We start from the raw sequence: 144,179 nt of genomic DNA, 5'->3' as shown, positions 1-144,179 counted from the left end.
GCTTAATTAGCTCAAGTTAAGTGTTCCCAATAAATTTACTAACCTATGATAAGCTCTTCTTTAATAGGAAACGTGCAGTTCTTAATTAAACAGAATAATTGACAACGCCATGTCCGTTATAAGTAATGGTCTCTGTGTTTCTGTGTTATCTCAGTAGGCGATGCTGAGGATTTATTGTTGCAGGCCCTAGGGACCATCGGTTGGATGCGCCCTCACACCAACCCGCCATGAGCTGGGTGACCCACTGGGCGCCAAACCACACTCCACAGTGATGTCTGGGCAGGAATCTGTGCACTGCCCCTGGAGCACCAGGAACTTACTGTCCCTAACCTCAAAAGATGGAGAGAGACCTGACCTCTGACAGAGCCCCTGGGGAGCAGCTGCAATCCCTAAACAAAAACAGAAAAGACAAATAAGTGTCCTTTCCAATGCCTCTTTTATTTCCCTAGGAGGAAAAATTTGTATTTATAAGTGTATATATTTGTATGTTGTATATAAGTAGTGTGCGTGTTTATGTGTTTGTAATTTGTTTTTCAGATAGGGTCTCATGCTTTTGCCCCGCCTGATCAGACCTTGACTGCTACCCCCAGTGGAGCTGGTACATTTAATCACAGCAGATTGACTTCAACGCTTCAGCCATCTGTTAAATGGGTCAGTGATTAGTATCCCTGCCAAAGAGTGAAACCTTGTCAGTCCTGCAACAATGACATGATTTGTTCAAAAGCACACGTCCTAGATGTGATAATAAAAAAATTTTTAGGGGCTGGGAAGGTGGCTCAGTGGTAGAGCGCTTGCCTTGCATGCCTGAGACCCTGGGTTTGATTCCTCAGCACCACATAAGCAAAAAAAAGAAAAAAAGCTGGAAGTGGCACTGTGGCTCAGCCTTGAGCTGAAGAGCTGAGGGACAGCGCCCAGGCCCAGAGTTCAGGCCCCACGACCAGACCCCCCAAAAAAAATTTTTTTTAAAGCTTTCATGTCATCTTGTGAAACCTTTACACAGATGCTGGGACAAAGATAATATAGATATTTTGGGCTGGGTGCTGTTAGCTCACACCTAGCTACTCAGGAGGCTGAGATCTGAGGATCATGGTTCAAAGCCAGCCAAGGCAGGAAAGTCCCTGAGATTCTTATCTCCAATGAACCATCAAAAAAGTCAGAAGTGGAGTTGTGGCCCAAGTGGTAAGGCCTAATTCCCAGTACCAAGAGGGAGAGGAAGAAAGGGGAGGGAAGAAGGGAATAGGAGAGGAGGGGAGGGGAGGGGAGGAGAGGAAAGGGGAGGGGACAGCTGAGGAGGCATTTGCCATTGGCCACTGTCTTCAGTATTGATCGTGATAATGTTCTGGGACTGGAACTGGGTTCACTTCAGTATCTTTCTTCACACTTAGAACTGTACAGCTCTGCATGGGTTGAGTTTTGTTATTTCCAGGCAGGAAAGTGAGTCTGTTTGGAGACGCTGCCTGAGACCGGCCCACACTGAGGCAGCACGGGGTAGCTACAAACAAGTACAATGGGTAAGACATTGACCCCTGTCACTACAAACCTGGCTGCTGGGATTCAGACCTGGCCAGGTCTCGATTTTAGATAAGAAGCTACAATGCTGTGGAGTAAACCTTTAAGATGCTGGTCCAGCTTTTACCTATGGAAAGGGGTGAAATGAAAAGAAATCGAGGAGGGAGAAGAAAGCCATAATGTATCTTTCTACTGCATGGTGATTCATAATAAGAAATACATATAGTCTGGTCTTTACTCTCAGTTCTTAGCAGCAAACTACTGAAACCCTTATCATTTCCTGAGCTCGCAGCATGCCAGGAAAATATTTCACTCAAATACCTCATCTGAGCATCTCACTCCAGCCCCAGAGCTTGCAATCCCTCCAAACTTCCTCAGGTGACCGAAGCATCTTTCCCTGGAGAGTGGTGACTGTTGGGCCTGAGTTCAAGCCTCAGGACCAGCACACACACACACACACACACACACACACACACACACACACACACACACACACACACACACACACACACACACACACACACACACACACACACACACACACACACACACCCTAATCCAGCCTGGAGTTCTGACCCACTCCTAGAGGCCATTCATGGGAATGGAGCTCGGGGAACAAATCACCCACACACACAAAGCTCCCCCTCTTAAAGGTCCCGCTCCCTCCACACTTCCACACTGGGCCCACGCTCCTCACCCCATCACCCTTTGGAGAAGCCATCATCCCAGAGGCTCTTGTACGACTGATCCTCCATCCTGGGGACAAAGCCCAGCAGAAGTGACATGAGAACGCCTACAGGAAGCAAGACTTTGCTAGTGGGGAGATGGGAAAAGTGGAGAGTCTACAGTTCTACAAGCTTATGTGTTCAGATCCTGGGTGCCAAGCTCCATGGCATGCTTCCTGCCTTCCTAGGTACCCAGGCGTGAATGATGCCAGTGGCCGTCCCTCTGAGATCCAAGAGAAAACCTCCCAGGACAACGAGCATCCCTCAAATCTAGGACAGATGCCTCCTTTGGGCAATAATGGCCTCGTTTCCTCCTCAGCAGGTGACTCAACTCTTTTTTCCTTCATCTCCAAGCAAGGCTGAATAAAACCAGATATAGGCTTCTTGCTGGTATGAAGCAAACTTGGCTGGAAAACCCATTGTGGAGCTTTGTTTCCACAGCCACCTGCTAACTTGACAGTATCACAAGGAGAGGAGTTCCCCACAGAGACTGAAAGTGTTGCTGAAAATCATCAGCAGAGACCTGGGGCTGTGGCAGACCTGTGGAGACACCTCAGCATCTGTGCCCGGTACCTCCTCCTCTGCTCCTAATCACCCTCCTCATGGTGTTTCTAAATACCCTGGCACCCAAGCGGTTCACCTAAGTTCTGTATTCTGGAGCAAAGCAAACAGAATGGAGGGGCACTGTGCAAGAAGATCATTTTATGGTCAGTATCCCTTAGCACTTCCTGGCCTGTTCATCTAGGGCCACTAACCAAGTAAGCATAGTGTATCACTGGTTTGTGTCACTTCATCTTTAGGACAAATTCAAAAAGCAGACGTCCCAAGGGATGTCTTAGCATCATTGCACCAGACATCCAAGCATTGACTAGACTATTTCCAACGTATCGTGACACATTTAATGATAATAAATGTAATTTGAGTGCCCTCCTGGCCTTGTAGATATGAGGTTGGCCAGTGTCTTTCTCCCCCATAGAAGTGGACAACTTGTCATCTTTCATCCTAAAGCCAGCGATAGTCTAAGCTCATGTTTTAGAAGCAATGGTACCAGCAGAGCACAAACTGCTCTAGGCTATCAGACAAAGGAACTGGTTAGAAGGGTTTGGAGGTGGGTAGGAAAGAAGAAGGAATGATAACAGAGTTTCTGATGACCCTTGGCTGGAGCCCACATGGCCCTGACTAGTAAATACCATACTGTTGGAAATGCAGTTGCAGTCCAGACTAGATTTCACTCCACCAAGCCATCATCGCACAAAGGAATTTGGACTCACCTCAACTTTGCTCCCCACAACAGCTACAGAACTTCCCTCCTTTCCCACTGTCTGATCTCCAAATGGTCCTCCCAACCTGCCCCCCCCCACCGAGCCCCCAGTAAAAGGAAGCCAGCTGGCAGAGCAATAGAAAAAACACATATACTTTACCCAAACTCCCAGCCTGGCAGTACATACAGATTGTAAAAGAGATGTCAGCAACAAAGCTGCCATAGGTTGACTGTTGACAGCGCCACCTTGTGGCCAGCACTGGGGACAACATGACCTACCATCTTTTATCCTCATAACCACTATTTAAATAGTTGAGTTTGGTTCTCGTCATTTACCAACTTCCTAACGTTGAATGAGGTGTTCAATTACTCTGAACCTCAGTTTTATCAGAAAAGTAAAGCTGATGCTGGTCTTACTCTCTCCAAGGATGGTTATGAAAATCACAGGATATCCTCCTTTGCTCTCATTGTGTAAATGTTTAGAGTCCTGCTTAATTCATCATGTCCAAGTGTAATTTTTTGTTGGTTTTCCTTAAACTATACATTGGGTTTACTTGCAGATTTATAGGCACAGTCTAATTATTACAGATGAGGGAAACCATGCAACCTATGTTTCTTTGGGTCTGGCTTACTTCGCTTAGGAGAGGATCACAAGGGCTCAATAGCTTTGTGCATATGATCATATAAAATTATGCTTGTCATTTATTGCAGCATTATTTACCATAGCTAAGATATTCAACCAACCCAGATGCCCCTCAGTAGATGAATGGATCAAGAGAATGTGTTATATATACACAATGGAAGTCTATGCCTCCATCAGAAAGAATAACATTGCCTCATTTGTTAGGAAATGGAAAGACTTGGACAAAATTATATTAATTGAAGTAAGCCAGACCCAAAAAATATAGGTCCCATGGTTTCCCTTATTTGCAATAACTAGTATATGTCTGAGACAAACAGAAACTGTCAGACAAGTTGATGTTAGGTGAAATGAATCCCAAGATAAGGATTCAAATGGTTTTTTCTTTCTTGCAATTGTTTCCAACATATTTATAAGATGATTTCTCTGTATGTCCCTCCCCCATGGTAAAACCCCTGCTTTCATTGTATTTCATGTTGGTATAATTTGTGGAGGGGAAGGGAAAAAAACAAACTGTTTAAATAGGGATACAGGTGAACCCATTACAACAATGAGATGTACAAGATGTTATGTCAAAAAACAAACTTTACAACTTTGGTGAGGGGGTAGGGGGTGGGAGTGGAGAGGGGAAGGGATGGAATGGGAAAACAAAGAAGGAGGCAACAATGCTTGATAAGAAATGTACTCGTTATCTTGCCCATGTAATTGTAACCCCTCTGTATGGTATTTTCACAATTAAAAAAATGATGCTTGTCGAGATGAATTCCAAGAAATGGAAACAAGAGTTGTTTTTTTTTTTAATTTTACTTTGTGTGGGTTGTTTTTTCTGTTTCTCCCATTTTGTTGCTTTTTTTTATTTCCGTACCTTTTGTCTTGTATGTAAATTTATCTGGTTTGAGGTGGGGATGGGAAGCACAGAAATAATGGGACAATGCGTGAACCATGCAGCCAGTGATTCTCACTAGACACTATGCTGGAAATGAACGATACAACGGGGGGTTGGATGCCAAGAGGGGAAAAAAATGGGAGAAAACGAGGGTAGAGGTGACACTGTTCAAAAAGAAATAGACTCAATGCCTGACTTATGTAACTATAACCCTCTGTATATCACCTTTACAATAAGTTTTTTAAAAAATGATAAAAAGAAAAAGAAAAGATCACAGAAGGTAATTCACAGGAAGTATTTAGCAAACCTCCAACGGCCGTGGTGGAACTCCTCTTATTACCTGCCATGACTCTATCCCCTACAGAACGCTGAGACTCCTGAGCTGGGGACCCCAATAATCACTTGATGTTGCCAACACCTGGCAGTGCCTGGCACCCAGCAGATGGCAGAATTGCATGTGTATCTAATTTCCTCTTTTTGTTTTACCACTCATACTGTAGGTCCCTAAGCTGAGCGCTCATCCATCCATCCACTCCATTCCCCCTCCACCCTCTCTGCTTCTTGCCTTCCCACCCCTACCATGAAACACAGGCCCACCAGATAACAGGCTCTTGGGATGCTATCCTCTGGAGTGTGGGCTGAGCCCATGCAGCCTAGGTGAGGGACGTGGCTGGTTTCTGCTGCCCGAGGGCTCCGAGCCTGACTCCTGGCGCCCATCTGCAGACTTTACCCCGCCAATCAAGAGTCCTCCCCAGCCTCCTTTTTCCTGCTTGCCTATGGTCTCTGCTTTAAAGTAATAATTAATCTAACATGGGGTGTCTTTTTCCCTCTGGAAGAAAAATTCTTTACCAGCAGGAAATGGAGCAGAGTGTGGGTGGATTTAACAAGGACGTAGAAAGCTTATGTAAGTGGCATTATTATATGTGATTATATCACCAGGGCAAGAGAAACTTGATTTCTGTTTGGGTGTTATACCGATCATTAAGTTTCAAGCTTACAGGAAATAAAATAAAGAAGGAAAGCCAGAGGGGCTTTTGCTGGCCCAGACTCCTTCTCTCCCTCACCTACAATAATGCCCACACTTCTCCAGCCCTCCTATAGTTCAGGTGTTGTTTCGTAGAGCCAAGAGATATAGTGAGCCCCCCCACCCCCAAAAAAATGGTAACACTCTCCATTCACTAATAGGGAAATTGAGTCATGGAGTTTTTGGGGTTTTTTTGGCATTCCTTGACAAGATCCCATGGATGGCAATTGGGAGCCAAGAATCCAACCCAACTCCTGCCACCCCAATTACACCCTCTAACACAAGTGAGCACTGCAGCTACCCACAGAACCGAGAACCTGCCTGCCAGAGTCATTGTTGGACCAAATCTACCACAAATGAGTTGGGGGAGGAGGAAAGTTCGCCCCATTGTTTTTGTCTTGCTTTTAATTAAGTTGACTTTCTGACTTGCCGGCAGCCTGAAGGTCAGTAATTGCGACACTCAGAACTTTGTATGAGAAATTCATATACATTAAAACTTTGAAGCCAGGCGCCAATAGCTTACGCCTATAATCCTAACTACTCAGGAGGCTGAGGTCTGAGGATCGAGGTTCAAAGCCAGCCCAGGCAGGAAAGTCTGTGAGGCTCTTATCTCCAATGAACCACCAGAAAACCAGAAGTGGCGCTGTGGCTCAAGTGGTAGAGCGCTCGCCTTGAACTGAAGCGCTCAGGGACAGCGCCATGACCAGGAAAACAATAACAACAACTTCGTACATATGACACTGGGAACTCAAATGGGGTGGGAGGCGGGGAGAGACTAACCCTGCATGCAGATGTGCATGTGAGCTGCCGGCCCCTGCCTTTAGGCTGGGTGATCTACATCTCCCCATCCACAGCCCCTCGGGACACTTCTAGACGTGCTACATCTGCTTTTCTCCTGGCTATTGTTTATCCTCCAGACCTATTAGGAAGCAACTCACTTGTAAAAAACAAAAATTAAATGCATTTATTGATATCAGAAGCTTTACAACACTTTTATAAATGGAAAACCAATACTGTGTTATAAACTACAAGCAACCATTGAACAAAATATAATAAAGACCTCCTTAAAAATTAAATCTCAGCTAGCGTTCCCTTCTGGACATGCCAGGGCTCCGGGTCTGCTCTTTCTCTGATCAAAGCAGGCTAGGGGAGAAGCCTGTCAGAGGTGGGTCCAGATTCTCCGGGTGGAACTGCAGTCATCAGGCAGCAAAATGGAACCAGCAGGGTCAGCTCAAAATACCTCCCAAACAAGACCGTCGGCTGTTGCATCACAATGCCAGAGATGGAACCCAGGACCTCAAATGTACCCGGCAGTCACTCTACCACAGAGCCCTGCTCTAAGCCCAAGGAGGGCAGGAAGAAAGGGAGGGAAGAAGGGAAGAAGAAAGGAGATGAAGGAGGAAGAAAGAGAGGGAGAGGGGGAGGGAGGGAAGGAGGGAAAAGGAAGAAGGGAGGGAGGAAGGAAGGAAAGGAGGGAAGTAGGAAGGGAAGAAAGAAGGTGGGGAAAGAGGAAGGAGGGAAGAGGAAGGGAAGGAAGGAGAGAGGAAGGGAAAGAGGAGAATGACATGAAGGAGGAAGAAAGGGAAGGAGGGAAAAGAGGAAGGAGGGAGGAAAGGAAGGAAGGGAGGGAGAGAGGAAGGAAGGAGGGAGGGAGAAAGGAAGGAAGGAGATGAAGGAGGAAAAAAGAGTGGGACAGAGGGAGGGAGGAAAAAGGAAGAAGGGAGAGAGGGAGGAATGAGATGAAGGAGGAAGAAAGGGAAGGAGGGAAAAGAGGAAGGGGGAAGGGAAGAAAAGGAGGGAGGGAAGGAAGGACGGAAGGAAGGAATGGAGGGAGAGAGACGAAGGAGGGAGGGAAGAAGGGAGGGAGAGAGGGAGCAAAGGAGGGAGGAATGAGATGAAGAAGGAACAAAGGGAAGGAGGGAAGAGGAAGGAGGAAGGGAGGAAGGAAGGAAGGAAGGAAGGAAGGAAGGAAAGGAAGTCAGGAGACTGAGATCTAACGATCAAGGTTCAAAGCCAGCCCAGGAAGGAAAAGTCTGAAAGACTCACCTCCAATTTACCACCAAAAAATTTTAAAAAGCCAGAAATGGAGCTGTGGCTCAAGTGGTAGAGTACCAGCCTAGAGCATGAAAGCTCAAGGACAGTGCCCAGGCCCTGAGTTCAGGCCCCAGTTCCGGCACCAATCAGAGCTTTCTTTCAAGAGTGGGCAGCCTGGGGTAGCATGGGGTGTGATGTGGGGGGCGGCGGGGGGCTGAGGACACTCAGCAAGGAGGAGGCTGGTTGGAAACGAGAGTCTGGGTTGTTTACTGGAGACTGGAGCCTTTCAGCTGCACCATACTGCCTCCTAAGGACTCCATGGCTACTTGGGGACGGTGGGTGCCGTAACTGAAGGCTGCATCCCCAGCCTCCGTCACGCAGAGCACTCTGCCAAGGGGGTGGCCAGCTGAGTTAGCTACACAGGATACTAGGCCAGGCAGTGTGTATCCTCTTAGTCCAGTGTGTACCCCAGAACAGTGGGACACAGCCGTGCATGTCTGCTTTGAAAATCCCCCAGTCATTTTTTTGTGGTTGTTAATGCTGTTAAAAAAATAATATTAAGCTGGGTGCAGGTGGCTCACGCCTGTAATTCTAGCGACTCGGGAGGCTGAGATCTGAGGATTGCAATTCAAAGCCAGCCAGGGCACAGCTGTCTGTGAGACTCTTATCTCTAATTAGCCACCAAAAAGTTAGCTGTGGTGCTGTGGCTCAAGTGCTAGCCTTGAGCAAAAGAAGCTCAGGGAAAGCATCCATGCCCTGAGTTTGAGCCCCAGGACTAAGAAAAAATTAATATTAATAATTTAGGTCTGGGGACCTGGCTCAAGTGACGGAATGCCTACCTAGGAAGTTCAAAACCCAGTACTTCCAAAAAGATTAAAAATAAATGATCAAGGGGGGACAAATATGTTCCAAGTACTTCACAGGCCCATATGAAAACTGGAATAATTAAACCCCACTAAAAAATTTTTAACAGGGAGGAGGAAAACAAGAGAGTAATAAATGGGTAATGCTGATCAAATCAGATTTGCTTTGGAAGTATCACAGCGAAAGCCCTTTGCACAATTAATATATAAGCTAACCAAAAAAATGAAAAAAATTGAAATCAGTTTACATCGTCACTGCAAAAAAAAAAAAGTTTAATGTTAAAAATCACAGAATATGATACACTGCAGGTCACAAGCATGGCCCGGGGTAACAGGACCCCAGAAGTAGAGGATGCAGGAGAAGAAGTGAGAAATCCAAGAGCAACTTAGTTCTCTCTCAGGAGCAGGGTGGAAAGGGCTGAGGAGCAGCTTGGAATATTCGTTGAGATCTCAAAGCCTAGATGACTCTCAGGTTCATGTGAGGAAGTGAAGAAGCAGAGAGCAGTCAGACCGGAAGCCAGATCTTAGCAAGACGCTCCACGCACACAGGCCTGGCAGTCTCTACCATTGGTCAGAGGGAGAAGAGCAAACTTGACACTCAGTAGAAGGCAATATCAAAGCTGGGAGTAGTAGTGCATGCTGTAATCCCAGCACCTCAGAGCCTGAAGGAGGATCATGAGTTTGAAGTTAGACTGAGCTATATACACAAACTCCCAATAATAAAAAAAAAAAAATACCAGTTATTATGCATACATGATCTTTGGGATCTATATCAGTGTTGCCAATGTGGGTGCGCTTGTATATGCGCGTGTATATCGGCATGGGTACAGCGGTGCTCAAGAATGTGTTGGGGGCGGGGAGGAGTTGAGGAGGCAGGGAGGGAAGCGATGGTAGGGGAAAAACAAAGGAGGAGGTAACAATGCCTGATAGGAAATGTACTCCTTACCTTACTCATGTAAGTGTAACCCCTCTGTTCAGTATTTTTACAATTAAAAAAAAAACATTTTTAAAAGAAAATTTGTTTGGATGGATGAGAAAATGGATGGATGGTGGTAGATGAAAGGATGCATGAATGGATGAATGGATAGTCTGACAGGTGGATGGATGATGAACAGATGATAGATGGATGGATAGATGGGTAGGTAGGTGGGTGAATGGTGATAAATGAGTGGATAGATGGGTCAATGATGAAGGGATGGATGGATGAGTGGATAGATGGATGGACAAGTGGATGCACGATGGATGAATGAATGGATGGATGAATGGCTGTCTGGGCTGACATGTGGGTAATGGGCAGGTAGATATAGATGGACTGAATATACAACTATTCCTGTCCTCTAGACCTTGAGGCCAATGGCATGCTTGCCTCTCCACACACATGCATTCCCCGCCAGTACCTGCTTCGTGCTCATGGCTAGTCAATGCTCTAGACCCGCATCTCCCAAGCCCTTTGGTCCAACCTTGAGCTCTGGACAGGCAATAGTCTAGAATATTTGCTGTCCTGTGCTGCCATCTAGAGGATATATTCTGGTACTGCAACAAGGGGCTCTCATGTCTACAACAGGTTCACCTAAGGCATTGGGAGTGGTCTGAACCCTTTCAAAGGAAGAAATCACCAGGCCAATTAAGGTGCACAGCCAGGCGCTATTAAGGAAGCACAGCGTGGTCACTGGGAAGAGCCAGGAAGAGTGGGAGTCCTCAAGAAGCAGGAGTTTCCATACAGGAGTTTGGTCCCCTTCTCCTCGCCCAACCTGATCCTTATTGGAGCCTCATCTGTCGCTCCATTCTCCTTCAAGCTTGTCAGTATTCAGTGGTGACACTGCACAACAGGCCAGTTGAGACAGAAAGGTGTTTGAGAAGTCAGCTAAACAAGACAAGGGACTTGTCACAAGGCTGAGTGTGCTGAGTATAGTGGTGCATAACCGTAACCCCAGCTACACGGGAGCAGAGAGACAGGAGGATCGCAGTCCCGGGCCAGCCTGGTTCAAAGCTCAAAGCCCTATCTGAAATTGGGGCTCAAGTGTTTCAGGCCTGCCTAACAAGCAAGGCAGATGTAAGACCAGCCCTGATGCCAAGCAGCCGATTTAGGAAGGTTGTATTAAGCAGTTGAGGGGTGTCCTTTTCATAGCTGGTGGGGTCCTTCTTATTGCTGGGCACTGTCTGGTGCCCATCTCCCCCTCAGACCTATGGGTGTCAAAATCTGTTTGTTTCCTCTGGCTGTTCTTGCCAGGGACGGGTAACACCTTCCACCCGTGCTGCAGCCCAGGAATGGATGAAAACACCCTCCAGCTGGGCTTCCTCACACGCAGTGAGGCCTGAACCACCCCAGGGTGCTCTAGTTCTGATGGCCGCCACAGTGCCCACCTGAGGAAGGTGACTGAGCACCCTACCGGCTCCACCTCACCTCTGGCTTCCGCTGAGACACAGCTCCTGTCACTCAGGCTCCTGCTGACTCATGGGCTCCTGACACATTCCTCCAGCTTACGTTTCTGCTGAGTCACAGCTCCATCACTCACGTTTCTGCTGAGTCATGGCTCCATCACTCAGGCTTCTGCTGAGTCACAGCTCCATCACTCACGTTTCTGCTGAGTCACGGCTCCATCACTCAGGCTTCTGCTGAGTCACGGCTCCATCACTCAGGCTTCTGCTGAGTCACGGCTCCATCACTCAGGCTTCTGCTGAGTCACGGCTCCATCACTCAGGCTTCTGCTGAGTCACGGCTCCTGCCACTCAAGTTCTCCCAACTTGGTCCCTATCTTCCCCGGTGCCCTTCACCAAAGCCTCTGCCAACTCAGCCTTCTCTCTGGGTATCTCTGCTCCAGCTTCCGTGTCTTTGGTCCAACAAAGTGGGGTGATGGTGTGGCAGGGACGGGGGAGCCAGCAGGCCCCTCTACACACAAGCTAGCCTGTGGCTGGACCAGGCTGAGTCAGAGCTTTCCGGCTCCAAGTCCCGCGTACGTATCCAACGCTTTTCTGTCCCAAAGATGAGTAACAGGCAGCTCACAGCACCGAACACGCGCGGAGTGAAAGAAACCATGGAGCCACAGAACCACGGAGCCATGGAACCACGGAGCCACGGAACCAATGGGTATAAGATGACCTCGGTTAACCCTCACCCGCCCCAGGCCCATGCCAGGTGTGTCTGTCTGTGCCTGGGCCATTTCATCTCCAGGTTCTCCCATGTTGTGTGTGCGCGTGTGTGTGCACGCGCATGCACACGCGTCGTGTGTCAGTCGTAGGGCTTAAACTCAGGGCCTGAAGACTTTTGTGTTCAAGGCCATCACTCACCTTGGGCCACGCCTATATCTTTCTTTAATTGGACCTCTGAGCAGCTCACACACTTCCCTGCCTGGGCTGGCTTCAAACCACAATCCTCAGATCTCAGCCTTCTTAGTTAGGATTCCAGGGTGAGCCACCAGCACCCAACTAGACTTTCCTTGTTTTGAGTGCATCGTGTCAGCACATCGCTTAGTTCTTTTTGTCCATTCAGCGACTGATGGACCTTTAGGTCCACTGCATTCATCAGCCCTTCTGAGTTGTGCTGCAGGCAACACAAGGCTCTCAACACGTTGCCTTTGGTGCTGCTGGGTTGTAGAGGATCTAATTTTTTGAGGAGCTCCCTGGCTTCCATAAGGGCTGTAGTTTACATCCTGCCTGGGATGTGCAGAGTTGCAGATAACCCCACCCTCTCCACACCTGCTGTCTCTTAGGGAAGAGCCATTCGTACTGGAGGGGTTATGGTTTGGGTTTGCAGGTCACTGGTCACTGGCAACGTGACTGGATGAAGGTGGACTTCAGGGTGTTTGAAGGAGACTCCCCTTAGATATGGAGGGGCACTATCCAAAGGCTGGAGCCCCAATGGAAAAAAAGATCACGCTCCCGTCTCCTCTCTTCCTCTCCCTCCCCTTCCTGGCCACCATGATGGAATTGCTGTTTCGCCACACCTTCCCCACAGCAAGGGACTGAAGCCTTCAAAACAGAAGCCAAAAAAGATCAATGCTTCCTCCAGGACAGGTGGACTGACACCTCGCTCAGAGGATGTTTCAGTCCTGTCTTAGAGACTGCCCAAAACAGTCCACTCACAATTAACAGTGATCAGGGCATGACTCGGTAGTTCAGCACCTTGCTTAGCACCTGTGAGGTCCCAAGTTCGACTCTAACATTAAACACAACATTAAAACTACTGTGCTGCTCACTTAAAATTTCAGGAAGAGGGTAGGTCTTTACTGTTATCACAATAATGAAAAATGGTATTAAACCAACTGTACCTTTTTTAAAAAAACAGGCAAAAGGCCCAAAGAAACAGAGGTCCCATGGTTTCCCTTACTTGCAATTACTAGTGTATGTCTGAGACAAGCAGAAATGGTCACGTTAGGCAAAATGAACCCCAAGATAATGACTCATGTTTTTCTTTTGTGCTATTGTTTCTAACATATTTATAATGATTTCTTTGTTGCTTTGTATGTCCCCCATGGTATAACCCATTTTTACTGTATTTGATGTTGGTATAATTTGTGGAGTGGAAGGAAAAAAAAAAACAAATTGTTTAAATAGGGATACAGGTGGACCCATTGCAACAATGAGATGTACAAGACATTATGTTGAAAAACGAATGTTACAACTTTGGTGTGGGGGGGGGAGAGATGGGAAGATGGGAAGGGGAAACAAAGGAGGCAACGATGCTTGATAAGAAATGTACTCATTACCTTGCTCATGTATTGTAACCCCTCTGTACAGTATTTTCATACACACACAAAAAAGGCAAAGTTACGTGCCATGCAAATGTCCTTTTGAAACTGTACAACTCATCCACCTCAACTGAACCAAATTACACAGCTACAACTGACTTACAGCATCCTCACCACCAAAAGAAATTCCAGACAGGCTTCAGTGATCACACTTGTATCTCAGCTACTCAGGAAGTATCCATGAGAAGGGTACTGGTGCAAAGCCAGTCAGGTAAACCATTCTCAGAGACTCATCAGCTAGACTCCATGGGTTCCTGCCTGTAATCCTAGCCACTTAGGAAATGTAAATGATTGTAGCCCAGGTCAGCCTGACCAAAAAGTCTATCAAAATACAGCAAAAAGTGCTGGAGGTGTGGTTTGAGCAGTAGGAGCAGCTGCCTAGCAGGCTTGAGATTCAGTCCGAACTCCAGTATCGCTAAATAACCATCTCCATACTGCTAGCAGTCGCTCCTAACCCCACCTCTCAATCCACAGGCAGCAAGAACACTTCATGTTCTACACAGATATGAACCATGAATGGGATCATACTGCATGTGACCTCTGGGAAATGTTCCCAAGCTCATCTGTTAGCTTCTATCACTTTCATTGTTCTTGCTTTTGAGACTCACCTATGTAGCCTCACTGGCCTTAAACTACACTCCGGAATTACAGGAATGCACTACCACTCCTGGTTTCATCTTTTTTCATCACTGTGGAAGGTCATGAGGAATGGGCCAATCCAATAGCATAGGCCATGGGAAGCAACCTGTGGGTCAGAGACCCTTGTCCACTCAGCACCAGGGATGTTTCTCAGAATTGCCAAACCTGGGCATTCCAAATTGGACACTCCGCATAACTGGAGATTAACGTTGGCCTGACCTGGCTGGGTGCATCATAAAATACATGGAAATAGAAGGGAATCCTGAGCTGGGCACCGGTGGATCACGCCTATAATCCTACTCAGGAGGCCAAGATCAGGAGGATCAAGGTTCAAAGCCAGCCTGGGCAGGAAAGTCCATGAGACTTTTATCTCCAATAAACCACACAGAAAATCAGAAGTAGCACTGTGGCTTTCAAGTGGTAGAGCGCTAGCCTTAAGCTGAGGGACAGCACCCAGGCCGAGTTCAAGCCCCATCACCACCAAAAAAAAAAAGGGGGGGAGGGGTAATCCTGGCATCAGTGAGCCCCCAACCTGAATTCAACCCTGCACTACTGCTGGCTACCAGTTCTTTGCCAGAACTGCTCAGCCCACTGCAGTGTACCCATCTTCTCCCAGGCTTCCCAGGGATGCGGGCACTGTCCTAAGGTATTTGGAGACATGGGTGTTGGGCACGTGCTGAGTGCTTAATTTTGTATAGGTGATTGTCACATGCATGCAAGGGGGAAAGGGGAAAAGAAAAATGACTAGTCATGTGGCTCAAGTGGTAAATCATCTGTCTAGGAAACACAAGACCTTGAGTTCAAATAGCAGTAATGCCTAAAAGCAACTGAATTCACCAGTGACTTAGACCAGTCTTCCAAACTGCCACTTCAAGGACAGGAAGCATGAGCTCAAGAGAACCCAGACAACCTCCACCAGGAAAATCCCACTCGGGATGATAAAAGGATTGTTTGGCTATGGAATGTGCTCAATAATCCAGTGTGAAACTTACTTTCATCTTCAAGGAGAAAGCCAGGTATTAAGTAATGAAAATTCCATTTAGCCAGGAGCCAAATAAGTAGAAAATGCAAATCAGTACATTCTCCCTGCAGGAGACTCATTTTCTCACCAGCAATCTGGCAGAATGGATGGAACCGCCAAGTGTTACGTGCAGTCCACTGAGAATGAACCACCAGATCCCTGGAGCACTCACTGGCTGCAGTGAAGGTGAAAGCAGCGGAGCACCAAGAGGCAAAGGGCTTATCTATGCAAGGAGGGAGCCTGGGCCAACTTCCCCCTTCCAGCAGCTCACCAATGTGCACTGAAACTGCAGCTCTTCTGTGACTGACAGCATTTAATGGCCTTATTGTCACAGATGAGATCACTTGTACAGTCCAGGGGCTTGAACTCAGTCTGGGTGCTGTTTCTCAAGGAAGGGTACTACTCTTCCACTTAAGTCAGAGCCACTTCTGGTTTTTCACTCACTTTCCTACCCCAGTTGGCTTTGAACCGCAATCCTCAGATCTCAGCCTCCTGGGTTGCTAGGGTTACACCACTGAACCACTGGCGGCTGGGTGAGATCACATTTGTGTTCTCTTAAATTCAGTGCTGGGATTACAGGAGGCTGAAAACTACACAATCTAGGATAATAAAAGCCTACTTGTTTACCTACATAAACTACACAATCTAGGATAATAAAAGCCTACTTGTTTACCTACATTGTTAAGTTGCAAGCAGCAGGTTTTGGTGGAAAGCAGGGGTGACTTGAAACTCAAGCTATTTTTTTGAGGGTGGCCTCCTGCTTCAGCATGCGGAGATTACAGAGGTGTGCCACCAGGTCAGGTCGTGAGAGCTGGTCTTCCTGGGACTCAGCAGTTTCCCAAGCCTGTCACCAAGACCGACAGCTTAGCAAATCCCCACAGCACTTTCCCATTACGATTGTTTAGTGAGCCTTGCAATTTCCATTTGGAATTACAGGACTGGTTCCCACCACTGCTGAGACTCAGGGAAGAGGGCTGTGTGAGGCCTGAGATCTCATTACCACAGTTCTGTCCATTGGAGGATCAGGTGAGCCCGTGAAACCAGGCACTGAGCCAGCTAGAGCCCTGGTCTTTGGGAGGAAAGCTTGCAGTAAAAATAAAAGGCACCAGCAGCAGAAACCAGAAATTCTGCCTAAACAAATCCCTGAACCTCATTCACAACAGGTTCCTCAGAACTTGCAATCCGTTTATCCCCAGAAATTCTTCTGAACTCACAAACATCCATCCCGGGACAGGGGAGATAATGTGAACCCCTTCTCTCCAAGGATCCACACCCTCAAGTCTAGCCTGCAACATGTCAGGCTGCGCAGATATACAATTTCAAACACTAAAATCCCTCTATTACATGCAAAATCTCAGCATTTGTGGCAAAATAAAATGCCTTTTACCCAGAGATCCTCTAACTGCTCAAGGTGCAAAGAAATCATTCAGTGGCAGGAGGCTGAGGGTCAGCCCTGCCCAGAAGCCGGGCAGAAGGTGAGGAGCCACATCCCGCCTGCAACAGATGACAGGACCCCATCTACAGGAGAAGTGGTGGGTGGCGTAACCACCTGCGCTTCAAGATAGGGTGTGTACTGAAGACTATCTGCAGCACTACTCCATGTTAGGCTACACCAGTCCTCCCGAGGAAGAAGAGGAACTCAAACCTGAACCCCAACCCACACTCTATCATCCTGGGCCAGACACTTCCCCAGGCCTGCTCGAACTCTTCAGAGAACAGTGCAAACCACTGGCTGTACTCTTGCAAGAGCTCAAAACCACGAGCAGAAGCGGAGTCCACTGAGGTGTTTTATTTATATGCATGTGTTAATCCCTAGAAAAAGAATCCCAGGATTTTCCCTCCTGTGTGTTTCCGTCTTGCTTCTTCGTGGTCCATGATGCCAGCTGAGGTGGTCAGAACGATGAAGCTAGGGAGGAAGAGACATGCGGTGAGTTCAACACTGACCACCCTCAGGACTGCAGCTCACTAGAAAACAAAGGTAAAACTCAGAGAGCCTAAAATATGCTCCCATTACTCACTCCCGGGCAGGAGACATGGACTATTCAAGCACCAGGAGCTTCAAAGTGTGAAATGACTGTGCCACTTGCTGTAGACTTGACAAGTCTTGTGCACAGAACACAGAAGTGACACTGTACACTTAACACAGTGAGGAGAAAATGGATTCAACCATTCTCAAGGACACTAAGTTTTTAGCTACAATGAAGAAACTTTTGTTGTTTTACATCCTAAAAGCCTTCAGAGAGAATTAGGTGACGACATCTTAAACATGTACTGTGAAACCTAAACCTTTAGAGTAACTTAGTCCTCAAAACAAGTACTGGATGGCAGGCTGTCTTAATTATCACCTACCAACCCTTTTGTTTTTGTTCAGTTCTGGGGCCTCAGCACTCGAGCTTTATGCTCAAAGCTAATGCTCTCGCACTTAAGCCACAGCTCCATTTCTGGCTTTTTTGGTGGTTTATTGGAGTTAATTCACATGGGCTTTCCTGCCAAGACTGGCTTCAAAACCCCACCCTCAGCGTTCAACCTCCCGCGCAGCTAGGATCACAGGCACCTGCCTCCAGCGCCCGGCTCACCTGACCATTTTCAAGAGGAGGAAAGCCAGTCTATGACGTGCCATCATCTCACAACTTTGAAACCCGGAAACAAGAATTGGAACTCATGAGATTTCCAGCCCCTAATTTTCCCCAAAGCCTGGAATCAGACTTGAATCTCCCATCAGGGGGCACTCAGCAGGACATCTGCTGTACAAAAGACACCAAAACAGACAGTCCAACTACTCTAAACGGAACCAAATGAGAAGCCACACCCCATCTCAGCTCTCGGGCCTCTCAGAACCCGAAGCTTAATAAATATGGCAGTGAGCTGATTTTTAAGGCAACCTGATTGGTAAGGCAATTACTGCCAAAAATGAAACCACAAAGTGGTTCACACCTGTAAATCCTAGCTACTCAACAGGCTGAGCTAGATTACACTTCAAAATCAGCCATGACAGAAGTCCACAAAATTCTATCTCCAATTAATTAGCAAAAAAGCAGAACTGGAGTTGTGGTTCAAGTGGTAGAGCATCTGCCAAGTAAATGGGAGGCCCTGCCTGAATTCAAAGCCTACCAAAAAAAGGAAAAACAAAAGGATACAGAGTATTTCATCTAAAGTCAAATTATTATCCCAGTTATTCATCTGATTAACGCTTTCTTAACTGATAAAAATCAACTCACCCAAATTGACGGGATGGGAGCAGATTATTCTGCCATTTTTCAAGGTCTTTGAGCTGCAGATCAAACCGGGGGCTGATTACTCCACACTGTAAAAGGAAACAAAAATAAATATGTCTTTGATATAAACTGACTGCAACAGAGCTCAGTGTTTGTGCTTACTTGACAGGAAAGTGCAGGGTTCAAACACTACAACGGTACCCACATATGAGTAAAAATAAGGAGCTGAGAGTAAAGGAAAAGGTGGAAACCCAGTCATGTGTGTCCCTTGCTGGTGTTACTGTGAGCTGGAGAGCAGTCTCAGAACAAAGGACCATACTGTACAGGCTGGAGACTGAGCTAGACCAGACCAAACTTTCCCATTTCCAGTGAACGAAGACCACAGGTGTGCAAAGTGGGAGAGTGGTTGCCTGGAACCCACATACAAGGCCCTGGGTTCGACCTTCAGCATAGTAAACAAAGAGCACAGGCCCCACAGCACTGAACTTCTACTACTGTCACTTTATACTTCTGTGGCAGTGGCCTGCTGCCCAGGCCCATGCCTGCAAACTAACCTGACAGAAGGCAAGCAGCAAAAGCAGCTCCTTACTGTAAACAGAAAGCACTGTCCAAGAGCACCAGTCTAGTCACCCTGTGAGTCCTAAAATCTCTGCAGATCACCAGTGCATCTCACTGTGGAAAGGCTCCTACCATGACACACAAGAAATGAGTATGTGAGAACACTGACTGCAACCAACTCCGCTCCTCAAGCAGAGGGCTCAGATGGCAGTTAGACAGCTAGCTGTGAGCACTCCTCTACACCTGCATGCACACCCAAGATGCATGCACACAAATAAGGGAGCACTTCCTCCAGTCTCAGAGCAGCTGTAAGCCACAGTTCCCTGAAGCAGACTGGAACCCAGAGCCTGTCTAACTATGAACCCAACTGCCTCATTATGCTGCTGAGGTTCTGTGCTCTGCTGTCCATGATCACAGCTCCTCCAACCCACCAGTGGAAATACTAAGAGGAAATCAAAGCTCTTCCAAACAAGTCACCTACTTTGCATCCAGACCCTTTCCAGCAGTGAAAAATATCCACCCAGAGAACTCACTCAGCACATCTTCCCCAGGCCAAACAAAATCAAACACCCAAGCTCTGTGCAGCTATCCCTTGAGGGACATCAAGAAATTCTATTTATAACAGGATTTGAAAGTTGGGAGAACATGGAAACATTATTTGTTTTGTCCTAAAGCAACTCACCCAAGTTACTAACTGGCCAGGATACTGTAGGCATAAGAGCAAGCAGAAAGGCACCCCCTTCTATTTTAAAAACAGGAAAGAGCAGCCAAACCAAGCCCATTCTCCCATTAGAGGTGGCAATTGTAACAAAAGCATTTTCAACAAGCCTAGCAACTTCTCCAATAAATCTTTGGGACTTCATCCCAGTAGTTTTTACTTAACATGAAACAAGCTTGCTATACATACAGGGAAGCAACATGGGAACTGTTGCACTGAGCACTTTATCAACCAAGCCTGTCTTTAGCAATTTGTTGTGTTTTCCCATGTGGTGGACTAGCAATTTCAGCCTCTTAAAAATACCCTGTGCATACTGACATCCTGACTCTAGAACAAGGATCAGTTATACCGTAAGTGAAAAGGATTAGAATAATCAGGACAATTTGGTAACCTACAGGCAATAAATACAGCTCACCTATAATCCTCTCTGGAGACAAGAAAGGACAACTGCTAACTCACAGCCAGCCAGGGCTAAAAACCCTGTCTTCACCCCAATCGCAATCCAAACCTCAAGGACACAGGTAAAGCCCTATGCAATAAAACTGAACTGAGTACTAACTAATATTGGTATCCACTTACTCAAGACAGATTCAAAACACCCACGACCAGCCAAGTTCCAGCCAGGGATGGGCATACCACATCCAGGATTCAAGTACCAGACCACCAAGGCTAACTTCTCTCCCAACACCCATCACACAGCTCACAACTCACTCACACACAAGTCAGCCCAAGTATCCAGCAGAGAACTCTACAGAACAAATGAGATGCAGTAGGGCACTATATGCAATATTTGCCAGACAAGAACGTTAAACCATCCTCACCTTGTTTAATCTGCCTGTGAGGTTCACAACAATTTTCCCAGCTCTGTGATCATCAATGATTTCAAACTCGCCAATGTAGCCTAAGGAACAAACACAATGCCTCAGTTTGCGACCCGAATTTTCCACCACCCCAGTATTCCTTTCCGCCTGCTGGATTCATCTCTCTCATCTTTCCCTTTGGGCAGTCTGGGTAGAGTTGAGTTGCTCATTTCCATTCCCACAGTACTACATAACACTTTGAGAGCAACACCCCAAAGAATCCAGGCTACAATTTAAAACCCACAAATTCAATGTCAGATCCCAGGCATGAATGACATGCCATGTGCCCTGACAGCCACACAATGAAACGGAGCCAACAACACACTTACCATGCTTCATCATCACAGTGAGGAACCTGACGATGACTTTAGAGCACGGCCTGATGAGCACTTGGCGTTTGCCTCTCTTCTCAGCATTGTTGATGCTCTTGAGGGCGTCAGCCAGGACGTTCATGCGCACCATGATGGCTGCTCGGGGGAAGACACACGTATCCTCAGGGTCAACCAAGAGCCAAACCTATCATTGCCCTGCCAAAACTTACTAACCAAGTATCACTACATCTACACCAAGAGTCCCAGATCGCAGGAGGAGTCAGATCTATGTGTGCTGAATGAAGCACACGAATGACTGGAAGACTAAAATTCATTTTGCACTAAGACGACCTCAGGACTGGCGGGAACTGTCAAGATGCCCAAATGAATACACTCGGGTGTACTTGGGAGCTACTCAACACGGGTCGCTATGTGTTCCAGTCTCCTAACTGGGCAGCGTCCAGTAACTGGCACTGCCCTCACAAGTCAATTCATCTCCCGACTTCATCCTTACAGCGTCCCAGTCTACGTCATCCCACGGCATCCACCAGCCTGAGTCAGGCCACACGCACAGTCACTTTGCAGGGGACCGGACTCCCGTTTCCCCCATGTCCGCACGCTGCCACAGACTCTAAACTCTGTGCAAGTCCTAACGACGTGGGCCAAAAGCAACCCGTCACCCCGCACCGACGTCGGCGTTCCCCCCGCCCCGCCGCAGCCCCGGCTCGCCCCAAGTCCGGAAGTGCCCCCGCTCCGGCTGGCGAGAGGCCCTCCCGGGGGCGGCCCTCCCGGGCCACCGTCCCCGGGGCAGCCCCGGGCGCCGCAGGCCCCGCCGCCGCGGCCGCCTCTCCCCACGGCCCGCAGCTGCGTGCCCGCCGGGGCCCCGTGGCGGGGCGTGCGGGGACCGGGCATGGCGCTCCCCCCAGACGGCCCCAGCTCCCCAAAGTCCAGGACCCCCGGCTCAGGAAGCCCCCGACGGCCTCTTAGGACACGGGATCCGAATCTCAGGCCGTAGGATGGCGCCGATGGCCGGCGGATGGCACCGGAGCCCCTCGGAGAGTTACTCACCGGCACAGAAAGATGGCGGAAAGAGAGCGGGAGGGGCGAGCGCACGGAGTTATGGGAACTGGGAGGGCTATCGCGAGACTTTCCAGGTGACTCAACCATCCCTCGCAGAAGGGGCGGAGCCGCTTCAGGAGTTGGCAGTTGAAAGTCGATGGAATCGACCTCCCCAGGTGAGTCCCGGTGGAGCCGTCATCGGAGATCCGACTACCTTTTAGCATTTAGGATGTAAAAGGACAAAAAGGGTTGGGAAAGTGGCTCAGTGGTAGAGCGCTCGCCTTGCATGCATGAGGCCCTGGGTTCGGTTCCTCAGCACCACATAAGCAAAAAGAAAAAAGCTGGAAGTGGCGCTGTGGCTCAAGTGGTAAAGCGCTAGCCTGAGGGACAGAGTTCAGGCCCCACCACCAGATCTTGAAAAAAACCCAAAAAGCCACTTTGCTGTTTTTTTTTTTTTACAGCGATAACAGTTCACCATGTAGAACTGACTTTGATACTTGTGATTTACAGTGTTACTGGAAGGTTCCCAGGAAGCGGACCCTGGCTCTTGGGACGGGTGTTTAGGAGCTCAGGCGGAAAATTATCTTCTTCCATATACAATCCTGCTTGCTTTGTGGATTTACAGACCTTTTCACGGCAGTTAAAATGTGCTGTCTTTAATGGAGAGCTGCAGGCACGGCTTCAGTGGTACAGTACCTAACAAGCTCTTGCACCTACGTTCACACCCAGTACAGAAGAAAAATAACCTTTTTGACTCTCCCAAATCTTAGAGTTTATTGGGGCCCGGTGTTTTTTTGTGTGGGGGGAATAAGGGTGAGGCCATGTTTCAAACTGCACATCAGGTGACTGAGCTTGATGCATTGGCCTCCAGCGGGAGAACCAATCTGGTGTCCTTTTTGGACCCTCATACATGTTTTATTTTATTGCTATTTTTAAAAATAGCAGTCATAATATGTGCCTCAGGAAGGTTGTAGCTGGAGCCAGATGAGGTAATTTACTCCTGGTGCCAGTGTCTGGCGTGTACATTGTAGATGCTTGCTATATTATTTTGCTCTGGAATTTGCTATGGATTGCCCGTAATCCTATTCAGAAGGCTGAGATCTGAGGATGGTTTGCACCCAGCCCAGGCAGAGAAAAGTCCTGGAGTCGCTTTATCTCCAGTTAATTGCAAAAAGGTGGAAGTGGAGCTGTTAACTCCTGATGAAGCACTAGCTTTGAGTACAAAAGCTCAAGGGTAGCACCCAGGCTTAGTTTAAGCCCCAAGATGCCCCCCCCAAAAAAAAACAGTACTCATTACCTGATTTATGTCAGGTATAACATCTTAGTAATATTTTTTTTAAATAAAAAGGTGGAGTGACTGATGTAGCAGCATGAAGCCTAAAACATGCAAGGTCCTTGCATTCAAACCTAGAACCAGCCCTAAGCATCAGGTGGTGACCTTAGGATGAGGTTTCCTGGGCTGGCTGTCACTCCCACACCCAGGAGGCTGCAAAGAAAGATCTCAGTCCTTCACTAGAGCAGATCAGAATTTAATCTGCTATGCATTACTCCCTCTGCATCCAAAGATACAGCCATCTGGTGTGAACTCTATGTCACCCAACCACAATTTACCAAGAACCATTGTGTAGAACAGGCAGCCAGGTCTGAGGCCCATGTGTTGACAGGCCAAACCCCCATTTGTCCTCCCCCAGCCACCCCCTCACCCATCACACTGCTTCCCCTCCCACAGGACAGCTGCCAGCTATTGGCTGAATGAACACAGTTGAACTTGTTGCTACTTTGTGTTCTTACAGAGTGCCTTCACAGAGTGTCATGACTATGCAAGGCAGTTCACCACCTGGGTTTATAAATCTAATCCCATGAACTAAGCCGAGCAAGGCTTAGTAACCACGTAAGGGACACACTAGGACTCATTCCAGATGTTTTTATTTTCCCCCTTTTACACAAAACAAAATAGAAGAAATGCAGGATTAAAACCGCCGAAGTACATCATTTGGTAGAACATGTATCCACACATACACACACACAAATCCAGATAGGAAGACAGCTTATTTACAATGAGGAAACATGTAAAATTAAGGTAGTTGTCATGGACACATTAAAAAAAAAAAACCAGCACGGAAGCCAGGATGGGTGGCAAATTTACAGCGGGTAGGAGGGGAGGTGGCCCTTCAGCAGGGGCCGGTGAACAAGCATCAGTGCAATTTGTCCACAAAACTAGTCACCGCGAATCAGCAGGCTACCAAGTGTTCCCAACTATGTCACAGTTTGGCCCTCGGGTTCAAACCTACAAATTTCAACTAAAGTCCTAGGGGCTAAGAGGAAAGGGTGCTTCTGAGAAGCTTTCCAAGTCACAAAATCCATACATCTAGATCAAAGGCCAACCTGCCAAGTCTGCTCTCTGCAGCAGCCACGGCCGTTTCTGAGAAACAGTGGAGGAACACACCAGCTACCCCTATGCAAACCTGTGGCCGCCGAACACAATTTCTGATGCTTTTGAAGGCTTTTTGTGGTCTTAAGATTTGTAGATTGTTTTCTACTGCAGAGAATCTGAACTAAACATAGGAAGACTTGTGCCCCGACTGACTGGTCTTGGAGTAAAAGTCACAGATGTCTTAACCTACTGCAGACTTGAGGTCTCACTGCATTTGCCTTAACAGGCATGCTACAAACCCAACTCTAATCTTGAAGTAAGGAGTCCCGAGCCTTTGAGGACTGAGCAACTTGAGGCAGAAGCCAGGGGAAGAGCACTCTAGTCCTGTCAAAATCTTCACAGGGACATCACCAGTGTTTCCTAGATATGGCTACGCTGGACAGGCACAGGAGACACCCGTGCTGAGGAGGGTGCGGAAAGCACTTCATTTGTTCCCTGGGCATTCTCCCATGCTCGAGAGACAGAATGAGGAATGACTAAATGTTGATTGGTCTTTTCACAAGTAGTAAATGTGTTCTCTATATTCATGAAGCTAGGCAGTTTGGGAGCAGACTGTGGAAGCAGCTTCCTGTAGCCACGGGCCACTATGGTCCACGTAGCTAGTGCACATGTCAACCTGCATCCCAAGTCACTGCTAACTGCATCCTATTATTCTAAAGCAAAATGCTGATCCTGGGGGAGGAAAATCAAGGTCACACTCACTAGCAAGTTGTCCCTTTAAGGCCAACTAACAAGAACTCACCCAGCTACACTTGACTTAAAAGACACTATGCACAAGGCCTAACTGGGCAAGTGTGAATTCCTATGAACTAAGGGCAGAGAGAAGGAGAGCAAAGCGCTACTGTGTAACATTGTACAATCCAGATAGCGTGGAAGAAAGTGTTCAGGGCTGGCTGGACTCCACGAGCCACAACACTCTACTCATTTTTCTTTTCCTTTTGCTTGAGAAGCTTGTTTATCTCCCTCTTGGCCATTCCAGTGTACCTCGAGATGATTCCATGTTGATTTAGTCCAGGAAGCAGTAGCAAGGAAGTCACTTAAAAGCAACACACAAAGTTAGGAGGCAGCCATGAACATCTGACTCTCTAGAAGCAATGTGAAACCCACTGGCTCCCATGAGGACTGGCCCAGAAACTTCTTCTCCTGTGCTCCCCTACCCTCCTGCATCCCTCTCCTTTTGGCACATCATTTCCTATCTTGGTTAGGAAGCTGCCTTTCCCTCTTCCTGAAACCAAGGACCATCAGTCCTCAATCACCTTCCCATCTCCCCCAAGTACCCTGGCCAGTTTCTTAAACCTGGTAAATACTTGGGTATTTGTTTATTGGCCAACCTGCAGTTGGACCTCTCTGACCACCATGTGCCTGTAGTTGATCTGCACAGACTTACCAATCAAGTAGGTGAGGAGGAGGTTGTGGACCTGCTGTCCCACCCAAGCCACAGCAGAAAGAAGGATGATCATGCCCAGGAAGTACTAGCAAAGGAAATGAAAAGTTATCAATCCCAAGAACAGACCTGATCGGCTACTTAGCAAGTTAGTGTCACCATTTTCCCACGTGTACATACATCAAAACATCATGACATAGAAATGTCTCCATGAATACCCTTCTCTCATGTAGTTAATGTATGCTAATAACAAAAACCAGGAGCTAGGAATGTGGCTTAGTGGTAGTGTTTGCCTAGCATGTATGAAGCCTTGGACTCAATTCCTTATACCATGTAAACAGAAAAATCCAGAAGTAGCATTGTGACTCAAGTGGTAAAGTGCTACCTGTGAGCAAAAGAAACTCAGAGACACAGCCCAGGCCCGGAGTTCAAGCCCCTGCACTAGCCAAAAAAAAAAAAAAAGTCAAACATAACACAACTTTAACTGTTCAAAGGTTAGAAAAAGAGCTGGGCGCCAGTGGCTCACACCTGTAATCCTAGCTACTCAGGAGGCTGAGATCTGAGGATCGTGGTTCAAAGCCAGCCTGGGGAGGAAAATCCATGAGACTCATCTCCAACTAAACACCAGAAAACCAGAAGTGGCGCTACGGTTCAAGTGGTACAGCCCTTGCCTTGAGTTGAAGAGCTGAGGGACAGCGCCCAGCCCAGAGTTCAAGCCCTACAACTGACAAAAAATAAATAAATCTATGCCATCTACAAAACCTATAAAAAAAACTCAGATTTACTTTATAAGACTTGATTTGCATTTCCTCTTAGACTGTAAGTCTATGTATAGATTAAATGTTTCACAATGTAAATTATGCTATCTACCAATCAATAAGTTTATTGATTCATGTAAAGCTGAGAGTGTTGTGTTGTTAAGAGTGTACTTTCTTCAGCAAGAAAAAGAAACAGGCTAGGCATGTCCATAATCCCTACAGGAGGATTGTGGTTCAAAAGCCAGCCTGGGCAAAAAAGCTAGTTGAGACTATCTCACAAAGCCAACTTGAATGTGGTAGTGTATGCCTGTAGTTCCAGCTATACAGAAGGATCACAGTCTATGGCCAGCTCTCAGAAAAGTCTGAGACTCTACCTGAAAAGTAAAACAAAAAAGCTAGGGTTGGGCTCAAGTGTTTGGAGTGTTGCAAAGCAAGCCAACACCTGAATTAGAAAAAAAAAAAAAAAAAAACACCTCAAATACCATACACACAAAAAGGCAAAAAGAAACAAAACTGCCAACTATAATAAAAAAATTAGCCAGGTGCTGGTGGCTCACACCTGTAATCATAGCTACAGAGGCAGCTAATATCTGATGATTGTGATTTGAAGTCAGTCTGGGCAGAAAAGTCCATGAGTCTCTTATCTCCAATTCAACACCAGAAAACAGGAAGTAGAGCTGAGGCTCAAAGTAGTAGAGTGCTAGCCTTGAACAAAAGAGCTCAGGTATAGCACCCAAACCCTGAATTTAGGCCCTTCGACCACCACCAAAAAAAAAAAAAAGAGTAAAACATAATCTGTAACTTTCAATGATTCAGTCTAATAGAGAAAAATATTATTTTTGGAGACAGTTTTTCTCTAGGAGTCAGATAATGTCAAATTCAATTGTCCTGCCTGAGGCTTCCGAGTGCGAGGCTTGTAGGTGTGTGCTACAATACCTAGCTGAGTATTTATTAATGCATTTACAAGTTGTACCAGGTTAATAAGAACGTGTGCCGATTTTTTTTTTTTTTTGGAAGTACTGGGATTGAACTAGGGCTCTTTCATTAGTTGGGCAGGCAGAAGCTCTACCACTGAGCCATGCCCCCAACCTTTTACTTAACTATTAAAGCAAAAATGCTATCACTGGACTGCAGTCAAGTCCAAAATAAACTTACAATTTTGCTTTACACTTAAGTGAAAGAATAAGACTAAAAAGTACCACTTTAGGCTTCTCTTCCTTTATTGTAAAGAGGCGTTTCCACCAGCCCACAGCTCTGCGTCGGGTTTTTACTAGATTGCTGCAAATCTCATGGAATCTCTGCTGTTGTTCGGTAGTCCTAAAAAACAGTTTTCCTCTTTGTTATAAGCAGGTGTCTGCAGTACACAGAAACATACCATCCTCACAGACTTAAAGAAGTAATTCCAGCTCAATTCTGGGGACTGAAGTCTGGGCTATGCTAGGCAAGTACCCTATCACTGAACTACATGACCAGCCCTGACTATCTTCTAAAGAGACTCAATAGAAATATTGGTTCACCACTACCTCCATGTAGGTGAAAAGTTACTGCACCTTTAAGATACTTTATAAATCTGACGTTATTACCATACATTTTTCAGATTCTATTAAACCCTGCATTGTATCTGCGTCCTGCATCCAACTAAAGTTCAGTATTTGAAAACTCTGCAGCAGGATATCACTACTGGTATTCAAAGCATAACATCGACTAGGCTGCACACATTTGATGCCCGGGCAGTAAGAACTAGCTCAAACACAAGTTCTTTAGTGAGGGAAATTAAAGAGCCATAAAAACCTAGTGAGACCTTCCGAGAAAGCCTTATTTCTTCCAGGTGCTGATTTTAAAAGCAAACAAACAAGCCTGTATGGTCTTTGCTGCACACTTACAGGCTGATGGTAGGTAGGATGACCTTCCCTCCTCCAGGCCTCCAGGGAAATTGCAGCTGCAAACTGACAAGGATTCTACAAAGCCCAGGAACTTCTTGCAACTGATTAGCCCTTCTATGTTGCCCACGGTCAAGGCTAAATGGTGTCTCTGTGCTTCTTTCCCACAACATCATTCCACTGAGATGAAATAACACAAATTGCCCAGTAGGGCTGCGGTGGGGCTCAATGCTAGAGCGCTTAGACTTGTAGCCTGTGCAAGGCCCAGACTATGTCTCTTGCACTGAACTGATCACCAGGAACCTCGTCCCATTACCAACCCATCCAGTGAGGGAAACATGCTGAGCCCACAACTAACACAAACACTTCCAAAATGTGAATGTGTGCTTAAAGAGCCACAAAGTACACACTTAAAATTCTTTTGGGCTGGGAAGTTGGCTCAGTGGTAGAGTGCTTGCCTTGCATGCATGAAGCCCTGGGTTTGATTCCTCAGCACCACATAAGCAGAAGAAAAAAAAAGCTGGAAGTGCCGCTGTGGCTAAAGTGGTAGAGTGCTAGCCTTGAGCTGAAGAGCAGAGGGACAGCGCCCAGGCCCAGAGTTCAGGCCCCATGACCGGACCAAAAAAAAAAAACTTCTTTTTTCGCCCAAATGTTATTATTTGCTATCATCTGGGAATAAAAACAAAAAACTAAAGAGCCTAGATCTCAGGAGGCTGAGATCTGAGGATCACGGTTCATAGCCAGCCTGGGCAGGAAAGTCCTTGAGACTCTTATCTCCAATAAACCATTCAGAAAACTTGAAGCGGTGCTATGGCTCAAGAGGTAGAGCATTAGCTTTGAGCTGAAGAGCTGAGGGACAGCGTTCAGGCCCAGAGTTCAAGCCCCTTGGCAGACAAAAAACAAACAAAAAACTCTAAAGGCACAAGTAGAAATCTAATGTAAAATAAATAAACAAGAAAGAATCCATTCCAACATGTAGTATGGCTCACTTGGGGAAATGCTCACACACACCCTATAATGGGGACCAAAGTGTGTGTGAGGGAGTATATGTATGTGTTCACACATGCCCGAATGCTAAGCAACATTCTACACTGAGAAGTAAGACTGCTAGCAACTGGGTTATTTGGATGAAAGGTGAGAAATTCAACAATGTAGAGAGAAGTTAAAGTCATTTTCATATGATCCTGACTATATAACAATCATCTTAGGAACACAAAACAATCACACAGTGAATGGTATGAACCAGAGCAATCACCACTTGTATACAGCGTGCATCTTCTGAGCTATGCATTTGCTATGCATTTGGCTAACTACGTCAATGTACCAGCAACTTCGTCTTAAACCCACCAGCAATCTGAAAATGAAAAGGTCACAGTATGTCACAATATCTAGGACTCTGAAAGATCAGCTGTTTAATACAGATTTGCTAAATGAGGGCTGAGATGAAGCTACAGGGTACAGTGTGTCTGTAGCATGTATGAGGCTCTGGGCTCCACCCTCAGCACCACAAAACAGTAACATTAAATGAATGTGGATCAAAACTAACTAGCTTTCATATTCATTCATTTGTGAAGCTGGTATTATACCACTATCTTAAATATCAATGCAAATGTAAATTTGCAACGATTATGGAAAGCACACTGAGTTCCATCAGAAACATGACTTTGAAAAAAAACTCAAAAGAAAACATGAGCTCTATTAAGCCTATGGTTGATCATAAAGGATCTATGGAGATGTAAGCACTGGAAATCCATGATTTCTAGCTGAAATCAGCTAAGAAATTCCTCACATAAAAGTAATAAATGTGGGTCTAAGAATGTAGCTCAGCAGTAGAGTGCTTGCCAGGCATGCATGAGGCCCTGGGCTCAATGCCTCAGTATCACATAAAAATAATAAGTGTATCTGATGATACCTGATGGCTACAGAATTGTCTACACTTGACTATAGCATATAAGTCCAACCACCAAAATCAGTAACTTCTCCAAAATGACTGCCAAGTCACTTTGCCACTTACCATTTATTGGAGCCAAAAATCCTGGGCGCCAGAACAGGAACAAGGTAGTCAGCCAAGCATAAAAACATAACAAAACAGGAAACACCGGACAGCACTGATGGATCTAGATAATAGATAATCCTGTTGTTGTTGTTTTTTTTTAAAAAAAAAAAAAAAAAAGAAAGAAAGAAAGAAAGAAATCAGCTGAGGTTGGAAAAGCGCAGTCATTCTTCCTAACCGAAGACTTTATTCCCTCAGTCCAAGGTTCTGAGAGCCAGCATCTGCTGTCATTTGCACATTTTCACTGAGTGGTTTTTCCAGAGGCTTCATTACATCATGATGTCATGTTACAGTTACTGAAAAGATAAAAAATTAGAAGCTCTTTTGGGTCCTCAATGCTTGTTAAGAATAAGGCCAGGCATTGGTGGTTCATGGCTATAATCCTAGCTTCTCAGGAGGCTGAGATTTGAGGCTTGCAGGTTAGAGGCTAACCCAGGCAGGAAACTATGAGACTCTCCAATTAATCATCAAACAGCCATAAGTGGAGCTGTGGCTCAAGTGGCAGAGCATTAGCCTTGGGCACAAAAGCTCAGGGACAGCTCCCAGGTCCTGAGTTCAAGCCCAGGAAAGGCAAAAAAAAAAAAAAAGGGAAGTGGTGCTGTGGCTCAAGCAGTAGAGCACTCGCCTTGAGCTAAAGAGCGCAGGGACAGCGCCCAAGCCGAGCCCAAGCCCCACGACTAACCCCAAAAAAAAAGTCAGGGAAGGGGGGTTGAGGCAAGTTAAGAGTCATGATTTATTGAATTGGAATAGGTTGCATTTGCATAAGTCTAGGTAACGAGCCTATGAGAAGAGACTTCTTTAGGGTTTATGTATTACATAGCCGAGTAATCCAATAGCTGACTTACAGAAACACCAGAGAGACCACACCAATGATGGCAGGTGGGAAGCAGGCTCTCTCCCACCGCAGGACTTTATCAGCTACCAGCATCACTTCTCCCCATCCTTGCAGCTGCTCCTCCAGATTCGCAGTTTCTGCAGCCTACAGAGGACCCACATTTAATGTGATCATACCCTTTGTGGCTCCTACAGACTAAGATTCTTCCAAGGCACTGAATACAATAACACCTCTTAAGCGATTCACTGTCTTAAATCATCTAGATCTCTGCAGTGAGAAACGGGGAAGGAAAAAAACACCCTAAACTTTAATGGCTCAAACCCTAACTCTTAAAGAATTTGAAACAAAAAGAGCCCAACACAGTTAACTAATCTCCCAAAATTCATAAACAAAGAGTCACAGGGCATTGCTCAAGGTTAAAGTTTGTTTATTTCAGGTGGTTAGAATTGATCTGCTGTTTTGTCCTTTCATTGATTTAAACCCTTCTAAACCCATTAGGAAAGCTTTCCCTGAACAGCACATTCATTCTCTAAAATAGCTCTTTGTGCTAGAATCAAACATTGGCAGTCAGTGCAGAAGTAAGGAAATCCATCCACTTTCCCTAATTACATACGACACTTTGAACCCAATGGTATCTCCTCAACACTGTTTCTGAACACTTATCAAGGAATTCCACTAGACTTCCAACTGCCCAGCAAATCTGACAGCCAAGGCACACCTCCAGAATGAGCCAATGTCTCAAAAGCCCTTGAGCTGATCTATGGCAGGAAAAAAAAAGGGGTTCAGCAGGTATTTGGGTACATTCATCACTGGGAAATATGCAAATTGGATATAATTCACATTCATTTTAATAAAGATCTTGTCTGTGCTATACAATTGTCACCAGGGTAGCCTCAAAATTCCTGACTTCATGTCCCAGGAAAACTGTTTTATATGTTTACACTTCAACTAACTTTTCCCCAAACCCAAAAAGGTATTGCTACTATTTCTGTTTTACAGACGAAGAAACTGAGATGCCCTGTGGTTAGCAGACTGGAACGCCAGAACTCCCAAGGCCAGAGGCTCGCTTTTCTTAATGTCATAATGACTGCTTTGCAGGAAGGACTAGTTGGGCTGGGGGAATCATGATCTCTATGCCAGGATCTGCCATTTCAACACAACAAACCTGGGCAACTACTTTGTGTCTAAGCTAATCCTCTTAAATAAAGGAGCCATGAGGGGAAAAAAAAATTTTTTTAAAGGAAACCACGGGGGTGTGAGTGTAGAAGAGGCCATGAGCTTATAAAAACCAACGCACAGAGACAATCAGGCACAGCCAAAAGTTCAATGCACTCATCTATGAGGGATCTTAGAGGTGCACCAGCCCAAAGTGAAGTTTGGTTTCTCTTCCCCACTCCGGTACACCGCTGCCTCTTATGGACCGGGGGGGGGGGGGGGGGGGGGTCGGGGAGGGGAGGAGAAGCCTAATGTTGAAATGCAAAACTACCTTCCCATCCTTGCCTAGACGGTGCGATCAATTTTGTAGCGTACTACGTCTGTCCTCCCCGGACCCTGCCTCCCGCACTTCCCCGGCCTCCCCGATTGCTCTAAAGGTAGTCTCCAGTACCCTGTGACCCCCCACCACCCCCCCTCCGCGCCCGCCGCGGCCCGGGCGGCTGGACCCCACCCGCGGGTCTCCGCCGAGGCAGGTGGTGCCAGTTCTCCCCTCCTCCGCGGCAACCTTTGACCTTCCACGCCGGCGCAGGTTTTTAGGGAAGCACGAAGGCAAGTTCAGATCCCCGAGGGGGAGGAGGGAGGAGCCCGCGGCGGGCCCGGGGGTTCCGAAAGCCACCGACAAGGCCTCCGCGGCTCCGTCTGCACCCCAGGTTCACTTCCGGCCGCCAGCCCCCGACCCTACTCGTGTCATTCAACGCGAGCCCCCATAGGGGACGTTCGGGGTCTACCGGACCGGTGACAGCCCGCCCCCCGCCCCCGGGAGCCCCGGAGACACGCGTCAGGGCCGGATCCGGGAACCCCGCGAACGGCGGGCCCGGCCCCGCCGAGCCCACTCAAGCCTGGACGCCTCCTGACGGACGGGCACCCAGGACTCACCAGCAGGTTGGTACATCGGTTATCTCCCTCCGCCATCGTTCCTGAGCGAACAAGCGAGGAAGCGAGCGAGCGAACGAGCGGCAGCCACCGTCAGACTCAACAGCCCACCACACTCCGCACGGCGACCCCAACGCGGGGGAACGCCCCGCGGGCCGCTTATATAGGCCGGCCGTCGTTCCCGACAGCCTTTGCGAGGCTCGCTTCTCATTGGACCATTCGAGCTCAGCCTCCGGGGAAGTTAGACCAACCGCTGCACAGCGCATGGCTTGAAATCCAGGTCAAAGGAGAGAGAGGAGAGCCGAGGCAGCCTCCCCTCCCCCGCCCCCAGACGGAGGGACGCTGACCAATCAGCGTCCAGGGGGGCGTGCCCCGCCCACGGCGGCCGGAAGCCGTTCAACTGCCGCCGCCGGGGGGTGGGGTGGGGGGGGCGCGGTCTTGACCTTCCCCACCTTCCCCTTCCGCCCCGGGGGCTCTGGTTCCCACCTGGGTTGCGTCGGGGAACCGGCGGGGGGTGATGGAGCCGCGGTCGGAAAACCCGAGTGGAAGAAGTGTGCCACGCCGGGAGGAGGATGGACACGGGACAGCTGAGCGCCGGCGGCCGCCCGCCTGTTGGTGGGGGGAACCGTGCAGCCGGCACCCCCCGGCCCGGCCGTGGCGGAGGGGGCGGAGGGTCGAGGCTGCCGCCTCCCGCCCCGCCCCGGCTTCCACCGTGACCTCCTGACCCGGCGGTGTTCCCGGGAAGTCCTGTCCACCCAGGGCCTGCTGTATGTTTTCCGGCCGTTTGGGGGGTGGGCGCTGGAGGAAGTCGGCTGCGCTGACGCCGCCAACCAGCGTCTCGGCACACCGTACCGACGGGCTGTGTTTGTTGAATGCAAAATTCCGCCGAAAGGGTGGTCTCTCCGGGTGTGTCGGATCGAGTCGCTTTTACCCCCGAATGGTCGACTTGTGATGGGATTTGAATTTAAATGATTTCCAAGTGCCTGCCAGGTTTTGGAAAGTTGAGGCAAGTCGGGAAGAAATGTTCTAGAAATCAGCAAACAGGTCACAAACTGCCCCCTGAATGAAGGAGCAAAAGGCGGAAGGACTGAGTGTCCTGGAAAGGTGTTTGTTTGGCCACGGATCGTTTTTGAAGAGTGGGGTCTGAAAGGGGAACATCTGCACCAGTGCCAGCACTTCGGTGAAGCCTTCGCATGAGGAAATGTTGGGGTCGAAGACAGGTTGTCCAGTCAGCTGTTGGGACCCCCCTCCCCCTCACACCCTGGGGAAGATCTTCACGCCCTGAAATGTGTTGGAGGAGCAAGCCGTCTGCCACTTCTTCACAAGAAAACTTAAAAGGACGCAAGCCCTCACTGCGGGGTGAGTGACTTAATACCCACTTCCAAAGGAGAGCCTGCATTAAGCTTTAAAAGCAGAGCTACTTTGTGAGCTCAGCTGTTGCTACAGAATACTTGTTTTTTACTCAAGTTCCCGGTGTACAACCTAAGAAGAAAGGTGGGTAAAAGCAGCAGTTTTTCTGGAGCATGACATGTCTTGGTCCTCCTGGTACTGAGGCTTGAACTCAGGGCCTGAGCACTGCCCCTCAGCATTTTTGCCCTATCATATTTGTACCCTATCACTGAGCCACTGTCTTTCCCCCCACCCCTCCTTCCCAGTCTCAAACCTCAATCCTCAGATCACTGCCTCCTGAGTAGCTAGTATTGGAGTAAGCCACTGGCACGTGGCCAGCTTTCTTCTGTGTTTTTGTACCACAAAGGAAGTGAATTTTCAAAATATGCAGGATGATTAAGCTGTTAAATCCTTCTAGAGGAATCTAGCAGCAAGAAATGCAATCTTCAGAACATTTCCTGTTTTCCTTCAGAGTTCTGAAGGAATATGCATCTGTCAGTAAGAATCTGGAGTTTTTACTTCATTTCCAAAATTGTGCTTTTATTAAGTTGGCCCTTAATGGATTTTGCCATTGAAGTAAATTTTTTTTCAAGTGCTGCTCAAAAATACTACTGAAAGCATTTACTTCTTTGAGAAGATTACAGTACTTAGATTTTTGAAGGTAAACAGTGCTTAAAGGGGCATTGGGGAGGAGACATCATGATCCAAGTCTTTTAAGTTTTTCTGGAACCTACTTCAATAAATTCAGACCTTAAATGTTGTATCTTTTTAAGACTGAACCTTTATTTTCTGAAAAACAAGTATTTCATACAATCTTCGCCATGTTAATGCAAATATGCTCAGTAGGCATTTTTGTTTCCAAAAGATGCATTATCAACTTTTTCAGGAAGCTGGTGTGATTTATTCAACTTTTAATCTTAAATACAATCACAAAATTATGTCCATGAGGAGGTATTTCCACCTTTTATACAGAGATGCCACTATTTATACAGTGTTTTGTAGGACAAGAAGATTTAAGTTCAACTCAACTTGCTCTTATAATAATAAGGGAGAAAACAAGTGAGGTGTGAGATCGCTGCCACTGACATTACAGGTGGAAACATAGGAGAAACTTAAACCAGAAAAATAAGTGACACAAGAACTTGAAACAGAAGCTGAAACTTCAACTGTCCAGTAAAAGAAAAATATGTATGTATGTATATATGTATAATCAGCCTGTTTTGGAAGAAAAGCATTCTAAATGTCTACATTTCAGAACATGCAATTTTAAGAGGTTACCATTTCTTCAAAAATGCTAATTGACAGTTTTTACATTAGCACAAGTTTTTCCTAGTAAGCCCAGACGAATTCTCATGGAAGCAAAGGACCCTGCCTAAGGGATTGCTTTACAAGCTAACACTTGAACCCAAAAAGCTTCTCTCAGTGAGTTTACCCTTTTAATAATAAAGCTAGTGACACTGCTATCCAGGCCAAAAAGCAGGAAAATCACAGCAAACCTTCAGGGCTTCATAATATAGTGAATTTCTCCCTCTTCAACATTTGGAAATTTTCATAATGCTAGATTTTCCCCACAGGAGAAATCTCTCTACCACCCTAATACTGAAAGCAAAATTCACCTCTTTAAAGAGACCCTTGTTTTAAAAGGGAGAAGTTCTAGTCCTAAATCTACTGGCATTTAATAAGCTCAGCAAGATATAAAATGCACTGGTTTTAATACTAAACATACAATTTTAAAAAAATGCTTAAATGTGCTCATAGTAATTCATTCACTGGTATTTGCTGTATGTAAGTAGTAACAAGCTAACTGTAGGTGCTTTTACTACTATGAAAAGAATCCAGAGAAAAGAAGAACCAGCTCCTTTGATTTTTAGTACTGCCAAACAAGCCCCCAGAGTAATACAAAAAAGTGGAGGAAAAAAAGTAGGCCAGGAAGACTTTTTTGATTCAAAGTACTGCCTACAGTACCCCGAACTAAGGACCTAAGATTGCACATCAACTCTAATATTTGGCTGTACTTGCATTGCCCTGCTCAGCATTTTTCAAAAATGGCTCTTTCCTTAAATTTCACACATCAGAACAATCACAATTAAAAAATCAAAAACACCACAATGCTGGTAACACCAAACACTGGACAATACTAAGAAAACTACTTCCTAAGCTGTTAAGGGCAGAAGTGATGGATATTTTTCTTTGTAGTACAAGTCCTCCCCCAGAACCTGGGGACTGAGCTCTAAAAACAGCAACTCAGGAAAGAAAATCAAGAGTCTGACTACCAGTTTGCACACAGAAATCTCACCTAGCTTTAAAAAAAACAAACTCAAGTGTCAGACAAAAAAGAACCCTCATCACTCAAAAAACTGTTACGAACTCATGACCAGAAACAGAAACTAGACACACTGAGTAGAAAAACAGAAATAGCTCCACTACACTATTAAAAACCCACAATCAACTAAAAATTCAGACTAGTCTAGCCGATTAAAGACAACATTTAAGAGAAAACTCCAATTTCCAAGGGTACTTTGAAAAGAAAAGGTTGTAAATTACTCTGTACCCCCTGAATCTTGGAAGAGAGTGGAGGGGTGGAGAAAAGGGGGGAGTGAAAGGGGGATAGACACAAAAGACATATCCCTGGTTCTCCATGGTATTCTGCAGATAAGCGTATGACTTCAAAACTATAGCACTCTAATGTTACATTATTTCACAAAATAATCCCCCAAACACGGCCCTGACTTGTCTGACAAGGCCTTTTACCAAAGTTCACACGGGATGGCTCTGCGCAACAGTGCAGAAGCCACCAAACCCACCAAAGGAAGAGTCTTACCTAGAGTGCAGTGAAGAACACCCTTTGAAGTCCTCTGTGAACGGAGCCCTATAACTAACTACACACATATTGTACAAGCCACAGTGTTCTCTAAGGGACTATTTTAAAACACAAGTGATGGATAGTTTTCCAGAGGCACATGTTTCTTGAAATAAAGCTGTCTTCTTTATGCTTGGATAAGGTGCCAGGTACCTCTGATACCTGAAAACGGGCAGTAAAATTCACCTATTTCACTCATCTTTACCCACATAGGAAGATGCAATTTCTGAACGCTATCTCTATGGACAAACAAATGTGCATGGGTTTTCTCCTGGTGACAGAGAATTTGCTCAAAAGACCAATCTTTAGAGCAGAGGTAATCAGGTGGCTAGTACAATAACCCCAAAAAGCGAATAGGAAGTCAAGCAGCCTGCAAAATACAATATGGCGTCATTATTCCAGCAAGGTTGTTTTGACAGTGAAAATGAGAGTTCAAAATCAGGAAAATAAACTTTGGTCCCCTGGATTCTTTAAACTTGCCACTGGACAAAGGGGAATTAAAGAATATACCAACTTTCTTGCAAGACTTGGAAGTATTAAGTAGGTACTGAAAACTGAAATTCATTCTCTGGTGGGTAAAGATTACAGGTTAATGGCCCTGAGAACACAGGGAATGCCAAGCCCATGGAGTCTTTCCTTAGTACCCTCCAAGCTTGCCTCCTCTGAAGAGTAGATAGCAGGACATGACGTGACTACTGTCCAAAACTCCAGTGCAAGGGAGATGTGCCCAAACAATTTTGTGTTGCTGTGTGATTTTTGACAACCCAAAGGGTGGATTTATTATTTTGATGAAGGGTTTATGTCAACCAGTACTAAGATCTGATGCTAGGTGGAAAGAAACCTTGGTCATGAATTCTCTATTACTGAACAGCAAGCTAGGAAGATTATGCACACAGTAGGTAAAGCAATGTCAGACTAGTAATGGAACTTAAAAGATGGTAGTTCTCACTTCTGCTGGCATTTCGTGTACATGTCCTAAAATGCTAGGTAAACTAAAGCACTTTTAATTTACATGTCACAGTGCAAAACTTTACACTTTGTAAATTAAAAGTATCAAATGAGAAAACTGAATTAAAAAACATTTCACTTTATCTCCACCAGAACATCACTTTATTGTTAATCTGTCATCAACAATGTATAACTCTAATAGGTAGGTGTTCTATTCTGGTTTTGTTTAAAGGTAAAAGATTACATCAGATTAGCTACTATCTATAAAAGAAACTACAGCAATCACAGAAGAGGAAAAATTTTAATGACCTCCAAAAAATGCACACCGTAAGGAAAGGGGAGTGCACATTAAATCAAATTCGGGGAGATTCATCACTTTTGAATGCACAGTGACAATTCTGGAAACTGCACATGATAGAATCACAGAAATGACTTAAATAACCAGAATTACATTTTGTATGTGATCATCACGCCTTTAAACAATCCTTGAATTTTCCACGTTATCAGTGGTTTGGGAAAAATTCATTTATCTCTCCAAATGTAACTTAACAGCATTGAGACTGAAGTATATGAAATAGAAGGATTGAAATAAAAGTGATCTGGAAGATGTCTAATCTAGATTAGGTAAACAGGGAGGAGAGGGGCGGGAAGGAATAGGTATCGGTGGGGTGGATTTTTTTTTCCCTTCATTTCAGAAGTCAGTTCTTCCAATGTAGTGTATCTGTTACACAGCTCTCCATTTTCAGTCCATTTCTGAAATTCATGTCGCATAGCCTCTTTGTACTTACTGGTCAACCCAACCAGTACTGTTGCCAAGCAACAAGTATTTCTCCAGAATCTGGATGCATCAAATCTTCCTTGGCTGTGATTTCTTCGCGGCCCCAGTTTTCTCTGTTTCTGTGCGGGGTTTGTTTTCCTGGGTTGCACACACAGGGTCAGGTGGAGTGGAGTTCCAAATCACTCTGTGCTCTGCGGCATCCCCATTTCTCTCTCAGCTAACCTCCTGACACGTTTGCAGCTGCGGTGGTGGCAGAAAGACAATCTCCGTGTTCAGGCGGTGAGCTTGCTTTCTTCACCCTTGACCCTGGGGTTGCAGGCCACGGTGTTGGGCGTATCCCTGAGTGCAGCTGTCCTGCAGGACTCACTTCCTAGTGCACCGAGATTTCCTAGGTTTCCTCAGAGTAAGCCCCCAGTCGCATCACCACCGACTGTTGTGTGGCTTTGGATGCCTGAGGCTGAGTTGATTCTGGTGGATGTCTGACCTCGCTTAACCAGACTCATCTACTGTCTTGCCATTCACACCCAGGCTGTCCAACCTTCATACAGCTGAGCCAAGTTATCTAGATTAGTTGCTTCCTTAATGACATAGTCAACCTGTAAAAAGAGGTGGACAAGATTAAAAGCCATGGAGAACTTGATTTTTTTTTTTTTTGGGGGGGGGGGGAGGGGGTTAATTGTGGGGCTTGAACTCTGGACCTGGGTGCTATCCCTCAGCTCTTCAGCTCAAGGCTAGTGCTCCACCTCTTGAGCCACAGTGGCACTTCCAGTTTTCTGGGGTTTATTGGAGATAAGAGTCTCAAGGACTTTCCTGCCCAGGCTGGCCTTGAACCGCCATCCTCCTAAGTAGCTAGCATTACAGCTATGAGCCACTGGTACCTGGGCTCCATGGAGAACTTGAAATAACATGTTTGTGCACAAGTTCTAGGAGTTGCCTAAGAGTTTCTAATCACCCAAAGGACAGGTGGCTTCTATGGAGGGAAGAGAGGCTACATCGCAAGACACACATCTTGGGAAAGTGTCTTTAGATAAAGATGTAAGGGGGTTCTCCTCAGCCCATACCTGCTCTTTGAATGTTATCACACAGAATGATGAAGCAAATGTGGACAGAGGTTAAGAGCTACCAAGTCTAGGGCATACTTTTCTATAGGTTTTAAGATTTTTCACAATAAACTGCTAGAGGTTAACTCATTTTCAAACTTACATATAAAGTAATAAGTAATACTAAAGAGAAAATGTCAGTGTATTGGCTGGAAAAACCCCCACTAACCCTCCAGGAGGCTTTGAAGACATTCCTGGAGAAATGAAGGCGACATCCTCTCCAGGTTTCAAACTCTTAAAAATGCCAATGAGTCTCACAGAAGACTGGAGTGGATCCCCTTTTAATTTGGTTCAAAGAGAACTGAGGAAGAAGGAAAGTACTAACAGGAAAGTCAAAGTATAATGATGACAGCGCTGAGTTCCTTGTGAATCTAAAACACAAGAGTCTACATTCCTCATGTCTGTGTCTGTCATCACTCTCTCTGTCAGGTGCAACTATCAGGGCTTGACCTTGTCTGGCGTACTTGTTCAGTAAGAACTATCCCACTTGAGTCACACCTCCAGGTCTATTTTTTGCTGGTTGACTGGCTGGCCTCAATCTACATTTCCCAGGTCTCAGCTTCCTCAGCAGCTGTGATTACAGCATAGCCACCAGCACCTGCCACCTTCCTTGATGAACCACCAAGGAAATGTATAAGAAGGATCCTTAAATCTACACTTTTCCCACAGCATTAAAATATGTAGCTCAGGCTTAAAGAGTTAAGTCACCTGCTCAGCAACTGACATCCTCCTGTTCGGGTCGACATCTCGGCCTTCTAACTTGGCTTTCACTCTCTTCCACACACTCACTGCATAGGAGTTTCTCTCTTGTACAGCTGTGAAGCAATGAAAACATATGTAAGTCCCATCACAATCCTAAAGGAAATGTTAGGGCATCCTCATCCACACTAATTACCTTTCCCAGTTTTAGGGTCTCTGACTGCCTTCTTGGGACTGCAGGCAACACTCTTGCCAGTTCCTGGGATGGTGCTTGGTGGAGTATCTGCTGATGTAGCAAGATTTTTCTGAATCTGCTTTTTAGCATTCTGTGACATGACATCAGGCTGAGTCTTCTGGGCAGTGTTGCTCCGGACTGCTATAGAAAAAGTGTTGGTGGCTCAATTTACATGTGAACAGGAAATGGAGAACAAAGAAGAAAGCAATGTGGCTGCAGTAAATACCCAAAACTGAATCAAATTAAGTAACTTGATTTTACAACCTTAAAAGTCCTTATCTCTTGACACAGCAACTGGCTTCCTATAAACAGCCTAAACTGTGGTATGTTCAGATATGATCTACCAATGATTATTCACTAGGCTTGTGGCAGCATCAAAAAAAAAAATCAATATCTTAACTGCAATAATGAAAAAACTGAGGTGGCAGAGACATAGAATAGTAATAGTAAGTATGCTGTAAATCTTTAAAAAGTGACAAAAGCTATCCACTCAATATTAAATAGAACAGGCACTGCAATTGCATTTGTGAAATAATCCTGTGTACTTCCACACACATCCAATTAAAAGTAAGGAAACATGTGCAGTGGTTTTTACCCTAGCTAGAATAAGCTACACCTTTGTTTCTCTCTCTTTTCTTTAATGAACTTTGCAATCAAGGCCGTGTACTTAGACAAGCACTCTGACACGGGACCAACACTCCAGCCCCTAAGCTTTTCTATTAAGCATTTTTCCAAATTTTCAACAAGTATATATCTTAAAATTTTATCTAAAAAAGAGAGACAAGGTCTCCCTACACAGCACAGGCTGATCTGATCTCATGAGCTTACTGCCTCAGTCTCTAGGCTGGGGTTTACAGGCATGTACTAACACAGTAAGTTCATACATTTCTCTTTTTCAAAAAGCACTTAAATCACATAATTTTAAAGATAAGCCAAAAATTCTATTGAGCTTAATGTATATCAGGATTTAAGGAAACGCTTTAAAGATGTAATGACTTTATCTAAGTATATTAGACTCTCATATATAATTGAACATTTCACATCTACATTGTTATCAACAAATGGCAATCTTCTCCTACCTGCAGCAAAGGATGGCTGACAAGTGGCAGATGCTGTTGGACTCGAACATTCATTTGTTGCATCGGTGACTAAGGGTGATGCAAAACTCACTAAATTATTATAGATACTGAAATACAAAATTTATTAAATGTTTTAGTAATAACTACATACAAAAGTATGAGCAACACTAAACAAAACGAGACAAATTAGCATTCTAGATGTTTACTTAATTTTAGAAATAGTTCTGGCCAACAGGTATTCTTACCTCTGACTCTGTGTTTTCAGTTCTTTCAAGGTGGGAGTGATTTCCTGGAGCATTTCCACATGTTCCTGACTTCGAACCTGACCCATAGCCTGCACTAAGGTAAATAGAACCGTCTGAATGTTGTCTTGCCATGATTTATATTCACCCAGGAACTGCCTGACACTGTTCTCATAGGGAACATCTTCACCATCTGCCAGAGCAGCTTCTTCATCCTGTAAATGTCACAGTATTCATTAAGAAAAATGCTGTCTTACCAATTATTCTGAAGGCAGCCACCTATTGACTGAAAGGGGGAAAACATTTCAAATCCAGTGAGTTTAAACTACCTACTACAGGTCTATTTATTTTGTACAGAATGTTACATCTAGAACGAATAAAAATCCAAAGTAAAGCCAGATGCTGGTGGCTCATGCCTATAATTCTAGCTACTCATGAGGCTGAGGTCTGAGAATCATAGTTCAAAGCCAGCCCAGGCAGGAAAGTTGGTAAGCTTCTTATCTTAATCATCAAAAAGCTGGACACAAGGCAGAGGCTCAAGTGGTAGAGCACTATCCTTGAGCAAAAAGACTCAGGGACAGTGCCCAGGTCCAGAGTTCCCACACACACACATCCCAAGTAAAAACATCCCAAAATTACTGTTTTGTAATGATTTAGCCTTTTTTAGAAGCTCAATTTCCTTATTAACTAGGCTGTGTAGATGTTGGAGAAAGAGACAGTATTTCATTCATTTTGGAGTCAACTCTGTGCCTTGGGGGCAAAGGTATGGAGAGGAAGAAAGGATAAGAACACTGAGTCAATCTACTTAAACAGGGCTATTGGCAACAGAAATTAACTCAGCTGCAAACAAGTTGAAAGACATGATTTGAAAATCAAAATGCCACTATTTTCCCATGAGCAAATACAAGGTGTGATCCCAAGTAAGAGAGTGAACTGTGGCGCCATGGTGTTAGTCTTACCTTCGCCATTGCTTTGAGGAGATGTTTGACATCTCCCAGCTGTCGGTTATGACCAGTAAGCACAGTCTTGATATTATCCACCAGATTCTGGATTGTTTCACAGACTGTTTCTATGTGTTGCTCCTTCTCTGTCTGAACTGCCCTCTGGTTAGACATGTCCTGTGTCAACTGCTTGTGTGCTGACAGGAGCCATTCAGAGCTGCCAATGGGATGGTCTAGGCTTGTGTCCTACACAAAACAAGTGTGTGAGAGTATTCAGCTTACCTCACTTAACAGAGTTCTGTCACCACCATCACCAAAAGACAGGAATATAAGTTCCCTCACTTGTGAGGTAGTAAATGAATTACCTACAAAATAGTACCTAACAATTTCAACAGTCTTCATAGAAGACTCTCACTTTCTGCAAGATCATATAGGGTATAGTAGTTAAAAGGCTAAGATCTATTTGTAATGACAAATATACTTCATATCCAGGTCCCCAAACTCTTTAAGTCAGAGCATCCTAGTGCATAAACTAAAACCTTCCCACAAGTCTATAAGCTACAAACTGATCAACTTAATATTTCTGGGCAGAAATCTTCTTTCTGGCATGCATCTTCTTTTAATCCTTCTCCAACCCCTGGTCTTCAGTGCCATCCAAATCACTGCTACTGGCTCCTCCCTTTGAAACTTTGTGGTACTTTGGTTGCAACTCTAAACTCCTTTTCACTTTTTCACTCACTATAGAGTTAAATAGGTGCACTCCTAAAGGCTAAAAGTAAGATTTAATCATTCTCAAAAAATGTCAACTGAATTATCAGATTGACAGTTTCACAAAGACCTTATCATTTTAAGCACCAAGATTTCTTTCCCACTAAGACTTACCACTCTCTGTAATAACCGAAGCTCTAACTCAGAGACTGAACTGTTAAACTGTGATGCAAATGAGCACATTTGCTGGCATCGCTTGATTAGTTCAAATAATGCAGCATCCAGGTTTAAGGCTTCCGCAGTTCTCGTTCGTAAACTTTCAAAGTGAATGATGTTGCTACAGAGAAAAGTGACCTGTGGGAAGAGAGGCAGAACCACAAGGGATGGGAGGAGAATGCAGTTATGACACAAAACCACTGTCTGCAGAATTCTGATGAGAATAGGCCCTGAAAATGTGCAGATCTTTAGGCTTATAGACCAAATCTTTAAAAAGGCTATAAATAGGTATATGTTTTAATTTGACAGTTTTAGTTCTGAGATTGCCAAAAGCACTTAAGAACAATTAGGTAAATGCATCTCCTACATGATTTGTTTTTATACAGAAAACTACTCCATTTAGCTAAATTTATGTTAGATCCAAATTTCAGGAAGGCTACCTGCCAGAATGTTCCTGTGTTTCTACTCTTGTATAATTTTGAAATAATAACTGGATATTTGGCATCCCCATTTTTAAGTGGCATTAGTAAATAATACTGTGCCATGTTCTATAATAGTGTTAACAAGTACAAATTATTATACTACATTTAATCTTAGCTAGAAGGCCAAGAATTTTGTATTTTTACTAAACATGGGATGGGGAGAAATAGGGAGTATAAATAAGGAGTTGATAATTGTATGATTATATTAATCTGATTCTGTAACTAAGAATTTTCATAATACATTTTTGAGATTTGTCATTCCTGTTCCACTCCCTACCCCCAAAATCACCACAAAGTTCATTCACAACTTTTGGCAGAGCACTAAGTTTTGGAGCATAAAGCATTTTACTGCCAGATGGAAAAATTTACAATCTCTGGATCACTTCAGCTGCATATAGAACTTTAGACAAACAGGAAATTAAAATTGTGTTTATTTTTCAACAGAGGATGAATCACTTACTTAATACCTCATTGGGAAACAGTAAATAGCTAGGAAAATGACAGGCTTGGAGATGCGCCCAAAGCCAGGGCAAGTGTAACCATCTAGCTTATAGATTAGAGGCTCTGCCTTAGGCTGACTTCCAGTAGTTGTACAACCTTGATTGAACCTGAGCACAGTGATGATGCATATACCACAGTACCTGATTTGCTCTCTGGCTCTCTTTGAGGACCAGATTCCTTCTTTCAGCTATTGTTGCTTCAAAATCCTGCAGTACAGGCGCCAGTGCTGGGTTGGCACCGCCTGCCCACTTGAGTCGCTGCTCGATACTTGCTTCAAGGGCTGCTAGTTTCTCCTGTAAAAGCCAGCAGAACCTCTGAATACTGACATTCTCTACTTCCTCTCAAAAATTTCATATACTACCATTGTTCAGGTTAACCTTGCATGTGTGATCCTCCTGCCAGGATTAGGGTTCATGCCACCTCACCTGGCTCACTTTGACATTACTATTTTAAAATGTACAGAGGAGAATCAACCTTCCCTTTTCTCTTTGAAGTGCTAGGGATGGCTATTTTTCATTTTAAAATAGAAATCTTTGAGAAGTCATAAGTCTAGGGATGTAGCTCAGTGATAGAATACCTGCTTGCATGAATGAGACCTTGTTCCATCACTAGCACCACAAGGCACCAGTGACTCATATATGCAATCCTAGCGACCTGCGAGGCAGAAATTCAGGGAATCATGGTTCCAGGCCAGCCCCAGCAAAAACTCTTATGAGACATCCATTTCAAAACAGTAACTCAACATGGTAGCACATGCCTGCCATTTCAACTACACAGGAGGCTAACATGGGAAAGATGACAGCTCAAAGCCAGACTTTTAAGTCCCCCATGTCAAAAGAGAAAGCTAGGCATGGTAGTGTGTGCCTGACATCCAGAAATGGCAAGAAACAAAGTAGGACTGTGGAACTGGCCAGTTTAGACATAAAGTAAGATCTATCTCAAAAAATAACCATACCTTCTGGTAATAAACAACTAAGTAAACACATTTTTTAAAAATCAGAAAGTGATAGAGGCATCGCTTAAATGGTAGCGCACCTGCCTAGCAAGCATTTAGACCTTGGTTCAACCTCAGTACTGCCAAAAAGCAAAATACCTCAATACAGGGGCTGCAGTATAACTCAGTGATAGAATGAGTGCATGCTTACTTAGCCCAAGGTAGGCCTTGGATTTAAAAATAGTTTTTAAAAGCCTGCTACATCAAATTCTTACCAAGCTAAATGTACCATTCTTTTAAAAGTCCATTTATACTTGGTGAAAGATAAAAATCAGACTGTCACTTATTATTAAATTATGAATAATAGTTTAAAAATCCAAATTAAGTTTTACAAAGCAAAATTATGTCATTATTTACTATTTTGAGTGGAAGCAATTACTCCATCCCAACCCCACCTTTAAAAACTGAGGACCAGAAGTGGTGATGCATACATACATTTAGTGGAGATGGGAAGACTGAGGTATAGAAACAAAACCAACTACGCCCTCAAGGAGACCATCTCAAAAGCCTAGTTAGGTGTGATAGCACAGTCTATGATCCCATCTATGTGAGAAGCATAGATAATGGCCCAACACTGGCCACAAGCAAAAAGACTTGATCAGAAAAACAAAGCAAAAAGGGGCTGGGGAATTGGTATACATTGTACAGTCTCCTGAGGCAGTGAGCTGCAGTGGTAAGGAGGGGAAGTCTTTTGAGAACCTAGCTTCTGTGTCTGACTAATATGCTTCTAGAAGTTACTTCAATCTTCAAAGAAGTCATCTCCAAAAAAGTTTCACTTCAAAATTTGAAACATACCTAAGTAATTATATACTAAAAAGAGAAAACAATGTCATATTACTACTGAATACATCAAGTATAAGAATGTACCGTATCAAAATACACATAATCCTCAAGATTACTTATTTTATAAAATGCAGTACTTTCATCTCTTTAGTTGAAGGCATATAGTCAGCAATTGTTCAGAAACATGTTCTGCTGCCTTGGACATCAAAAATACAAAAATAAAAAACACCATTATCTACAAGACAAGAGTTGTGTTCAAGCTTCACAATAAAGTAGATATAACATTTTTAATTGTCACATTTTAACAAAGAAGTGCTGAAGTTCTTCAATCACCGAGGTTCCCTTAAGGTAGAAGCACAGTTAGCAAATTTATTAAAAGCATGAATATCTAGCCTACTTCTCTCTACCCCTGCTTCACAAACTAATTTTTAGTAATAAGGCTCAATTACCATGGAGGGCAAAAAGTAACAAAGTCAAATGAATCCTAACAATGTAGAGACTGTGCTCTATGCTCACGTGGTTGGTAAACCAGAGACAAATCCAGACACCCTGCACACCAGGGACAACAAGCACAGACACTCAACACCGGGAACAACAAGCAAAGACACCCTGCACACCAGGGTCAACAAGCACAGACACTCAACACCGGGAACAACAAGCAAAGACACCCTGCACACCAGGGACAACAAGCACAGAAACCCTACAGACCGGGGTCAACAAGCACAGACACCCTACAAACCAGGGACAACAAGCACAGACATCGTGCACACTGGGGACAACAAGCACAGACACCCTGAACACTGGGGACAACAAACACAGACACCCTGCACACCAGGAAGAAGCACAGGCACTCTGCACACTGGGGATAACAAGCACAGACACAATGCACACAGGGGACAAGCACAGATATACTTCATGACCAAGGGCATGTACAGACACATGGCAACACCACTCATTAGGGCTGGTGTACTGGGAAGAAGACTCAAAAGACTCAAGAGAACACACCTGAACATTGGCGATGGAAGTTTCAATCTGACTCAGAGTATGCAACTTCTTCTTCATGCTGGTCAGGATTGCAGACCGAGGGGGTGGGGTGACTGACATGGCTTGAGGTCTGTTGATGAGCAGATCTTCATGTTGCCACTGTCCAAAGGGGGGAGAAAAAGTGTAAGAATATCAGGAGGAAACCAGAGGTAGCAAGGGGTTGGGGCTCCAGTAGGCTAACAACAGTAACATCAAAAGAATTACATCCAGGAGGAAACTTTCCTGAGGTGAATGGCTGATTTAAAAAAAAAAAACTCAATTATTATACGCCAACATTTAACTAGTCATTTGGAGTATGTTCACTAGTCTATGTGAAAGTCTAGTACATTATTCTACCCCACCTCCCATACCCACAAGATTCATGATCTTGTGGGCATGGCTGTCCATACCTGCAAGCCTGGCTAACTAAGGAGGCCCAGGTAGGAGCCATGTTAGCAATGCTCTGCCTCAAAAGACAACACCCTCCCCTTACCCCCCCCCCCAGCTCTATAGTTAGGAGAAACACACTGGGTAGGAGACTAAACGGAACTGGAGCAGCCACAGAGAGAAACTTTGCAAACACAGAAGGTAAACATGAGGCAAGGGAGAAAGAGACTGCTGAGGGGTCAGGCATCATGGATGTTTGCAGCCCAATCTAGAAGTTCCGAGGAACATCTGGGTTCTAATAGATGCAGGGCTGAGGATGAAGTTAGGTGACTGTGTGTAGGTAACTGTGTCTGTATGTGCACTTAGCACACACACAGCACTTGTTCAATTCTAGCACCACTAAATACATACCAAAACGGGCTGGGAAGGTGGTTCAGTGGTAGAGTGCTTGCCTTGCATGCCTGAGGCCCTGGGTTTGATTCCTCAGCACCACATAAGCAAAAAGAAAAAAAGCCAGAAGTGGCGCTGTGGCTCAAGTGGTAGAGAGCTAGCCTTGAGCTGAGGGACAGCACCCAGGCCCAGAGTTCAGGCCCCACAACTGGACCCAAAACAAAACAAAACAAAACAAAAAAAAAAAAAAAAAAAAAAAAAAAAACATACCAAAACAAAATGAGGGGAAAAAAATCAGGGGGAAAAAAAACCCAAAACATATAAATGAATCATAAAACAAAAAAGTCATATTGTACTTGGAGCTTAAAAGAAAATGTGTTCCAATTTTAAAACTGAAAGGAGGGCTGGGAAGGTGGCTCAGTGGTAGAGCGCTTGCCTTGCATGCATGAGGCCCTGGGTTCGATTCCTCAGCACCACATAAGCAAAAAGAAAAAAGCCGGAAGTGGCGCTGTGGCTCAAGTGGTAGAGTGCTAGCCTTGAGCTGAAGAGCTGAGGAACAGTGCCCAGGCCCAGAGTTCAGACCCCACGACCGGACCCAAAAAAAAAAAAAAAAAAAAAACCTGAAAGGATTTCTACCATGTTTTCCATTACCCTATTTTTATTTTTTTTATTTTTTTTTTAAAGTTTCAAAGCACCTTGGCACAAAATACTTTATCCATTACCCTATTTTTAAACAAATAAATTCACAAAAGCATAAAACTTCAAGGCATTAATCATTTTTGGACTTACTAAAATATATCCCAAAGTCAAAACAATGTGCTGCAAGTAGGAGAATCGATACATAATAAATGCAATCAAGTGGAATAAACTGTTTAACTTACAAAGGAAGAAAATGGCTACGATAAACCTGCCAAGAAGAATAAATACACCAGCTGCACTGAGCAGAAGCCACCAAGTCCACTACCAGGAACAACTTAGATACAAAGTAACCTCTGGATGTGCCAAACACAGCTAGAAATTGTAGTCCTCAGATATCTTATACTTCCAGTTGCTGACAATACCCAAACTTGTATTTCTATTTCAAAAGGAAGAAATAAGAAAGCAACCATTATCCTGTGCTTAGCAGCCTAGAAAGCCCACAGTCATCTGATGAAAGAGGTACTGTCCTCCTTCCACAGATAAGGAAAGCAGAACTCAGGGAACTCAGACATAAATTTATAAATCTAAAGTGTGACTTGGATCCAAATCCATCTCACCCCAAAGCCTGTGCTGTCTTAGTGACGCCTTTAAATAAGGACAAAAGCAACTTTTAAAATGTGGTCCCAAAATGAAGATTATTCACTTAAAATTACTACAGAGATCACCTTAGTTATAATGTTTAACAGTGGTGGACACATGTCTACATAGTGAATAGGGTCAACCAACAATTATAGTATAGCTGGATGCCAGTAGCTCATGCCTGTAATTCTAGCTACTAAGGAGAAAGGTTGAGATTTGGAGGATCACAGTGAGGGACCAACCTGAGCAACAAAGTTCCTGAAACTCCATCTCAAATGAGAGCTAGGTCAGGCGTAACATGCCTGACATCCTAAAATACTAGGCTTAACATACCTCGCCCCAGGTGCATGCCCAAGCAGGAAGTTGAGACCATATCTCAGAAATACATGGCAAAAAGCAAACAAAACAAAAACAAACACTGGGCATTGGTGGCTCATTCCTGTAATCTAGCTACTCAGGAAAACTGAGATCTGAGGATCATTGTTCAAAAACAACAGGGCAAGAAAGTCAATGAAACTCTTATCTCCAATTACCTCTAAAAAGCCAGTAGAGCTGTGGTTCAAATGTCAGACCGTTAGCCTTAAGTTAAAAAAAAAACTCCAAGACAACACTTAGACCCTGAGCTCAAGCCCCGGGACTAGCACCAAAAAGGGAAAAAACAACAACTCACTGAGCTAGAGTTGTGGCTCAGCAGTAAGACTGCCTGCCTTGAATACCAGGGCTGTCAGTGGTTCGTGCTTGAACTTGTAATCCTAGAAACACAAAAGGCTGAGATCCAGAAGATCATGATTGGAAACCAGCCCAGAAAGAAAAGCCTAAAGACTCCATCTCCAAAAATACCTAGCAAAAACTCTGGCTAGAGGCTCTACCACTGAGAATGGTAAATACCAGCCAAGTAAGCATGAGTCCCTTGAATTCAAACCTCAGTACTGGGAAACAATAAAATAAAATCCAAACTAAACAAAAAACCTAATACTGCCCTATTACGTCCACCACGAATACTCACTGACATGATAATACTTATGATGCAGCCTGATGGAAACAAATTCAAAGAGCACAGACTGTGCACATGAAATGATCCCACCTTCAGAGATAAACAAGGAGCCTTGAATCCGAAGGTAAGTTTGCTATAGATTGGCACGCTGAGGGAGTTAAATTTTTCCTCCTCTTGTGTTGTTTCATACAGGTGCCTCTCCTTTCTGAGCATACCTGGAACATGGCGATCTGGAGCTGGACACGCTGCAGGCTTGTCTTACAGGAAGCAATGCTGGTTTCCAGCCTGCGCACAAGGTCGTGCTTCTTCCATGCTGTGTCGTAGGAGCTAGCTAGCACAGTCGCCCTGTTCATCACCAGCTGAGAGAACTTCCCCACCTGGATGTTGTGCTCCACTGCTTTCTTACACAGGTCATCCACAGAAACCTTGCTTTCAGCACCGAAATCCTTGGCCTCCACCTGGGCAATGATGTCCACGCCCAGGGCACTGATAAAGCTGCACAGTGTGAGCCCCAGGGCTTGGTTTGGGAGGCCTATCAAGAGCTGCCTCACGAAGTCAGCTGTGAAGGCCTTGATGGGTTTGGCCATTTGGTCCTCACTGAAACAAGAGTTTCTAAAAAGTGTTTTCACATTGACAATCTGCACAGGACCATTCACAGTATTCTGATCTTCAAGTGAACTTGATCCTAAGAAAAGGAAAATTTTCTTGAAGTACCTTATGCAGAAATAAGATTAGTTTAAAAAAAAGGAGGGGGGGCAGGCTTGGGAGGGAAAGAGCAGAATGATGAGTGATGTGGATCAAGATGCATTATATTCAGAAACTGATATGTTGAATGGTAACATCTTTATACAACTACATAAAGGTTACAAAAATATAACCTTTTAAAAGGAGGGAGAAATGCTGCTTATTTAAAGCACTTCCAATTTTATGAATGTACAATTATATGAAGCTCCGTTCCAAAGGTTAAACCTAGATGTTTAAAGGTGAAATATTAGCCAGGTGGCTCATGCCTGTAAATCCTAGCTACTCAGGAGCCTGAGATCTGAGGATCGTGGTTCGAATCCAGCCAGGGCTGAAAAGTCCCCATGAGACTCTTATTGTCAATTAACTACTCAAAAACTGGAAATGGTACAGTAGTTCAAGTGGTAGAGCATTTAGCCCTGAGCATAAAGAGGCACAGGGACAGCTCCCAAGACAGACAGACACACACACACACACACACACACACACACACACACGATGAAATATTACACACACACACACACACACTGAAATATTACCTGACAATGTTTTAGAAAAAGTACCACAGAGCCTGAAGAACTCTTTAATTGTCTGTAGTCTTTTTAGAAAGAAAATTTCTTCTAGCACCTGCCGGTGATTGTCATCATCAAAAAAATTAACTTGGGTACTTCTTGCTTCCCGAATGATATCAATCTTCCTCCAAGCAACAGGAATTTCCATCTTGTTTAACTTTGTAAATGAAAGAAAAAAATTGTTTTTTCTCTGTTCTCACACTTATTACACTGCCCTTATATAATTCATAAAACCAACCCCACATTTACCTTTTCAACTAATAAACCAAAAGCTGTTTCAACCTGGGCAAACATGCCATCAAATGCTACCAAGAGCATCTGGCCAGCTGACATTTTAGGTGTTTCATCAACAGAACCATTTCTTGGTTGGATTAATTCACCGTATTGGGCATGCAGTACTCTAGAGAAAAAGAAAACAGAGTTAAGATCCTCCTTGAAGAGAAATCCAAGAGGAGGGAACATAAAAATCAGCCATCTCAGGGACAGTATGCAAGGTCAGCAAATCTGGCTTGAAGAAGGAATGTCATGAGAAAATGCTATTTCGTGTCACCTACATGAAGCCAACAAAGCTAACCCAGTATCATTAAACTTTGTGCAAACCTGGGTTATGATATGTTAAAAGTTACAGAAAGTATTAAACTCACTTTATGTTCAAAATATGAAATAACCTAAACTTGCATCCTAGACCAATGTCAAGGATAATTTTTTTAAAATTGGTAGATCTAGCAAATTTTTCTAATCACATGATGAACCAACTAGAAACAACAAACCAAAACATTTTGGATAGATTTAGTTTGAAATTCTGCACATTGTGTTTTTTCTTTTTGGTGGCCAAAGATCTAAATTCGAGGCCTTACACCTATTAGATAGGTGCTCATTCACTTAAGCCATAAACCTAGCTTTGGAATTTTGTGTGCATTCTGAATGCACAATCTTTGTTAAACTTCCTATTTCCTAATATCATTAAGATATATATATAATACTAATACATCCTGTGCTCTCTCTAAACATGTTACATAAAAAGCAAAAAATAACTGCAAGTACACACAATTACTATCAGTAAAATAGTTACCTAGTTCCATCCTTATCTATCCATCCTAATAAGTGGAACCAGGAAAAGGTTTTAGGATTTAAAATATTAACCAGAACAATTTCTATTGGAAAAGAGCTGCAAGACAAGGCTATGAATTCTTCCTTGAGACTTACTCAAACAAGGCACACACAGGCTACCACAGAAATAATGCAGCTTGTCATCCTAAGCATACCTTCAGTGTGAGGGGAGAGTGCCTTGGAAAAGACAGCAGATAAACAGAGGTATGAAAGGTACACAGAGGCTCATCTTTACTAGGCAGACATTCAACCACTTAAGCCACACCTCAAGCCCTAACTTTTTTTTGTATTGGTAGAAATTATGACAATTACATGAATAATCTAAATCAGTTATACTCTTATTGTATGACTAAAACAACTAAAATACGTCGTAAATGTATGCTAACTCAAAGATAAAAATAAAATAAATGAAGAAATATATAAAAATAAGGGATTCAACTCTTTTTTCTTTAACTGATACCTGGACATGAATTCAGTGTCTTCATTCTCACTCTACTGACTTTTTCAGCTGGGACTCTACCACTTAAGTCATACCTCCCACCCAGCTTTTATTGGTTATTTTGGAGCTACAGTCTCCAGAACACTGGAAGAGGGTGGATGAAGGGTAAAGTAGCCACAGAGCCTTCCTATTGTATTCCTAAAGACAATTTCCAGTGAAACTACAATCATCGTAGAGTATTTTTTTTAAAGGCACTTGGGCTGGGTGCAGTAGCTAACACCTATAATTCCAGCTACTCTGTAGATACAAAGCCAATCTGGGCAAAAAATTAGCAAGGCCCCATCTCAACCAACAAGCCAGCACAGTGATGTGAGCTAAAGGTCCTAGCTGTGCAGGAAGTAGAAAGACCACAGTCCACAGGCAGCCTAAGGGAAAATGTGACTGAACAATAACCAAAACAAGTGATCGTGATAAAGCACCTGTCTTGCAAGTGTGAGTCCCTGTCCTGCATTTAAACCTCTTTGTTTTCCCCTACCCCCACTAAAGAGAGGAGTATGGGCATTTGTAATTATACTTGCTCTGAAAGGTAAAAGCAATTTACAGTGGAGGTAGAACTTAGAATCCCTTTACCTGGCTGCCCCACCTCTTTCATGGGGCAACAATACATAGAATTCACTTGCCTGGCAACATCAATGTAATGGGCATGTGTTTCTTCTTCGAGTCCCATAGCTGCATTTCTTAGGTAGGCTTGAAGAGATTCAACTATAGTCTGCAGAGGAGCACCATCAGCTGTCTGCTCAATGAGACTATCCAATTCATGGAGCATGTTTTCTAAGGTGGACTCCCCTTTCATTAAACATCTAAGTGCTTCTGGGAAGATGATTTGTCGAAAATTTGAATTCAATTCCTAAAAACAAAAGAGAAGTATGTGTTTGGGGTTTAAGAGGGAAGATTTGATGCCATAAAAGTAAAAAAAAAAAAAAAAAATGTATGCAATTAGAAACTAGAAGTGGCTACAAAACTCATAAAATTGGCTGGGTGCCAGTGGCTCATGCCTGTAATCCTAGCTACTCAGGAGGCTGAGATCTGAGGATCACAGTTCAAAGCCAGCCTGGGCAGGAAAATCTGTGAGACTCTTATCTCCAATAAACCACTAGAAAACAAAAGCAGAGCTGTGGCTCAAGCGGTAGAACACTCGCCTTGAGCTGAAGAGCACAGGGACAGTGCCCAGGCCCAGAATTCAAACCCCACGACCAACAAAAAAATAAAAAAACTACTTATAAAATTTATTCTGTCTATGAGAAATAAATGTATCCAAGGCCGATGATCAACTTATGATTCAACTAGTTTCCCAGAACTCTAACATCCCATACTCAGCTTTGATCTTTATTTAAACGGCTGCTTCAACAACCAAGAGGAAGTCCATGTTTTCTTTTAATGAAAAAGACAATGCTCAACTTTTAAAACTGAGGTTAGCATGTTTACCTGCAATGAGGTATATACACCATTGGCTAAGTGAACAGCCTCGGAGGCTTCCATGGGGTTTGGGATGTCTAAGTCCTGTGGCACCAGGTGGCACTGCTTCAGTAACTGAACCAAGCAAGTGACATTCCCACTCATGCTGCACAGCTCCTCTAAAAACCAGGCTCCATCCCGAGACGTCAGGTCAACCAGCTGTTCCCCAGCACTTGAGGCTGCCCCTTCCATCATTAGGTTGCGCCTAAATGAGATAATAAACACGTGCACAGGGAAATGACTCAGTTAAACATATACACAATAGAGGGGGCTAGAAGGGACTTCAAAACCTGAAAAGAAAGCAATGCTAAAAAGATGAAGGAAAATTACAATACCACTTTATATATGGAATTAAAAAGAAAACATGAAATCTTCATAAGGCATCAATTTTTAGGACAATGAAATGGCCCAATATGATGCCAACTCACCTTGTGAGAGTACAAAGCGCAGAAATAATGACACTTGCTAGACTCAAAGATCCTTCTTCTCCATTCTCATGAAGGAAAACTTTAATGCAACGTTCGATTTCTTTCAACTGGTCCTCACAAACGGGCACAGTGACAGCTTCTTGTTTTAAGCGTTCCACTTGTCGGATAAGCCTGCTGTTTATGTCTGCTGCATATCGCTGCAGGGTCATTTCAGTGGCAGTGATGAACTGACACACAGCTGGGGGTGGCTGGGGAGCATACTGCATTTCATATCTATAAAAACAAGAAAGAATTAACATTCATGCTTGGCAAATTATGTAAGACAACTTTGTATTCTATTTCAACTGAAGAGCAGGAATCAAGCTGGAATCAAGCCAATGGGTAACGCCTGTAATCCCAGCTACTCAAGAGGCTGAGATCTAAGGATCAAGATTTGAAGCCAGCCTGGGCAGGATAATCCATGAAACTCTTAGCTCCAATTAAACACCAAGGTGGAACTGGAGCTGTGGCTCAGGCGGCAAAATGCTAGTCTCAAGCAAAGAAAAGGTCAGGGACAGCACTCAGGCCCTGAGTTCAAGCCCCAGGACCCAGACACACACACACAGACACAAGCCCCAGACACACACACAAGCCCCAGACACACAGACACACACACACAGACACACACACACACACACACGAGCTGGGGTAAGAATTTCCATTTCTCAGATAAAAGTCTTGAGTTCAAGCCCCAGGACCCAGACACACACACACACACACACACACACACACACACACACACACACACACACACACACACACACACACACACACACACACACACACACACACACACACACACACACACACACACACACACACACACACACACACACACACACACACACACACGAGAGCTGGGGTAAGAATTTCCATTTCTCAGATAAAAGTCTACAGAGTTTAAGCAAATTCCTAAAATGACTTGGTGACCAATATAGTCAAGTTTTGAGTCTAGCTCTCCTTAAACTAATCTCACCACTGGGATATAGCTTAATTAGCAGGGGGAAAAAATTGCCTATGAGGGAAAAAATAGGTTCATATCCTTTTAAAGCCAATACAGCCAGGACTGGTGGCAAATATCTACTAGTTGGGAGGCTGATGCAGGAGGACAGACCCTGTCTCAAGCATGGAATGGGGGGATGACTCCATTCAGATTTCACCTTTTCAGAGAAAATAATACTGATGTGATTCAAAAATTGAACATTACTGAGACATGGAGGGGAACTGACTGCTGTCAACTTACTTTCTGTAGAGTTCTTGACAACGCTCTACTGTGGTGTTGCAGATAAGCTCTTCCATCCAGGTCTTCCACTGTTCAATTCGGTGTTTCTGAAATATGGCTTTTGGATACTGCAGAGCAACAGTTGCATAGTGGTGTAGCTGTTCCAGACAGCCTCGAAGCACCGAGCGTCTCTGCTGCAGAAGAGCGCCAACTTCACCCTCCAGCTGCTCACACTGGCTGATCAGGTGGGCCTGGCCAGCATTCTGCAGAAAGGCTGTTGCTGGCACATAGCTTGGGGGACCTTTTGGTAAAAGACAGTCACATTTCAACTAGAGTACAAATTAGAAACACACACACACACACACACCACACACACACGCACACACACACGCACGCACACACGCACATATGCACAGAACCCATACCCAGGTATATGCAAAAGAAGCCAACTCATACCAAGGTCCATTTGTGTGCTGATCTCCTGAAGTAAACTTGCAAGCTGTGTTGCTTCTAAATTAGTGAACGCAGCCTGATAATGTGTTATCCACTGTTCAAATTCATTCAGCTTGACCTGGATTGCTTCCTGAACTGCTCTTTGCTGGGTCTGTAGTTGAGTATGTTCAGAATACCTAAGAGGGAAACAATCCAACAACTCACAGATTACATGCTGCTCATTCTCCTACCTATTTAACAACCTGGACCTTGCTCAGTCAGATGTACAACATCTGTCTAAGTAGCTGCTTTTCAATCTTGACTCAGGGTCCTGCTCAAATGTTCTTTACTCCTCTCAATTTTCCTAGCCCTGTAATTCCCTAGGCTATGTGACGTTTTACATAAATGTATCATATCTGACAGATTTTGAGCTCCTTGAAGGTAGAGAATTGAAGCTTGACAGATATTGTAATCTGCATGCCTCCTGCTATGCTTGGCACTTGCACATTCAACTCCAGATTACTGAGCACTGAAACACTGAGCATGTGTGGTAGAAGTACAGTCCCTCAGGTCCCTCAATTTAACTGAGTAAGTGTAAAACAATAAAGCAGATAGAAAAAGTACCTCTTTACAAATAAGTAAAGACTAAGAGACAACTAGAGAAAAACAAACCTCAGGTTTTATGAACCCAAGTGTATTCACTAAACCTACTTATCTACCCTAACTGGTTACACATTTAAGTAAACTGCTGGTTAACACTTTAAAACTAAGGTCCTTCAGAGAACTTTTTCTGACTTTATGAACTGCTACAGTCTTTTTTTTTTTTTTTTGCTACAGTCACCTTAATTCAAGGTTACCCCCTCCCCCCTCCCTTTCCCCGCCCCTTCCCCCCCCACCCCCCCGTAGTGGGACCTGAACTCTGGGCCTGGGTGCTGTCCCTCAGCTCTTCAGCTCACTCTACCACTTGAGCCACAGAGCCACTTCTGGCTTTTTGAGCTTATGTGGTGCTGAAGAACCAAACTCAGGGCCTCATGCATGCAAGGTGAGCATTCTACCACTGAGCCACCTTCCCAGTCCCAAAGTGACATTTTACAAATACAAAATCAATCCTGTTTCAAACCTATGTTGTAGCGTGTGTGAAGGATGATCTGCTCCTTCAGCTCCTTCTAGAAACTCTATTTCCTCTAGCAGCTTTCCCTGTAGTTTTTCCACATCCGTCAGCTGCTCTTGTAGGCTGAGATATTCCTCTAAGCTACTGTCCAGCTTGGGAAGCACAACCAGCATCTCATCCCTGTTCTTAAACCAGTTCACCTAAAGAAAGGGTTTATGATTAGGGAGAATCTGGGTCATCAGTGCCTAAATGTTTGTACAAGAATCAAGAAAGGCGGATATGAATGTATTCTTGCCTAAACCTCAACAGAACATGAAAGGAAGATGGCATCACCTCCCTTTCACACACAAAGATAACCAACACATTCATTCAAATTCACACAGCCATTGCTTCCTAAAAATACATTACACAAAACAAACTGGCATCACCAGCTACAGACAGGGAGGTAAGGTTATTCATCTAGGAAGCACTTGAATTGGTTCCATTGTTTCCCAAATTATTAACCTACCTCTTAGGAGAGGTTATGGAACTATGGATGGGAGCACTGCTTAATAAAGAGATGGCATCAAATTCTCACATTTAACTGTCATTCCAATATTATACACTAATCTTGAAAACAAAATACAGAAAGTATTTTTTTCTTTTTCTTTTTTTTTTTTTTGGTTGGTGCCAGTACTGAAGTGTGAACTCAGGATGCTCTCACTTGACTTTTTCACTTAAGGCCTGGCCCTCTACCTCTTGAGCCCTTAGCCTGCTGAGTAGCTAGGATTACAGGAATCCACCAGTGCTTTTGTTGTCTTTTTTAAATGGACATATTTACGCTCTTAATAGAAAGGCGTCAGTATCTTATTACATCACTCGTCTTCACCTTTATTTCAGCTACTCTGGAAGAAAAGAGGCTGCGGGTGATCTCTCGCTCCATCTCTCGCTTGCTCTGCTTGCTCTCAGCCTGCTGGCCACCTCCACCATAGACAGCTCCAGCAAACCCAGCCTCGCCTCCTGCTGTCCAGTCCACCAAGGGATCATACACAAAGGCCTCCAGGAGTGTCAGCAAAGTCTCTCGGCCACGCCGCATAATGTGTAGCACCTATTTTCAGAAGAGTCTCAAGTAAGTTTCCTCAATGAATTTAAAAAATTTTTCTTCTCTTTTGTGCTGGTATTGGGGCTCCAACTCAGGGCATAGGTGTAGTCTCTCAGCTTTTTTGCTCAAAGCAAGCACTCTACCACTAGAGCCACAACACAGTTCCACTTCTGGCTTTTTTGTAGTTCAACTGAAGACAAGAGGGACTTTCCTGCCTAGGCTGGCTTCAAACCATGATCTCAGATGTCGGCCTCCTGAGGAGCTAGGATTACAGGGGTGAACCACCTAGATCCTGACATTTTTAAAATTTTCATTCAACAGGTCTCCTTCATTTAATAGATAAAGTACAATAGGAGAAGAGAAAAAAACTGCATACCTGCTCACAAGAAAGCCTAAAAACACCTTCTACTCCAGTAACACCAAGTGCAGTTTCAATGTTTTGTGTCATTCGGAAAGGGACTTTCTCAGGAACTCTAAGGCTTTTACCTTGAAAAGACAAATTGTTATACTTTGGCTGTTACACTGAAATTATCTGACCCTCCTGTAGAAGTGCAAGTCCACTTTCACCTTACCTTTTTCAAAGCACACATTGTAATCTATGTGGACCACTTCTCCAGTTGTCATATCTATGAGGACATTGTCCAAGTGTCTATCTCCAAGTCCAATAATGTAGCCAACCATAGACATGACAGCAGTAGATCTTGCATAAGACTACAGAGGCAGGGAGTAAGGGAAGCATCATTAATACTATAGTCCTCCCTATGCTCTACCGTGGACAGAAGCCTACCCCTGATCTTAAAACAGACAACACAGAAGTGCTCCTCAAGACTCCTGTAGAGCTCAATGTGTTCATACAGCTCTGTGAGCTCAGCGCCCTGGCTGCAGCTACCCTGCACTGGGGGATCCTCCAGGTGCTGTGTAAGCATCAGGATGCTAGGTTTTCAACTATTTCCCTTCAACCTCCTTTGATAGCCTCCCCCCCCACCCCCCCCGCCCCCCCACACACATACACCTAAGATTTTATTTTTTGCCACTTCATCCAGCAACCTGCTCCTTCCTGCCTTTAGATACAGACATGGCTACAACTTTTTAACTATAAAGTAAGATTCATATACAGGTTTCAAACTACCAAGTCTTTATTTAGGGACAGAGGGAAGAAGAGGAGACAGACAAACCAGACAAACAAGAAGACACGGTTATAGTCGAAACCCAACATACCTGTGTGACTCTCCACCATTCATCAGGGGTGGTACAAGATGACCAAAGCTCTTTAGCCAGGAGATTTGGGGGTGTGGCCTCCATTAACTCCTCCAACACTGCCTTCATCACATGTAGGGGCCAGTCCCGACGGGATACATCCAAGCTAAGACCAACGGTTTTCAGAGCTGGGCCAATTTTACTATAGTAAAGTTCACTAGGACGGGGTACAATGCCAGGATTCTGAGGTGTCTGATAGGAATCTTGAGCCTTAAAAAACATACACACACACACATTAGAAAAAACAAGACAAAAATTATTCCAAATGTGAAGTAGTATTTTATTCCTTTCTCTTTTTATTTTGAGGCAATGTAATGCTCTACACTACAGCTCAGCCTGGCCTTGAACTTGAGATCCACCTGCATTAGCCTCCTGGTTCTTGGATCATGAGTGTACTACCACACCAGTGAGTAGCTTCTATGCACAACAAGGAGCCTACAGAACAATTAACAATGTGACTCTGGTACCAGAGCGACAGGTCTTGCCTTGCTCAAGCATGTTTCACATGTGTCAGACTTTGAGCTTTAGCACCATAAAAACATTAAAGAAGAAAACAGACACCTTCTAAAGGTGTCTTCCTATACCTTCCTATACCTACCCCTAATTGTAAGCATTTTCTTGTGATGAGGCTAACACTATATAAATTTACTTAATATCCTGAGCACTTACTTCTAGATCCTGCCATATATTAATAACTCAGCTGCTAAAACAAACCTTAACTCCTAGTCTAAATCAAATTACAAAATCCACAATATAGAGTAAGACTAATTCTACCCTTAAAGTTTTATATTTACCAATTTAAAAATATATGGGTCTCAAAGCTTTTTAATTACTTGAACATCTAAAGACCTTCATAATACTAATGAAAGCATAGAGATGTGAAATACTAATTACTGAGCAGTTGATAACCACAACCAGTCCAATGGCATTTGTGCATCTCAAACATTTATTTTTATAAAACATACTTCCAGAAAACAAGTTTGGTTAAAACAATCTGTCACATTTCTCTGGTCTATCCTTTCCTTAAATTTTTTTTTAAATGGCAAAAATATTGTGTTGCATGCATATCCTCTTTTTTTTTTACTCTGTTCTAGGAAGGGAAGAGCCACCTCAGTGGCTTCTAAGGCAAGTAAGCTCCCATCACCTCAATTACTTTAGCAATCTTGGTTCCCTTAGCTTCTGCTACATTATGCAGAGCTAGTGATCGAGTTTGCACTATTTGTGTTTTGTTTTGGGTTTTTTTTTGGGGGGGTCCGGTACTGGAGCCTGAACTCTGGGCCTGGGCACTGTCCCTTAGCTCTTCAGCTCAAGGCTAGCGCTCTACCACTTGAGCCACAGTGCCACTTCCAGCTTTTCTTTTTGCTTATGTGGTGCTGAGGAATTGAACCCAGGGCCTCATGCATGCAAGGCAAGCGCTCTACCACTAAGCCACCTTCCCAGCCCCCTATTTGTGTTTTTAAAAGAAAAAATCCTAAGTCCTGCAAAAAATGGCTTGTATAACAAGACCACACTAAAGCTACCAGCACAACTATGTTTATTGCAGCATTATTTACCATAGCTAAGATATGGAACCAACCCAGATGCCCCTCAGTAGATGAATGGATCAAGAAAATGTGGTATATATACACAATGGAATTCTATGCCTCCATCAGAAAGAATGACATTTCCCCATTTGTTAGGAAATGGAAAGGTTTGGAAAAAATTATATTAAGTGAAGTAAGCCAGGCCCAAAGAAGCATAGGTCCCATGGTTTCCCTTATTTGCAATATCTAGTATAGGTATGAGTCAAGCGGAAAAGGCCAGATAATGTGATGTTAGGAAAATGAAACCTTAAATATGTATTTTAATGTTTTCGTTTCTTTCATGCATGTGTTTCTAATGCATTTATAAGATTATTTCTTTGTTGCTTTGTATGTCCCTCCCCCACAGTGTAACCCCCGCTTTCACTATATTTGATGTTAGTATAACATGTGGAGGAGATGGGGACAAACAAGTCGTTTAAGGATTCAGGTGGACCTGTTGCAACAATGAGAAGTACAAAATGTCATGTCAAAACCAGCTTTACAATTTCGGTGTGGGGGGGGAGGGGGGTATAATTGGGTGGGGGGAGGGGGGTAAAATTGGGTGGGGGGAGGGGGGAGACGGGGAAGGGAAGTGAAGGGTAAACAAAGGAGGAGGCTGCAATGCTTGGTAAGAAATGTATGCATTATCCTGCCCATGTAATTGTTGCCCCTCTGTACAGTATGTTCTCAAATAAAATAAAATACAATTAAAAAAAAAAAAAATGGCTTGTATTACCAAGAACCAGCGAGTCACATCTATATAATCTTACCTACTCAAAAAGCTGAGATCTGAGGAACACAGTTCAAAACCAGCCTAATACAGTAAAGTCCATAAGACTCTTTTCTCCAATTAAACACCAAAACCTGAATGTGGAGCTATGTATCAAGTAAGTGGTAGAAGCCAGCCTAGAGTGAGAAAGCTAAAGGACAGTACCTAGGCCCTCCTATGAACACCAAAAAATACCAAAAAGGTTTGTACTAAACTTTTACATTTGAAATAAGAACTGTTAAACATGACAAAAATCCTCCACACACCCCCAAATCACTTTCCAAAGAACCTCACGTGTTTCCTGCTTTAATGCTTAATAAACATGCAAACATGTTCAAGTATAGTCTAGAAATATTCCACAAAACTACTGAATATGTTAATGAACCTGCATAAAAACATTCAAATGAAGCTATCCATATTGCAATGTTGCTAACCTTTTGTGCTTGCAAGGCAGCTTCCCGCTGTTGCCATCGCTTGTAAAGACCAAATAAGGGTGTGGCTCCATCCACCCACTGGATCAGCCCTGACCTTGTGCCCAGTGGTGTTACCGAATAGTGTCGAGCATGGAAACGGGGTGTTTCCTGGCGATTGATCGTAGCGAACATGGTATTCACAATAGATAAGAACTGCATTATCCTCTCATCCAGATGTAAATCCTCCAGTCCTATGAAATTAAAAAAAAGTTGCTGGGGTAGGTAACTAAATGAAGTCAAAGTATATCACTTCCTATGTTTTCAACAACAAACAGAACAATAAGGCACACTTGAGTAAGTTAGAAGATTCTACAGGAATTAGCATTATGCACCATGCCTCAGTTCTGCTTCTAATGGTTCACATGCAAAAGGGGAGGGGAGGGAATCTTGCTACACCCATCCAACCAGTGCTGTTCAAACTACCCCATGTAGTTACAGGACATACAGCAAATCACCAGGATAAACTTCTCAAAACACACACAACAGGGACTGGGAAGGTAGCTCAGTGGCAAAGTGCTTGCCTTGCATGCATTCCTCAACACCACATAAGCAGAAAAAGCCAGAAGTAGCACTGTGGCTCAAGTGGTAGAGTGCTAGCCTTGAGCTGAAGAGCTGAGGGACAGTGCCCAGGCCCAGAGTTCAGGCCCCACAACCAACAAACATACACACACACACACACACAAGACTAACACTTTTCTTTAAAATGAAGTTAAGCCCTACCTTTGAAAAGATAAGGATAGTTCTTCCCATCTGATCCTAGAAAGAGAAGTTTCTTGGGTTTGGTTTTAGTTGGTAAAATTGTAATGGTTCCACCCACGCTGTGGATTGTGACTGTGTCTCTGGCTGAGACTTCCCCAGGAAGAGCAATTTCAGTGTTAGTCATGGCAGCCAACCATGGGCTGATTTCTTCAAGGCGTAATATGTAACTTGCACGTTTCTGGGCTCTCTGCTGCAAACTCAGCATTATCTATACTCATAAGATGGGAAAAATAAGTCTATGTTAGGATTGTAACATATTTCCTTCCACACTGATTTTACAGCCCTACACATAATTGCTGCTGGGAATATGGACCATTTGGGAGGTGACACAACAGGACGTATCCTGCTATGCTCTGTAAGATTCCCATTTGATACGATCCTTCACTTCCTCCTCTGTCCAAATAACCAATATAATCAGGGAGACAGAAGAAAATTACCGCTGTAGTCACAAATTCCATATTTTAGTCCTTACTTACTATGCCCAACAATGCCAAGACAAATCAATGTGGCCCTCCTAATGGAGCAAAAGAGATAGCTAGCAGCCACACTCACTCTTAGGAAGCCAATTTAAAAGACATTCACATTAAATTTTAAGGAAAAAGAAATGAGGCTTTACCTACTCTTATTTCATTGAAGAGAAAAAAGAAAGCACATCAGGAAAGAATTTGTTTGTAAGAATTTGTTTCTGAGACAGTCTTCTAATGTAGCCTTGGGTGGCCTTAACCTCAAGATCCCCCAGCCTCCACCTCACAAGAGCTGAGATTACTGGTATGTGCCACCATACATGGCTTTAGGTAAGAATGCTTCCAATAGAAAAGTAAACACAGCTCTGATTACTTAAAGTATGCTACGAACTACAATCCCTTCTAATAATCACAGGGAACAATAGATCAGATGTCCAACAATGTCCCTACTCAACAAACTGCATCTGAATTAATGAACAGTGGGGCTTTTGGCTGTGTGAAAAATTTTCAATGCAATCTTCAGCAATTTGTTCATAAAAACAAGTAACTGGCAATCCCACAAGTATCAAATGACAGAAGAATAAACAGTGGAACTTTCACATAATCACTGTTTAGTTACATACAACACATGGATGAGGAGTTGGGGATATAGTTCACTGGTAGAGGACCTTACCAACATGCCCAAGTCCCTTAGGTTCAATCCAACGCACACACACACACAGCTTTAGGTTCAATCCAACACACACACACACACACACACACACACACACACACACACACACACACACACACGCACACACGTAGCTTTTTTCAGACTATTTTATACCTCTTTAAATGGAATCCAGCTGCTTCCAGGCTTTGCAGGGTTTGATGGGGTCTTCAGCTTTTCCAGGGCATTTTCAATGGCTTCACCATAGTTATCCTGAAACCACTTTTCATGGGGTGTTTCTGCAGGGGCTGCTGTGATACTCCTCACATGTTCCAAGGCAAACACAATGGGCTTCATAAGAGCTGTGTGCTTTTCCCGCATGATGGCAATTTTCTCTTCTCTATGCAGCAAGACATTTATTCAGAAAGTTACCATAATTCAAGTTTTACAACAACTGGAATACGTTGCAAGTATGTGTGGAAACTTAACACTGAAATCCCTTCCTAGATAACTAATGTAAGCTAATTAAAAGAAAGCTTTCAACAAATGTGACATACTTCAAATTTATATAGTATGAGTAAACAGTACCAAAAATAAATATAAACAGAGTAAAATATTGGCAAAGTAACCTACTAACACAGTAGTGTGAAAAATAACTCTGCCTATAAGAAAGCAGCTTCTGGGCTGGGAAGGTGGCTCAGTGGTAGAGCGCTTGCCTTGCATGCTCAAGGCCCTGGGTTCGATTCCTCAGCACCACATAAGCAAAAAGAAAAAAGCCGGAAGTGGCGCTGTGGCTCAAGTGGTAGAGCACTAGCCTTGAGCTGAAGAGCTGAGGGACAGTGCCCAGGCCCAGAGTTCAGGCCCCACGACCGGACCCAAAAAAAAAAAAAAAAAAAAAGAAAGCAGCTTCTTTTTTCTCTTTTTTTTTGGTCAGCCATGGGGCTTGAACTCTGGGCCTGAGCACTCTGGGCTAGCGAGCGCTCTGCCCCTTGAGCTACAGCACCACTTCCGGTTTTCTGGTGGTTTATTGGAAATAAAGAGTTCACAGACTTTCCTGCCCAGGCTAGCTTTGAAACCGGACTCAGATCTCAGCCTCCTGAATAGCTAGGATTACAGGCGTGAGCTACCAGCGCCCAGCTAGCAGCTTCTCTTTTCAATACTGTTAGGCAAACACAGGCTATCTGCATGGCAAAAATCTGAAATTGGATCCTACCCTTAAATCATAACCAAACATAACTCAGAATGGAAAAATGACCTAGACTTGAGACTTTTAGAACTGTTGGAAGTGAACATAAAGGGGAAGGCTCTGTGACACCAGTTTCCTTGGATATAGCACCAAGAGGAATAACAGATTAAGCTGAACTTTAAAACATTTGTATACCAAGAGAACAAAAAGACAACCCAGAGGGGTAGAAAAGTATTTTCAAATCTCCTATCTGATAAGGAGCTAATATCCAGATCCTAAAAAGGATTTCTGTAACTCAACAACAAAATCACAATCTAATTAACAGCAACAGTCTTCTCCAGACAAGATTCACCACCAATAATGAGCAAGCACATGAAAAGATGCTCTGTATCTAAGTCATTAAGAAATGCAAATCAAACCCACAATGAGGTACCCCATCATACCTATTAGGAGAGTATCAACAAAAATGCCCAGAAAATGAAGAAGGAGAAAGAGGTAAACAAGGGCCATATTAGTCTTAAATGGAAAAAACAGTGTTGAATAATTACTGTGTGCTTATTTGGGCTAAAGAATAAATTGTACAAATCCTAATGGTGGCATAGTATTGTGAATGTAGGTACAGTTAAAAGTGGCTATGACGGCTGGATGCCAGTGGCTCAGGCCTATAATCCTAGCTACTCAAAAGACTGAGCAGCTAAGGATCAAGGATCAAAGCCATCCCACCCAGGCAGAAAAGTCCATGAGACTCTTATCTCCAATAAACTACTCAGAAAAAGCCAGAACTGGCACTGAGTCTCAAATGGTAGAGCTAGCCTTGAGCAAAAAGAGGCTCAGGGACAGAGTCCAGACCCTGAGGAGCTCAAGCCCCAGGGCCAACAAAAGCAAAACTAGCTAGGATGATAAATAGATTGCAAGTTGTTTTTTTTTTTTTTTTTTTTGGGGGGGGGGGGGGGGGGAGTCCGGTCATGGGGCCTGAACTCTGGGCCTGGGCCCTGTCCCTCAGCTCTTCAGCTCAAGGCTAGCACTCTACCACTTGAGCCACTGCGCCACTTCCAGCTTTTCTTGCTTATGCGGTGCTGAGGAATCGAACCCAGGGCCTCATGCATGCAAGGCAAGCGCTCTACCACTGAGCCACCTTCCCAACCCCAGATTGCAAAATTAAAAAAAAAAAAAGCCAAGAGGCTTCATCTTCTGGGCAAAAGTGGAGGAAAACATACTTGCGTAAGGTGTTGTTGTTCTGGACTCGCTTCACCTCATCTTCCAGCTGCTGAATCCGTCTCAGGACATACATGTGCTGTTGTAACAAAACTCCCAGCCAAAGCTCGTCCCAGAGCACAGTGACCCTGCGCAGCTCTGCCACCAGCATCTGGACCTGCGTACATAGCACCCCCACTCAGCTTGGCTCAGCTCAGCTCACATGCAGTTCTCCAAACACTGGCACTACAAGTTAAATGCTCACTATACAATTACAGACCCTCCTCCAACTAGATCCACAAAGATAAATAAAACTAAACTTGATAATCCTTAAAGCTTTGTTTCTCAAATATTATTTTCAAGTCAGTCTATACGAGCATTATTTTTAGGGCTTTTAGGGGTAGAGTATATAATCAAACTTTTTAAAACATGCAAGTTTGTTTTCTTTGTACCTGTAACACCATAGTAGGGTTTGCAGAGGACAGCTTATCCACAATTTTGCTGTAGCAATCCTGCATCATAGCTTGGTCTTCATTTAATCCACTCTTCGGTTCATCCTTGTTGCTATCCTGAGAAGCAGGAGGACTTCCTCCCTCACATTCTGAAACCAGCAATTCTTCTCCTTGAATATTTCCAAGTAAGGTTGGAATTGCAGATGAAAACTTGTTTCCTATAGTGGAATGGGCAAAGGAGATAATCTGGGTGTCTCTACTATGAGCACATGCTGTTACAGAAAACATGCATCATCTATTGGCCTTCACACAAGTCATTTAACTTAGTTTCCTTCTGTGCATTAAGACAACTAAGAATGAATATGGATATTCTGCCATTTTACAGATTTATAAACATTAAACATTACAAGCTTGAAAAAGACCTGCAGGATGATGGTAAGTTTCTAACAAATCAGGTGTTCTCCTAATCTAGAGTTTGACCTAATCCTTAACTGTTCCATGGGCCTGAACTGATGTGAGAAATTCCATTTCTCCCTAGGTTTATGGGTCACAGTTAAGACTGAAAATAACATGTAAAACACAGATCCTAGGAGCAGTTTAGCCCTTCAAGTCAATAATTCTTACTTCCAACTCTAGAACACAAATCTTAAAAACTATAATGTATACATAAAGCAGAATATTCAGCATTGCCTACCAGATGCCTGGGATTCGCTGCTGAGTGAGATGGTCCCTACTATTGCAGGGTACAATATAAGATGGGGAGAATCTTGAGCTACACGGCATAGGAGGTTGCAAATACTCTGACGCACATATACTTCAGGGTGATTTAAGCGTGAGAAAAGCTGTGGAATAATTCCTTCAGGATAAGAAAAAAAGGAAAAAAGTCATTAAATCCTGTCAATATACTGGATGCCAAAGGTTAAAACCTGATGTCTGTTGGTATCAGAACAAATTTTAAAGTACTCAAAGTTGCCCCATGATAGCAAAGAACTATACAGAATAGCTCTTGATTTCTAAGTTTGGTAGGATATAAACCTTTAATCAAAAAGTGTCCTAGAGAAATGGATTTTCAACAAATGCTTACAAAGAAGGCAGATACAAATACTTTTACAAAGGCTAAGCAAAGAATCTTTTCTGATTTACTTTCATTGCCATCTTCTCACTCTGTGGAAAGGTTAGAGAGATGGAAGGTCTTTGTGATAACAGGCAGTCCAGGACGCCCTATGAACATGGCTATTCTGCAACACATCTAATAACGTATAAAGTAACTACTCTCTTTTCTTGGCTCATATGTCCACCTCGGAAACAATATTCTCTGATGCATTTTTATTTAGGATTCACCTCTCCATGGGGCAGTAGGTGTTGTTTCCAAACCGTGCTCTAGGTACTGTCGGAGCTCACCAGCATGCTTCACAAGCAACCTGAGCAGTCGCAAGGTGGCCATTACAATCACATCGTCGGTGCTCTGCTCTGCCCGGTGACTCAAATGTAGCCTGGGGTCATCCTCATCCAAAGGAATCTGACAGTGAAAGATTAAGGGAAGAAAGGTCTTTTTCTCACCCTTGTTTGTGTAATAAAAAGAATATCTAGTACAAATGATTTCTTAGAGCATAATGCCACTTACCTGACCAGCATTGAGCTTAAGGAAGGTAAAATATGCACTACAAGACAATTTGTACAGGCTGAAGATTCTATCCACAACTTTCCTCCACACTTTTATAACGCCTTCAGTTGCACTTTCATCGAGCTCAGAAAGCCATGGGCAGCTTGAAAGTAACTGCCGCCAGATTACATCGACCATGTCATCTTCCTCATTATCTTCATTCTCTGTTATCTGAAGTGTTATATCCTCATCCTAGAGAAAAATTAGACATAAAATGGTGATTTTTTTTAAAAAGTAAGGTAGTCATAAAAAGACATATTCCACAGTATTACTGCTGCATTCACTCAGTCCACGTCAATAGGCTTCTTTGTATTTACTAATGAATGCAATGAAGGATTTAAGCAAAGACTGAGTTGTTTGAACTTTAAATACTTCTAAATTACAAGATTCTGACCGAAGAGTAAATATACTGTATTCGTAAAGTTTAAAGCTAACTGGATAGTGAATATGAACAAGCCTTCCTTTCTCATACCACATACATACCTAGCACCTGCTTTGGCAGAGACATAGATGCCACTGTTTAGGGAAGAACTCACTCATCAGAATTTAGCCTGACAAATGAAATCCAGGATTCTGAAGACTACAACTGAATATGCAATAGAATTCAAGAACTGATGTCTTGGGTCAGAGAGGGAGGGAATACTACTCATCACTTAATCATTGGTCTTCACGCTGGCTATTTTGAGAATCACCAACACACATGCATAAGCACCATGCAGAATCTCTAGGGGGAAATTCTAGGGGTTTAACAGCTCCCAATCTAGGGTAAAGAACCAGATCCCACCTCCACCCCCCATTTCCAGTGCTGGGGTTTGAACCTAGAGCTTTCACACATGCTAAGTATACCCCTCTACCACTGAGCTGCACCAACCCCAGAATCTAATTTCTGATCATAGAGTAATTAAGAGATATAATTTATATAAAATGAACTTCACCTAGTTTTCAAAGGCCCCTAAGGAAATAACTTGATTTCTCAAGAAACTATGTTCTTAGGAAAAAATTAAACTATTTTTTTTCCCCAGTTGTGGGGTCTGAACTCTGCGCCTGGGCACTATCACTCAGCTCTTCAACTCAAGGCTAGTGCTCTCTACCACTTGAGCCACAGTGCCACTTCCGACCTCAAGCATGCAAGGTAAGCACTCTACCACTAAGCCACCTCCCCAGCCCAAAACCATTTTTTTTTAATCTTAAAACTCCAAAGTTTATATTTGCAATGGTAACTGCCTCATTCAATAAAGTAGTACAGACAACCAATGAGTGGAATGGCAACCTTGCCACCACCGAACACCAACACAGATGTGTCTTCCTTGCCTGAATTCCTGCTGGTCGACACACAGCCTGTCCAAGAATACCATATATTCTCTCTCTCTCTTCTTCAGTTACAGAATCTGGAAGCAGATTTTGAACTTCTGATTTTTCTCTAGGCAACAGACGAACACCTTCTCCCTGACTGTAAAAATAAACAAATAATCAAATATTTCTACTTCAGTATCATCAAATTATTAGACATTCTAATAATGCATTGAATTCCACATTGAACTCTACGTACCTGGCATTGTCAACCACCTTCCTGCCCCACCGATAAGCCCAACTAGCCAATGCTGCCCAGGATTTGGCAACTTCAGGTGCCTGTACTGATGACAGATGATATAACTGTCCCAAAATGAAGTCAGGTTCTCCAACTCCAATATGCACTGTCATGATGGGGGGTGAGAGGAGGAGGAATGAAAGAATTCACAGCATTACATATAGAAATTTCTGACATTCCCATCAAAATTTTAGGTCTTTGTTATCTGCGAGCAATCAGTAATTTCCATAATTTGATTAACTTTCAAATTTAGATAGTGCTTTTCTAAAATTTTAGTATGGGCTGGGAAGGTGGCTCAGTGGTACAGTGCTTGCCTTGCATGCCTGAGGCCCTGGGTTCAATTCCTTAGCACCACATAAGCAAAAAGAAAAAAGCCGGAAGTGGCACTGTGGCTCAAGTGGTAGAGCGCTAGCCTTGAGCTGAAGAGCTGAGGGACAGCGCCCAGGCCCAGAGTTCAGGCCCCACGACCGGACCCAAAAAAAAATAAAATAAAATAAATAAAATAAAATTTTAGTATGTTAAAATCAGTAACTTGGCATTTTCCAAGTAATGCTTGGTTCAGCAGTTGTAGAACACATCTCTTATAACAATAAACTTTAGCAACAGTTCAGTTTTTAAAAATGTCGGAGTATGTCTCACATTCTACATTTGAATGGACATTTCTTCGTGACAAGGTTATTTTAAACATTTTTGGCAAAAATAATGAACAAGTGCTGAATATACTATATTATTCAGTAAGTCTAATTAAGCAGAAATCTTTATTTTCTAGAGAAAGTGCATTTGCCAAGATTTACAATGAATGTAAAACGTGTTCTTTTATGAGTGCCAAGACCTGACAGCACATGTTAGAATTATAAGACCAACCTAAGTCAGTCAAATCTTATGTTTTAGTACAACAAAATAATTGGTACATGCTTCTCATGTTTCAGGAAAGAATTATCCCCACAGTATACAAACAAGAAATCCAAAATTTCTTGGACTGTGGATCCAGGTCAGAACCCACTTACATACTACGAGGTGATCCTGCATCAATTCCTACCAGGAGGAGGAGGAGAAGGGGAGAAGGAGGCCAAGGGGAAAAAAGAGGAAGAAGAGGAGGAAGAGGAGGAGAAAGAAGGAAGAGAAAGAGGAGCAGGAGGAAAAGGAAAAGAAGGAGGAGAAAAAAGAGGAGGAGGAAGAATTTTGACTGAATTAACTACCTGTCAGTTTTTGTTCAGTTGTACCAGTGTTAGAAGTCAGGTGCTAATCATTCATACTGTACTCCTAACTGCTCAGGAGGCTGAGACTGGAGAGCTAAAGGATCATGATTCAAAGCTAGCCTGGACAACAAAGTCCTTAAAATTCCATCTCCAAATAACTAGCCTAAAGCTGGGCTGGAAGCATGGTTCAAATGGGAGAGTACCAGATAAGAGGTGGGGGTAGGGGGAAGGTGTGCGTATGTATAGACACACACAAGCACACACATCATCCTGAGGATTAAGAAACCTGTACTTCAACATTCAAGGCCACACAGGCTATGCTATATCTTCATTGAGGTATCAGAGGCAGGACCTTACTTCCAACAGAAACCTCATTTCAATCACATTGTTTTCCATGGCCAGCATTACATTATAAATTTCAGCCTTACAAATTAGTATTTTTCAAGAAAGGAAAAGAACAAATGCTACCTGTCGATTCACTCTCGATCCGAGGGTACTCTTCCTCAATCGTGTTGACAGTGGGCAGCTCTATTAAAGTGAGTATGTTTTTCGATAGAGTAGAAAGACCTGAGGTGTTCTGCTGCTGTTGTGCTCTGTAGACCTGCTTCAGCTGTCCAGATATCTCTTTCCATTCAGCCTGAATCCATTTAGCTAGCGTCAGAATTGATTTAGCAACTGCATATTCAGCTTTGGCAGACTTGCAGAAAGACAGAGCACAAGAACTCAACATCTCCATCGCATGAGTTGATTGGCCTGAACCCAGCAAACAAAAAAGACAATTTACCCTTAAAAGCAAATATAATTATTTCACAGCAATACAATGTTTTGCTCTTAAAAAAAAAAAGCTAATTCAGTAATAATCAGTAATTTCTGGAAATAGTTCTTACTTATACACTGTGATAATTAGCATATATTAATTAAAATTAGCATATATTAGATATTTACTTTCTTTTAAAAGCACTGAATTACATGTCAGTTACAAAACAACTCGGGAATTAAACCTTCTGCAGCAACTGAAAATTCTCACTTTTTTTATTATAAGTCATACAGATTTTTACTATACTGTATATTTTACTAACCTGCTGTATACAACAGTTTGGTTTTTTCAATATCAAGTTCAGGCCCCCATTTTTCATCTACTTGGCCTTGAGTTGAGAGTTTTTTAAAATGCTGGACTAAGTCCTGGGCAGTGGTCGTCTTTCCCAGTTGAACTTTACTGCACTGTGCCAGCAATCTTGTCGCAAGCGACACATTCCCCCGTTTTCTAGCAAACTTGGCTGCTGTCAGGCCTAACTCCATGAGATGGCTTCTAATTGGGACTGTTTGCTCTGGAAAAAGAAAACGTTTCATCAGTCCCCAATTCCACTTCATTAACTCACTGAAAATACAGGAGCAAGTATTGGAAAAATAAGATCTACAACATTCACTATACAAATGTTATGGAAAATACAGATAAGACTATGAGATACAACTACACCCACTCTCAATGATTGAAACTTAATAAAAGACTAAGATTACTAAGACCAACAATAGCAAAGGTTTAGAAAAACTGAAACCTTCATAAGACACAAAATAATACAAACGTAACACCACCTTTTTTTTTTGGGGGGGGGGGGTCATGGGGCTTGAACTCTGGGCCTGGGTGCTGTCCCTGAGTTCTACAGTTCAAGGCGAGCACTCTACCACTTGAGCCACAGTGCCACTTCGAGTTTTCTGAGTGGTTTATTGGAGATAAGAGTCTCCCAAGTTTCTTGGGCCGGCTGGCTTTGAACTGCGATTCTCAGATCTCAGCCTAATGAGTAGCTAGGATTACAGGCATTTTTTTAGGTTTTCGTTTTGCAGTAGTGAAGTTTGAACTCAGACCCTGTTGGCTAGGCAAGTACTCTACCAGCTAGTTTTGCTTCATCTACTTTTCAGATACTGTTCTGTAATTTGTCAGAGGCTAGCCTCCAACAACCCTATACTTGGGATTACAAGCTTAAACCTCCAATCAACCTGTTTGTTGAGATGGAGTCATAGTAACTTTTTGCCTGGCAGGGGGCCTTGAACTTTGGTCTTTCAGATCTGAACCTCCCAAGTACCTGGGATACAGACATAGGCTTCTACAAACAACCACTTTAGAGGAAAGTGGCAAACTATTAACCAAGTTAAGCCATGTGACCTAACAATCTGTCTTCTAGGATTTATTTAAAAAAAAAAAAAAAAAAAAAAACCACAACCTAAAGACTTGCAGATCAACATTTATTGCAGCTTCACTTAACTGCCCAATGAGAAAAACACAATAAAAAACATTCATCAGAGAAGGAAGAGTTGAATGGTAGTATACAACAAAAAGACCAACCTTACTGATAGCTTTAACGTAAGTGAACCTGAAAAGTAAGCTAAGCAAGAGAAGGTGGACAGAGACCAGATAGCTGTATGATCCCACCACACTTTACACTTGTAATTTATGTATCAATACAGCTACTTTGAAGAACAAAACATTTTACCTTTGATTTTCTCCAACAACTGATTCTGGTACATGGTGTACCTCAATGCCTGCATCCAGGGCCTCACATCATGCTGCTTGCAGGAGCGCAAAGCCTCACTGTACAGTGGAATCAGACAGTCCTGATAGAGGAAACAGACCCTGTGTAACATGCTCCCTCAGGTCTGCAGCCACACTGCTAGTATAAGCAGGCCCAAGTATAGAAGGGCAGCTTCAAATTGATTCATTTTCCTATCCCCCTCCACCTTGTCATTATTACAAGAGACAAATACACTTCAAAAGACAGCCTGCTTTGCAACATAACTTTGGAATATTAAATCTAACTTACCAATATACTTACCAAGAAAGTAAATACATTTTTATTTTAATAATGCATTTTACAAAAAAAACTGCATTTACTAAATAAATTTAAATATTATGCCTAAATATCTTTACATATGCTAATCCTTTACATCAAGAAAGAAAACCAACTTTAATGTGACAACTAGTCATCCTTGAAATGTTCTTAGATTCTTCCATCTGCCCCACACATCTCAAATGAAAATCTGCCTACAGATAGGTTATTCAGTAACTTGTTCAACTATAAATGCTATTTTAAAAACTGAAAGAATAAGGTCTTTGGTTCTATACTTAGGCCAATTACTTACCGTCCCTAAGATATGCTTACAAAACACATTTGTACTTACCTCTGTTGAAAGTCGATTAGCAACTGTGTTCTCCAAAGCAGAAGAGCAATATAGCTGTAAGGTACTCAGGACCGGCAAGGACTGGGAAACTGTTAATGTAGACAATCTCAGTGGTCCAATAGCTATGCGAGAGGTTTGCTTCAAGTACTTTACCACATTTCTGAAAGGAATATTTACCCCAATTAATTAATGAGATTGCGCAACTACAAAGTACTAAATGTACAAGGGAAAGTGACAAGCCTGCTCCACATTAAAAGGATCTAAGTCAGACATTTGCTCTGAAGGATTTTTTTATATTGTTTAGTTTTTATCTCAGTCTGTTTTGACAAGTGGCAATCATAATGACTTCTACAACTATCAAACCTATCAGTAGTAGTGATTCAGCAACTGCCTCTTCCCAAGTGCTCCTACTTCTGCATGTGTGTATAAATTTACCATACATAATGCAGATTTTACTTCCTGAACATTGAACTTACTAACAAGATGCCAGTAGCTCCTAGCTACTTAGAAGGCTGAGATCTGAGGACTGAGGTTCAAAGCCAGCTGGGGCAGAAAAGTCTGTAAGACTCAAATCTCCAATAACTTCTTTTTGAAAAAGAAGTGGAGCTATGGTTCAAATAGTTGAGCATAGACTTCAATGAAAAAGCCAAGAAGAGTGCAAGAGGCCCTAAGTTCAAACCCCAGTACCAGTACCAAAAAATAAAAATAAGTAAGACTGAACTTACTCAGTTATAGACTGCCACTTCTGATCCTGTTCTATGTGGTTTAAAGCAGTTGCCAAACAAACAGAACTTCTCAACAACTGAACTTCAATGGACTTCTGAAGTTCCCTTGGATCCGGACTTAACATATTAGGAAGTAGTTTTTTCATATCTAAAAAAGTTAAATTTCATTACATAATTTCCTTTTGATGTTCAAGAAAGAATTTATCTTGGCAATACTTAAACAATGATCAATAAATATCTTTCATTTGTAAATTCAGGTCACTAAACGCTGTAATTAAACATATTTAGTAGATAGCTAAACACCATTATCTCATATAAAATTTCTCTTTGAGGGCTGGGAATGTGGCTTAATGTGCTTGCCTAGCATTCATGAAGCCCTGGGTTCTATTCCTCTACTGTAGAGTGCTAGCCTTGAGGCAAAATTAGCTCCGGGACAGTACTCAGGACAGTGCTCCTGAGTTCAAACCTCAGGACTGGCCAAAAAAAAAAAAAAAAAAAAAAAAAGAAAGAAGAAAGAGGACGGAGGAGGAGAGAGGAGTAGAATGAGAAGGAGGAGGAGGAGGAGGAAGAGGAAAGAGGAAGAGAAAGAAGGAAGAGGAAGAGGAAGAGGAGGAGGAAGAGGAGGAGGAGGAGGAGGAAGAAGAGGAGGAGGAAGAGCAGGAGATGGTGAAGGAGGAGGAACAGGAGGAAGAGGTAGAGAAGAAACCAGGAATAGAGATGTGGCTCCAAGTGGTAGAGTGCTAGGTTTCTGCAAGTCAGGGTCAGCTCCCAGGCCCCAAGTTCAAGCCCCACAACTGGAAAAAAAAAAAATTCCTCTTGTGTTCCTAAAAATCATTTGATTTTAAAGGCTCAAAAATCAATAAGCTACCTACAATTTAAAAAGACAAATCTTGATCAATGTTGGCAAATCTTACTAGATCTTCAAAATCAAGGCAAACAGAATACTTCTATTCCTACATACTATAACATTTTTACAAAATGTGATCAAGATCATAATTAGTGAGCCACATCAAGATAAAAATCAAGGAAAATATTTAACTGAAATGCTGCTTTATACTTTTCCAAATAAAACATCTTTTAAAAGAATCTCAAAGTAGCCTTTTCCTAGTTTACTTAATTTTAAGAAAATTATTTTTCATTTCCCAAATCATGTTAATAGACAAACTATATTTATGGCTTCCAATGGGATTCTGCATACTTCCCCCAAAGAAATGTACACCAACTTCCAATTTTTCTAGTAAAATATACTAGAAACTCGTCCACTGAACAAGCTGACTTTGGCCAGCCGTAGTGGTGCAAACCTGTAATGTCAGCACTAGTTAAGGAGTCAGGAGTTCAGTGAGTATGAGGTCAGTTTGGGCAACACAGACCATGTCTTAAAAACAAAACAACAAAAAACAAACCACACACACACATACACATACACACACAAACCACACACACACATACTCTCTCTCTCTCTCTCTCTCTCTCTCTCTCTCTCTCTCTCTCTCTCTCTTAAAATTATTTTCTCAAATACCTATTTTTTCTTTTGATCCTCCAGCAAGAAGATTAATGTTTTCTCCTGGTAACAATTCTAGTTGCTCAGTGCATTCAACAAATTCTCCAGACTCAAAACTACTTAGTGACCTGTAATTAAAATACTGGTCAGTTTGTGTTCTATCCTCTCCAGCCTAACGAACCATTCAATGAAAGAACTCCACAGTTTGAGAAATGGCTTTCAGGTCTGCCATCACTTTTTTTTTTTGGGGGGGGGGTCCAGTCGTGGGGCTTAAACTCTGGGTCTGGGCGCTGTCCCTCAGCTCTTCAGCTCAAGGCTAGTGCTCTACCACTTAAGCCACAGCGCCACTTCCGGCTTTTTTTTTCTTTTTGCTTATGTGGTGCTGAGGAATCGAACCCAGGGCCTCTGGCATGCAAGGCAAGCGCTCTACCACTGAGCCACCTTCCCAGCCCCTCTGCCATCACTTTTATTTTGAAGGTGTGACTACCAATTAGCACTAAAACTACAGCAGGAGACAGGAATATCACAGCTATTAGGCATTTATCTGTGCCTACTCACCTCTCCTCCCACCCCCAATCTCCCTCAACACACTGCCCCATACCCCTCACCCTCCCATGCTGCAGCCTGTTGGCCAGGTGGCCTTCAGCACATGGTTATAGTAGGAAGGTGGGAGACCTCCAAAGCAACATCAACACCTTTCCCCCCTTCTTCATCACCCCACCTGAGTCTAAACCCCTCTTTCATTGCTCCCATGCCTCCTCATTGAGACCATTTCCTCCTCTTGAGAAGTAGTCTTTCTACTGTCCTGATTTACCTGAAGAGGAATGAACCTCTGAAACTTCAAGAGCCACACAGCCCCAGTGGGAGGATCCTAGCCAAGGCTGGTCTCACATCCTTTTCTCTCTCCTCCCTCCCTCCCTCCCTTCCTCCCTCCCTCCCTCCCTCCTCTCTCTCTCTCTCTCTCTCTCTCTCTCTCTCTCTCTCTCTCTCTCGCCCTTTCTCCTACAGCTGTCCCAAAGCAAAAACTTCATTTCTCCATCTCACCTATCCCTTCCTTTAACACTTAGCCTGAAACTGACACATTCAGATGAGGGCAATTTCCAGGGGCTTCTTGCTGGGTGGGCTGTGATGAATTAGCCATCTTTGTAAGGGTCTTGGTTCCTTTCAAGTAGCAGGTTCCCTGTGTCTCCATTGTGCAATGAAACACTTTGAGTTGACGACTGCCTGTATATGGGGCCAAGGTTCAATTTCCTCCCCTACCTCCAGTCTACCACATATACCCACACACTGCCTGTGCCCAATCTACTTTTCAGGTTACAGTAAAGGCTAAGCCTACTTAAATCCTTCTATCAATCAATGTTCTTTCAACCTCTGGGAATGTGTTGTATTGGTGCATCCCACTGCCAACAGTGTGGTGCATGGAAAATGAAACAGCACAATGAAAGGCTAGCATACTAAGGCTAAGGACCTTTCCCTTCCTGATCATGACTGGATACAGTGAGTACTCAATTCTGACTCATTTATACAATTAACAAATGTGCTATACATTTAATTTATGGATGGCTGTAAGCACTGACCCTGTTCGGTTTTATTTTATAGTCATACCTAATTTAGAAACAAAAACTGTCCCATGGAATACTTTGTACAGCAGAGATAACATTTTCTTCCATCTTTTTGCCCCCATTGAATGAGTCTATCTTCTCATCTCTAGTGTCTCCTCTCTGTATAGTCATTTTTATAATACTGTTATTAAAACACAATCTTTCTATATAAGCAGATAAAACATTTCCTCCATTGAGGATGACATTACAGTTAGGGGAAATATGTTTTGCTGGAGTACTACTTACTTGATGTAGTTGAAGTCGGCCTTCAGGTTGAGTGAAGTGCTGCTAGTGCTCTTCTTCAGGTCGTGCACGGCACTCTGCCACTCCTGCACAGCAGCCCAATCAGCAATGGACACGTAGCACTCACATGCCTTGTTTCCTAAGTAATTAATGACCTCAGGGGAAGACTCTGTTGGTTTGGACAGCACAGTTTTTCTGGATTCACCTGAATGAAAATATTTTGTAAAATGAGAACACAATGACCCCAAGTGGATCCACTATTGTAAATATTTCAGAGCTAAGAAACCTGAAACCATACAAGAAGGTCACTGTCACAAAACAGTTTAATATAACCCTTGCACTGTTTCCTGTAAACAACAACTACTCACCGTTCAGAGAATGCTTGGGGCTGGCACTGTTGCGCCCTGCATTGGCCAGAGTGAGAACAGATTTGTCAAAGCTGGAGATGCAGCAATCAACCCCCGTCATGGCACATAAGTGCTCCTGGTACTCCACAGAAGCCTTTTCAAACCTTAAGTCCAAATGGAAGACATTTTTTATTTTAAATATGAATTATCTCCTTTCCAACAACTTAGTGGTAAACAAATGGATTACTCACAGGGCATAAGCAAGAGTAAACTTTGTGTGGGGTGAGAGCATGGGAACTGACGAATTAGATCTTTGCCTTAAAAATGAAAATTAATCCAAGAGTGTAAGTATAACTGGACATGGGTGGTACATACCTATAATCCCAGACCACCTGCTCAAAATACAGCAAGACCCTAGCCCAGCCAAAAGTTAGTGAGACTCTATCTCAAAAACAAACTGAACTAGAAAATAAACCTGTCATACCAGATACTCAGGAGGCAGAGGCAGGAGTACTGCAGAAAAGAGATCAGCAGGGCTATGAGATCCTATCTGAAAAACTAAAGAGAACAAAAACAAAAACAGCTAGGTGCTGGTGGCTCACATCTGTAATCCTAGCTACTCAGGAGGTTGAGAATCATGGTTCAAAGCCAGCCTGGGCAGGAAATCTATGAGACTCTTATCTCCCATAAACCATCAGAAAACCAGAAGTGGTGCTGTGGCTCAAGTTGTAGAGCACTTGCCTCGCCTTGAGCTGAAGAGCTGAGGGACAGTGCCCAGGCCCAGAGTTCAAGCCCCAGGACCCACAAAAAAAAAGGGGGGAAAGGGGGGGGGGGCGCAGAGGGAGGATGGGAAAGAATGGGAAGGGGAAACAAAGGAGGAGGCTACAATGCTTGATAAGAAATGTACTGATTATCTTGTCTGTGTAATTGTAACCCCTCTGTACAGTATTTTCACAATAAAAAAAAAGAAGACAGGAAATGGAGTATTGTTTGTATTGTTTACCTAAGTGTGAGGCCCTGTACCCTTTACTAGGCCCCCTAAAATTCAAAAACAATAGACAACTAATGAATCTATAAACAGCATGAAGGTGAAGACACAGAATAAAAAGGATATCTCTCACACTCACACACACACACACCTCTGAAGGTTACTTGTGTTTTAGATAGGCCTCACCCATCTTACTCACCTAATAAACCACTGTCTAAGGATTAGGAGTTTGCCAGTTGAAAAGATTTAAAAGCAATTGAGGAAACACCTCAAAAAGCAATTGAAGAAATTGACTCTTAATACCTTTGTGTGCATGGAAAACAGAAAAATCTTACTTTTTCTGCTTTTAACAGAAAACTATTTAAACAAGAAAAAAGAACTAGAAAGGCCTACCAATAATAGAAGATGAAATTATAAGCAGCTATTTCTATGGTATATGTTCTGAATGAGTTTGAATGGAAAGTTCATTAAGAGTAATGAGCAAACACTCCAACAATATGTAGTAAATTGTGTTAGGCTCTGATATGGAGGCTTATCAACTAAGGATCAAGTTCATTCATTCATTTGAGGAGGCTAAGGTTTGAACTCAGGGACTCTTGGCTTACTAGGCTAGTATGCAACTGCTGAGTCATGCCTCCAGCCTTTTTTTGTACTGATCATTTTGACAAAAGGTGTTGCTCTATGTAGTTGTGCTTCCAGACCTCAAGACTGAGGTCCTATTTTATGCTCCTGATTGTAGCTAGAATGACGTATCATTTTGCCAAGCTTCTTCATTAAGATGCAATCTTTCAAAATTGTTTGCCTGGGATGGCCTAGAGCTGCAATCCTCCCAATCTCAGCCTTCCCTATAGTTAGGATTATAGGCACAGCCACTATACCTGGCTCAAAAGCACGTATAGAACTGACAGCTTATTTTCCAATACAATTTTTCATTAATTCCTAAGTAAGAAAGTCACTGAAATATCAACCCTAATTAAACAATATCCTAACATGCCTCCTAGTGATTATACCAACTTTGCTGAACTCAAACACACTGCTTTAACACTGAACATTTTAGCCAGCAATACAAAGGGTCTATCATCCACTTCTTTTCTTCAACCTTACCTCCCTTCAGCCTGCTGGGCCACTGAGTTAATCCAGAGAAGGTTTTTACCAACAACAGAAGATGACCACACAGCAATTCCCTGTATAGCCTCAGGACAATGAAGCTCACACAACGCCTCCACCACCATCATGATGGTTACTTCCAATTCATTCCCCTAAAAACAGCAGTTAAAGAAGTTAGTCACATACCTCAACCTCATAAAAATTTGCAAGTACTGACCACAATCTGTAGCTATTTAACATCAAATGAAATTATTTTCAGATTTTTAACATAGAAATCATTGTGTAAAAGGGTGGTACATGCATGCATACATGGAAATATGAATTTTAACATCATTCTTTAGAATGTCTAACTTCATGCTTTGATATTGGCTTGAACAAACATTTTGTATACTTTACATAATTTCACTTATTATTATAAACCCCCACTTAAAAGCCAGGAATTATTCAAGCACTTTTCCAAACATTATAAAACAATTCTTCCACAAATTTTCAACCATCATCCAGAAAGTTCAAGCCCATTTGAAACGCAAGTAGATACATGTTCTATATAGAAAACAAATAATTGACCTGAGTTTCATAAAATATTAGATCAAAACCTTTTGAAGATGAACTGATTTTATTTTATCCATTGATCACATAACATAAAAAACTTAAACCAAAGCTTCTCTTACAGATATAAAAACAATTAATTTTGGGTAGGTGTGTACTCAGTAGGCGGAGCATGTGTTAAACTCTGGGTTCAATCTCTAGCACAATAAATAAAATTAAATGATCCGAAATACATCATCCTTACCTGAGATGGATTATTTGTCTTCATTTCTGTAAGCAAGTCAAAGCCATGTCTTACTGTCACAGCAGGCTGGCCTGCCAATAATCCAACCCTCATGATAGAGAGGCGGATCCGAGTTAGCCAGTCCTGACAAGTTTGGCGATTGGTGTAGAAAAAAGTCCTAATGACCTTTAGAAAAAGGGGAAAGACAAGCTCAGGACTGGTTCAAAGTTTTAAATTTAAAGTATCAAACCCACAACTAACCCTAATGACTTGGGCTCTGCATGTACTGCCAGGATTAACAGAAGTCCTTACAAAGAACCCCACTGAAACCAACCTTGGGAGGCGATGTCAGTGCATTGGCACACCCCTCATATGCATTATACATTAATTTCTCCAGGTTCTCCAGATACTGCAGAAGAAGAACAAGTCTAAGCTGGTTGCTGCCATGGCCTTCATCATTATCTGCAGTTGTCCACTGACTCACATCTTGATCAGGGTTTAATGTGTGAGCTGCCAGACTTCTAATGATCCCTAGAAGCAGAGACAACATTGTAAATTAAAGGAAAAGTTTAAAGATCCTACAAGTGGGGGCTGGGAAGGTGGCTCAGTGGTAGAGTGCTTGCCTTGCATGCCTGAGGCCCTGGGTTTGATTCCTCAGCACCACATAAGCAAAAAGAAAAAAGCCGGAAGTGGGGCTGTGGCTCAAGTGGTAGAGTGCTAGCCTTGAGCTAAAGAGCTGAGGGACAGCACCCAGACCCAGAGTTCAGGCCCCATAACCGACCCAAAAAAAAAAAAAAAAAAAAAAAAAAAAAATCCTACAAGTATATTAAGTTATTTCACAAATCAACACTTACCAACTATCTTGTTTCTCTATCCTATTTCACAAATAACATTATCTTATTTCTCTATTGATTATTAAAAAAAAAAAACATTTAACATGACTGAGCTCTCACTGTATGAGAAAAGGAGTTTTTGTGTGTTTACTGGTACTAGCACTTAAACCTAGAATCTGGAGGTTGTCCCTTCGCTTTTTCATTCAAAGCTGTCACTCATCACTTGAGCCACAACTTGTTGCTGGTTAACTAGAGATAAGAATCTCATGGAGGGCTGGGAAGGTGGCTCAGTGGTAGAGCGCTTGCCTTGCATGCCAGAGGCCCTGGGTTCGATTCCTCAGCACCACATAAGCAAAAAAAAGAAAAAAGCCGGAAGTGGCGCTGTGGCTCAAGTGGTAGAGCACTAGCCTTGAGCTGAAGAGCTGAGGGACAGCGCCCAGGCCCAGAGTACAGGCCCCATGACCGGACCCAAAAAAAAAAAAAAAAAAAGAATCTCATGGACTCTCCTGCTTGGGCTGGCTTCAAACTGCAATCCTCAGCTCTCAGCCTCCTGAGTATCTAAGATTACTGAGTATCCAGGATTACAGGCATAGCCCAGAGGTATCCAGCAAGAAAAAGAAAAAGGGTTTTTGTTTTTTTGAAGTTTGTTTTGTCAATCATGGGGCTTGAACTCTAGGCCTGGGTGCTGTTTAGCTCTTCAGCTCAAGGCTCGCACTCTACCACTCGAGCAACAGCGCCACTTCCAGCTTTTTTTCTCCTTATGTGGTGCTGAGGAGTCGAACCCAGGGCCTCATACATGCAAGGCAAGCACTCTACCACTCTAGCCACCTTCCCAGCCCCTGAAAAGGTGTTTTTTTCCATTAAAATTCCCTAAGTAGCCAGGAGCTGGTGGCTCATGCCTGTAACCCTAGCTACTTAGGAAGCTGAGATCTGAGGATTGTGGTTAAAAGTCAGCCCAGGCAGGAAAATCCATGAAACTCTTATCTCCAATTAACCACCAGAAAACCAGAATGGTGCTTTGGTTTAAAGTAGTACAGTGCTAGCCTTAGGCAAAAGAGCTCAGGGACAATGCCCAGGCTCTGAATTCAAGCCCCACAATTGACCCCCGCCCCCCAAAAAGCAAAAAAAATCCTTAAATTTTACCCAAAGTCTGACAACCATGTGTCTAATGTAATTATTCTATGAAACCTTATTCTATTAAATGTATTTGAAAATTATTTATAAAAGATCACAGAAAAATACATACTTTCCGAATCTTTGTTTTAACAAAGAAATTCATTATTTCTGAGTGAAAAAGGTTGTGGTCATTGTTTGCATGATGTGGTTGAAGAAGGCTGAGGAGGGGATTTACCTTCGATGGTCTGGAAGGTATCTTGAGCTCTGCCCAGTGGGGTTCTCAACTTAGAAAGGACTGTGAACTGAGCTGCTTCCCAAATAGCCCACTGCCAAAGAACAGCATCTGTCTTGAGGAGATTGCGGGGAATTGTTGATTGCTCACGCTTATCCAGTCTCTGGCAGCTATAGAACAATCTCTCTAACCAATTGTCCTTCCTGGGAAAAGTAGTTTACATTTAACAGACAATGACAACTCCATTTCAATGATGTAAAACAACTGCAGGGAGAACAGGAGTAAGAACTACAATTTTTCCTCCTCAAAGATAAAACCTATAAAATTAAGAAATACTGTTTCTCCACTTAGTATTTTGAGAACTTTTTATAGTTAAGGCATGTTAGGGAATGTTATAGACGGCTAAATTAGGTAAATGGCTAATTAATCTCCATTCACTCTAAGCATCTCCACAGTAACTTCCTCCCCAGTCTCTCCCCAAAGCAATGCTGCTGAGAAATCAGTTCACTGCCAAGTATAGCGTGACAAGGCCCCATTTCTGTTTCTACCAATGCCAGCATCAAAATAAGGTTCTCACAAAAGACCTAAAATGCCCCAGCATTACTTTTTACTCTCCTGTTCTGGTCATTCTTTCCCCCAAACCAGATGTAAGGTCAAGATATTCTTCAAATTCTTTTTCCCAATACAACAACCAAAGAAACCTCTTACCCTGTTCTATGAGAGTTCCCATACAAGATGAAACTAATGACATCAGAGAAATCCTGAGGGTGGAAGGTGTTACTAGGTGCTTTACTCATGTGGCTTCGGAGTGCTAAAGAAATTTCTTGTATTTCTGTGTGATTGTTATTGCTGTAGACAGAAAACAATTATTATTTTGCAAATATTAAATGTAGCTAAAAGTTAGCACACATTAAATGTAGTTAAATGTACTTAAAAGTAAGTTATTATATTAACTAAATTAGAAGTAAAATCATAAAACTGGGACTTTAAAATAGTCTATTATACAATTTCATCAATTCAGGCTTTTAGAGCTCCCAAATCAACTAAATTAGAAACAATGATATTATAGTTTAAGTAAGTTATAAGAAATAGTCTGGCACTATATAAATTAATTTATACTGATTATTGTAAGCTTACAAAGTTCATAAAAATCTTACTATGTTTTTCTAGATCTACTCTAAAATTTGATCCTTTGACAACCTCTTCAATCTCTGAGACATACACACTAGACAGATAGATTAATGCACCACTATGGTAAATTTGTCTTAGCCTAAACTTATTAGGTAGTAAAAACACAGTGCTCCAGCAGGGCATAAGGGTATACTCTCATAATCCCTCCATGTGGGAGGCAGAGGCTGGAGGTTGGAAAGTTCAAGGCCACATGTGATGCATAATGGGAAAAAACAAATAACAATGTACACACACACAAACCCACAATATCTTTATACCTTAAGACCACATCTAAAGGAATTGACTTCAACAGCTTTCCAAAGGCTTGCCGGATTCGAGTTCCACTATGAACCAGTTGAACACGACAAACATCAACACACCTATGAAAAATGAAATGAAAAAATTAGGTGTGGTAACATCCCCACGTCATCAGGGGCAGAGTGAACAGTCTCTAGTCCATACCTCTGTAGCAGATCGTCCGGCAAGGAAGAGGACAGAGCGTGCAGACTGCTGCATGCTTGCAGACAGATACTCACATCTTCAACAAGAGCTATTAAAAATTAAAAGTCACTTTCAGCTGTGGCAATTTGTCATGGTGTTATGAACCCACTCTTCCTCTCAAGACAAGGAGTAGCTACTATGTAATGTGCCCTGCTCCTGCTTGGTACCCATGCTGGTAGGAACACGTGGGAAACACTAACTCAGTACAGCTCAGTGAAGTAAGCTAGCTTTTCACACAAACCTGTTTTCAGGGAAAAGTTTAACATGTAGAATGTATTTACCATCATGTGAGTTTAAATATGGGATAGTCACTAAGAAAAACTTAAATAAAAAATAACACTGTTATCTACCACTAAAATGGGGTTACACATCTTCAGATCAGGAAAAGAGCTTAAGTAACTGTCCTCTTCTGTTTACCAAATACTCCTTTTCTAAGGGTTGATGAACAAAAATTAAAATATCAGTCTTACTGTTGGCTAAAAGGCCTTTGGAAAACTTATGAAAAGATGGAAGAGAGAATAAAGGTGCATATGTTTCGGATTTCTTCATTAAAACAGCCACTTCCAAAGCCCAAGTCATCAACAGTTTCCTGAAACACAAAATGAACAGCTGACTCTACAATAAAAAGCAAAAACAAAACTTCAAAATTATTTTCTTCTTACATCAAGTTTCTTATGATTTTTTTCAAGCATCTCAAGTAATGAAACTGAAGTTGAAACTACTTTGTCAAACTGGTATCATGCCTTTTATTTTGTTGTTGTTGTTGTTGTTGTTTTGTCATGGGGCTTGAACTCTGGGCCTGGGCGCTGTCCCTCAGCTCTTCAGCTCAAGGCTAGTGCCCTACCACTTGAGCCATAGCACCACTTCCGGCTTTTTTCTTTTTGCTTATGTGGTGCTGAGGAATCAAACCCAGGGCCTCAGGCATGCAAGGCAAGCGCTCTACCACTGAGCCACCTTCCCAGCCCGGTAACATGCCTTTTAAGAAAAGCTCCTACTGACCATGATTGTAGCAAAGAATACAAAATTGGGTAACCACCAAATTGAAGAAACTGCTCTATCCCTCTCCTGTAAACCACACTGAATATTCTCAAACTTATAAGGAGAATTAACAACGAGTTCATATTATTTAGCACTGCTTGGGTACCTTGTGTCCTGATTAAGGTTATCCTTTTTCAGAAGTATCCCCAGAAGATTTAATATAATTGAGAAATGTTTCTTTGTAGCTGTAGTCACAGTACTAATCACAGCGCCATCGAACAAAGATGGGGACGAAGAACTAAGACTACTAGATATAAAGTGATCATGCCTGCAAGACAAGAGTAAGAATTATCTTCTCATTTTTAGTTCAAGAGTACCCAGTTCAAGAAAGACAGTATCTTTGTTTTCACTTTCTTCCAGAGGGCTGGTAAGCACAGTACCTGGTACAATGAGAATACAAGGTGTAGAGCACCGCATACTGAATGGCCGGGAAGTGAACAGCCAGGTCACCATGCACAATCATCAGGTTCTTACTCAAAAGTGCAAAGACGGTTGGGGAGAGAGCCCACATCTAACAACATACAAAAGAAAACGTATTTATGACGCCTCCAAAAGGCACACAAGCATACAAAGAGTTTATCATTCACACTAAGTTTGGCGTTTGTTTTTTTTTTGGTGATACTGGAGCATAGCATTTGCTAGGCAAATGGCCTAACACTTGAGACATGTCCTGGGGGGCCCTTTTTGCTTTACTTTGGGGATAGGGTCTCATGTTTTTGTCCAGGTTGGTTTGGATTTTAAACTTTCTATTTCCCCTTCCTGCACTACTGAGATATAGTGTCATGAACTGTTTGCTAACTGACCTAAAATCATAATCTTCCCAAGCAGCTAGGTCCTGTTTGAATATTTTTTAATATGACAGACCAAATTTGGAAATAACCTGGGGTCTTCAGTAAACACTTTTTTTTTTTTGAGGAAAGTAAGTCTTAGGCATTATTGGCTATATATAACACATGTGGGGTAATATGGCAACTCCTCAACAATGCCACTGAAGTGGGAAAAGTTATAGCCAAAACAGAAAGGAGCGTGGCTGCCAGTCTGTCAATATGACTTTCTTTAAACAGGAGCAAGTGCAGACAGTCACACTTCTAAATGCATCCCAAAGGATTGATTAAATTGTACATTCTAAGTAGAAATAGTACAGCATATGAATTATATATACAGGTGGTCCATGGGCCAATCTAAGCAAAGTCCTTTGTCCCCTTTGGTATAGTTTTTTGGTTGGTTGTGGGGCTTGAACTCTGGGCTTGGGCGCTGTCCCTGCGCTCTTCAGCTCAAGGCGAGCACTCTACCGCTTGAGCCACAGCGCCACTTCTGTACCCTTTGGTATAGTATCTCACATTTTCTCAATTTCTAATACACTACAAATGGCCAGGGGCCCTGTCCTATGAGAAAAGTAAGTGTATTGTATCACTCACTCTACACTTTTTCTACACTTTCCTTTTTCTTTTGAAAATACTGAGTACTGAAAACTGACACTGGGCCTCAAACTTGCCAGGCAAATACTCATCACTTTAGCCACCCCTCCAGTTCCTTTGCTTTTAGTCTATTTTTTGGATAGGGTCTCACACTTGGTCCAAAATACTCTTAAGACTACAATTCCCCTACCTTTGCCTTCTGAGTACTGATGGCTACAGGTGTGAGCCACCAGCCTTTCCCCCTTCCTTTCTACTGCAAAGATACTGCTGATCCCACCTTTTCTCCAAGGTGCAAGACATTAATTTTCTCCATTTTTTGTATACAATGTGAATTCCTTGAAAAATTTGAATAGATAAATAAAACAAGTCTACTGCAGCCTTCAAATACGAGATTAAACTAGCAAATATCTTACATTTCTTAAAGGAAAAAAAACAGCTTTTTCTTTTTTTGGCTAATAATGGAGCTTGAACTCTGGGCCTCCCACTATTGCTTAGCTGGGGGGGGGGGGGTGTCTTTCCTCTTTTCCTAAGAGAATATGAGCCAGGTGTGATGGCACCTGCTTGTAATCCTAGCACTCAGGAGATGAGAGAGTCCCACATCAGCTTCCTGTACTACTCAGTAAGGCCCTATCTAGATGGAAAAATGTATGGGAGGGAAATATATATATATATATGATTGTATCAGAAGACAAAAAAGTATGAGGAAGAAAGAGACTATATTAAAGGAATGCTATTATCTTAAGTATGAAAAATACTGAAATTCTGCAAATTGCTAGATTTAACAGGAGTAATTCCTGAAAGGTATTTCCTAGCAAATAAATGTAAAATAGTCTATAGCAAGGGAAAAACTTAAATCTAGTGGTACAAAAATATTCCCACCAATTTTATACACATATGCACATCCTAAATATGTCCACTGCAGTAATTCTGTAGACCCTGGCATGATATCACATGAACTACACAGAAATGTACAAAACAGGGGACAGTCATTGTAAGTGAAGGCTCACCCCAATTAAAGAGTTCTTGGCATTTCCAATTGTCGTCAGTGCACTGAGGTCAAATATAACTATAAACTTTGCATTGTCTACATTAAATACGTGACTCTTGAAAGCCTCATGTTTTATTTCAGAACAGGCCTCAGGAAGTTGTAGACTATGTAGTAGGTTGTTTAGGGCACAAGTCATCTCTCCCAAAATTAATTTATAGGCAGTCTCCAGGACAGGAATATTCTTTAAGCTGAGCACTGCTTGATAAACAGCATGGGCTACAGCAACAACCTGAAAAAGATTAAATTACAGAAAGTGATAGTCAACAGAAAATAAATGTCCGAAGTGCATGGCGGGGGGGATGAACTTAAGAACACCTAGCAATCACAATTAAAAAAAAAACAAACCTTGGTAACATGTGTACACACACACACACACATGTATGTATATATACTCATATATATGTATTTTACTAAGGCTTTGTAAAGTGTAAAGTTTTATTACATATAAAACTCTTTAAGTGGTCCTTTATTCTTTTTTTTTGCAAATATTATCAAAACATGCAAATAGCAGATTAAGATTTGTTCTCTACATCTATTTAGAAAAATTTATAGTGGGTTTGAGTAGGAGTAAGTTGAGAAACTATTTTTTAACTTACAGTAGACACATTGCTTCTGAATTTAAAACTTCACAAATAATTTGCCTTCTTTTTCTTTGGGGGTAGAGGGGGTAGTACTGGAGATTGCTAGGCAACCTCTCTACAGTTTGGACTATGTTTCCAGCTACCTTTTCCATTGGTCATTCTCTTTCTTTTTGGCAGTACTGGGATTGGACTCAGCCTGGTGCTTATGGTCCTCTCCATTTGAGCTACTCCTCCAGCCCTGCTTTTAGCTACTGATTTTGGAGAAAAAGTCGAGCTAACTTTTCTGCTCAGGCTGGTCTTAAACTGTGATTTTCCAGATCTCAGCCTCCAGAGTTATCCCCTCATGTCTCTTTTCCAACTATCTAGAATTACCACTGCACCCAGCATACCTCTTTTATCTCTCTGAAAATTTGCTAAAGCTGTATTAGTAAGAACAAAACAAATTCTGAGAAAAGTTATCAAATATTCTGAAAAAATCATCTGACACATCATCAAATATTCAGGATGATAATCATCCAGTATTAATTTGAAGCTATCATTAGTCACTATATTCTAGATCAAGTATTACTTAACTGTTTCATTTATGTAGCCTACTAGGCACCTAAGTCCAATTCTTCAATGATATCTGCTATCAAAAGTGATAATTAATGTATCACTTACCTCTTTTTCTTTATGATAACGTAAAAATAATAGTTTAGATGATGGTATAAATAGTTTTTCTACAAATGATGATGGTAGTTTTGTATTTATCTGCTCGACAATCTAAAAAGAATAGAAATTTTTTAATGAACTTATTCAAATCTAAAGAATATATTTAAGAACCTTAAAAGCATAGTGCTAAGTGATTCCCACTATGCTACATTCTAAATAAATAAACAATGGAGGCAATAAAAACATGAACGTTACCAAGGGATGAAGGGGAAATCACAAAGGGTACATGGGTGAACACGAGGCATTCTTAGGACTCTATGAATGACACTACTAGTAAACAAGCACTTGTCACTATACATTTGTCAAAACCCAGAAGATGAACACGAGTGACTCCTAAAGCAGGCTATGAACTTCCATTAGTAATAATATATGAATATTTGCTCAATAATTTTTACAAATGTACCACTTAAAGTAGGTTAGTAAGAAGAAGAAACTTGTGTTGGAGGATCATTTAACAAGTCTCCGATTTCCTATTCATTTCTTCTGTCAACCTAAAAACTACATTAAAAATAAAGCCTATTAATTTAGAAAGAGCAAGGTAGATATCTAAGCTATATTTTAAAGCCCTCACAATACAATATTAAAAGGTTTAAAAACCTACATAAAATACATACATTTCACACTTACATGCTGGTACTTTTTTTACATTGCAAAGTGAGTTGTGTAAGCTTAGCAGAAATGTTTGACACAATGGGAATTTTCTTTAAACAATACAATTGGAAATGAAGGTACATGAAGGAGGCAAAGTCAGCAGCAGTCAAGATGAAACCAGATGGCCCATGAGTTTCTAATTATAGAAGCTGGTACTTAGCATGCAGAGACTCATTACAGTGTCCTATTTTGCATTGCTTTACAGTGTCCATAACCAGGGAGGAGTTACTTACAGTTGAGAAACTATAAAGGATAAAAGGCCATAAACCAAGTTTTATACAGGAAATAAAATAAAGGTCCTTGAAAATAGCTCTCATAATACTTAGCAGAATGCTAGACAAATTTTGGAATATTTCATTTAAAAAAAAAAAAGAGGGCTGGGAAGGTGGCTCAGTGGTAGAGCGCTTGCCTTGCATGCCTAAGGCCCTGGGTTCGATTCCTCAGCACCACATAAGCAAAAAGAAAAAAGCTGGAAGTGGCGCTGTGGCTCAAGAGGTAGAGCGCTAGCCTTGAGCTGAAGAGCTGAGGGACAGCGCCCAGGCCCAAAGTTCAGACCCCACAACCGGACCTCCCCCCCCAAAAAAAAAGAAAGAAAGAAAAAAAAAAAAAGAGTGAGAGAGTGTGTTGAAGCCACACACCAGTAGCTCAAGACTGTAATCCTTACTCAGGAAACTGAGAATCACAGTGTGAAGGCAGCCCAGGCAGGAAAGTACATGAAATTCGTATCTCCAATAACCAAAACAAAAAGCTGGAAGTAGAGCTATGGCTCAAGTGGTAGAGCACTGGCCTTCCCCAGAAAGCACTCAGACCCAAAGTTTAAGCCCCAGAATGGGGGAACACACACACACAGAGACAGACAGACAGACAGACAGACAGACAGACAGACACACACACAGACACACACAGACACACACAGAGACACACAGACACACACACAGACACACACACAGACACACACACAGACACACACACACACACACACACACACACACACACACACACGAAAAGAAGAGTGAAAGTTGCACTGAAATCAGCAGACAAAAGTAAATTGTTACTAGAACAAATGCAAACTAGACTGATCAATGCACTAAAAAAAAATAATTAAAAAAAAAAACATTCAAACCAAGCCCTAATTTCTTATCTAAATAAAGGCCTAAATAAATCCACATGTCAAAAAGGAACAAAAGCATAATTCACATACCAATGTGAGTAAATTCAAGACTGAGATGATATAATCAGTACCACAAGTCTGGCAATTCTCCAGTTGGTCTAATCCATATGTAATGACCATATCACAATGTATACTCATGCTAGGATCCAAGCTGCCGAGCAAAACACCAACACACTCATTAGCAGCTGTCAACACAGCCTCAGAAAAAAATACTTGGTTTGCAGCCGTCACACATCTCATTACTCTGTACAGAACCTGCAAATGAGGAAAACAAAGCAGCTTTAAAAAAAAATTCACATGATTCCACATGGCAAGAAAACATTCTATAGAATGCATCTTCAATAGAAAATGAACAACCTGCCATGCCATAGTAGTTTTAGGGTTTTTTGTTTTTTTTTAGATGAAGTCTCACTGTATTGCCCAGGCTGGCCTGAAATTTGCAATCCTCCAGCCTCAAGCTCTTGAGTATGTACTACCATGCCTACATCCAGTAATCTGTTAGGTTTTAGTTCTCAGTAGCTGAAAAATAAGGTTATCCTTAGTACAATATGGAAAAAGAATCAATCATGGCTAAAAAATTCCCAAGTATTTTTGTGACAGGAAATGGAATTTGCCATCTTCTATTTCCTTTATGCCTAAATGCCTACTTCCTCTCTCACCAAAGTCACTAAAGGGTTGAAGCTCAAAATCTCTGTAATCATGAAATAGACCAGAACTTAAAATGATTACACTATTAGCTACATGCTACCTGAAGATCAGCTCTTGGACTTTTGACAATCAAGTCTATTAAACCTAAACACCCAAGTCACCTTAAGCTAATGTTAAGTTCATAAATCAATTAACATGCTAGACAAGTTTCTATTCCCAATCCCTGGTAAGCTTTTACAGAAGATAAGCATTTCTAGGCTTGCTATATAATACCTACTAAAATTTATTTTAAAAAGTTTCTTTCAAATCACACATATATACATACAAAATTCAAATAGCCAATACTTACATATAAATTATTTATATTAAGAAAATACAAATTGTTGCTGCAAAGTATTTCTGTAAGTCAATAGACCTATATTGAAGACCTTCACAAAGTAACAGACTTAACTATCCTAAAAAATAATTATGTTCCTTTCCCTTTATTTCACAGGGTGAGTTAACTGCCTTTATTTCAACTCTGACAAGCTTTAAAAAGTCACTTTTTTTTTTTTTTTGGCCAGTTCTGGAGCTTGAACTCAGGGTCTGGGTACTATCCTTGAGCCTCTCTGTGCTCAAAGTTAGCACTTTACCACTTGAGCCACAGCACCACTTCTGGCTTTCGCTGTTTAGATGGTACTAAGGAATAGATCCCAGGGCTTCATGCATGCTAGGCAAGCACTCTACCACTAAGCCACTCCCAGCCAAAAAAGTAGTGAAAAGGAAACAAAAATACTAAACCATTTTGATCAAATTTAAAATAGTAACATTATCTAGCAGTATGTTCCACAGAATCAATCCCAGGGCTTCATGAATGCTAGGCAAGCACTCTACCACTAAGCCACATGCCCAGCCAAAAAAGTAGTAAAAAGGAAACAAAAATACTAAGCCATTTTGATCTTTTCTTTTTTTTTCTTTTTTTTTTTTGGGGGGGGGAGGGTTCCAGTTGTGGGGCCTGAACTCTGGGCCTGGGCGCTGTCCCTCAGCTCTTCAGCTCAAGGCTAGCGCTCTACCACTTGAGCCACAGCGCCACTTCCAGCTTTTTTCTTTTTGCTTATGTGGTGCTAAGGAATTGAACCCAGGGCCTCAGGCATGCAAGGCAAGTACTCTACCACTGAGCCACCTTCCCAGCCCCATTTTGATCAAATTTAAAATAGTAACATGAAAGTTTGTCTTTAGGATGTATCTGTTAGAATATGCAATTAACTCACCAAGAATTACATTTATTAACAAATATCCTACTTTATCTAGCAGTATGTTCCACAGAAGCAAATACACCTAGAAGCTAGCATTATATCAGAACAGTAAAATTGTAATAATCTAGATTAAGCCTTCTAGAACTACACACATGCCTTTCTGTTCTTAGGGAAACACAGTAGTGCCTGTGCTCGTTTTTCCTGTGAAAGGGAAACACACACTGCTGGAACAGAATGCAGCTAATATTTTGGGCTGAATGAAGTACACTTCTGCTTACAATGGGTCTCAGATTAGTGTATACTTTAAATTGGTGTGTCTGTATGTTATCTGAAAATCCAAAAACTTGTAGACTGGGCACCGGTGGCTCACACCTGTAATCCCAGCTACTCAAGAGGCAGAGATCTGAGGATCATGGTTCAAAGCCAGCCAGAGCAGAAAAAGCCCGGGAGACTCTTATCTCCATAAACTATTTAGAAAAGGCCAGAAGCGGTATTGTGGCTACAGTGGTAGAGTGCTAGCCTTGGCCACAAAAAGGCTTAGGGACAGCACCTAAACCCTGAGTTAAAGCCCCAGGGCTTGCAAAATACAAACAAACAAACAAACAAAAACAAAAACAAAAACAAAACTGTAAACATATGACAGGGGATGGAACCCAAGAACTCATACTATGAGCCAAATCCCTACCCCCCAAAAAATAATAAGATTTTTCTACCATGTGTTAAACTTAAAATGCTGAAATATTTAAAAGTAGAAACAATAGGGGCTGGGAAGGTGGCTCAGTGGTAGAACACTTGTCTTGCATGCCTGAGGCCCTGGGTTCAATTCCTCAGCACCACATAAGCAAAAAGAAAAAAAGCCGGAAGTGGCGCTGTGGCTCAAGTGGTAGAGCGCTAGCCTTTAGCTGAAGAGCTGAGGGACAGCGCCCAGGTCCAGCGTTCAGGCCCCATGACCGGACCCAAAAAAAAAAAAGTAGAAACAATATTTTAAAATTTGCATTTAAAAAGAAGTAAGTGGATCTGTGAAGGCTCTAAGAGAAAATTCCATAGAAATTTTTTTAAATTCAGTGGTTACTTTTTCCCAGCAAAGGAATGGTAGGAAGAAGCTAGAGTAGAGTCAGCAGGTTTCCCTGCTTTTCTAACCAAGATACAGATATGCTACACACATGAAAGGCTAAGAGCACAGCTCATTAGGCACAAGAAGAATTACAGTACATAACAATTCTGCTTCTGAGTGACACTTCAAACTCCTAAAGACACTTACATCTGTTACATATGCCTCAGTAATTGGAGGACCCCGAATTGGGCTGAAGCGCTCCCCGATGCTCCTCACCACAGTACTGAACACCCGGAGTAGTGCTGCAAGCTTTGGTAAAGACACTGATGGAGGAGGAACATCTTCATCCACTGATTCCCCAGAGGCCACATGGCTGAGGTCCTAGATGTGAATTCACAGCATTCTTATTTAAGCAGTACTTTTTTATGCATGTATGTACCACCACACCCAGTAACCTTCTCGTTTTTTAGTCAATTAAGTTTAGAACACAATCTTGTAAATCAAAGAGAATTTTAAACTAGAAGAGAGTAACAAATATGACTCCAAATATCAAAACAGGTCTTATCTATTTTAAAAAGCCCACATGAAACACACAGATTTAGAAAATGATCTCCTGCAGAGACAGTGTTGGAGAAAAATCTATTCTACTATGTATCCTGTAAGTATATAAAGATATAACCCAGAAATTTTCCCATTCCTAAACTGGTTTTATACTAAACTCTCATTCTAATATCCTTTGAGCTACTAAATAAAAAATAAGTACTCTGTGCCACTATTAGGCATTTAAAAGGCAAAAGTTGAGGTTAAAAAAATCATAAATATCTATTCCACAGACTTTTAATCCAGTGAAGACAAAAGATACACTCAAAAGATTAGTAAAATGAGACATTAGAAGTATTATAGGGACCAGGAACAGGGCTCAAGTGCAGAAAGCCTAACTATTACGCAAGGTTCTGAGTTCAAAACACAATATTGTCAGGGAAAAAAAAAGAGAGAGAAGTATTATGCATCTGCAGACAACAATAAGCTATGATGAAAGCCAAATGTCTTTGAATGGGCAGATTCAGAAAGGGAGCTGCAGAGTAAAGTAGGTAACAAGAGACCACATGGGGAAGCAAGAAAACAAGTAAGAAAGTAAAATGGCTCCTTGCTTTCCCTGACAAAACCAAACAGAGCAGCACAACTAAATACAGTTAATAATGAAGGGATGAAGAAAATAGAAAGCTCAATTTGGAGGGAACTTTCAACACTACAAAGAATCATGGTGTATGTGAAGAACCACAGACAGACACAGACAAGAGATGGCTGAAGCCTTGGTTGGCAGTGAGGCCAGGAAAGCCCAGAGGCTTCATCAGTGCACTGCCACACAACTCAGGTACAGCTACATAAGTTGGACGAAGCCAAAGCTTGTCCTCCAGAGCGTGATGTGAGACACCACCATTATATCCACTCAACATTAACTTAACTTACTTTAAAGGTATCTGGGAACAAAAAGTAAGAATAAACCAAAGAATACATCTTCTGGAAAATATTGGCTGCCAAGAGTATTTCAAGCTTTATAAAATATAAGGTCTAACTTTTTATAGCCTTTCAATTTAAGAACATCTGAAAAAAACAAACTGTGATGGTCTTATAATTTCTACTTTAAATACAAGGGGATTCTAAATTATCTTAATATACATCTAGTGCCTTTATAAAATTTCTGAATGCTTTTCTACTGGTAATCTAAGAAATAATGTAGTTTTCTATAAACTCACCTCAGCATATGCCTCCATGTCTTCTAGAAATTGCCCAAGGAGAGTGGTAGAAAATGCAAGATCAGCTACCCAGAATGGTTCCAAACTCTGCAACCACCCTTGGAATCATTAAAAAATTTTGAAAGAACAGGAAAAACAAAACAAAAAACAGAACGCCAAAATTTTAAAAGAAATTCAAGAACTTTGATTTATTTAAATTTACTATGTTGAATTGAAGCCCTCTGTACAACTAATGATCATAAAAAATTAGTAATATTTTTATTTAAATTATTTTATCACACAAATCATGGCCTTAGTCACACAAACTTTGTTGTAAAACTTTCCAGTTGCCCATCTAAAAACACGTTCTATATAAAATCAGGATTGCTAACAAGTAATAACATGATGATTATGATTAACCAAGCATGAGTACTGAGAGGTGTTTATTTGTTTTGGTCGGTTATAGGGCTCAGGGCCTGGGTGCTGTCCCTGAGCACTTTTTTTTTTTTTTTTTTGGTCTGTCGTGGGGCTTGAACTCTGGGCCTGGGCGCTGTCCCTCAGCTCTTCAGCTCAAGGCGAGCGCTCTACCACTTGAGCTACAGCGCCACTACCCTGAGCACTTTTGCTCAAAGCTAGCACTCTACCAGTTTGAGCCACAGCTCCACTTCCAGCTTTTAAGTGGTTAATTGGAAACGAGTCTCATGGGGACTTTTCTGCCTAGGCCAGCTTCGAACCCTGACCCTCAGGTCTCAGCTTCCTGAGTAGCTAGGATTACAAGCGTGAGCCACTGGTGCCCAGCTGAGAACCTCTTTTAATGCTATAGAAATGAACATTCCTTATAAATTACATACTTCATGTTCTTAGTGTTTAAAAGGTTTCACATCCATACCCATATAGTCTCTATACATGACTTAAAATTAAAATGCGACTATCTACTTGGTTTGCTAACCCAGGGTCACATACAGCCATCACAGATGTTCTCACCTCCACAGTAGGAAGGAAAGGAGACCAAACTGTTCTCAAACACATCTCACTTTTAGAAGTGTATGGAACCAAGTACTGCACCTGGAATTAGCTGGCATATGCAAACATTCACCCAAAGACAAAACCACTTTGTTATGATTTGTGACAGTTCTCTAAATACCTATGGGGAAGAGGGTGGTGGTGGTTGCTGCTGTTTTAAGTAATCAGAAAAACAGCAAAAATTCCAAATAACTTGATCTTCCATCAGGGTACTGTAGCCACCATTATTTCCTTCTACCAGGAAATGCTACATAAAACTTAAGGTACATCCTTCACATTTCTCACAGGTGCAACACTGCAATCTGTACTCACATTCCCTACTATTAACCACATGATTTTCCCTTGACAACATCAATTTAGCTAAGTGACACTCATTTATAATAACCAATTTATTTCCCTCAAGCAATTAGTCTTCCTGGATCATGGAAGGAACTGTCATAGTAGATGGTCTTGGGAGGACCTGCATTCTTGCCCATAATACATAAATAACTGGTATAAACGAGAACAGAAAGAAACCTTACCAGACACCTGCTGTGTGAGTGATGGTTTCTGAGTATGGTCTATGTGCCATCCAACTAATATATCCACTGTATCCTAGATGGAAAGAAAAAGAGAGGAGGCCAGTTACTGGAAGCACTTAACTGCCACTCTACCTATGGACCATTTCACAGTAAAACAAGCTAGGAAAATGCCCTTCTATTCTATGGTCTTGACATTAAGAAACTTAGTAGGGGGAAGTGAGGGACTGGAAGAGGAAGGGACTGCATTCATGATATAGATGAAATATTTTATCTTGAAGTACTGAGGTTAGAAAGCATGCAGTTTTTATTTTTATAAAAGCAGTATCATTACATCAATTCAAACACAGACCCTCAAACGCCACTGATAAACTGAAAGGAGAATCAATGTGTTTATTGTCTGTGATTTCCCAGTTTTTCACACCACAATCCTCCCCTCACCTCATCATTGAAGGACAGTGGGAAACTCACCCTAAAATTGGTGCTGAAAATATGAGGGTAACATCGAGCCACCAAAAGAATGCATTTAACACACTTGCAAAGTAATTCTGGTGTATCCACATTTTCAAGGATGGACTGTAGGCTGGTCATTACAAGCTTAAAAATAAGTTACAAACTGTAAGTACTCAACAAAGGAGAAAACAAATTAGATCATTACTGGTGACTATATTTAAAACCGATCATGTTAACCAAACAAAACAAGTTTTAGTTGAAAAAGTTGAAAACTGCCAGTTCCTCACACCTATAATCCTAGCAATTCAGGAGGCTGAGATCTGAGGATCGCGGTTCAAAGCCAGCCCAGGCAAGAAACAGAGACTCTTAGTGGCGCTGTAGCTCAAGTGGTAGAGCGCTTGCCTTGAGCTGAAGAGCTGAGGGACAGTGCCCAGGCCCAGAGTTCAAGCCCCACAACCAACAAAAAAAAAGTTGAAAACATCTCAACTCCACAAAACTGGAAGGGTGAAAACATTGTTCTCCACATTAACATCTACTAACATTATTTCTTTAGCAGCAATTATCTACTAAGTAATATCTTTGTCCATAATTCATAAACACTCACCTATACCCTGACTCTAACTAAATTTCAAATACAAGAATATTTAGGAAACTATTTTCTTTAAAGTATCACAATTACGGGGCTGGGAAGGTGGCTCAGTGGTAGAGCGCTTGCCTTGCATGCCTGAGGCCCTGGGTTCAATTCCTCAGCACCACATAAGCAAAAAGAAAAAAAGCCAGAAGTGGCGCTATGGCTCAAGTGGTAGAGCGCTAGCCTTGAGCTGAAGAGGTGAGGGACAGCGCACAGGCCCAGAGTTCAGGCCCCACGACTGGACCCAAAATAATAATAATAATAATAATAATAATAATAAAGTATCACAATTACTTTTCAATTTAAACTGTAAACACATTTTATGCAATTACAGCATTAGAACAAAGTTTATACAATTTGTTTCAACTCAGAATGTCTTAGCATGACCACCACACATCAATGACAGCAAGCGGGTTCTTGTTACCAGTATATACACACTGACAAAATAAATATATAGCATATCACTGATAGAATGTTCTAGATCTGTTAAAAACCATTTTTCATAAAAGAAACAGTTCTTTACAAAGGCTGCTATAACATTAAGATATGCTAGAACTACAGTCTCTACTTCACAGAAGTCAGTGCTGTAACCTGTACTACCAAGAATATTAGTGAATGCTACAATCACTCCCTGAAGAAAATACTACCAAACCCAAAATATTCCAAATGTCTCAAGGCATGATATCCAGATCACTCCCAAGGGGGGAAAGAAGCCTTCTCAAAAGGCAGACTAACTAGATCTGGAATCATCCTCTCCTCCAGGTGATCAAACTGCACATGGGAGAGTGGATGAGCTACATTACCTGCCTGTTGGTGTGGTGTAGTAGCATAAAGTACTGACTGACTCAAACCAGGAAAGAACAATGTAAAAGTAGAGCATAGCATTAAAGTTCCTTTTCTTGGGAAACTATTCGAAGTTAAAGGAGATCTTAAAAAGGCATAATATCAAATACAATGCTTGAATCTTGATGAATTCTTGGTTACCGGAGACATAGCTATCAAAGACATCTTTAGGGTAAAACTGAGAAATTTGAATTTGTACTGTAAATATAAGAAAATTCACATTTGGGTGTGATTACAATATTGCTGTTACACATAACAAATTATTCCACATACTGAATTGTCATGGTGTCATTTACCTTCAAATGGTTCAACATTCAGGGAGACAGACAGACAGAAACAGAGAGCCCAAGAAAGAGAAATAGAACAAAACCTTACCAAAAGGTCACTAGGTAACAGTTAAAATGCAACATCCCAGGTGCTGGGTTCAATCTTCAGCACATCCCACCCCAAAAGAGTTATTAAGTGTGATAAATCTAGATAAAGTACATAAGTATCTCTTGTATTAGTTTATATGCTTTCCTGTGAATTTGTACATTTTCAAAATTAGGAAATGTTTGTAAAATACAAACATTTGTAAATGAAACATATCATGAGTTATTAAAAAAAAAAGCAAGCAAAATGAATTTGCCACTAGATGATATGCACAGCTGTACACTTGAGTTTTTTCCAGCTTACAGTAGCAACTGGACCTGTTAAATAGGGACTAGATGACATCAAAAACTATGAGTGTTGTCACACCTGGAGGTATCTGTTAGTCAGCTTGGTTTCTGAATGGGCTTTTGGCACAACACCCACCCCCATGGCAGATCTGATATCAACACTATGAATCCCGTAGACATTCTGTAAAATGCCATGGAAATAATTGCTTTTCATTTTAAGGGGATGGGAAAAGAACAAATGAATCTGTCAATAAAGCATATAAAATACGTAAAGATGGAATGCTTCATAAAGATCTAAAGAAATAGAGAAATTCTAAAACAGGGAGAAAAAATACCAAATAACAACACTCTAATATTTAAAAACATGATCTCAAAAAAAATTTTAATTCAAGGTCTGGAAATGTGGCTTGCCAAGAAGCCATACCACATAAACAGAAAAGGCCAGAAGTGGTGCTATGGCTCAAGTGGTAGAGTATTATCCTTCAGCACAAACATGTTTAGAAACAGAGCCCAGGCCCTGACTCCAAGCCCCAGGACTGGGAAAAAAAAATTCAAATCTTGCTCAAAAGTTATTTAACACCAGGCACTGGTGGCTCATGTGTATAATCCTAGCAACTCAGAAGACTGAGATCTAAGGATTATGGTTCAAAGACAGCAAAGTCCATGAGACTCTTATCTCCAATGAACTACCATTAATTAAGCTGGAAGTGGCACTGTGGCTCAAGTTGTAGAGTGCTAGCCTTGAGCAAAAAAGCTCAGGGACAGCACAGCACCCAGGCCCTGAGTTCAAGCCCCAGGACCAGCATTTAAAAAAAAAAAAAAAAAAGATAGTGCTTTCTTTATGCATTCCCCATTATAAACAAAAATGAAATAAAGCTATGCAAAGCTGGTATTCCTTATAAATAAGTTTTATATTAATTTGGATGAAGAATTGCTTGCCTGTCTTGTCATCAGCATAAAAAATTTCAGAACTGAGTGTGATGTGTAGTGTGATGTTTTCCTCAAAAAATGTGAAGCCTCTCTGTTCAACTCCTCTAGAAGAGTTCCTGTTTTTGAAACTGCAAGTCATTCCAACATTAAGCAACAAAGGGAAACTTCTAAAAATAAAAAATACAAAAATCCTCAAAACATACCCATTTTAAAATTGGTCCACTGTATATCCTTTACTCAAACTCCAAAAGAACTGAATTTTAATGACATGGGCTGTGAGTAGACAGGCCCTGCCTGCTGTTTCCCTTCCTGAGCCCTTCCCCCAAGGATAAGGAAGATTCCCTCCCCAAGGTCATCGCTTCCCCTCACCTTACCTGCATTACAGATGAAAAGGCTTTCTTCTCTCCTACAGTCTCTAGTGCTTTGTAGGTGGCACATAAGTAGAGAAGTTTAACTTCATCTTTTGCAGATGAGCTAAATTTGCTGAAAATCCACTTGAAGATCTTCTCAGCCTCATAGCTCAGTGAAGCACAAAGAAGGCCAAGACAGCAAGCTCCCTCTTGTCTCAACTCCTGAAGCAACTTGCTACTGTTTATTTTAATGTAAATAAAACAAAACACACACAAAAGGCATAAGCTTCCAGAGACAACAAGAATGACACCTCTTCCCAAAGAAAATGTCTCAGATGTTTTATAACTTTTTAAAGATTTCTTAAAAGTTCAAATTAAAGATTGAAAGTTTACCCAATAAACACAGAATTCTATTATGCATACTCAAGAGTACCCTTTTCAGATATTAGCTTTTCTAAAAAACTGAGGCTTTAAATTTAAAACTAGACAAGTCATAGGAAAAGGTAGCCACAAATTATCAGATAAAACACACTATAACAAATAGATAGACAAAGGGTAAACAGATGCAGCACTGGAACTCACTAGCCACTATGTTGAAAATGAAATACACAACTTGTGGGTAGGAATGAGAAGGAAAAAGTGGGAGTTGAGGGTGACACTGTCCAAAAAGAACTGCACCTGATTCATGTACTATAGCCTATCTGTACATCACCTTAATAATACATCTGTACATCACCTTAATAATTTAAAAAACACTAAGCCAGTGCTGGTAGCTCACACCTATCATCCTACTCAGGAGGAGGCTGATATATGAGGAACATGGTGAGAAGTCAGCCTTGGCAGAAAGTCCATGAAATTATTATCTCCAACAAACCACACACACACCACCACCACCACCACCACCACTACTACAGGTGTAGCTGTGGCTCAAATAAAAGGGCACTAGCCTTGAGTGAAAAAGCTACAGGACTGCACCCCAGCCCAAACCCCGTACCAGCACAAAAACAAAAATAATAACCAAAGGAAACACTAAGTATATTATATAGTCAATATGGAAAGACTGTGAATAATAAATGGTGGTTAGTAGCTAGCAGTTGAATTTAATTACAGAACAAGGAACCATGGAGGTCAGGTATTTCTAGCACTGCTGCCCGTTGGTGCCTCTGAGAGCCCCAGCGTGGGCTTAGCTTTGGGTGCTCACTGACGGAAGCTCCCTTCTACCTCTATACTCTTAAGTTCTCTCAAACTTTCTGAGTTTAAAAAAACTAACCACATTCATCATTCATTTGTTCCACCAGTCAATACGCAAGTATTTAGCTATGTTGCAAATTTTTTAAAATAAATAATCCTTTTCTTTTTTTGGGTCAGTCATGGGGCCTGAACTCTGGGCCTGGGTGCTGTCCCTCAGCTCAAGGCCAGCACTCTACCACTTGAGCTACAGCACCACTTATAGCTTTTTCTGCTTATGTGGTGCTGAGGAATCAAACCCAGGGCCTCATGCATGCAAGGCAAGAGCTCTACCACTGAGCCACCTCCCCAGCCCAATAATCCTTTTTAAAATAGATTCTATTTATACTGCTTACAAAGTCAATAAGAAATTACCTTAATAATTTCTAAAACTACCATTTAAACTTAATTATTATTAGTTACTTACCTTTCATTAAGCACATCATGAACAGCAGCCAAGATATTATCCAACTGTTTTACTAGTACCTTTAAAAAAACACACACACATTTATAAATAAACTTCAAAAAGACTTTTATTTTTAAGAAAAAACTGTATACTATTGTTTACTTGTCTTGCTCTCCAAATTATAATTAGAAAGCAACTTAACTTCCTTATTAATCCAGTCCCCAAATACATCAGGAACATCATGTTTTTCTTCTAACTATGAAAGACATCCAGAGGAAACCGTTGAAACCATCAATGAAAATATAAAAAAGAGCTGCTTTGACTTCAAATACTCTGAATGCACTTAAAATGAAGTGCTGAAGGCACAGGACATACAATATGGGCAGATGTCAGTGACAAAGTGGGCAGGCAGTTCACTGCACAATTTTTGTTGGGTATTTTTTTAAGTTTCATATAAAAACTTAGGGGGAAGAGCTTGCTTTGAGCCAAATTGTTATTTGCCTAACTAGACCATCCTTAATAGTTTTCTACTGCCCCACATCAAGCTCTTGATTTGTTATTAGAATTATGTGGAATGGAAAGAATAATTTAACTATTCCTGAGTTGTTTAAAGGGCTTTTCCATTTTCTTAGTCCTGGTCATCAAACCGAACTTCTACACCAATGAAATATGTACCATGCATCTCTATTTCATATATGAAAAACAAAGAGACTTTTGTTTTTTGGGTCCGGTCGTGGGTCCTGAACTCTGGGCCTGGGCGCTATCCCTCAGCTCTTTAGCTCAAGGCTAGCGCTCTACCACCTGAGCCACAGCGCCACTTCCGGCTTTTTTTTTCTTTTTGCTTATGTGGTGCTGAGGAATCGAACCCAGGGCCTCAGGCATGCAAGGCAAACGCTCTACCACTGAGCCACCTTCCCAGCCCAAACAAAGAGACTTTTGTCCTAGAACACCAAGAAAAAAAATCTGAGGGGCTGGGAAGGGGACTCAGTGGTAGAGCGCTTGCCTTGCATGCCTGAGGCCCTGGGTTCGATTCCTCAGCACCACCTAAGAAAAAAGAAAAAAGCCAGAAGTGGTGCTGTGGCTCAAGTGGTAGGGCGCTAGCCTTGAGCTGAAGAGCTGAGGAATTATTCACAGGCTAATTTTAAAAACTAAAAGTGCTTCATTTCAGAAGACTCCAACGTGGATGCAACAGTGGACAAGGGCAGATAAACTATACATTAGAATGCAACTGCTGTTGAACATCGCCAGGTGCTGATGGCTCATGTCTATAATCTTAGCTACTGAAGATGCTGAAATCTGAGGATCGTGGTTCAAAACCAGCCTGGGCAGGAAAAACCTGTGAGACTCTTAACTCCAAGTAAGCACAGAAAAAGCCAGAAACGGCACTGGAGCTCAACTAGTAGAGTGTTAGCCTTGAGCAAAAAGGAGCTCAAGAACAGCACCCATACCCAGGGTTCAAGCCCTAGGAACAGCAAAAAATAAAAGTTCAACATAATATGGATACAGTAAGTGCAGAATAAGAAAACTTATTTTTCTAGAAGCAACCCTGTTCCCTTTCTGGGCCATTTTGGAGTTGGAATTGAGGCCTCATACTTACTAATAATCCTTCACCTTTCCTGCTTTAGTTTACCTTTCAGAGTAAGTCTGGCATTTTACAGACTGGCCTTGGACCTCGACCTCTACCTCTGGCTCCCAAGTATTATACTCACCAGTTTATTTTCTGGTTGCTGAATAAATTCTTTCAGCTGCTTTACAGTAGCCAGCCTTCGGTCTCTGTCGTCTTCCCGGGTGATCCTCCGAAGAAGGTTCGACAGTCGAGACTCATCAGAGTAAGACATCGATCGCTCTGAGAATATAAAACACTGACTGGGGCTGGGAAGGTGGCTCAGTGGTAGAGCGCTTGCCCTGCATACCTGTGGCCCTGGGTTCAATTCCTCAGCACCACATAAGCAAAAAGAAAAAAAGCCAGAAGTGGCACTGTGGCTCAAGTGGTAGAGAGCTAGCCTTGAGCTGAAGAGCTGAGGGACAGCACTCTGGCCCAGAGTTCAGGCCCCACGACCAGAACCAAAAAATAAATAACTAAATAAAATAAAACACTGACTACTGAGTACAAAGGAACATAGAAAGTTTATAGCCTAAAAGTATTGAGATGTCCATCAAAATGTCATTATCTGAGCCAGGGCACAGCAGCTCACTCCTGAAATCCTAGCTATTCAGTAAAACTACGATCTGAGGATCAAGGCTGGAAGACAGCAGAGTATGACACCATGATCCAAGAGGCAAACCAGAACTTTTCTTCTATTTTCTCACTGCAAGAACAAATGCAAATTCCAAACAGAATTTAACACTGTTAACAAGAAATGCATGAAAAGGCTCTGTGACTTGCCAGTTGATAAATCTGCCAATAGAACTATTGTAAAGAAGAAGCACCACTATCTACAGTCTATGTCACTTCTGTAGTATAAGGCTTCAAACATTAAGAGATGGCTTAGCCTTTAGTCATTCTACATTGGAACTCTTATGTAAAGGAAACTGACCCTTCAATGGTTTTACGCCCTTCCCCAAAAAATGTGTACACCGATATTCACTAAGATATGCAACACAGGTAGAGGTGTGGAAATGTATGCATGGTACCCTTTATGTGGTATGTGTGGTGGATTTGGGTTTCCAGCCTTACCCTGTGATTTCCTCATGTCTTTGGTGGCTAACGCACGACTGCCATGCTGAACACTGGTGAACTCAGAGCTGGTCACATTGTTAAACCTCAGCTCTTGCCCCAACGACTTCCGACCATAAGTATTTTCCCCAGATCCTCCATTGACACTGTAGCCACCTAAAAGAAGAACAAAATTTATTTTTAATAGGGCTCTTCATTTTCATCAATTCCTGATAGTACAAAGTCATTATCCATCTACAACTCACCCAGCCTTTGCTTCTAATTTTCCCTTGTGCTGCTGATCCTAAAATCATAGATTCCTTGCCTAAAGCTAATAAAAACTAAATTAAGGGGCTGGGCAGGTGGCTCAGTGGTAGAGCGCTTGTCTTGCATGCATGAGGCCCTGGGTTCAATTCCTCAGCACCACATAAGCAAAAAAAAAAAAAAAAAAAAAAAAGCTAGAAGTGGCACTGTGGCTCAAGTGATAGAGTGCTAGCCTTGAGCTGAAGAGCTGAGGGACAGCGCCCAGGCCCAGAGTTCAGGCCCCACGACCGGACCCAAAAAAAACAAACAAAAAATAAAAACTAAATTAAGTCAGATTTTGTTTCAAGATACTTATTTTTGTGCTGCCCTGGGGCCTGGGTGCTGTCTCTGAGCTTTCTTTGCTCAAGGTTAGTACTCCACTTGAGCCATAAATTCACTTCTGGACTTGGGGGGATGGTTAATTGGAGACAGACTTTCCTGCCCAGGGTGCCTTCAAACCACAATCCTCATATCTTAGCCTCCTGAATAGCTAGGATTACAGGTGTGAGCCACTGGCAACCAGCCTTGTTTAAATACATCTTTATAAGTCAAGGGACAGGATGAAGGGATAACAGACAATATTCTAATATTGTGTACTTTTGCAACTATACAATGCGCTTATATGTTAGAAAACATTCTAAAAAAAAAAAAAAAAAGGAAGAACTAACTCTTTGGGGTTAGAGGTGTGGCTCAGGTGGTAGAGCACCAGCCAATGAATGAAAGTGTCAGATACCAAGTTGGAGTCCTGGTCTCAGACAAAAAAAAGAGAAAGAAAGCATTTAAGCTTAAAGTAATAAAAAGAAAAACATAAACTTTTCAAAATAATAATGTAGTTGTCACCTATTCTTCACTTGCTGAATTTTAAATCTATGAGAAGAAAGAAGGAAGAGGGAAATTAGCTAGGCAGGTTTAGAAAATATACAACCAGGGATCTATGGCTCACACCTGTCATCCTAGCTACTCAGGAGGCTGAGAGCTGAGGATCTGGCTCAAGGCCAGCCCAGGCAGGAAAGCCCATGAGACCCATCTCCAATTAATTACCAAAAAAGGCATAAATGGAGCTGTGGCTCAAGTGGTAGAGCTCTAACCTTCAGTAAGCTGATGGATAACACCCAGGCCCTGAGTTCAAGCCCTAGGTCCAGCTCAAATAAACAAACAAACAAAAAAAATATAACAAGGAAGATGAAAGAGGTTGTATATTGTCGAAAAGGAGTATTTGCAAGTAATACAAACAAAAACACGGGGCTGGGAACATAGCTCATGTGGTGAAGTACTTTCCTAATATAGATGCAAGACCCTGGGTTCCATTCCCAGCACTGCAAGGAAAACTTAAAAAAGAAAAAACACTTCCCTCCAAACCCCCAGAAAACATGCCTCCGGCAGTTTAAAAAAAACAAAAACAAAAACACATGTACCCTTTTCGTCATTCTGTATGTCAGCATGGACTCTGGTATCATCGTGCCTTTGCCGAGACACCACAGCTGAATTTGAAGGTTGCAGTCCATAAGAGGAAGAACCACCTCTATCTCTGGATGAGGAATATTTTAAATTATCTGGGTCGGCTGATGCACTATCAGTTCTGCAAAGAGAAATGCAGGTAATTAGAATTTTCAGCATTTTAATGGCCAAAACCACAAATCTTTCTTGTGTACAAGCCTTTCTCTACCCTCTAGTTTCCATAATCAACCGCTACCATCATGCATTAAGTACTCCACTGTCTAATTACAAGCCTTTCAACCAGAAAAACCTTCAACAGATAAACTGCCAGCTATTCTGCTTTTTCTACTGAAGATCCATTCGAAATCTGAATAGTCATCAGAATCAAGGTGACCAACTCATGCTAGTTTGCTCACAACTTTACTGGCTTTAGCTACTGTTAAGTTTCTTGTTTTAGGCAAAATTGGAGTGTTGCCTACTCTGGTTCAAGATACTTTCCCATGATGTGATCTTTAAAAGTTATTCTCTCTCAATTCTCCTCACAGAAGAGGGTTAATGAGTCAAAAATGTTAAGTCTTCCCAGTCACTAAGGGGGGGAAAAAAACCAACCCAACAACCCACTGACAGCAGGTCAGTGGCAATTGGTTACCAAATTATTTTTTTTAAAGAACTGCCTCATAGCAATGTGCCTTCAATTCTCAACTGACTCCTTATTTGGTGGAAAAATATAGAATGATATTTCAAAGCAAACTCAACAAAATGTAGAGAAAGAACACCTTAGCCACAAAGTAAGATTTTACTTATGCAAAGCAATGCTTAAGACCTCATTGAAAATTCTTTAATTTTAAGGAATATCAATTACAATTATTTAAAAAGTGAGAGCCGGGCGCCGGTGGCTCATGCATGTAATCCTAGCTTCTCAGGAGGCTGAGATCTGGGGATCGTGGTTCAAAGCCAGCCTGGGCAGGAAAGTCCATGAGACTCTTGTCTCCAATAAACCACTAGAAAACCAGAAGTGGTGCTGTGGCTCAAGCAGTAGAGCACTCTCCTTGAGCTGAAGAGCACAGGGACAGCACCCAAGCCCAGAGTTCAAGCCCCACGACCGACCAAAAAAACAAATAAATTTAATAAAATAAAAAGTGAGAGATCAAGATCGGTGTCAGTGGCTCAGGTCTATAAGCCTGGTTACTCAGGAGGCTGGGATCTGTGGACCATAGCTCAAAGTCAGCCCAAGCAGGAAAGTCCATTAGACTCATTCAACTAACCACCAAAAAACCAGAAGTGGAACTGTAGTAGAGCTTTAGCTCTGAACAGAAAAGCTAAGGGACAGTGCCTGGGCCCTGAGTTCAAGCCCCAGGATTGGCACAAAATACTTACAATATTAATTTTTAAAAGGTGTACATAAAGAACTCTCACTAAAGCTGAATCTAAAAGGTGTGATCAGTAAGTACTGTTCAGAATAATACCTGATTCTGGGACATAAACAAGTGGTAACACTCAGGAGAAAATTAGCATCCATATTCAAGTGTTGGCTCCCATCTACTCTATGCCTCCATTTCCTAATCAGTAAAGTAGATAAATGAGCTTCAAGATTTCTCATGAGTCTTACTCCATCAACCCATCAAAATGTCAACAAAGGAAATAAAAGTCTATTCCATAAGAAAAATACAAGTAAGCAGTTCCTATCCTGCTTTTATCCTGAGGAAAACAACCTTCATAAAGAAGTGAAGATTGGGCTGGGAAGATGGCTCAGTGGTAGAGTGCTTGCCTTGCATGCATGAGGCCCTGGGTTCCATTCCTTAGCACCACATAAGCAGAAAAGGCTGGAAGTGGTGCTGTGGCTCAAGTGGTAGGGCACTGGCCATGAGCTGAAGAGCTGAGGGACAGCGCCCAGGCCCAGAGTTCAGGTTCCACGACCAGCAAAAAAAAAAGAAAAAGAAAAAGAAAAAAGAAATGAAGATTGATATATATTTTTATTTTATTTTATTTATGTATATAATTTATATATATATATATGTATATATAAACTGCCTCATAACAATCTGCCTTAAACTATCAACTGACTCCTTATTTATTTTATGGAAAAAATATAGGATGGTATTTGAAAGCAAGTTCAACAGAATGTACAGAAAGAGCATATATATCACTTCTGTATTTTATGAAATCATCTTCTGAACTTATAATCATTTTGGAAAAGTTTAAGACACCGGCCAGGGGAGAAAGTAGTCTATTACTCTGCCTTCATGCCTCCCTCTTGTATGTAAAGATGCTATTACTTCACATAACATTTCATTTACACTTTCATCACCTTATCCTTCCCCACTAACAAAAACAATCAACATAAATCATTCCATAGGCTCAACTCTCTGTAATCACTGTTAGTAGCCAATTGAGCTCAGATACTTAACTGATACAAGTCTACGTTACTTTTTAAAAGCTATTGCAATAAATCTTATTACAATTCTATAGCCAGGCATAGTAAAATAGCTAAGGCTCTAATAGAACAGTGTCATCAAATATTCAGACTCCCTTTGTTCATAAACAAAGCTAAGTATTTCTAATATATTAAAAATATGGAATTTCAAAAATTATGTATGAAGATATTAAATATACTAGGTCAGCAAGCTTTAACACTATGGAACATGAGAATTCTGTGTATCTAAAAATAGTATATTAGGGCTGGGAAGGTGGCTTAGTGGTAGAGCGCTTGCCTTGCATGCCTGAGGTCCTGGGTTCGATTCCTCAGCACCACATAAGCAAAAAGAAAAAAGCCGGAAGTGGCGCTGTGGCTCAAGAGGTAGAGTGCTAGCCTTAAGCTGAAGAGCTGAGGGACAGCGCCCAGGCCCAGAGTTCAGGCACCACAACTGGACCCAAAAAAAAAAAAGAAAGAAAGAAATGGAGAGAGAGAGGGAGGGAGGGAGGGAGGGAGGGAGGGAGGGAGGGAGGGAGGGAGGGAGGGAGGGAAAAAGAAAGAGAGAGAGAAAGGAAGGAAGGAGAAAGAGAGAAAGAGTATATTAAACTTCATCTATAATAAAGCATAATATATTACTACTTTCTGAAAAAGAACTAAAGAATGAAAGAACTTGTGGGCTGCTGTAGCTACCTATATGTATGGCACCTAATATAACCTGGAAAAATAAGATATTAGGAAATGAATAAAAACGGACATCTATATAAAGATAGCTGAAGTCTACCAATATTTAAGCCTGTCTTTATTTTATGTTTTTATTATATTCACATGTCACCTACTGTCCATACTATCAAAAGTTAAACATTTCTATCCATTTCTGGGGGCAAAGTAGGATCATAAGGCAGCAGAGAATACCAGTTAAGAAAAGATCTGATCTCAAATTCCAGCTCCAGGACTGATAGGTACCATGTGCCTTAGTCTCCAGGACTTGATTTTCTCCTGGGCCGATGGGGATAACAGTTATCTAACATACAGGTAAGATTATGAGGCTTAAATAAGATTAAGAATTATTTAATAAAGCAAGGAGCTGGGGCCTCACACCTATAGTCCTATCTACATAGAAGGCTATGATCTGAGGATTAGAAAAGTCATTGAGACTCAACCCCAATTAATCAGAAAAGGCTGGAATTGGAGGCATAGCTCAAGTGGTAGAGGACCAGTCATGAAAAAAGGGGGAAGGGGAGCTCCAGGGCCTGAGTGCAAATGCAAGTATCAGCCCCACCCCCAATAAAAAAATTCTCAACTATTTAGCTTGTAGAGTCCATTAAGACTTATTATAACCATAATACAAAATAAACCTGCAGTTTCCAATCAGCAGACAATAAATAAGCAGCTCCTGAGCAAAAATGCTTTTACACTCAACATATAGCAGCTTATGTTAAAATCTTCACTTAAGAAATTAAGCAATTTACTGCTACCAATCAATTTCTAACTAGTATGCATTTGATTTCAAGCTAAACAAAACCAAAACTGCCTTCCCAATTGGTTAGAATACAGTGTTTTTAAATTTCATGAGTTATGAATCCTGAGCTTAAAAAAAATGGGGTTTTCAAAAATATAGCAAAAAAATCACTTAGAACCATTGTCTTAGAGCTGCCTAAAAACAGCAGAGTTGCCAAGGTATTTTAATTCAAATTGATCAAAACATTTCCAACCAGAATTCACGTTATGTATTCTGAACCCAAAAGCACAAAATGGCTCAGTGCTTACATGAAATCCCTATCTTTATAATATTTAGACTGCCTGGGTCTCGAAAGCCGTCAATGGTTAGGCTGTTAGTTCTAAAGACCACTCCAGTCCAATAATCAAAAAACTGTTACAGAAGGGAAATGAGCTCTTAGCATGAGGCAATCAAAACAGAAAATGCAGATCTGAACTCTAAAGTGGGCATCAGTGTTAGTTAGTCAGGAAGGCTGTCAAAACTATCAACTCCAGAATTAGTGTCTCAATTTAGTATAAAAACCAAATGTATCTGTTAAGGCTAAAATCCAAGCAACAAAAAATACTTGCACAGCCCCTTTAATACTATGAGAATATAATGAAGAGGAAAAAAAGAAGAAATGCATATATTTCCCCAGTGATCAAACTGAAGTTAAAGCCTGATGTACATGCCACATGGGAGGTAAGTTTCTAAAGCTCATACCTCAAAAATCGCATACTGTATAATATGGAGCCTTTGTGATGTTTTGCATCAAGTCAATCTGTAAGACAGTAGTTACAATATTAGTGAAGACAGTGGGTTAAAACATTTCATGTTCAAACATGAAGCAATAATCATTCATGGGTTAGGTGCTTTTAGTTAACTATGGCCCCCTTGGGTTTGTATGTCTAAGCAAAAATAAGATAAAAAGCCACTCAATGCCTTAGAAGATAAAAAGGCTTAAAGTGACAACCAAAAAGTTGGGGGTCCGTAGAGAAATAACTATAACATACAAATCACATACAAATACAATTAGCACTAATTTTAGTTATCTAGACTAAATAGCAAGAAAATATCATCAATCTAAAAAGCCATTCGTTTTGAATGACAAATCCTTCATCCTTATGAGCACTGGAAAAAGCAAATCCCGACCTCTACCTCCCTTAAAAATCTCTAGAAAGTGTGAAGTCAAAGAAAGTTTTGCCAGCCAGGTACGGTAATGGACACCTGTAATCCCAGCACTCAGAAGGCTGAAAGTAGGAGAATGGTGAGTTCAAGATCAGCCTCAGTTACATAGGGAGTTCAAAGATAACCTGAGCTTTAAAATGAAATCATGCCTCAAAAAAAAATTATCTAGCTAAAGCACCCAAAATGACTTGATGCAAACACACCTAGTGGTGCCCGCTGGAGTAAGCATCATATTGCTTTGAGTTGTTTTTGCATAAGTTGACCAAGGGATGTTGCCCTTGTGGGAAGGTCTAATTTGTAAGGAATCTAAACTAGGTAATGAGATTTGCACTGAAACCAATGAAGTAGGAATAAATTTACTCTCTATAGGTTATGCGGGAGTTTTTTCATACTTTTTGTGGAGGCAAAGCTTGGTACCTAGCAACCCCAAAGCCCTAAGTTCAAACAACAACAAGGGGGGTAAAAGTTCATACTATTTGAAAATTTAGTTACCTTTAAAAAAGAAATCCAGGGTTATCCCTATACTATCTCTTACTCACCTGGATTCAGATATGCTTTCATAAGGGTTAAAAGGCAAAATACGCCTGAGCCTTGTCTATATCAACAGAACTATTTTGAGTCTAGTACAAAACTTTCATTTTGCAGGCTCAAAGACTTCATTATAAAATGCTTCTCATGGGGGCTGGGAAGGTAGCTCAGTGGTAAGAGTGCTTGCCTTGCATGCCTGAGGCCCTGGGTTCAATTCCTCAGCACCACATAAGCAAAAAGAAAAAAAGCCGGAAGTGATGCTGTGGCTCAAGTGGTAGAGTGCTAGCCTTGAGCTGAAGAGCTGAGGGATAGCACCTAGGCCCAGAGTTCAGGCCCCACGACCAGACCCAAAATATAAAAAAATAAAAAATAAAATGCTTCTCACTTGAAAATTTAGGCTCAAATTTAGTAAAGCAATTACTTTGTGTCAAGATTGTAAATGGGACTTATCAGTTTTGTAGTATTAAAATATTAAGTTGATATAACTTCTTGGTGAAATTTCCTTAGCTATGTATTGACTCTATACCAAATCTTACTTACCCATTTATTGGTTCCTTGTTACCAATTTTTAATTTTTAATCTAATTCTCAACTGAATTAGCCAATATAGACCAGTGTAAAAAAGAAATTTTATTCTAAAATTATAAATAATTTTGTATTACCCAAAGAGAGTTGTGGCTTTTACCTGTGGTTTCTGAAAGGCAATCTCTATGCCCTTGGAATGCCATGCCTATTTAATAAGGTTGGTTATCATCTGGGGCTGTGGGCCACACCAGAAATCCTAGCAATGAACTTTATGAGAGGAACATTTAGGGCTGGAAGCCAGGCTGTCATAGTTATGGAGTATCAGTAAAAAGTCCTAATCCCTTAAACATAACTGGTTGCTTTGCTCCTATATTTCCATTTTGCTACATGGTACCTTTCGATGTTTTCTACTAAACAGTACTCTATGGTCAGTCACTCACCTCCATCCACACCTCTGTCCCATCTCTATCCATACTGAAGAAAAATACTTCTATAAAACACAACTCTTAGCCAAGTGCCAGTGGCTCACATCTATAATTCTAACTACTTTCAGGAGGCTGAGATCTGAGGATCACCATTGAAAGCCAGCAAGGGCTGAGGCTCAAATGGTAGCCTTCAGGGAGGGGGAAAAAAAAATAAAGTTCAGGGATAGCACCCAGGCCCCAAGTTCAAGGCCCAGGACCAGCATGAAGGGGGAGGAGGGAGAACACAAAACAAAAATGGGTGCTGATGCTGATGGCTTATGCCTGAAAGCCTAACTACTCAGGAAGCTGGGATCTAAAGATCACAGTTCAAAGCCAGCCAAGACAGGAAAATGAAAACTTATCTCCAATTAATCACCAAAACGCTACAGGTGAAGCTATGGCTCAAATGGTAGAGCAGTAGCCTTGAGCATAAAAACTCAGGAACAGGACCCAGGCCCTGAGTTCAAGCCCTGGATCAGCACCAAAAAAGCTCTATAGTTGCAGAAGAAATCCCATTACTAGCAACTTCTTCAAACACTTGTGGCACCCAAAATGTGTCTCTCATGAGGTCAAACTCAATTTGCTCACTTGCTTGAGGTGTTACTATTGAAGATAAGAGGATCTTCCACCATGTAAATTTTGGGAAAAACTAATATAGTGGTTATTTCATGAGAGCAGAAAGGAAGGCAGAAGACAACTAGAAAATGATGCTGGTTCAAAATCCAATTAGACTGTTTATGTTTGTCCTTTAAGACTTTTATAACCAAAATCTAGTTCACTCATAATTGTAGATGTATTTTCGGGAGCTGGGAGTGTAGTATATGAGTACAAGGCCAACCTGGGTTACAAAGCTCAAAACGAAAAAGTCACTTTTCTAAACACAAAGAGGCTAGAAATAGAAGAAGCCATGTGCAGAAATGCAACAACAAAATCCTCCTCTGTTTAACTTTTGAAAGCTTAAAAGAGAAAGGGGGGGAGGGAGAGGGAGGATAAGAGAGGGAGGGAGGAGGGGGGGAAGGAAGACGGAGGGAGGGAGAAAGGGGCACTCCCATATATTTAAATGCTGATTGTTTTAAATATATTTAATATCAATTAATTTTAAACCTTATTTTCATACAAAGGACATCATCAAGGAAGTGAAAAGCCAACTCACAAAATCAGAAAAAATATTTGTAAATCACTTGAGTCTAACATCCAAAGCATTAAAAAAAATTCCTTTATCCCTCCCCCCCATGGTATAACCCGTTTTCACTGTATTTGGTATAATTTGGGGAGGGGAAGGGGAAAAAACAAAATGTTTAAATAGGGATACAGATTGACCCATTGCAACAATGAGAAATACAAGATGCTATGTCAAAAAACGAACTTTACAATTTAGGTGGGGGGAGGGGTGGTAGTTGAGGTGGGAGGGAGGCAACAATGCTGGATAAGAAATGTACTCATTACCTTGCTCATGTAACTGTAACCCCTCTGTACAGTATTTTCACAATAAAAAACGTGTCTTTAAAAAAAGGAAACAATCATAGAACCAAAAAAAAATGTCCTTCAACTCAACAACAAAAATTACCAAGTGGGAAAAAAAGAAATTGCCCTTTCTCAAAAAGAGATACAAAGTCAGGTGTGGTAGGATACATCTGAGACTCCAACACAGGGAGAAGCTGAGGTAGGAGAAACCAAGTTTGTGACCAGCGTGGGTTACACAGGAAAAAGACAAATAAATGGCCAATAGAACATTAAAAAATACTCATCATTAGTGATTAGGGAAATGCAAATCAAAACCACAAGGAAAAACCACTTGATACTCACTAAGATAGCCATACTTTAAATATAAAATCTAAAAAATAAAAAAACCAGCAATAGGTTTTGTGAGGATATGGAAGAATGAAAGCCCTCATACACCACTGGTGGAAACATAAAATGGTATACATACTTCAGAAATCAGTTTCACATCATTCAAAAGGTGTAACAGAACTGTTACATAACCCAGTGAATCTTCTATGTATAAGTCCAAGCTAATTGAAATCAGGTGTTCAAAAAGAAACTTATATGTGGGGCTGGGAAGGTGGCTCAGTGGTAGAGTGCTCGCCTTGCATGCATGAGGCCCTGGGTTCGATTCCTCAGCACCACATAAGCAGAAAAAGCTGGCAGTGGTGCTTGGCTCCAGTGATAGAGCGCTAGCCTTGAGCTGAAGAGCTGAGGGACAGCACCCAGGCCCAGAGTTCAGGCCCCATGACTTGCAAAAAAAAAAAAAAAAAGAAACTTATACGTAAAGCCTAGTGACGTAAGTCAAACTTCAGATACTCAAATGTCCATTGAAGAAGAATGGCTCAAGAAGGAAGTATGTACCTATACAATGGAATCTTAGTTATAAAAGAGAAATGACGTACCAGTGGCTCACACCTGTAATCCTAGCTTCTCAGGAGACTGAGATCTGAAAACCAAGGTTTGAAGCCAGCCCAAGCTACAGGTCAGACTTATTTCCAACTAACCACCAAAAAAAGTGAAAGTGGAGCTGTGGCTTAAGTGGTAGAGCACTAATCTTTAGCAAAAGAAGTTCAGGGACAGTGCCCAGGTCCTCAGGAGCCAGCACGCCCTAAGCCCTAAGGCCAGCACGCACATACATACACTCATACATACATACATACCTACATACATACATACATAAATGGAATGAAGTATCAACACATGCTACAGGATGAACATGGAAAACAGACTAAGAGAAATAAGCCAGACACTATAGACCACATATTATATGAATGCACCTACATTCAGAGGGGAAGACAGACTGTGATACCCAGGGACTGGGAAAAGGGAGGCTGGGGAATAACTGCTTCCTGGCAGAGGGCTTTTCACACAGGATGATGGGGAAATTACTGAAACTACACAGTAGTGATGACTGCACAGTATCACAGATGTACCTAAGGCCTGTGAATTGTAAAGTGGTACATTCTATGGGCACTTTACCACCAAAATTTAAAAAAAAACACTCACCTTATGACTTTCTTGAAAAGACACACGTACAGGGGCAGGGGAGAGAGATCAGCAGTGGGCACAGGGGCTGAATGGGCAAAGTATATTTTGGCCTGGTAGTGCTAGTGATAATTGTAGCACTACACACATTTGTCAGCAAGTCCTGGAAAGTACTCTAGAAACATCCCACTGCCCTGGGAAGTTGCCAAAACTGAAAGAAACCTCTTTTTCTATGACCTCCCCAAGAAGATAAAGAAAGTCTACAAAACTCACCCCCTCCCATATATCAGTTTAATGCCAAAGAGCCCTTTGGGACACAAATTAAGAAATCACTGAATTACACAAGACAAGAGCCTAAGAAGAGTCTAAACCAGACAGGGCCTCCATCATGGGAGAAAGCCCCAAGGATGTTTTAGTAACATAAAAATTGTACATGACAGGCAACAAAGGTGTGGCTCTAGTGGTAGAGAGTCAGACTGGGAGTGGGGTGGGGAAAGAAGCCAAGTTAAAGCCTGGGAGCCTAAGTTCAAGCCCCAATACACAAAAAGAAAAGAAAAAAAAAGTGCAACCATTTTTTTTTAAGTCCTGAAAACACACAAATAATAGCTATGGAGATCTTCTGATAATGTTCTACCAGTCAGTATATTCATGCACATCCTCCAAGGAGTGACATGTTAGTAAGTTTCCCTAACTACATATTAAAAAATCTCCCCTTTAAAAATAATCCTAGGGCTGGGTTTATTGCTCAGTGATAGAGCAATTGCCTACCACACTCCAAAGTCCTGGGTTCCATCCTCAGCACTGAAAAAAGTAACAAGAATCTTAAAATACACAATTGCCTTTTAAAACTAAATGTGCTAGCCTCGCACTGGTGACTAATATCTGTAGTAAATCTAGCTGCTCAGGAGGCTGAGATCTAAGGACTGAAGTTCTAAGTCTGTCCAAGGCAGGAAAGTCTATAAAACTCATCTCTAATTAACCACTCCCAAAAAACCACTCCCAGAAGTGGAGCTGTGGCTTAAGTGGCACCCTAGCCTTGAGTAAAAACCTCAAGGACAGTACCCAGGCCCTGATTTCAAGCCCTAGGACTGGCACGGGGCGGGGGGGGGGGGGGGGAGTAAAATGCCATAAATCAACTAGTTGAGCAAAGAAGAAAGCTTTCAGAATAATCTCACTATTCTCTTAATTAATGAAGACAGTGTGGTAGTTCCCCAGAAGACTAGGAAGCAGCCCTCAGCACCAGGGAACCAAGCTCCTCACGCTAAGGCAGGAGCCACTTATCAAGATATTTATACTTAGCCTTAAGATTTCAGATACTTATGAAACAGTTTAAGCTCATCAGTAAGCCACTTTTAACCTGCGAGTCCATACAAATTCTTTTTTTACAGTTTATATTAAATACATTTTAAGCCGGGCGCTGGTGGCTCACGCCTGTAATCCTAGCTACTCAGGAGGCTGAGATCTGAGGATTGCTGTTCAAAGCCAGCCTGGGCAACAAAGACCGTGAGACTCCTATCTCCAATAAACCACCAGAAAACCGGAAGTGGCGCTGTAGCTCAAGTGGTAGAGCGCTCGCCTTGAGCTGAAGAGCTGAGGGACAAAGCCCAGGCCCAGAGTTCAAGCCCCACGACCAACAAAAAAAAAAAAATACATTTTAATCAAAATTCAAGTGACTTAAGTAACTTTTATAGCAAAAGAGGAAAAAAAACATAGTTTCTAACTAGAAATTTACTTAGGAGAGCACATCCATGCTCATTTTGAGTTTATAATACAGTTAAGATCATACAGCATTCTTTTTTTGTTTTGTTTTGTTTTTGTTTTTTTGGGTCCGATCATGGGGCCTGAACTCTGGGCCTGGGCTCTGTCCCTCAGCTCTTCAGCTCAAGGCTAGCACTCTACCACTTGAGCCACAGCCCCACTTCCGGCTTTTTTCTTTTTGCTTATGTGGTGCTGAGGAATTGAACCCAGGGCCTCTGGCATGCAAGGCATGCGCTCTACCACTGAGCTACCTTCCCAGCCCCTCGTACAGCATTCTTATTTGTTGTCTATACAAAATTTTTTTCTTTTTTTTGTTGGTCTTAGGGCTTGAACTCAGGGCCTGGGAGCTGTCCTTAGGCCCTGTTAGGAGATAACACGGACTTTCCTGCCTGGGCTGGCTTTGGACCAGGATCCTCAGATCTCAGCCTCCTGTGTAGCTAGGCATGAGTTACCAGCACCTGGCTCTTCCCCCACCTCCATACAAATTCTTATAAAGTAATATGACTCTTCCCAAGTTTTTTCAGTAGATGCATGAAGGTTCTCCTCCTCCAAGAACTTCAAAGTACTATACTGGCAGAGGATAACCTTTCCAAGATTCCAGCATCATCACTACTCTTGTCATCAAATTAAATTATGTACAGTATAGACACATAATTTAGGGAACAAGAAAATAATTCAACGTTCAATTGATATTCCTGAAAGTAATAGTTTTTAAATTCTATAATCGAAGTTAGGTAATGGACATGTTGCCTTTCTAACCTATCATTTCTCAGTTTAATTGCATTTGTACCTGCCCTCCCTGTGTCAAAAGTCAAAAAGATTAGATTGTTTTTGCTGCTTAACAATTTCAACTCATAGCAAATGTGTTTGTGCATGAGCATGCATATACATGTGTTCTTTGAGAAGGTACTCAAATACAGACCAGATTCGTAATGTAGAAGGATATAGAAGTAAAACATGAATTATATGAGATCCACATATATGAAGGTTATACTTTTATTGAAGAAAATACACAAAATGTGTGCTTATTGGTATTATTTTAAAAACCTGGGAGCTGGGCACTGGTGGCTCATGCCTGTAATTCTGGGTACTTAGGAAGCTGAGATCTAAGGATTGTGGTTTGAATCCAGCCCAGGGAAGAAAGTCCATGAGTCTTTTATCTCCAATTAACCACCAGAAAACTGGAAGTAGAGCTGTAGAGCACTAGTCTTCAACAGAAAAGTTCAAGCATAGTGCCCAGGCTTTGAGTTCAAGTCCCACCACCAGAAAAAAAAAAAAAAAAAAAAAAAAAAAAAACAGAACAGAAAAGAAAAAGACAATAGAAAACCTGGGATGAAGTGTTACGAAGACTACTCTCCCACAGAGGGGTAAGACAGGACAAGACAGTATAAAAGCAGCTGAGAATGGCAATCATCTTTAGTAGCACCAAGAACAGCACATGCAAAGGCCCTATGGCAGGAATGAGCTTGGGCAGTGCCATCGGGATAAGACACAGAAAGCAGGAGAGAAAAATGACCCAATCACAGCTCTCAAACATCTAACTAATTGGAGAACAAAATGGACAACTAAAGTGAAAAGGGCATGTTCTTTTTCATTGTAGATCCCTTGTAAATTATATAGCAGAGAGACAAATCACCGAAGGCAGGGTTAGGAGTCAAAGGAAGGACAAGTTGAGATGCAGAAGAGCATGAAGAGCAGATCAGAGCCACAGCCAAGTAGCACAAGGGTAAAAAGGGCCCATAAACCTGTAACTCATAGAAAGAAAGATAGCCACCAAGAGGAACTCCTTCATGTTCCTGAACTCAAAAGCCTGAAAATTGCTTCAGATACTCTAAGTAAATTAGCAATGCTATAGCAAAAGAAAAATGAGAGAAATATACTGAAGATGATGAGTTTATTAATCCTTATTAACTGTAAACTGGCAATAAATGGTAAGACATTATGCAGAGACTCCATACACTGCTGCTTTGGGGAGTGGGGAAAAGTCAACCTGAAGTCTCTTGATTGAATTCTTGGGTACAGATGTGTATATATTTGTCAAAATTCACTAAACTTAATTAAGACATATATAACATGTCTCAAAATGAGTACAGCCGGGCGCCGGTGGCTCATGCCTGTAATCCTAGCCACTCAGGAGGCTGAGATCTGAGGATCTAGGTTCAAAGCCAGCCCTGGCAGGAAAGTCCATGAGACTCTTATCTCCAATTAACCACCAGAAAACCAGAAGTGGCACTGTGGCTCAAAGTGGCTTGAGCTGAAGGGCTCAGGAACAGCACCTAGGCCCAGAGTTAAGCCCCACAAAAGACAAAAAATAAATAAAAATTATTACAGTGGAGTGCAAAAGAAAAGCAAACTTAGAAAAGTACATAAACAAGCAAGGAATAATACCGTAAAAGCAAACATTTCTATGTAAGCAAATGTTCTACATGTAAAGGGGAAAGTTATATACACCTAAGCTGGACTATTTTATACAAGAATTAAACCACAATATTTCTGCAATCTTTGCCCTTCTATCTCTATGTAGGTGAAGGTACATTTTATTTTGTAGTTCCCAAAGTAAAATGAGCTCTGAGAAAACTAAGATAGCCAAAAACAGGTAACGAAAATAATGACAATATGAAGGCATGAAACAAACAGCTTATGTAAATCATAAAGGAGAGTCCAATGAAAGGAACCCTAGGGATTTATTTTGGGTAATTAGGATAGCAAAAGTGCCTATTATAAATGCCAGGTAGGGAAGGCAGGAAATCCTGAAGAGTTGTGAGAACTCAATATTCCTAAATGACACTATGAATCACACTCCATTTTATGTGTGACATTCCATGTACGTTTCCTAAGGCAAACTCAAGTGTGAGCAGATAAAAAGTATCACTTTAAGTGATCATCCTCAATCAACAGCAGATAACAAATGAAGGGTTTTTTGCATATTGGCCAGACACTTGTCTGAATTTGAACTGTGAATTATAAACAGAATACAATACTCAGGTTCTTCGGTAGCACTCTTGTCTACTCCTATAGTCCCTCCCTTCCTCCTCCTCACTCCACCTCCTTCAAGAACCTAGATTTAATCTTCCGAAGTTGTGCCACATCTACTAGGTAAAGTTGCAATGGGTCATTCCCTAAAGCCATTACAGATAAGTCAAAGCTTACAAATATGGTTCTAATCCAACTCTTCAGGCTTTGCCTCTTATTTTGTATTACTCCTCACAAGTGCCCAAGGCTTCTAATCGATTTTTATTTAAATATTTTGCCAACGACAAATTACACTTTACCATATCCTTATTTTCTTTTAGGACTTTTCCACAAATTTATGGTCATAGCTGTAGACACCAATTCATTCTCCTCTCATACTCAACTGTAGAGCTTTCCCACTTCTAACTCATTTTAAACTTTACTGATCGCATAAAAAAAAATAAGTATAGGGCTGGAAGGTGGCTCAGTGGTAGAGCGCTTGCCTTGCATGCATGAGGCCCTGGGTTCAATTTCTCAGCACCACATAAGCAAAAAGAATAAAAGCCGGAAGTGGCGCTGTGGCTCAAGTGGTAGAGCGCTAGCCTTGAGCTGAAGAGCTGAGGGACAACGCCCAGGCCCAGAGTTCAGGCCCCACGACCAGACCCAAAAAAAAAAAAAGTATATCAAGACCTATAATACAGTATTTAGATGCCTTGCTATTTTAAAGTCCTCACTTCCCCTATGAGCCTATGACCTCTGTGAGAATGGTTTTAGAAGTCATAAGCATCTCTAAAACATCAATAGTTCCTAATCAGAACATTCTCACTGATTTATAGTATTTCTAATTCAATAGAGTATTACATATCTTCTGTCATTTAAGAAAAAAATGTTTAACTCTATTCCCTATTTACAAAGAACTTAAAACAGAAGGGGAGAAAATGTTTAGCTTAAAGATATAATTGCTTTAAAAAAGATATAATTGCTAAATGTTTCATAAGGAATGCTTTATTTTATAATGAAAACATAAATTTCCTTCTAAAACATTAAATACAGACAAAACTGACTATACACCTCACTATCAAACTTATCAAATCTCTGGTACCGATGTGGTGTGTATGCCTGTAGTTTCAGGTATTTGGGAGGCTGAGGCAGGAGAGCCTGAGGAACACAATGAGACTCAGTCTCCCTCCTCTAACTCCCCCTGCAACCCCCCCAAAAAGTAATCTGGTACCACTTATAGCTATGAAATGTCTCCATGTAATTATATCCTTTATATATTTCACCATACTATGTGCATCAGACATTAAAATTCATAAAGGGGTCTACTCATAGAAAACTCTTTCAAAAACCTAGTTAGAAGCTGGGTGCTGGTAGCTGACACCTGTAAACATAGCTACTCAGGAGGCTGAGGTATGAGGATCGAGGTTCAAAGCCAGCCCAGGCAGGAAAAGTCCATGAAGACTCTTACCTTCAATTAACCACCAAAAAAACCAGAAGTAGGGGCTGGGAAGGTGGCTCAGTGGTAGAGCGCATGCCTTACATGCCAGAGGCCCTGGGTTCGATTCCTCAGCACCACATAAGCAAAAAGAAAAAAGCCGGAAGTGGCGCTGTGGCTCAAGTGGTAGAGCGCTAGCCTTGAGCTGAAGAGCTGAGGGGCAGCGCCCAGGCCCAGAGTTCAGGCCCCATGACCGGACCCAAAAAAACAAACAAAACAAAACCAAAAAAAAACAGAAGTAGAGTTGTGGCTCAAGTGTCAGAGTGCTAGCATGAGTAAAAAAGCTCAGGGACAGCATTCAAGCTCTGAGTTCATGCTCCAGCTCTGAGTTCATGCCCCAGAACAGGCTCAAAAAAAAAAAAAAATCTAGCTAAAGGTCTGGTGTACTAATGCACACCTCTAACCTCAGACTTCCATTGGTTGAGACAGCAGTTCTTTAAGTTCAAGTCCAATATGGACTATACAACAAGACCCCATCTCAAAAATAAAAATAAATTCTAGCTTTTAATATATGACTTTCAATTTCAGAACATTTCCATCTTTTGGTCTGTCACAGAAAGTACTGAGAATTCTAACCTCTGTTCTACATTAAACATGCAAGCTATTTCTACTATGTGGTTGTATCAAATCTATACATAGCTTGGCATTGTGGTACTCACCTCTAACGCAAGCTATCTGGGAGGCTGAGGCAGAAGGATCTCAAGTTTGAGGTCAATATGAACAACAGAGCAAGACCATTCCAGAAAATCTAGAGTGGCTCAAGTGCTAGAGCACCTGACTAGCATCACAGGCCTTTAAATCCCAGTACTAAAAAACAACAACAACAACAACAAAAAAAACTGTAAAAATAAGTTTGGGCACCAAAAGACTTCCCATGTATCTGTTAAACAAATCCAAGAAATAAAATATACTTGTTTTTGATGGACTGAATGCTTTCTCTTTCTTGATTAATGAGCTTTTTTTTTTTTACTATATCAAAGTAATCTATGTATTTTGGAATATTAAAATGTATAATAGGGGCTGGGAAGGTAGCTCAGTGGTAGAGCGCTTGCCTTGCATGCATGAGGCCCTTGGTTCGATTCCTCAGCACCACATAAGCAAAAAGAAAAAAGCCGGAAGTGGCGCTGTGGCTCAAGTGGTAGAGTGCTAGCCTTGAGCTGAAGAGCTGAGGGACAGCACCCAGGCCCAAAGTTCAGGCCCCATGACCGGACCCAAAAAAATAAATAAAAATAAAAAAAATAATAAAATGTATAATATTACACATTTAACTTTAATTCTAGGTTTCAATGGTACATAAATTGTTTTTCAAAATAAAATCAGAAAAGTAAAAGACTTTGTCTATTGACAAATATATTTTTAAGGTAGAAAAGAAAGCAAACTAACTTCAAAAAGCCACCATATGAAAACACCAGATGTATCCACAGGATCATAAAACCTTCATTTTTTGGGTGTTAGTACTGGGATTTAAAATTCTGAGCCTTCCTTGGGTTCGATTCCTCAGCACCACATAAACAGAAAAAGCCGAAAGTGGCTCTGTGGCTCAAGTGGCAGAGTGCTAGCCTTGAGCTGAAGAGCTGAGGGACAGCGTCCAGGCCCAGAGTTCAAGCCCCACAACAGACAAAAAATAAAAATAAAAAATAACTAAATAAAATTTCAGAACCTTATGTTGTTGTCTTAGCTTTTTGATCAAGGCTGAAGGCTGGCACTCTACCATTTGAAACACAGCTCCACTTGTGTCTTTTTGCTAGTTAATTGGCGGTATGAATCTCACTCACAGACTTTTCTGTCCAGGCTGATTTGGAATGGTGATCTTCAAATCTCAGCCTCCTGAGTAACTAGGAATACAGTCACGAGCCTGCCTCCTAAAATATTAACTCCATGTCTGATGAACCCTCAGACTGTAAGTAATAACTGACTAACCGAATACCACTCACTTGCCTAACCATTCGTAAATGTTCAAAGTACAGTTGTTTTTTTTAAAGTCTGTAAGCCAGTGTTATGCAGTGCTTCAAAGGAAGATGGGCCTGCTAGGCTGTCTTCTCTAACACTAGACTTGTCAGCCACCTGGAACATTTCCTGTCTTCATGGTCATGATTGAGTCAACTGTCAAGTTTCCTGATCAACTGGCAAAAAAAAAAAAAAAAAGCTAAAAGAAACTGAAAATGATTGCTTAAAAAAAAAAAAAAACCCACTTTCTCAAAATCCCAAATCAAGGAGCACAGAACACCCTGCCCCCTGAAAAATCAGGAAATTAATGGAATTTTTTACTATTCAGATGAACCCTAAAAATTAGTGGAAAGTTCAACCTCCATTCTGTTATCTTTCATTTTTCTGAATAGAAGGAACAACCCCAAATGTCACAAAATTAAGATTTAGCAAATACCTGGGGTTATTTATTGGCCATTTTACAAAGCAACTATGGCACATCACAAACTAATCAAGGTTATTGAGTACGTCCATACATACTTCTTTCTCTGTTCTCTACAACGGCACTCTACTAAGTAAATTCATGGTGCACCTCACAAGTACCCACCTAACCTGGGTGTTAGGTCAGACTATTACAGAACAGAGCTCCAAAGCAAGCTTACATCCTTACATCCTCCCCCCAGCACCACCCCCAATAATCTCTCACAGAGCCAAGACAGAAAGCAACTAAAAGAAACATGAATATTTATTAATAACCTATGCACAGATTCCTAAACTTTTTATGCCATTCTGCTTCATACCTTTCAGCAATGAAGTCAGGTGACCTCAGCATGTGGCTGGCAATCTGCTATCACATTTATTTAGCACAGTTACACTTTCATTTCCCAAAGCTCTAGGACTATTTGGGAAAAGTATTGTAACCTCTCAATGATATCTAAAATTCTCTTCAATATACTGGCACAATGCTAAAAACCAACAGAAAATCCATTGTTAAAGAGGTGTGAAAGGTCAAATCCAAGTTGTTTATCATCTAATGCACTAATTGCCTAAAGTCAAATTTCACACATCTAAATAAAAGCGAAAACAATTAAGTATGTACAGCACAGATACTACTTGTATCTGATTTATTTAAAACCCTGTACCAGTCAAGTCAAAGCCATTCTTTTCAAACAACTGTTTTGAACTAATTAACATCTCAATTCTAGATTGGGGCATTCATTTTTAAAGTCATTTAAATACATCAGTTCTCAAAAGACACAAACTAACGGAAGCATACTTGAACAAAATAAGAGACCTCACCACCACCACTCAAAGATTATTTCGATTCTGTAGGCTGGGAGAATGGCAGGGCTTCCCTGGTCAGGAAGCTCTCCTCTCTTAAGTCAAACTCCAGTACTGGAGGGAGGGGGGGGGGTTAACATTCTAATATCTTACAATTGAAAATTTTCACTCCCATACACAGCTGAAAATCAGGAGAAGTTCATCAGGAAGCAAAGCAGCATTCTATAGTGTGTGCGTTTTACATTTATTTGGCCAGTTTCTGGTCAATTATATTCCAAGTATGCTTTCAAGTTTGAAAGCTTCCAGTATCCACTAACCCTAAAATACATGCAAATACACTGAGGAAGTTCTCCTACGTGCTGGGTTAAATTCCAAATACTCTTCTGGTTGTTACAAGTCTTTTCTCAGTAGCAAAGACTAAATCAATCCTAAACTACAATTGGAAATTATATTGACCTAATGGGGAAAAAAAAAATCCGAATACTCCTAAATATCTTCTAATCCAACCAAGGCCCCAAAGCGGCCTGAGATCAAACCCGCCCGACACAGTAAGAGAAAAAATACTCTTGAGAGAGTGAGTGCCCAGGGAGATCTCCGCGTCCAGGTGCGTCCGTCCACCTGTCCTGCACTTGGGAGAGCCAACTTCCATTTCCCAGGATCGGTCAGGACAAGCCGACCTCCCTCCACACGTTCCATCATCAACCCCACAACCTCCTCTCGAGCCCGACTCGCGCCGGGCCTAAAAGTCAAAGTTCCCGAGTTGGGAGTTCGAGGTTTAAAAAAAGAAGAGCACGTGGGAGGGCCAGCGGGGAACGGAGTTCAGGTCCTCCACGTGGGGGGCTGGAAGGGTGAGGGTCCCAGGAAGTCCGGGAGTCACCAAGCGGGTCTTGAACTCGGATCCCCAAATGCCGAGAGGGCCTCCTTTTCCCACCCGACCCCTAAAAGCCAGGGCGTGTCGGCAGGGCGCTCCAGGGTTCCCGGCGCTGACACTCGGGCCTGGCTTTCCCCGCGGCCGGCCGGCCGGCCGACCCGCCAGGGCAGGCCCGCGGAGAGACCCAGGAAGCCGCGCCCGGTTCCCCGGGGCGGCGGAGGGCCTAGGCCGCGCCGGCGGGCCCCGCGGCTCGAGGCCTCGGGCGGCGCCCCCGAGGGCCCGGAGGCGGCGGCGGCGGCGGGCCGGCCGCCGTCACCCACCTGGGTTGCCAGTCATTCCAGCTCCGCGGGTACTTGGTGCCGCCGCCGCCGCTGCTCAGCCGAGACCCCGGGGCTCTGCGGCTCATTACCTTCCCCGACACGACATGGCCAAGCGCCGCCGCCCGGAGAAGCGCGAGTCGCCGCCCGAACCGGCCGCCGCCGACACTGCGCTCCGGCCTGGGGCTGAGAAGGAAGCCGAGGAGGAGGAGGAGGAGGAGGAAGAGGAGCAGGAGCAGGAGGAGGAGGAGGAGGCGGCGGCGGCGGCGGCGGAGGGCGGGGGAGGCCGACGGCCGTTCCGGGTTCCGCCTGAGCCCGCAGCGCAGGACGAGGAGGCGGGAGCGGCGCGGCGAGGGGGAGGCGGAGGAAGGGGAGGCGACGTCTCTTTCCAGAGCCGTACGCGACCCGCGACGCCGGGGCCCAGGAGGACTAGGACGGCGAGGAGGAGGAGGCGGTGGTGGCGGCTCCTCACGCTCACACGGCCACGGCTTCCCCGCCTCCCGGCTCCGCCCGCCGCGCCGCCGCTGCCGCACGGCATGCTGGGAACGAGGGGCGGCGCCGGCGCCCGCCGGGCCTGGGGAGAAGGGGCGGGGGCTTGTGTGGGGGCGGGGCCTGTTGCTGGCGGGCGTGGTCTGATGGGGCGGGGCCGCGATCAGACCTCCCTCGAGGCCCTGAGATTCGTCCACCGCGGGGGATCACGGGAGTGGGGGGGGGACTCTCCGCCGTCGCTTTTACACAAGCGCGCGCGCGCACATACACACACACACACACACACACAGACACACACACAGGCGCGCGCGCGCGCGCGCACAAATCAGGTGTAATCAGGCGTCCAATGAGGGCGCTGATGTTCTTGCGTCATGCATAGGAGTTCGCGAGCGCCCACCTGCTCGCGATCCCCCGGAAAAGGTAGAAATAGGAAGGTGCTGAGTTCGCAGCCCACACCTGAGAGGTGTGCGTCCAGTCCTGACAGTTCAGCCCGCTCCTACGCGGAGGAAAAGCCGCGACCCCAGCCCCTAGCCTGTGCTTGGGAATCCCCCCTGAAACACCTTCCCACCCCCGGTTCCTCCCAGAGAATTCACTGAAGCATCTGACTCCTGTGAATGCAGATGTGATCGATACATAGGTATCGAATATGTAGACAAGAGGCTGGGGTGAAGCTGGACGATCGAGCACTTCCCTGGCATCAATAAGACTCTGGGTTCAATCCCCAGCCCTGGATTGGGTAAGGGGGGGGGGGTGGTGGAATGTGCAAGACACACATCAGGTACGTGTCTTAAGCTTGTCTGCATAAGGGGACTTAACCTTTGTGTTGCAAAGTGAACTGTACAATTGCTTGCAGGGGTACTTGATTATGAAAAGTTGTTGCTCCCCCTTACCCCTCGCTCCTCCGTAAGCTCCACCATTCACTTAGTGAGGATCCTAAGGCACTTTCCTCCCTCTTCCTCCTCTCCCTGCCCTCCCTGCTTCTAAACAGATGTAGATATTTGCCTCAACACAGAACTGGTTCAACTAGGAACATTTCCTACTGGGCAGACCTAAACCCTGGTCACACACACACACACACACACACACACAAATGAATCCATGGATCTGAGAAAGGAGCTTGGTGTTAGAGCATTTGCCTACTGTGGGCAAGGCCCTCTGTTTTATCCCCAGCACTACAGACTAATAAATTGATAATCCATTAATTCAATAAAACAGAAGGGAGAGTAAAGGGAGGTATATATACACATGCTCTTATAAGCACACACTCTAGCTAGAAGTGGCCTTGGATATCTTCCTCTCTCTTGCTAAGGGGAGAATATAACGAAGAGTCCCACAAACTATTCAGAAAGAACCTGCAAGTGTTCTCTCTTACCATTTCTTCTTCCCTTCTCTCTCTACACCTCCCACCCTCCTTTGCTAGTACTGGAGTTTGAACTCAGAGCCTGATACTTGCAAGGCTGTTGCTCTATCACTTGAGCCACACCTCCAGCCCTTCTTTGGTTTCTTATGAAGAAAAAAATTCTCTGAGAATCCAATCCTAGAATTAGAGTCCTCCAACTTAGTATGGTCTTCCTTGTGAGACTAATAGTCTTTCAACTAGTCATTCTTTTCTTTGTTGAAAATTGATTTAATTATATAATTACTATTATACAATAATTAATGTGAAATACATTATATGTTATATGTATTATATAAACACGTTATAAATTATAACAATTATTGTTGAGGTTCTTAAATGGCATAACAAATACACTGTTTTTGTGTATGGGGCTGCGGGGGTGCTGGTACTTGGACTTTGACTTGAACTCAGGACCTAGGCACTGAGTTAGCTTTTTTGCTAAAGGCTGGTGCTGTACAAACTTGAGCCACAGCTCCATTTCAGGCATTTTGCTGCTTAATTGGAGATAAGAACCTCAGACTTTTCTGCTAGGGCTGGCTTCAAAGCATAATCCTCAGATTTTAGCCACCTGACTAGCAAGGATTTTCAGATGTGAGGCCCGGTACCTGGTTTGGTTTTGTGTATTTTTTGTTTGCTTGTTTTTTGTTTTTGTTTTTTTGTTTTTTTTGTTTTTTGTTTTGGTCATGGGGCTTGAACTCTGGGCCTGGGCGCTGTCCCTGAGCTGCTTTTGTTCAAGGCTAGTGCTCTTACCACTTGAACTACAGTGCCACTTCTAGCTTTTTCTGTTTATGTGGAGCTTGTAAGGTCTGCTCCTGGATGGGGAGCAGACTCCACCCTCCTCACAGCAAAGTCTCCACCCAGTACCTACGTTACCAAGGCAACTGGCACACCTGGAAGAGGTCACACATCTGCATCCGATGAGGTCACTTCTGAATTTGATACGGCCACACCTTTCTCCGCCCATACCCTAGATAAGGCCTAGCCCAGGCCCGGATGCTTCCTTTCCCAGCTCTCGTTCCCAGGCCAGCTCTCACTCTTTCCCAGCTCTCTTTCCCAGGCCTTTCCCAGCCACGTGGAGGACCAACATGGCCTGGGGCCAGCCAGAACGATGAATAAACCTACCCCATACCTGAATATCACGTGTGTGGTGCTGTTCTTACTTGGCTACCACTTTTTAAAAACCTAACAGAGCTGAGGAATCAAACCCAGGGCCTCATGCATGCAAGACAAGCACTCTACCACTGAGCCACTTTCCCAGCTCCTCACATAACTTTTGAATGTACACATTCAAACTATTCAGTAAAAGTTATTGAAAACCCATCTCTGAGGACAGGGTAGTTGTCATGACCCAAGCTCTGACCTTGAGGAACTCAAGGAGTTGAGATTAGGGAACTGGATCTATTATAAGAAATGACTAGAATAGAGTTGCATATTCAAGACCCTATGTTTAAACCCCAATATTACCACACACATAAAAAATAAATACTGAAATACTTAATTCACTTGCTCAATCTTTCCTCTTCTGGGATTCTATCAATCTGACCAGAGATTCCAGGTTTTATTTCTTTGCTTTTCTTCCTTCCTTTTTTTTTTTTTTTGAGACAGTGACTCACTATATAATTTAGGCTAATCTTAAACTCTTAGTCCTTCTCCATCAGTCTCTCAAACTCTGGGATTACAGTCATGTTCCACCATGCTAGCTTCAAAGCCTTTTCTTAGAGCTGGGATATAACTCAAAGGTAAAGTACTGTCCTACAAGTGTTGGGTTTGATCTTTAGCACAGAAAAGAGAAAAGATGAAGACAAAGACAACAAAGCAAGAGGAGGAGGAGGTGGAAGAAGAGGAAGAGGAAGAGAAGGGAAAGAAGAGGAGAGGAACGCATTTCTTTGCTCTGAGTTCTGAGCTTATTTGCATCAGTTTTTCCTCAAGTTCTTTACTTTTTGATGCCTCAGGTGAATTGATGAATAAATGACTGACGTAAGAAATCAATCAGTTTTACTTCCCTCAATCCTTGCTCCAAATGGCACTTCAGCAAGCAAATTAGGCCATTTATTCAGATTCCAACATGATTAATAGTATAACAACAAGCATCCTCAATTCTTAGGGGGAAATTTCATGATTCCTTTAAAACTTTTTTCAAATTATAAACCACAGCACAGTAATTGAAAGAAAGGTTCTAAGTTCCATTCTCTCCCACTTGTAACAGAGGAAATTGTTGGGATTTTAATTTACTCTTGCAAATCAAATGGAGATATAATTATTGTCCTGACTCCATAGTGATGTTGAGAGTTAACAGCAATATTTGTTTACTAACTTACACAATAAGGAATCCATAAATTCTATGTAAAAACCAGCTCTACATTTTTGTTTCTGAAGCATCTGCCTATTTAGAACATATATACATGTGTATTTGGCCATAATGGGGTTTGAACTCAGAGCTCCATGCTTGCTAGGTAGGCACTCTACCACTTGTGCCACACCCCCAGCCCTTAGATAATTTTTTTTTTGTCGGTCATAGGGCTTGAACGCTGGGCTTGAACGCTGTCCCTGAGCTCTTCAGCTCAAGGTAAGCACTCTACCACTTGAGCCATCGCACCACTTCCGGTTTTCTGAGTGATTTATTGAAGATAAGAGTCTCACAGACTTTCCTGCGTAGGCAGGCTTTGAACCGTGATCCTCAGATCTCAGCCTCCTGAGTAGCTAGGATCACAGGCGTGAGCCAATGGTGCCTGGTTAGATAATATTGCAACCAATGAAAAAGAAGGTTGTGTGTAGTTGCTCAATTGTGTGTGTGTGTGTGTGTGTGTGTGTGTGTGTGTGTGTGTGCGCACGTGCATGCGCTGTGTGTGCTTTTCCCAGGGAAATAATTAACAGTCAAAAACAGTGCTGGGAGAGGGGTGGTGTGAGGACAGAGGAGAAGAAACTTCCTGGAAAGTAATTTAATAGTGCATCCAAAAACATTAATAACCTTTTCCTCAGTAATTCCACTTCTGGGAATCTGTCTGAAGGAACTCTGCTACAAAGGGCCAAAATGACCTCTCCATTCTCTCCCTCCCTTCCTTCCTTCTTTCTTCCTCCTTCCCTCCTTCCCTCTCTCCCTTCCTTCCTCTTTTCCTTTTTCTGTTTTTTTTTTTTTGTTTGTTTGTTTTTTGGCTGGTCACGGAGCCTGAACTCTGGGCCTGGGCGCTGTCCCTCAGTTCTTCAGCTCAAGGCTAGCACTCTACCACTTGAGCCACAGCGCTGCTTCTGGCTTTTTGTGCTTAAGTGGTGCTGAGGAATTGAACCCAGGGCCCCATGCATGCAAGGCAAGCGCTCTACCACTGAGCCACCTTCCCAGCCCCCCATCTTCTCTTCTTTTCTCCTTTCTTCCCTATCTCTTCTCTCCTTCCCTCCTTCCTTCCTTTCCTTTCCCCCTCCTTCTTCCCCTCCTCTTCCTTCCTTCCTCTCTTTTCTTTGATATCTCCTTGCCTTCCTTAGATGTGTTCTTGCTGTGTACTTTTTGTGGTACTGGGATTTGAATTCAGGGCTTCATGCTTGCTAGGCAAGCATTCTTCTACTTGAGCCACACTCTTGGAGAGACCAAGGGGATTTCTTTTTTTTTTTTTTGGGGGGGTGGGGGTCCGGTCGTGGGGCGTGAACTCTGGGCCTGGGCGCTGTCCCTCAGCTCTTCAGCTCAAGGCTAGTGCTCTACCACTTGAGCCACAGCGCCACTTCCGGCTTTTTTCTTTTTGCTTACGTGGTGCTGAGGAATCGAACCCAGGGCCTCATGCATGCAAGGCAAGCGCTCTACCACTGAGCCACCTTCCCAGCCCCCCAAGGGGATTTCTTAAAATAAAACTCAAATTGTGCTACCATCTTATTTGTTTGGGGTTTTTGTTCCAGTCGTGGGGCTGGAATTCAAAGTCTGGGCACTGTCCCTTGACTTTTTGCTCAAGGCTAGCACTCTACCACTTGAGCCATAAATCCACTTCTAGTATTTTGGTGATGAATTGGAGATTAGAGTCACATGGACTTTCCTTCCTGGGCTAGCTTCAACCATGATTCTCAGATCTCAGCCTCTTGAATAGCTAGGATTATAGGCATGACCCATCAATATTTTGTTTTGTTTTGTTGCCAGCCCTAGGGCTTGAACTTAAGGTCTGGGCACTGTCCTTGAGCTGTTTTTACTCAAGGCTAGCACTCTACCACTTGAGCTACAGTGCCACTTCTGGCATTTTCTGTTTATGTGGTACTGAAGAATTAAACCTAGGGCTACATGCATGCAAGGCAAGCACTCTACCACTAAGCCACATTCCCAGCAACACCCCACAGAGCAGTTCATATCCAGAAAGGGATCCTAACAGGAATTCTCAAGTTTGTTTTTCTAATAGACCCTGCAGACCTAGGCATCATCCCAGACCCATTGAAACAGAATCCCTGTTTGCAGCTCCCCAGGCCATTCAAATGTGCAGCCAAAATGGAGGAGCACAGGAAGTGTGGCTCAAATGGAAGAGCCCCAGCCTTGAACAAAAAAAACAAGCAAGAGCATGAGGTCCTGAGTTCAAATCCCCCAGTACCAACACAAAGACGAAGGGAGGGAGGGGGAAAGAGAGAGAGGGAGGGAAGGAGGGAGAGAAAAAGTTGAGTAGTACCACTTAAGGGCCCCTAAGCACTGAAAGTTTTCAGAGGTCCCCTCAATCCTACCTCCAATAGTGTGGCTTATAAAAGCAATGCCAAACCAGTGTGGTAGTACACACCTGTAATCTCAGTACTTGGGAAGGCAGGGGCAGGGGGATCATGAGATTGGGGCCATCATGGGCTACATAATGAGACCCTGTCTCAAAAAAAGAAAGAAAGAAGGAAGGAAGGAAGGAAGGAAGGAAGGAAGGAAGGAAGGAAGGAAGGAAGGAAGGAAGGAAGGAAAGAGAGAAAGAGAGAGAGAGAGAGAGAGAGAGAGAGAGAGAGAGAGAGAGAGAGAGAAAGAAGCCTGGCACTGATGGCTCACACCTGTAACCTTAGCTACTTAGGAGGCTGAGATTTGAGTTCAAAGCCAGCCCAGGCAGGAAAGCCCATGAGACTCTTATCTCCAATACACCACTCAGAAAACTGGAAGTGGTGCTGTGGCTCAAGTAGTAGAGCACTCACCTTGAGCTGAAGAGCTGAGGGACAGTGCCCAGGCCCAGAGTTCAACCCCACAACTGACAAAAATTAATAAAATAAAGCAAATAAAAATGTGCCAGTGGCTCACACCTGTAATCTTAGCTACTCAAGAGGCTGAGAGCTGAGGATTATAGTTGGAAGCCAGCCCAGGCAGCAAAGTCTGTGAAACTTAACCAGCAAAAAATGCCAGAAGAAGAGCTGTGGCTCAAGTGGTAGAGCACCAGCCTTGAGTGGATAAAGCTCCAGAACTGTGTCTAGACCCTGAGTGTAAGCGCTAGTGTCGACATAAATAAAATAAAATTCTATTTGTAAAACAGAACTCACAAAAGCTAAAAGTGGTCATTCAGTAAATATGTGTTGGAAGAAGACAGAATGAACTTAGGGTGAGGCAGTGACCACACAGTGCTGTGAGTCAGCTTTGGCCCAGGCATTGGGTTTTGGCTCTAATAACCCTGACTGAGTCTAACTGATATGTATTGAGCATTTACTGATGTCTCATCCTGAGCCAAACCATGACATTCTTCACAACCACACTACAAGGTAGGCACACACCGATGAAGCATTTTACCAACTAGAACTTTGGTGCCAAGAGAAGTTAAGCTGCTTGCCCAAGGTCACCCAGCTGGCAGCCGGCAAGGCCCAGGCTGGGAATATCACAGACAGGGACAGGAGGGACCTGTGGCCTCAATCTTACCTTCGTCAAAGGCCTCAGATTTAGATCATTGACGTTATTGCTGAGGAAGTTACACACCAAGGCCTGGAGACAGGCTGCCGGGAAAGGCAGGAAGTGTGGATCTGAAAGCTGTGCCCAGACACCTGCCCACACCACATACCTACAGGAGCTCTGCGATTAACTCCTGGACTACCCGAGGGTTGGGTAACTACAATGGATCCCAACTTCCCCTGGCAAGGAAAAGGGTTCAAATATAAAACAGAAATTGTAAACTTAGCACAGGACCTAGGAATGTAGCTCGGGGGTATTTATATATTTTTATTATAATAGTTATTACATATATTTATGAGTTTCTGGGTTCAATTTCCAATACCACACGTAAACATACACACAATGTATATATATATGTCATACACAACACAAATTTTATACCGTTGCTCTTTCATAAATTATATTTAAGAATAAAAATTCTTAAGCCTCCAAGACCTGAGAATTTTATCTTTCCTTTCTTCTTCCTTTGTTTCTGAAATTCACAACACGGCATTGCTTTATATTTGTCTAGAGTTCTGACAGTGGCCAAGACCCATAGCATTTTGGTTTATTTTTTTTCTTTGTGCCAACACTGGGCTTGAACTCAGGGCCTGAACGCTAGCCCTTAGCTTTTTTGCTTACTACCACTTGAGCCACAGCTGTACTTCTGGCTCTTTTGGGGTGGTTAATTGGCGATGAGTGTCTCACAGATTTTTCTTTTCCCAGGCCAGCTTCAAATGGCGATCATATCTCAGCCTCTTGAGCAGCTAACGTTACAGGTATGAGCCACTGGCATCCAGCGAGTGATCAATCCTTTTTGATATCTGAAAAATCCTGAAGTCAAGATTTGAATTCTGACCCACCCCAAAGTCTGTAACCACCAGGATTGTCCTCAGGATTGTCTAAATTCCCTACTTAGATACTCAAATTCATTACCCAGGTAAGAAAAGAAAAAAAAAGTGGGGGGGAGGGTCTATCTTGTTTTGATTTCAACCTTTATACCTGGCCCAAGAGTAATCCTAACTGGGCACAAAGAACCAATGAATTCACTCTTAGAGAAGGAGAAACATGTCCAAGGGTAATTTTTTTTAAAACACAGCCTCAAAAGCAAATTCACACCATAGAAACATGAAAGCAGATTTCTCTTTGAAAAGAAAAAAAAAAGATGTTTAAAAACCCTCCAGCCTTCTTGTTCCTGCCAGGAGATCTTTGTCACAGGTCAGCCTCCCTCTCCGTAAGAGCTATTTTTATAGCGACTTTTCAAGTTGGTAACAGGAGGCATTTGGCTGGGCCCTGGAACATTGGAAACCTCTGCCTGGTGGCTCCAACGTGCAGCAGAGGCCAAGGCCAAACTTCAATGAATCTGGGCACAGGACGTGCTGCCCAGTCACCAGTGATCTCTAGGTAATAAACAACACCAGAGGATGCTCAGGGTAAAAGCCATGGAGACAGACCGCAGGGCGACGCTCCTGCTACCCAAGAATTGCCATAGTAGTCTTCCCTTCCCTCCTTTGTCCTTCCTTCCTTCCTTGTTTGCTTCCTTCCAGTCACCAGGCCCAGCAACCTAACTTATGATGTCTGTCCTCGGATTCTTCCCTTATTCCTTTGTAAAGATAACTGATCTGAGGGGCTGGGAAGGTGGCTCAGTGGTAGAGCGCTTGCCTTGCATGCATGAGGCCCTGGGTTCGATTCCTCAGCACCACATAAGAAAAAAGAAAAAAGCCAGAGGTGGAGCTGTGGCTCCAGTGGTAGAGCGCTAGCCTTGAGCTGAAGAGCTGAGGGACAGCGCCCAGGCCCAGAGTTCAGGCCCCACAACCGGACCCAAAAAAAAATAACTGATCTGAAAATTAAGGGTACTGGTGTGTGGCAGGTAGCAGGGTGGGATTGGTGGGGTGGCAGTTAAAAGGTAAGAAAGATGAGCCACCTGTGGCTTATGCGTATACTCCTAGCTGCTCCAGATGCTGAGATCTGAGGATTAGGGTTTGAAAGCCAGCGTGGGCAGGAAAGTTCATAACACTCTTATCTCCCATGAAGCACCAAAAAGCCTGAAGTAGAGCTGTGACTCAAGCGAGAGTCCTAGGCTTGATTAAAAAAAAAAAAAGCTAAGGCTTAGTACCCAGGCCCTGAGTTCAGGCCTCAAGACCAGCACCCCCCCCCCACATAATAGTAGTAGTAGAAGTAGTAGTAGTAGTAGTAAATAATTGTATAATAACAATAGTTAACATTTATCAACTCTTGTTTCATGCTGGGCAGAGTGCTAATGACCTTATACAACTTTGATCATTGCTGGTGGACTCCTCAAGTCAGTGCTCTGCTGATTCCCATTTTATAGAGGACACAACTAGCCCCCGTGCCAACACCTGAACAGTACCTACAGCTGAAGACAGCCACTGCACACCCCTGTCATCCACTTATCAAACCAATCTACCATCTTCAAAGAGAAATGAGATGCCGGCTTAACTCTTAACTCCATAGAGTTCATGGGGCTTGAACTCTGGGCCTGGGCACTGTCCCTCAGCTCTTCAGCATAAGGTGAGCCCTCTACCACTTGAGCTACAGTGCCACTTCTGGTTTTCATGGTGGTTAATTGGAGATAAGAATGTCATGGACTTTCCTGGGCTGGCTGTGAACCACGATCTTAGATCTCAACCTCCTGAGTAGCTAGGATTACAGGTGTGAGCCACCAGTGCCTGGCTTCAGAGCTTCTTGATGAAATAGGACCATCCAGTCTGTCTCAGAGGGAAAACGCAATGCTGTCACACACACATACACACACACCATGCCACGGTGAGGTGAGGTGAGGTGTATTGTGTGAAAGTCTTTTGAAGGTCAGAGAGCTGCGCATGGAGTTGGGACAGTCCCCAGGCTGGCTGGCTCTTCACCATGCCCCCTGCAAGGTCCTGGAAGAGGTTTTTAGCAAAAGCATCGCTCGAGGTGGCTTTTTAGATAAGGAGGAAGCAGATGGTTCAGCGTTACATCACCTCGAGGAAGGGAAGCAGGGCTATGAAAATAATAGCACCGGAGGAAAAGAATAATCTAATGTCCAAATTATCTGTTAGCTTTTGGGAAGTGCCAGCTCCTGGCAATCACTGGGGATGGAAGAATGCCAGTGCAGGGCTGGCCCTGTGTGGCCCAAGCTAAAAAAGCAAACCCCACCTTCCGTGCTGTTTTATTACAATAACAATGGCTGCCTACCAAGAGTTTTTATTGTATTTATTTTTTTTACCATCAGTACTTCTCAAGTTCTAGGTGGTAAATTATTTTTTTTAACAAATCACCATTTTTACACAAGAAGGAATTACAATAAGAAGAAACAGGGGAGAGGAGGAGGAGGAGCAGGAGGAGGAGGAGGAGGAGGAGGAGGAGGAGGAGGAGGAGGAGGAGGAGGAGGAGGAGGAGGAGGAGGAGGGTGGAGGAGGAGGAGGGAGGAGGAGGAGGGGGGGAGGAGGAGGAGGAGGAGGAAGAGGAGGAGGGAGGAGGAGGAGGAGGAAGAAGAAGAAGAAGAAGAAGAAGAAGAAGAAGAAGAAGAAGAAGAAGAAGAAGAAGAAGAAGAAGAAGAAGAAGAAGAAGAAATTATTAATTACCAGTCCACACAGCTGGGTAGTGGCAGACTTGGACTTGAATATTCCCTATCTAAAAACCTCTGGGGGTGGGGGGATGGGGGGAAACATTCATGCTTATAACCTTAGCTACTCAGGAGGCTGAGATTAATGGTTCGAAGCCAGCCCAGGAAGGAAAGTCAATGAGATTCTTATCTCCAATTAACCACCAAATAGCAGGATGTAGAGTTGTGGCTCAAGTGGTAGAATGACAGCCTTGGGCAAAATGCCAAGCTATGGCACAAGGCCCTGAGTTAAAGCCCCGGTTCTAGCACAAGACAAATAAAATCAAAACCTTCTGGGGGACATATCATAATAATGGAATTGCTGGGGCTGGGAAGGTGGCTCAGTGGTAGAGCGCTTGCCTTGCATGCCTGAGGCCCTGGGTTCGATTCCTCAGCACCACATAAACAAAAAGAAAAAAGCCGGAAGTGGCGCTGTGGCTCAAGTGGTAGAGTGCTAGCCTTGAGCTGAAGAGCTGAGGGACAGCGCCCAGGCCCAGAGTTCAGGCCCCATGACCAGACCCAAAAAAAAAAAAAAAAAAAAAGAATGGAATTGCTTTCCTTTGGAAGGGCAAGGATGCTGGGCACTGGGGCATGGGCCAAGCAGGTAAGTTACCACTGACTATTCTCTCAAGCACCTCTAAGGTTCTTATATTTTAAAAAGTCCATGTAGGGCCAGGAAGGTGGCTTAGTGTCAGAGTTGCTTGCCTACCATGCATGAAGCCCTGGGTTCAATTCCTCAGTACCACATACACAGAAAAAGCCAGAAGTTGATTTGTGGCTCAAGTGGTATAGTGCTAGCCTTGAGCAAAAAGAAGTTCAGGGACAGTGCCCAGGCTCTGAGTTCAAGTTCCAGGACTTGTAATCTTAACTACCTGGGAGGCTGAGGTTGGGAGCACTATGGTTCCAGGCCAACACTTCTCCCTGCCCCCAACAAAAAAATTGTAAGGTCCCATCCCAACAGAAAAAAAAGAACAAAAAATGGTTACAGCAGTGTGAGGAGTGTAAAACTAATCAGAGGAGTAAAAAGTGCTAGAGGCATAGTTCAAGTGGTAGAGCACCTGCCTTTAAGCATGAAGCTTTGAAGTTCAAATGCCAGTACTGGCAAAACAACAACAAAAGACATCTGAAACAAAATGAAAGGAAGGCGAGGGCATAGCTCAGTGGTGGAGACTTTGCCAAGCATGTGCAAGGCCAAGCATCTGTGTGTGTGTGTATAGAAAAAAATAATGTGCGTGTGTGTTCAGAAAAAAAATGAAAAGAAGTGATCCTTATTGGTTTGAAGGAAAAACTTGGAAGGAAGATTTATCAACACTGGTTTGGGAAGATGTTCTTGCTCAGAAAGGAAACTGTAATGCTAGGCACTTGTATTTCTCACCTGTCATCCTAGCTACTCAGGAAGCTGAGATCTGAGAGCCGTGGTTTGAAGCCAGCCTGGGCAGCAAAGTTGGTGAGACTTTCATCTTCAATTAACCACCAGAAAACTGCAAGTGGAGCTGTGGCTCAAAGCGGTAGAGTGCTAGCCTTGAGCAAAAGAGCTCAGGGACAGTACCCAAGGCCCTGAGTTCAAACCCTGGGACTGACAAAAACCAAAACAAAACAGGTAGGAAGGATATTGTGTATATGTCTGTGCATATATTGCATGGGCATAAGAAAAGGCGGGAAGGATATTGTGATTATTCCTTTCCTGTATCAACTTGCCTGGGCCACAAGGTGCCCAGATATTTATCCAGACATGATTCTGGGTGTGTCTCTGAGGACAGGGCTGGATGAATGGTAAGCTTAAGTAAAGCACATAGCCCTCCCCCACGTAGGTGGACTTCACCCAGAAGGCCTCTCCTGGGAGAGCCTGAGTAGAACAGGCTTGCAGAGGGAGCTGCCTGCCCTAGTGCTAGAACCAGGATGAGTGGGGGCCTCTGTCTGCTCTTGCCCTCAGAACAGAATGTACACCACAGGCTCTCCGGGGCCTCCAGTCCTGCAGGTCTCAGGGCTTTTCAGACTACACAAGCACAGGAGTCATTTTCCTTATAAAAGCATATAGACATAAGCATACATTTTAAATGTTACACAGGTTCTGTTTCGCTGGTAAACTCTAACACAAATTATCTACCATCTCTCTATCTGTCATCTATCTAAATAGATAACTCTCTCTCTCTCTCTCTCTATCTATATATATATTAATCTTTGTTATATGTGTCTCCTGCATATATAT

General features: G+C 42.6%; 3 protein-coding genes and 1 non-coding gene across 5 annotated transcripts; all 4 read right to left on the bottom strand.

Moving 5' to 3' along the window:
* Nucleotides 1–17,124: 17,124 nt before the first annotated feature.
* On the bottom strand, nucleotides 17,125–22,163 carry LOC138814501 (small ribosomal subunit protein uS8). The gene is made up of 5 exons (XM_070003401.1): nucleotides 22,081–22,163; nucleotides 21,031–21,168; nucleotides 20,663–20,742; nucleotides 18,569–18,654; nucleotides 17,125–17,256 (listed from the first exon to the last, which is right to left on the bottom strand). Exons 2-5 carry the CDS (start codon nucleotides 21,161–21,163, stop codon nucleotides 17,163–17,165), a joined length of 393 nt encoding a protein of 130 aa, XP_069859502.1. The 5' UTR covers nucleotides 21,164–21,168; nucleotides 22,081–22,163; the 3' UTR covers nucleotides 17,125–17,162.
* A 1,817-nt stretch (nucleotides 22,164–23,980) lies between these two features.
* LOC138814500 (ADP-ribosylation factor-like protein 6-interacting protein 1) lies at nucleotides 23,981–33,641 on the bottom strand. The gene is made up of 6 exons (XM_070003399.1): nucleotides 33,507–33,641; nucleotides 31,426–31,559; nucleotides 30,542–30,661; nucleotides 27,847–27,964; nucleotides 25,893–25,977; nucleotides 23,981–25,541 (listed from the first exon to the last, which is right to left on the bottom strand). The coding sequence occupies exons 1-6, from the start codon at nucleotides 33,540–33,542 to the stop codon at nucleotides 25,423–25,425; spliced, it is 612 nt and encodes a 203-aa protein (XP_069859500.1). The 5' UTR covers nucleotides 33,543–33,641; the 3' UTR covers nucleotides 23,981–25,422.
* Nucleotides 33,642–38,982: 5,341 nt separating this feature from the next.
* On the bottom strand, nucleotides 38,983–130,834 carry LOC138814499 (serine/threonine-protein kinase SMG1). Of its 2 annotated transcripts, XM_070003398.1 has the most exons (64): nucleotides 130,640–130,728; nucleotides 115,086–115,143; nucleotides 110,451–110,614; nucleotides 108,754–108,909; nucleotides 107,786–107,922; nucleotides 106,098–106,156; nucleotides 104,468–104,681; nucleotides 101,049–101,174; nucleotides 100,581–100,653; nucleotides 99,058–99,155; nucleotides 97,508–97,681; nucleotides 94,394–94,618; nucleotides 92,491–92,592; nucleotides 91,209–91,478; nucleotides 89,164–89,294; nucleotides 88,890–89,051; nucleotides 88,216–88,334; nucleotides 87,707–87,794; nucleotides 87,523–87,624; nucleotides 86,783–86,923; nucleotides 86,078–86,277; nucleotides 84,228–84,424; nucleotides 83,915–84,079; nucleotides 83,119–83,273; nucleotides 81,048–81,190; nucleotides 80,683–80,884; nucleotides 78,854–78,963; nucleotides 77,335–77,482; nucleotides 76,610–76,769; nucleotides 75,925–76,045; nucleotides 74,515–74,763; nucleotides 73,904–74,188; nucleotides 72,198–72,342; nucleotides 71,960–72,098; nucleotides 70,610–70,840; nucleotides 70,327–70,504; nucleotides 69,680–69,841; nucleotides 68,986–69,203; nucleotides 68,557–68,711; nucleotides 66,331–66,553; nucleotides 65,002–65,248; nucleotides 64,243–64,472; nucleotides 61,439–61,687; nucleotides 60,793–60,931; nucleotides 60,597–60,706; nucleotides 60,008–60,226; nucleotides 59,149–59,339; nucleotides 58,053–58,225; nucleotides 57,618–57,897; nucleotides 56,336–56,608; nucleotides 55,878–56,112; nucleotides 55,073–55,299; nucleotides 53,093–53,243; nucleotides 52,811–53,000; nucleotides 51,746–52,215; nucleotides 48,464–48,601; nucleotides 45,822–45,974; nucleotides 44,657–44,836; nucleotides 43,793–44,020; nucleotides 42,837–43,048; nucleotides 42,592–42,698; nucleotides 41,474–41,653; nucleotides 41,287–41,393; nucleotides 38,983–40,074 (listed from the first exon to the last, which is right to left on the bottom strand). In XM_070003398.1, the coding sequence occupies exons 2-64, from the start codon at nucleotides 115,097–115,099 to the stop codon at nucleotides 39,997–39,999; spliced, it is 10,908 nt and encodes a 3,635-aa protein (XP_069859499.1). In that variant the 5' UTR covers nucleotides 115,100–115,143; nucleotides 130,640–130,728; the 3' UTR covers nucleotides 38,983–39,996. The 2 variants fall into 2 exon arrangements, with proteins under 2 accessions (XP_069859499.1, XP_069859498.1); XM_070003397.1 differs by lacking the exon at nucleotides 115,086–115,143 and having other exon boundaries at nucleotides 130,640–130,834.
* LOC138814693 (small nucleolar RNA SNORA66) lies at nucleotides 62,561–62,693 on the bottom strand. The gene has a single exon (XR_011368051.1). It is a non-coding gene; the product is annotated as a small nucleolar RNA SNORA66 (small nucleolar RNA).
* Nucleotides 130,835–144,179: the final 13,345 nt, after the last annotated feature.

This window comes from Dipodomys merriami, unplaced genomic scaffold (genome assembly GCF_024711535.1).
Source record: "Dipodomys merriami isolate MVZ:Mamm:240054 unplaced genomic scaffold, mDipMer1.0.p SCAF_60, whole genome shotgun sequence".
NCBI lineage: Eukaryota > Metazoa > Chordata > Mammalia > Rodentia > Heteromyidae > Dipodomys > Dipodomys merriami.
Note: the sequence above shows the minus strand (reverse complement) of the source record. Positions and strands in the feature narration are given on the sequence as shown.

Coding starts and splice junctions, on each gene's coding strand:
- LOC138814501 (XM_070003401.1), bottom strand. CDS start 21,163: ATGGTGCGCATGAACGTCCTGGCTGACGCCCTCAAGAGCATCAACAAT. Junction 18,655..20,662: donor TCACAGGCAGATTAAACAAG/GTGAGGATGGTT, acceptor TTCCTTTTACAG/TGTGGAGTAATCAGCCCCCG. Junction 17,257..18,568: donor CTCCCATCCCGTCAATTTGG/GTGAGTTGATTT, acceptor CTTCCTCCCTAG/CTTCATCGTTCTGACCACCT.
- LOC138814500 (XM_070003399.1), bottom strand. CDS start 33,542: ATGGCGGAGGGAGATAACCGATGTACCAACCTGCTG. Junction 31,560..33,506: donor ACCGATGTACCAACCTGCTG/GTGAGTCCTGGG, acceptor GGTCCTCTGTAG/GCTGCAGAAACTGCGAATCT. Junction 30,662..31,425: donor GTGGTCTCTCTGGTGTTTCT/GTAAGTCAGCTA, acceptor CAACAACAACAG/GATTATCTATTATCTAGATC.
- LOC138814499 (XM_070003397.1), bottom strand. CDS start 130,725: ATGAGCCGCAGAGCCCCGGGGTCTCGGCTGAGCAGCGGCGGCGGCGGC. Junction 77,483..78,853: donor AGGATCAAAAGAAAAAATAG/GTATTTGAGAAA, acceptor TAACTTTTTTAG/ATATGAAAAAACTACTTCCT. Junction 72,343..73,903: donor GATCGAGAGTGAATCGACAG/GTAGCATTTGTT, acceptor CCATCATGACAG/TGCATATTGGAGTTGGAGAA.